General features: G+C 41.9%; 2 protein-coding genes and 4 long non-coding RNA genes across 22 annotated transcripts; 2 read left to right on the forward strand and 4 right to left on the reverse strand.

Moving 5' to 3' along the window:
• Window positions 1-969: 969 nt before the first annotated feature.
• Window positions 970-7,000, reverse strand: LOC310764019. Of its 2 annotated transcripts, XR_014548980.1 has the most exons (3): window positions 6,635-7,000; window positions 1,553-1,639; window positions 970-1,269 (listed from the first exon to the last, which is right to left on the reverse strand). It is a non-coding gene; the product is annotated as an uncharacterized lncRNA (long non-coding RNA). The 2 variants fall into 2 exon arrangements; XR_014548979.1 differs by lacking the exon at window positions 1,553-1,639 and having other exon boundaries at window positions 6,644-7,000.
• Window positions 7,001-32,909: 25,909 nt separating this feature from the next.
• HECTD2 (HECT domain E3 ubiquitin protein ligase 2) lies at window positions 32,910-68,142 on the reverse strand. Its single transcript, XM_083614097.1, has 21 exons — window positions 66,559-68,142; window positions 60,247-60,376; window positions 57,415-57,553; window positions 55,767-55,869; window positions 52,279-52,368; window positions 51,456-51,520; window positions 49,288-49,333; window positions 46,992-47,101; window positions 46,423-46,571; window positions 45,450-45,573; window positions 44,007-44,103; window positions 43,114-43,221; window positions 41,824-41,956; window positions 39,828-39,916; window positions 39,245-39,403; window positions 38,515-38,589; window positions 37,557-37,644; window positions 37,283-37,389; window positions 36,481-36,596; window positions 36,234-36,377; window positions 32,910-34,197 (listed from the first exon to the last, which is right to left on the reverse strand). The coding sequence occupies exons 1-21, from the start codon at window positions 66,802-66,804 to the stop codon at window positions 34,077-34,079; spliced, it is 2,439 nt and encodes an 812-aa protein (XP_083470223.1). The 5' UTR covers window positions 66,805-68,142; the 3' UTR covers window positions 32,910-34,076.
• On the forward strand, window positions 67,490-77,989 carry LOC310762785. 2 transcript variants are annotated; one of them, XR_014548172.1, is made up of 5 exons: window positions 67,490-67,606; window positions 68,208-68,289; window positions 74,019-74,116; window positions 74,288-75,565; window positions 76,661-77,259. It is a non-coding gene; the product is annotated as an uncharacterized lncRNA (long non-coding RNA). The 2 variants fall into 2 exon arrangements; XR_014548171.1 differs by having other exon boundaries at window positions 74,288-77,989.
• An 8,810-nt stretch (window positions 77,990-86,799) lies between these two features.
• On the reverse strand, window positions 86,800-92,114 carry LOC310762786. The gene is made up of 3 exons (XR_014548173.1): window positions 91,383-92,114; window positions 89,098-89,171; window positions 86,800-87,391 (listed from the first exon to the last, which is right to left on the reverse strand). It is a non-coding gene; the product is annotated as an uncharacterized lncRNA (long non-coding RNA).
• A 5,968-nt stretch (window positions 92,115-98,082) lies between these two features.
• On the reverse strand, window positions 98,083-140,179 carry PCGF5 (polycomb group ring finger 5). Of its 15 annotated transcripts, none has more exons than XR_014548150.1 (11): window positions 140,152-140,179; window positions 121,084-121,392; window positions 118,582-118,678; window positions 115,823-115,878; window positions 115,652-115,711; window positions 114,797-114,945; window positions 112,120-112,218; window positions 110,459-110,548; window positions 108,620-108,679; window positions 102,520-106,458; window positions 98,083-101,820 (listed from the first exon to the last, which is right to left on the reverse strand). XR_014548150.1 is itself a non-coding variant. In XM_083614247.1 (10 exons), the coding sequence occupies exons 2-10, from the start codon at window positions 121,193-121,195 to the stop codon at window positions 106,411-106,413; spliced, it is 771 nt and encodes a 256-aa protein (XP_083470373.1). In that variant the 5' UTR covers window positions 121,196-121,392; window positions 139,601-140,024; the 3' UTR covers window positions 98,083-106,410. The 15 variants fall into 15 exon arrangements, 6 of the variants coding, with proteins under 6 accessions (XP_083470373.1, XP_083470371.1, XP_083470374.1 ...); XR_014548151.1 differs by lacking the exon at window positions 140,152-140,179 and adding an exon at window positions 139,601-140,080; XR_014548153.1 differs by lacking the exon at window positions 140,152-140,179 and adding an exon at window positions 139,601-139,899 and having other exon boundaries at window positions 108,620-108,758.
• Window positions 128,024-129,368, forward strand: LOC310762793. Its single transcript, XR_014548180.1, has 2 exons — window positions 128,024-128,402; window positions 129,125-129,368. It is a non-coding gene; the product is annotated as an uncharacterized lncRNA (long non-coding RNA).
• Window positions 140,180-144,179: the final 4,000 nt, after the last annotated feature.

A 144,179-nucleotide genomic window follows, 5' to 3' on the forward strand; every position in this document is an offset into this window, starting at 1 on the left:
GACCTGGAAGGTGTAAAGAAACTGGAAGCAGAAGTGGGAAGATGGAAGGTGAAGGAAGCACTCTTTGTTGTGAGCTCTTTCAGCATGATTTTTGTGTTTGGAAAAGTGGCATACAAATAAAATGAATGAAGAGTTTGGATTTGGTATCCCACTTTATCACTACCTGAAGGAGTCTCAAAGTGGCTAACATTCTCCTTTCCCTTCCTCCCCCACAACAAACACTCTGTGAGGTGAGTGGGGCTGAGAGACTTCAGAGAAGTTTGACTAGCTGAAGGTCACCCAGTGGAGACGCAAACCTGGTTCCCCAGATTATGAGTCTACCGCTCTTAACCACTCCACCACACTGGCTCTCAATGAACGACTCTTTCTGAGCAGTCTCCAAGGGACAGCCCCATGTAGACTGCACTACAGCAGCCTTGCCTAGGGTGTGTGTGTCATGGTGTCTAGATCCCTGTCTCAGCTTGTGAGTCAGCTGAATTTGTCTAAAGTCACCCACAGCAGAAAACTTGTCCATTAAGCTTGTGTGACCTTTCCAAAGTTCATTACTGAGTAAGAAGGGATAGGACTCTGGTGGCCAGGATCTTTATGATGACAAGTTTTTCCTACTTGGATGGTAGGTGGATGGTATCTTTAAATACCCCTTGTGATATTCCTGGCAGCAGGTCCCAACGAAGCTGAGCATAAAATGACCTGAGTACTCTGCCTTTCTTCCTTGCCAGCAATTTCTGGATCTCAGATGCTTCCCACACCATCAGCAGCTGCAAGGAGAAGAACTCTTCAACCTTCTCACACCAAGCCCCCTTTTCAACATGTTCCACCTACAGAAAGCTCCATTCCTCATCCCCTGTGTTGCCCCATCACACATGTGGCTAAACTGTAACTCTGCTGCCCAGCGGTGGGAAATAGTTTGACATGTTTTTCCAGTGTCACATTGTTGCAGAAGCCAAATATCAGTGATCTGCTGTGATCTTTCTTTAAAGCTGTTTAATGATATCCTACATTCTAGCAGCTTGCTAGAATTCTCCAAGTGTGGCTACTTATATAGTTGAAACAGCAACAATGGTTCAGGAAGAGGAAGATAACAGCAGACTTATGGGAAACCCCAGGGTCCCTTATGCTGATGGTAAGAGGATGTTAAATTCCTTGGGTCCCAATATAGGTTAAGTCCTGTGGTGATGTTCTCTTTCTTCTTTTCAGAGGTCTCATCACACTCAGGGTTCGGACACAGGTCAGTTGGACTCTTGTCTCTCACACCAACGTGCTAAAAGGCTGGTGGGGGAAAAGGGACGATATCATGATATCATCCTTCGTTCATTCATCCCTCTGTGTGACAGGCTATATCAGTTCAATGGCAGAGGAAAAACATGAGAGAGCTTCCAAATTAGTCTATGTATCAGAGCCTGTCTAAGTGTTTGGAATGTGTATACCATGCACATCTCTGCATTTACTCTCATTTATCTCCACATTTACACTCTCACAGTGATAACATTCTGCAGTGGACAGTGAGAAAGTTTTCCATTACATAGGTATGCATCCTTTGACAAGTACATACAAAGGATTCTGACCTCAAAGATCTTTGTGATGTTCTTCCCTCCCCTCTAGGAAGTTAGCACTGTAGCTTCTCTGTGACATGGCAAATCTATTTTGTCAAAAAAAAAAAAAAAAAAAAGAATATCCAGCTTTCCTTTCTTTATTACAGTACGGTACACAGTTAGATTTGTTTAGCTCTCCAATGGAAAACGTGGACAACTATCCAGATCATCTGCCCCTTCTCTCACTACTATGACCATTTAGGGCTTTCTTCACTTAACGAAGAATTATTTATTATACTCATTCTTCACTTTTTATGAAATGTCTCAAAGTGACTTAAAACAAAGAACACCCCAAAACAACGCATATAAAAACATTCATCCATCAACAATAATAAAAAGGACAAACACACAAAAAAAGCCATAACTCATACCACATTATGATCTAAATTCAGAGCCAAAAACCTGAGCATACAGCTAGAGAGGAAAGCTTAGATTAAAATCTTATAAAGAACACACACACACTCATAGATTTCACCAACTAAGTGATTCATATTACCAATTGTTGTATTAATGCTTTCATTCAGGCTTATGAAATGCAACTGTATGAAAACACTGGGGAAATATCAGTTTTAATGGTGGTTCTCAGTCCGGAACTATCTCATGGGGGGCTACTGCAGGCAACTGGACTTTAAATCAATCCCAGGGAAAATACAGCAAGTGGCCAGACTCTCTTGCACTTTGGAGAAAGAAGTTGGCAGTGCCTTCACCCCAACCTAGCAAGGGGAGCACAGGCTTCCCTCACAGGTCACCCTGCTGACAGACGATTGTTTTAAAAAGAGGGAAAGCAGACACAGAGACTGCAAAGTGTTAATAGCTGCTGGATTTATTCTGAGCCCTGAGCTGAGTGTCTGTGAGGGGAGTCAGAAAGGAATGCAGAGTCTCTTCCAAGCCAAGTTCTTGGTGGAGCATAGAATTGCAGCAGCAGAGGGGATAAGGCACTTGGACACCATCCAGTTACTATAAGTAGAAAACAATGTCAAGAGCAGGAGCTCATTAGATCTCTAGAGTTTCATGAGCTCAGCAACTTTTCCTGTGGCATGAGCTAAGAGTTCCTATCTCTGAAATTTACCCAACAGGTCTAAAACTTGAGGCTTAAAGTGATGACAGCCTTCCTGATTCCTCATGGGTCAGACACACAGATATAAGTTCACTTCACTGATGCTGTCTTTCTCTCCTTCCTTGCAGTTATTTTACAAATGTGGAGTAAAACCAGGAGGCTTGGTGAGGCAACTGCCTCAAGCGGCTGTCTGGGGGACAGTTGGGAGGGGCTTATTATTACTATTATTAAGGGAAGCGGGTGGCGCTGTGGCCTAAACCACTGAGCCTCTTGGGCTTGCTGATCAGAAAGTTGGCGGCTTGAATCTGCATGACGGAGTGAGCTCCTGTTGCTCTGTCCAAGCTCCTGCTAATGTAGCAGTTCAAAAGCACACCAGTGCAAGTAGATAAATAGGTACCACTGTAGTGGGAAGGTAAACAGCATTTCTGTGCACTCTGGTTTCCGCCATGGTGTCCCTTTGTGCCAGAAGCGGTTCAGTCATGCTGGCCACATGACCCGGAAAGCTGTCTGTGGACAAACACGGCTCCCTTGGCCTGAAAAGCGAGATGAGCACTGCATCCCATAGTTGCCTTTGACTGGACTTAATCGTCCAGTCCTTTACCTTTACCTTAACTATTACTATTGCTATTACTATTTTCTACTGCCCTTCATCTGTAGAGCTCATGGCAGTTCACAACATAAAATACAATATAACAACAGAAATTATCCGTGATTTAGAGGAGACCTATACAGGGGCGTAGCAAGGGGTGTGTGGTAGGTGCGGCCCGCCCCGGGTGTCCCTACTGAGGGGGTGTGTGACAAAATGGTGGGCAGGACTCACCGCGGGGCCTGCAGTGCACCCGAGGCACGTGTCTCTCCTGGGAGTGATGCGGTGGCTTGAGTGCCCACAGGCTCTGCATTGCCCCAAACAGCCCGCCCATTGCCTCCCCCTCAGTTGTAGGGCAGCTGAGTGGGAGGAGGCAGGCAGACTCCTCAGAGGCCCCGCAGTGCCCCCCGTGGCTGGCTGGCCCCGCCCCAGTCGCAGGGCACGCACGTCACCCCAGGATCGGAATTAAGAGTTCCAACACTGCCCTCCTCCTGTGCACTAGACCCAATTATTCTTTGCTTAAGTCGTTGCTCAGAATTTTACATCATTGCTACAGCTCCCCCTGTTGGGTTGTAAATTGCAATTCCCGTCTGCTAGTGGTGTCTGTTTTCTGCCCTTAATCAGGGAGCTCCATTTTCATGGCAAATTGACCATCTTAAGGATCGCACCATGAGCAGAGGGTGCGATGTCGTTTACCATCATTCAATTCACATAAGAGGCTGCCACATGCAGGAGAAAAGGTATCCCTCAACACCGAGCCTATATTTGGAACAAGGACAGTGTGTGTGTGTGTGTGTGTGTGTGTGTGTGTGTGTAAAGAACCTTGCAAGGAAGCGATCGTACGCATGATTTTTAAATAAAAGTGCATTGCAGCAGATTGCCATGGAGTTATGTGGCTCCACAATTTGACAAACATTTCTTTGGTTCTTACCCTGTACGTTTGCAGTCTAATAATCAAACAACTGAACAGACACATGCCAGGGGCACAGCTCATTTGACTCCTCCAGTACATGCCACCAGAAAACACGATACTATGCTCACACCACAGAAACAGCCCACTGTTGAATGTTGCAAGACAGATATGTCAGCAGAAATGCTTAGGATATTGGAGATTAGCCTATTCCTTGATAATGGGAGAAAGAACATGTCCTATATTAATTCTGCAGTATTAAGTTGTGATCATTTGTGGCAGTTGCTCTATTGGGGAATTTGTTTGGTGCTTCAGTTTAGAGTGCAATATTTGCATGCTATTAAAATATTCATACAAGAATATAAATTACATTCAGATGGCAGAAAATAGCACACACGTCCCTCTGCCCTTACAGTTTGTGTTTCATAAATCTACATTTGGGCAGAGACCTTGCATGAATTGCTTCTTCTCCCACCACACGATTATCTCCAGAAATATCTCTGCAGTACATGGAATCTAATTACAGTTTTTGGCTGGTTTTACCCCCCCCCCCCCCGCAAGACATATAATTAAATGTTAAATCTACGCGCAGGCCTGCATGAGCAGAAATCTATACGAACAAAAAGCTCCGTTTCATCTGCATCTTTGTATATAACTGGTCTTGGAAAACTTATTCACATAGAATTTGCTTTTTTGCTTCTTTACACAGCTTGCGTCTATTTCCAAAGAGATTTACAAACCTGCCTTTATGAAATCAAAGACTGACTTGACTGCAAGAATGGCACTCACTTCCCAAAGTCAATGTATAATTTATGGAGCAGGAGTTGGAGGATTATGCCTGTTGCATTATTGTTGCCTTTCCCCCATTCTTCACCTACATACTCAACTAATTTGCCAAAATTCTAAACTGCTAACACTGGATCTAAAAACATTAGCGGAAGGAAGGAGGGGGGACGTCACCATTGTTACTATTTAGCCCCAGTGACAGAGGCTGAAACCACATATGATGTGAACTGCATTCTTTTGATTAAAAAATAAAAATAAAAGGTGGCATTGGGAGGCTGAAATTGGGAGAGGAATGGTGGGGAGGAAGATGCTCCATTCTTTCCCCACTATCTGTTTTCCCCACGTTGAAATTGTCTTCCAGTTTCCCTCATGTTGAGAATGTTTGCTCTGAGATCTTAGGTTGTAATGCCCTTTGTTGTGAATACTATGGATGGATTTTATTTGCTCTAGGTCTCTAAGGCTGTTATGGTAGTAAATGAGCTTTCCCTTGGCTTTTCCACTGTATGCCCCACTCCAAGAACTTTTATGGTACAGTAGTACCTTGGTTCTCAAATGCCTTGGTTCTCAAATGCCTTGATTCCCAAACGCCAACCCGAAAGTAGGTGTTCCAATTTTCGAACGTTTTTTGGAAGCCGAACATCCAATGCGGCTGTTGGCTATGGTTTCCGGGGTGCCTGCACCAATCAGAAGCTGCACCTTGGTTTTTGAACATTTCAGAAGTCAAATGGACTTCTGGAATAGATTAAGTCTGGTGCTTTTGTTTTTGCTATTTATTTTGCATTTTTGTTTTTGAGGCTTTTTCGGTTAATTTGTTTTTGTGACTGTGTGGAACCCTGTTCAGCTACTGATTGTGTGACTGTGGAAATGGATAAAAGCTTCCCATCCAAACAATGACTATCATCAGTGCAGGTAAGAAAATAATAATAATTTTAATTTTTATCATCTACAATACTGTCTTATTTACAGTACATTGATTATTGCTTTAATTTTATAGATCAATGGTCTCGTTAGACAGTAAAATACATGTTAAATTGCTGTTTTAGGGGTTGTTTTTAAAAGTCTGGAACGGATTAATCCATTTTGCATTACTTTCTATGGGAGAGCATGCCTTGGTTTTGGAATGCTTTGGAACGGACTTCCGGAACGGATTAAGTTTGAGAACCAAGGTACCACTGTATTTGCATAAAATGAATTTCCCCCTCAATGTCTAGGTATCTTAAAGTTATGCATTTGTATTGTTGCAGTGCATATCATTCTTGAATCGGTGCAGTTTAATAACAACAACAACAACAACAATATGCAGTCTGCAAGTTCTAGGTGTAAATGTGGCAAACTCTAGAAACTTGGGCTGTGCACACCCTATAAAGCACATTTGCAACAGAGTCTTTCCCTCAAGGAATTCTGGGACCTGTAGTCCACCTCTCACAGAGTAAAAATTACAAGTGAACCGTAACAAACTACAGTGCCTAGAATTCTTTGAGAGGGAAAACGTGTTTCAAATGTGCATTAGGGATTTGGAGAGCATATCTAGCCTAGTTTGCCCAGTAGGGGAATAGATTCAATTGGAGCAGGTGAGACATTATTATTATACAGAAGCCCCTAAAGCGTCAATGAGATTGTTCTGAGAAGCAAGTGTGCAGATAATCTCCTGACACATTTCTGTGGCCTAACCACAGAACTTCCCTTACTCCCTTTAACAGGACTGCAATTACCTCCAAGAATGTGTTGTCGGCTGAACTGTGGTCAGAAGCTGTATGAGAGCCAGAAAGGCAAAAAAAGCAAAACAAAGGTTGACTCATCTTCTGTAGCTAAATTAGTCTGCCTTGCAGCTGACAAGAAGCCTTGCGTCAAAGCGATCAGAGCTGCGCAGATCGAGAAACAGAATCCATAGCAATCTGTGCAAAAAAAGTTTGCCTTGCTTTGGCGTGAGTGAAGAACAAACTATCACAGAATTACCTACGCTGAAGTTAAGAGCCACCTGACCACTGCCACACTAAAAACACCATCGTCTGCTATGAAAGTTGCTAATACATGAAGGAATGCTGAGAAGAAATTGACAATACAATCCAAAATTCTTACCTCAAAGTTAGGCACAATGGGATTAATCATTTACTTCTGAGCAAACAAGCATTGGATTTTGATTAATGACCAATACACAGTTCTTAAAACAGTATATCATAATGAGATTGGGGTTGGACTAAATGGGTTTTTGTGGTCCCTCCCCCAACCCAAAAATATTGGGACTCTGGTTGTAAAAAGAGACCAGAGTTACAGGGAGGGAACACACACACACACACACACACACACACACACACACACACACACACAGGTTTTTAAAAGAGACAAAGCAGTTTATGTTGCCAGGTGTCCTTCTGCTGGGGAAATGGGCCCTTGCAGTAAGTAAAGAGATGGCGAAGCACAGGTGATGTGTTGCTGCACATAGCTAGTAGTTGGAAATCCTCTTGGAAGGGTGTATTTCGTTTCCCTCCCTTTCCTGGAGACAACATCATCAAGGTTCTCTATGTTGAAGAGAATAAAGACCGGCAATCCTGGATATGGAGTCTAAAAAACAGGCACAGAGGCTTGCTTTCTGTCAGAAATCTTTGATGACTACCCCAGAAAACTAATGCAGGAGCAGAACATGTTGGAGCAGAACATCCTGAACCTTCCATTTTATGCTCAGCCTGTATAGGTGTCGTGTAAAGCTTGTCTTACAGAAATGGTATCAGTCTCTTATGTACAGTCGTACCTTGGATCCCAAACGCCTTGGTACTCGGACGTTTTGGCTCCCGAACGCCGCAAACCAGGAAGTGAGTGTTCTGGTTTGAGACAGTTCTTCGGAAGCCAAATGTCCAACAGGGCTTCCGATTGGCTGCAGGAGCTTCCTGCAGCCAATCGGAAGCCGTGCTTGGATTTCCAAATGTTTTGGAAGTCAAACGGACCTCCAGAACGGATTCCATTTGACTTCCAAAGTACGACTGTACTTTGTTTCAAGTAGGTGGAGAAAGGCAGAGGCTGGGTCTCCTGAAACCTTAGAGACTGGGGTGTGAACAACAATATCAAGAAACACTAAGGGGTTGCAATAAAACAACAACCCACATTTTAGTCAAAAAGATACAAATTCACATGGGAATTATTTCCAAGTAAACATGTAGGAGATGGTGCTATAAGGCTATAATGCCAAACCCACTTACAAGGTAGTAAGGCCAGTTGAACACAGTGCTGTTTCCACACATGGGATTGTACTGTCCATGTGCATTACAGCCAACACAGGTTTTATGTTCACCACGTGCACTAACTTAAGCAAGCGCTAATTTAAACCTGGTGTATAAAATTGCCCTACTCCCCCCCCCCCAGTGTTGCAGAATCTAAATTAAGCAACTGCCTCCTCACTGGAGGAGCTGTCACCTGTTTTAATGCCTTTAACAGCAGCTTGATTTGATGTTAGCAGGCGATGGTGTGCATCTCTCTGTAGTAAAAGGCTTGATTGGCTGATTTCTCCAGACCACGCACCTGTTAGAGGCCTAGAAAGGCATTTAAAATGGTTGGGCCTTCTTCTTTTTCTGGTTAGTTAACAAAACTTTTCTCTGTCATCAGCAGTGTATATGGAACCTGCTAGTGTTAGCTTGGTGTCTAAATACTTAGGAGAGATACGGTGTGTTATAATCAGTGCTTAATTTACAGGAATGAATTATATCAACAATGCAGGTTGTTATGGTAGTAGGGAACAAACCTGTCTGCAGTTCCTTCTCGGTGCTTTCCCCCTGCAGTCTGCTTCTTTGCAGGTACAGTGGTACCTCAGGTTACCGGTACATACGCTTCAGGTTACATACGCTTCAGGTTACAGACTCCAGTAACCCAGAAATAGCAGTGGCAGCAGGAGGCCTCATTAGCTAAAGTGGTGCTTCAGGTTAAGAACAGTTTCAGCTTAAGAAGGGACCTCCAGAACGAATTACGTTATTAACCCGAAGTAGCACTGTATTGGAAATGGGAAAACGACTGTTTCCATGGGAGAAGAATGAGAAAATGAATTTAAGTGGGGAAAGCAATAGGGGGAGGTATGAAATGACAGAATGCGATTCAATGTAACTAGATAAAAAAAACCCAGTGTTGTTGGGAAACTATGTATGCTGAGCCCCTCAGCTAAACAGGTTAAAACCTTACCAACCCTGTTTGATCAGAGATGACAGTGGGACAAATAAAATATGAATGCAGAAGAAGATACACCTCTTTCAGACCACTTCCAGCTCTCAGAAATTATTGTGTGACTTCAGCCTAAGTACCACATTATGCTGTGACTACTATCTACTCAAATTCAGATGTTGCTGAGCTGGTGCTTCCTCTTCTGTGCCTTGGCTTTCCGTGTCTTCTGAATATTTAGACTGTGAGGTCCTGGGAATGGGGATCTTTCCATGCTTTATCTCATAAAACAGCCTTGCAGCCAACTGCTCAAAGCCCTTGGAATACAACTGAATATAAGTCAGAAAGAAGCAAAAAAATATATATGAAGTACCACTGAAGAAAAACAACAAAATTCTGTTGACACACTTCCACAGAGGATATAGCAGTCCAAAAGCATCTAGGTCACAGGTGTGGATGCGCAGATGAATTTATGTGCATGAGTTGTGTTAATGTGGTGTGGCTATGAAAGCATGTTGCATGCAGCTTTGCTCCCTGGCATCACCATTGGTTTGGATCCTGCCCCTTGCTAGCATGTAACACCCCACCTGACCTGCAAAGATTGCCCAAAAGCGATTGCGTCTCTCTTCCTAAAACAAGTTTTCTCACCCTGCTTTATTATAATATTTTAAAGGACACTTTCATCATCTTTATTAAATTACCTTCATTTTAATAAGTACATCCACAGTAAGTAGGAACCCCACCCCAAAAGAAACTCAGTACTTAGCATTCCTCAAGACAAAGTTTCTGTGGAATTTTGTTAATTCTTTTAATCCTTACAGTAACCGTGGAGGTTACCAAGATGCAAACAGCAGCTGGAATTTTGCTGGAACCGTGTAGGTCTGCATCTACAGCTCAGAGGTCTTTTGCTAAGTCTAGACACTGCCTTTCATTCCTCCCCCTCCCCAGAAACTTGAATGCAAAGAGAGTCAAATGGTGGGTGTCTCCAATACCTCCCCATTGCCTGAATTAAGCACACTAGCTGTCTGTTGGAGGCTTCTATATCTGCAAGTAAGATTTAACCTCTCTGAAGTTCTTGTTATTCTTTATAGCCCAGTAATTTCTGCTAAGACCCCTTCCTTTGCCTCTTTCTTATCTCCGGTGCTCTCTGGAATTATTTACTTTGGCAGGGTTTCCTCCCTGGATGGAACCGGGCTGCCAGGCATGAATAAATGTGTTTTTTTTAAATATTATGAACAGAGACTTTCAGCTCTTGTGCTTTGCCATTTTTCTGTGAGCTACTACATATACTATTTCGGGGGGCACAGAAACACAGCAGCCCTGAATTTCAAAACACCTCCTGCATTTAGCAATGGCAGATCTGCACTTTAAACATGCCTGCATCATAAAAAAAAAAATTAACCCTCACCCACTCCAGTTATCACTTTACAAGCGCCATGCGCAAAAATAAGTCGGGTTCAAACTGAGGTCAGCTGTCTACAGTTGCAGAGCTGGCAGCCCCTTATTTAAACCCCAGGGCTTACCACATGCCACAAAAAGAAGAGGATATTCATATAGGGACGGCCAGGTATGCAACCATATGCACGCAATGTGTAATTTTATGCTATTCAATTCTTTCTTTCTATTCATATAAACCGAGAATTTTATCATGATGCTTTTGACGTTCTTGGGGTGCTCTGTGGAAACTGAGGAGCTGTTGAGGTAGTGGTAGACCTTAACTGGTCATGGAGTCCCTGGAGAATAAGTGAACTTGCATATATCCAGACCCAAACCTGTCTTCAATACATATTCATGGGTGAACCTGAGGACTTGAATCCTGGGCAAAGTCTGGGAAAGCTTTTCCCTCCCCTCAGTATCTCATGGAGGTCAGTGAATTTCTGAACAAGAAGCCATATATTTGATACGATGGATGATCTGTATAAACTGTGCACACTCCCACCTCAAATTTATTTTGTACCCAGCTTTTAAACAAGAAGAAAAGCCACCCTATAACCTGTCAAATACTTTCTTTACAAGCAAGAGAGCAGTGTGGTTTCAACAGGGGAAGGGACTGCAGGCCTCTTGCCTGTGACAGCCAACAGACCTGGAGATGGCTTTGCCTGTGGGAGAAGCAGCTGTGTGTGGAAACAACCTGAGAAGGGACTGAGGCACATCACGATGGGGTGTGGGGTAAAGCCCGCAGAACAGAATAAATCTGGCCACACTTGTTCAAGCAAGCGAGCGGCAGCCTCGCTCGGTAGAGGAGAAGCCACCTCTCGCCAACTGAATGACGAAATGCTCTTGCAGGAAGAGTGTGGATAACTCGTTTTTGTCAGGCTGTTTCTTTAGGCATGGGAGGGAGTAATTACATCTAATTTTGAAGGAAGCAATTATCTCAGAGCCTATAAGAGAGTAAATGAAGGCTCAGCATCATTTCCAAGTAGGAGCCTGAACCTAGAATGCATTTGCCTAAAACATCTACATGGCTCTGCAGCTATGACATATCTATCTATCTATCTATCTATCTATCTATCTATCTATCTATCTATCTATCTATCTATCTATGCCAGGCTTTTTAGGTGCTTGACAATCCTTGTGGGATGACATAAACAGATAAAGGACTCTCGATGGGCCACTTTATATGGCTGTAGAACTTTTTGTATGGAATACTCACTGTTGCTGTAGCTCCTCTGAGGTAACAATGCTGTTTTCTCACTGGGCCTAACATTTTGTCAGGAAGCCTTGCTGGAGGCATACTTGTCATATGCTTGTACTTATAAATATTTTCAACACACTTAGTTTTTAATCCTCAAGGAGTGCATTTTTCAGTTTCCTCTTTCACGAAAAGCATAAATCGCAAGCTATTTCACCTACACAAATGAGTCCCTAAAATGGAGGTGGGGAAAATGATCTATTTGTACTGCACATCACAAATCTATGCTACAGAGAACACAGGATGCTTAAATATTTTATTGTTTATCACATGGAATATGTTTGGGGGGTAGACCAATATGCTCAGAATTAAGCTACCACCCCAAAAATACATATGTCTGTGGATGCTTCCGGTCTGTTTAGCTTAGCATTTTCTACCCTGACTGCAAGTCAGCTCTACAGAGTTTTGGACGAAAAGTCTTTGCTAGCCTCACACGTAGATGCTGAGAATTGATACTGGGATATTTTGAATGCAAAGCAGATTCTCTATCACAGAGCTATGGCCCTTCCTCTAGGTCATGTGGGAGATCTTGTCCAACGAACTCACTTCCCCAAAGGATCAGACTTTTTGCTATAAGGGAAGTGATAGACCTTAACTGGGAAGTGAAGGATAACACTTCGACAGATCGCCATTTAATCTCCCTGCAAACCAATCAGGATGAATATGCAATAAACAGGTCATCTGGAAGTGCCCTACGATTTATTTATTTTTAAAGTCTTAATTATGTTTATGCCTATGTCAGGTGTCTAAATTCTGATGGCAGGCCGAGATTCATTGCCTCTGTGGTACATGAGCAGTTTTTTTAAGTTCAAGGCTGTGTAATAGAAAATGATCAAGCGCAACCAGCTCTCTCCACGGCACATATTTCCGAGTTCATTGTCCTACTGGGACAGCAGCCAAACTACATGGAAAGTTATGCACATGCAATGTCTTCCGAGAGGCCCAGTTGGGGAGCGCAAATAATTGTTTTGCAGCACGTGAATCATTAGCTTATTTTCTTCAGGGTGTTGAAGTTTGCACGCAGCTAACTACGAAAAGAAGTGTATTCGTGCTTGTCCTAATCCACACATACAGAAGCATTTGTTACAGACTGCATCGGTAGTTGCCTTCGGGTATTGACTTTTAGGAAAGTTGAATTCTGACTCATGCAGTATCACAAAAATTCCTTTCCCTATTTTTTGGCTTTCAGTTAAAGAGCCACACCACAATTCATTTCATGTATCTTCTGCCTGATTCAGCAATCTCAGTGCACAAATGGGTTAACACGGAGTTCTGTTCAGAATGATGTGTGTATTAGGGTTACCATGGGGTTACTTCTTTCTTTTTGGCCCAAAGTTGTTAAGATATTTTTTTTTTGCAAAATCTCCAGGTTTTTTTTTTTTAGGAAATTCTCCAAAAAGTCAACACTCTCAACATGAGTTGCCATATGCCCGGGTTTCCCCTGACATTTTTACCAAGCTTAGCAACTTCTGCCCAGCCGCTCTTTCCGACAGATGAATCCCAGATATGTCCAGGAAATTCTGGATGTATGGCAGCCCTATGTGTATGAACCTGCCATAGTCTGACTCAGATTAGGATAATGATCCACATAGCCCAGGCAATGCTGTGTTTTCTGATCCAAAGCTTCTGATGGAAGTCCTTCCCATTCCAGTCCTGTCCCTTGCATCTGAGTTACAGTACTTTTAACCGGTGGTGCTAAGGACTCAACCTGGGATCTCTTGCCCCCGAGGCATGTACGTTATCACTGCGCTATGCATGCAGAACTGTAAGCACAATCCTTTTATGGATCCCTTGGCAATGGCCTGCTCTGGGCATGTAGCCATTTTAGTGTCTGAGTTCTGCATTATCTACTTCTTATTATGATCAAAGTCTTCATCGACCTGGACATGTCGAACAGATACCTCCATACATAAGCAGTCGGTGTGAAGAAGAGGCCTGTTGTATGCAGGTTGCTAATCACGTCATGATGCTCACCCACAGAACAATGGGACATAGAAAACTGATGCATGAGGCAGGCAACGGTGTCCTTTTAGCTGACTACTGCTTACTCTGACTGGAAGGGTTTCAGAGAGGGGTCCTTCTCAGCCCTACCTTGGGCTGCTGAAGATTGAACTTGGGCTTTCTGCATGCAAAGCAGGTGCTGAACTGAATGGCTGCGCCTCTTGATCTTGTGGCAAACCCCAGCATTTTGATGCAGCTCAACAGTGCAACACATGGAGGAAATAATTTTCACAAATACTCACCCATGGCCACACAGGCCAAAACTGCCCCTTCCACAGTCTTTCAGGAGCAAAACAGTACATGTTGATTGCAAACCCCTTCTTCCTCCCTATTATTATTATTATTATTATTATTATTATTATTATTATTATTATTATTTTGGAACTGATCATTATTCATGTTAACCTCTGCACTGGCAGTGGCAGTTCCAAACAAAGTTCAGTCTCAACATGGCTGCCAACTGTCCTTTGCAAAAACAAAAAATGCCATTGCAGATGTAATGTTGATTATGGTTAACCCCCAGAGTAAAGGAAGAAAGAAATTCAAGCATAATTGGAGAGTAGGGCTGAGGGGGGAAACCAAAGAGAAACCTGTCCGCCCCTCACACTTTCCTTTCGATAATTAAGAGATCAGGTACTATTAATTATTCCTGTCTTAGTTAATTTAAGATTACTAATGACCTTGTGGATAATAGAACTATGAAAAGAAGTTTAATACAGTAGAGCAGAAATCAGGCTAGTTGGACTATTTTACTAGAGGCAAATACTCCACCCCTCACAAAGTATTGCAAATCAAAGGGATGGGAGTGTTCAGTTGTTTGCTAACATTCACAGCACTAAAAATATAGATATTTCCTTGCTTTTCATAGGGAAACTCAAAAGTCCCTTGAAGGTGAGTTAAAGTTTAACCATTTGTTTTTTACCAGAAGGCTGCAATCTCAGAAGCAATGTCCAGAGTAAAGAAGGAGTTAGCTGGACAGCTCCCCTGATTTGTGAATGGTTAGTCAGTGACCTTCAAAAAATTGCCAATATAAATGGTCTTGCCTGATAAAAGCTGGCTTTGATCTTGATTAAATAGCTTCCTGGATCTGTTTCACAAAACCGTGGCCTTGTTCAGCATTCACTGGGATAACACGAGCAAACGAAACCTAAACAAAAATAGCTTTAAAATGGCATGTTGAGCCTGGACAAGAATAAAGGGCTCAGGAATTAAATAGTATGTCAGATGGGTGGCATATAAATAATAGATTATTATGCTTGTGTCTTCTTTATTATTGTGTGTGTGTGTGTGTGTGTGTGTGTGTGTGTAAGTAAATGTTGGTCATTAATACATTTGTTCAGACATTGCTTCCCTTTTTCTCTGCTGGGTGATCAGCTCTCAGCTTGATTTGGAATTGGGCTTCCCAGAAAACATTGTTAAGACGAGTTCCTAGTTGGGACAACTCGTGGTGCTTCTGATGGTGTCACTGGACAAAGGTATCCAACATCTTGCCCTTCAAATCTTGTTGAACTACAGTCCCTATTAGTCCCAGTGGTCAGGGATGATGAACATCCAGAGGGTACCCTTTTTGCAGGACTTGTGGCATTGGGAGGGGGGAGGAGGTGTTGTATGGAGACCCCCAGAGAGTCCCTGCCATTGCATTTGCCCTGCCCTGCCCTGCCTGGTAGGTTTTGGAGAAGGGGAGGGTTGGTGGGCAGGGCAGGAGAGCTGGCAGGCTAGTGGAGCTGAACCCCAATACAAACTGAGTCTGAATTCGAAAGGGTTGGCATTCATCTTGTGTTAGGGTAAAGCTTTGCAAACTGGGTGTTCATATTCTGAACTCCCTTAATTCTGATTTTGTTCCCATCGCTAGCTGTGTTTACATGCCCATATATATGAACAAATGGAACATCCTGGAGGAAAGATGAGCTAAGACATTCTGGTGCCTGAGGTTGTTGTTTTTTTTATTTCAAAAAACCCAATTCATATCACATCTTCCCCTTGCCTGTGGTACTAAAACTATAATGATAAGTTAAATACCTGTTAGTTTACTGCCTCTTTAATGTGACCCAGATCTAATCAGGTCTGATTTCTGTAATTTATACATCAGAGGTTCAGTGATAGCTACTTCCAGATCAGTCTCAGGTTCAAATTACATGTTACATGCATTTATTGCCCGTGATTTGTGTTATTTGTATTACCACCCTGGGCAGACTGTACCAGAGCAGAGGAAGAGTGGGTGAAGAGAGATCCCTTCTTATTTCTTGCCCTTTGAGACATTTCATAGCCCAGCTGCTTTTTCACCTACAGAAGTGACAAAGAAGTCTGCAGGTTTTGAGCTAACCCCACTAAGCACTTAGCTTATGTTAGAAACCAGCCTTTAAGTGTTGCAGTTCCCACCCCTTGGAATCAATTACCAGCCAATACCAGGCAGGCGCCTAGTGTCTTGATGTTTAGGCATCAACTGGAGAAATTTGTTTAAGAAGGCTTTTCCTGAGGTGTGACCCAGTCGTTTATGGAATACTTGCAGAAATTGTTTTGTTGTTTTTATTGGTTTTAGAGTTGTATTATTGGTTGTTTCTTAGAACCTGCATTTTATTCTGTTTTTAATTTGTACACCACTTCCAAGGCGTTATGTTATGAAGCGATCTATAGATTGGTTGGAATTAAATAACCTGGAAGGGAAAGCATTAAGGACTCTCTTCCAGGTCACCCTTTCTTTGCTCAAACTTGCAGCCTGTTTAGGCTGCTTTGGGTTTTGTTTTGTTTTTAAATGTGAAGTCTTGAGAGTAACCCACCAGTTTGCCTAGGTTCTGTAAATTATTAGAAGCATTTAATCAAATCAGGTAACATCAAATCTGTGTATCATATATAAATATAAAATACAACATTCCTTGGAGTTTTACCCATAGAGACAAACCAATGTTGTAGTGACAGTCTTCTGCAGAAATTTCCAGTACAATCATATTGTGCATGTCCTGTAGAAACCTTCCCAGTTTCTGTGGCATATCACAGGGTATTGCGGTGTGTATTTTCTTCTTGTTCATTGCCAGCAGACAGAAAACACTGAGCAAACTTGCGTCATTGGCTATGTACACATTCCAGTTTATTCTGCATCCTGAAGCAACTCCTGATATGTTTAAATCCGATACCGCTGTAGGCTGCATCACTGGATTTTTCTGAGTTAAGTCACACATAAACAAATTGACACATTTCTTTCTCACCTTAGCAGTGGAGTTAGAGGCAGTGGGTAGAATGATATTTGTGCTTCTACTACACAGGTTGATTTACAGCACCTGGGCAGAAATGAGAAGAAGTAGAATTCACAACAGCTCTTTTGCGCTTGGCATGGAGAGAATTACGTAACAGCATAAACTCCCTCCCTTCCAATGCCATGGACTGGTTGGACGCAGAGGAATGGTGGGGGGAACCACCAAAGGAAGAAGGCTCAGAGCCTAGGGAATGGCGATGGGACAGTGATGAGTTGGTCAGAGGGAGAAGGAGAAGACTGGGGGCAGGAGGTGTCAGAAGCTGAAGAGGTAACAGGGTTTAGTGAGCTTGGAGAGTCTGTGGCAGAGAACAGTCTAGAATCAGAGGCAGAAGCTGAACAGGTGAGGGGGAAGTCAGACTGGTGAAGAGTCATGGGTGTCTCCCCCTCCTGCTTTGACAAGCTCTTCTCTCTCCTGGTCTCCCAGAACCAGAAGAGGCATGAAAAGGGTAAAGGAAAGGTTGGCTTCATGCAGGCACAGTCTCCGATTGCTTGGAAAAAGCTCTGGAGAGGAGGGGACTTAGATGGTTGTGAGCAGTGCTTTTTCTGGGGGGGGGACACACGCAGGGGTACGCATACCCCTAAATATTTTGTGAATCTTTGAACTTTGGTCCATACATTGTATTTATTTTTTCCAATCTGAACGATAAAATGGTGGTTTTCTTGAGTCCAAATTAGAATACCCCTAAACATTACAGTGGTACCTCAGGTTATAAACTCTTTGGGTTACAAACGCTTCAGGTTACAGACTCCGCTAACCCAGAAGTAGTACCTCAGGTTAAGAACTTTACTTCAGGATGAGAACAGAAATCGTACGGTGGCAGCCCGGCAGCATCGGGAGGCCCCATTAGCTAAAGTGGTGCTTCAGGTTAAGAACAGTTTCAGGTTAAGAACGGACCTCCGGAACGAATTAAGTTCTTAACCAGAGGTACCACTGTATTTTAGGGGGAAAGCACTGATTGTGAGGAGAAAGTGACTTTCAGTTTTGGCAACTGATTCATGGGTTGTGGGGATGAGCTGCTGTGCTTATTAGGCCTGACATTCTGTCAAGTCTGTGAATATCCTGTTTTTACTTATAAAGAGTGAACTCCAGCTTGCAGTAGTGTGATTTACTGCTGGCTCTCTCTTTGACACCCACTCATTTTTGCCAAACTGGCAATGAAACCCTAGCTCCTTGATTTGTTATATGAATATTGATATCAGTCACACATACCTTGTACAAAATGAGCATTATTCTCATTTTCATATGGAGTCTGATTTTTAACCAAAAAAACCAAAAAACAATCTCTCTCTCTCTCTTGACTTCCAGTATGGTATTTTGAGCATCAGACCCCATTCTGGAAGCAGAATAATCAATATGCCCTCTGCTTCTCTTGCAGAGTCAGCAAAACACTAGTTTCTTGTGCCCAAGTAGTTAGGATGATCGGGTGCAAAGGAAGGTGGCAGTCATGTACCTTTAATACAGCAGCAGCAGCAGCAGCAGCAGCAGCAGCAGCAGCAGCAGCAGAAGAAGAAGAAGAAGAAGAAGAAGAAGAAGAAGAAGAAGAAGAAGAAGAAGAATTTTTGTAAGATCAGCTGTTCAAGCAGAGTTGAGAAAAACAGCATCTGACAAAGTTCCCTCTTCTATACACTACAGTTAAAAAACAGAAGAGCCTTGTCTTTGTATGTGGTCACCTGACTTGGAGACTCACAACTGGAAATACGCTGGGAAACAACACCAGCTTCCAATGTTTTCGTACCAAGGTCCACATCATCATCATGAAGGACCTTGAAGCCGGCAGGAATCACCCATGGAAATGACTGCTTCAGAATACTGGTGTTTGTTTTTGTTTCTTTACATATGCCTATACTACATCTACATTGGCTCCCAGTACATTTCCGAGCACAATTCAAAGTGTTGGTGCTGACCTTTAAAGCCCTAAATGGCCTCGGTCCAGTATACCTGAAGGAACATCTCCACCCCCATCGTTCAGCCCAGAAACTAAGATCCAGCGCCGAGGGCCTTCTGGTGGTTCCCTCACTGCGAGAAGCCAAGTTACAGGGAACCAGGCAGAGGGCCTTCTCGGTAGTGGCGCCCTCCCTGTGGAACGCCCTCCCACCAGATGTCAAAGAGAACAACAACTACCAGACTTTTAGAAGACATCTGAAGGCAGCCCTGTTTAGGGAAGCTTTTAATGTTTGATGTATTACAGTATTTTAATATTTTGTTTGGAAGCCGCCCAGAGTGGCTGGGGAAGCCCAGCCAGATGGGCGGGGTATAAATAATAAATTATTTTTATTATTATTTATTATTACTAAGAGCACAGATTTCCGAAGTGGCTTAAACAGTCAATCCCTCTTCCCAGGGCACTCTGGGAATTGTAGCTCGGTGAGGGAAATTGGGGGTCTCCTAGCAATTCTCAGCACCTGTAACAAACTACAGTTCCCAGGATTCTTTGGAATGTATTCAATGTATGGTGCAGATGTAGCCGTTGTTGTTGTTGTTGCAGTGACCATGTTTGCAATGGGAAGAAGGAGCTTTAATTCCTAATTTCCTGTATTACTATTATTTTATTGTCAGGGTCTATTGCGAAAACAATAGCAAGAAGGAATTGGAAATCAAAGTCTCTCCTCTCTCATGGGAACAGGAACTGACACAGAGAGGCAATGCACATAAACTGTTTATGGGGAATTAAGCTACTCACAGAAACATCACTGCCATTCTCAGCAAGAAACAAGCAAAACATCAGAAGTTGTGAGGAACCTTTTAATTAGCATTGCAGGGGACCTTTACCAAATGAGACGGAGTTCTAAATAAAATTACAGAAGGGTCTTTGGCACAGTGATGGATTTTGAAGAATAAAGCAGTATTCTGTGTGTCCTTTCTCTGCAACAGTTTTGGAACTGGGAGCTAAAAGCTAAAAGTGTGACAACAGTAAGACTGGATTTTATAGGATAAAAATAGTGGTGTTTGGAAACTGGAAAAACAATGGTTCACCAGTGCTAATGGGACCGAGTATGCAAGCAACCCTCTTCTGCTACTTCAGTCTTTCCCCCTATTACATTTGCTATACATCAAAAGTAGATGGACAGTTTTCAGGTTGACCCACTTTTTACTACAACATAAAAGGTGTTGCCAATGGAAAGGAATCCTTCTGAAGACGAGGCCTGGAGTTTCATTAACTAAGTGCATGCCAAGACAAGAGGGCGAAGCTGCCTCCTTTGGGATAGAGCCAAAGCAAATATACTGGAATCTTAAAGATAAAAATGAGTTTGGAGGGGTGGGAGAAGACAGATAAAATCTAGTAAATGAGCCAGGAATTACTGGCACCTGCATATGCTTTTCAAAGGAAGGAAACAGAAAAGTAGGAGTTTATTTCTGCTTCAAGCCATTTTTGCTCAAGCCCAATATGGAGCTTTCTTAGCTCCAAACCACAGATTGAGAATTATCTTAGTCATTGCTTTTGCATAATATTTTTTCAAACAGCTCCCCACCATCCTATTTCCCTTTCGGTTGACCCCACTGTCAGGGGAAGGGATAGAATTGTGCCACGCTATATTCTTTTGTGCACTTCAATTTAGTGAAACAGTCTTAGCAATGTTAGCATTGGGGGAAGCAATTTTAGCAAGCATTGTAAGCCACCGCCTCAATCAAAAGATGGGACAAAAAACTTGGAAAGATGCCTGTCTTCCTTCCATCCAGGCAATGCTAGCAGCTTCTTCCTGGCCTATCCACAAATGAGGGCACAAACATTCACATTTGTGTCCTTTTTTTCAGGGTGGGGCAGGCCCAATTGACATGCATAAACTGGAGCCAGAAAATCCTGTTTGCATCTCTGTTTCTTAGTCTCCCTCGACATTCTCTATGTTTCTAACATCTGCCTCTGTGCCAGATCAAACGGTGCTATGGCTGGTGTATGAGGGGCTGCATCTCAGTTTGCTAACCCCACCTAAGAGATAGCCAAGGAGGAACTGTGGCTCTCTGCATGCTGAGGACACTGTGCCCTAAACCTCCTGAGGATTGCTCTGAATGGCTTCCTATGGATGTTAATGGGCACTGGAGACAGATTCATGCCTCAGGGCTCCCTGCAGCTAAGCCACCAAGATGTAGGCATGCTTATATGGAGTTCTGAGTCTAATGTCAGTTTTGCAATTGTTTATGCGGTCTTGCTTTTTGCTAATATTTTGATTTATGATTCAGCTGAATTGCATGTTGTGATTTCTGACTGGTAGCCGCCTCGAATTTGTTTGAGGAATAAAGCGAGATCTAACCTTCCCACGCAAATGAATGAATGGTTGAATAAATAAACAACAAGGCCTGTGCTGAATTGTGAGGGTGAAAGCTCAAAGAAGACATTGTGCTTCCCATATTCCCAGGGTGAGAGAGATGCAAGTTTGAAATAAAGGAAGAGCAAGTGACTTAACCAGGTACTGTAGATGATTTCCACAGTGTCTGTGGGAGGCTTGTACTATACTAAGTGCATGTACATGACAAAAAAGAAGCAGGGGGAATAACAGCTTTAAAGTGATTTTCAATTCTGGCATGTTAATGGAATCAGACAGCTGATTATATAGACATACACACATTTCCCATGAGAGACCCTGCCAATGCTTCTAAAACTTTTCCATTACTCTGATTACATCTCATAATTGTGTGTCAAGACCAAATCAATTTGCACTAATAAAGAAGTTTGGTTATAAAACCTCTGTTTCCCCAGGTTTTAAACACTTCCCCACCCTTTCAGAGAGAAGCTCAAAATGGCTTTCCTATGGTGGCTGTCCCACACAACCAAAGAAGCCATTGGTGACTACTGCCTTGTCCTGTACACTAGCACCCGCCACATGCTCGGACTCCCCCCTGCTGCTACGGTTGCCGCGTTGCAGCTCAAGAGGTTTTTTCCCTTTAAAAGTAGGAAATTGCAAGAGAAAATGCAGCCACAGCTTCACCTGTTCCGTTCTACCAGAGTCATTTGCCTCGGCCTGCAGTAGGTGAAGAGTGGCTGGGAATAATGGAGAAGCAGACAAGAGCACTCTTGTGCCAGAAATTAAGTCATATTTTGGTGCAAATGTTGTGCCATTGCTTCTGACTTATGTCTGGACCAGGTGGCAAGTTCAGAGAGCTGTAGTTTGCTCCAAGCAATAGCATCTCTCCACCGTTCAACCGCCCCCTTCCATGAAATCTATCTCGTCTGGAAGAGGATCTTACCTAAAGTTTTGTTCCTTCTCATACTCTGCATGTTGGCAGTTGAACAAAGACTCTTTGTGATGTTAGAAGTGCTCTTCGACACCTGGCATGAAACAGTTATGGTTGGAATATGACTGCAATAGTTACTTAAAAAAAACTCTGCCAGTTAGTCTACAGTTCCCTGCTCTGAACACTGAGAAGGCTCCAATAAGAGCTGCACTGGCCCTGCCAGGCTCCCCTCACCCCCAGCTTTGGTGACTGTTATGAACTGGTAGGATGATGGAGCGGAGGAAGAGGATCCCAGCAAGGGGTGTAGCCGGGACTGGGACACACAGGGGCAAGCAGGGGACTGGGATGGTATTACTCATAGGGTGACAGAGGATGGTGAGAGGGTCATTGCACAGGAACCAGAGCAGCAGGACCCATCACCTGAGCCAGAGGGTCCCCATCTCCACAAACAGGATGGGCTCTGAGGTGTAGGGAGCAGCAGGAGGGCAGCTCTAGGAGGCAGAGGCAGGCAAGGGCCCACAGCCCAGCTCCCTAGCTGGCCAGGTGGGGCTCGCTTGCTCTGGGAGGAGGGGTGTGATTCCTCAGCAGGAGTAGGCTTGGAACAGGTGAGGGTCACATGTCTCATCAAGCCCAGATGCTGCAATCAGCAGGCAAAGTACAAAAGGGCAGCAGAGGTGAGGTGCCATGTCTGTTCTGTGGGATGTAACATATGCAGTCAAGTACAACATTTCCTGTTTGCCCAGAGTGGACATGCAGGGTTTGTGTGTGTGTTACTCCAGCCAGGAGGGCTTCCTGTCACACCTGGTCTGGAGCTTCCTCCCACTGCATGTGACCAGGTAGATGGGCGTGACCCTGGGAGACCCCATAAAAGAGGCTGGTCACGCAGCCACCTTCTCTTCTTCTTCCTCTTAATGCCATGCTCCCTTGATACTGATATATTTTGCTGCCTGCTGGCTCTCAGCCACCAAGACATGGGCTCATTCCCATATGGGATGAACTCAAACCCTTTTCTGTAACTCTTAAGTTGAACTATGGCCTTTCAAAGTTACAGGAACCTTATTCAGGCCCTTGGTTTGAATGGAAAGTATGAAATCTGGAGTCTGCTAATTTCTCAAATCTTTTTTAAAAGCACATTTTGCTATTTGAAAACCTTAGTGAATCTGTGCTGCAGTTTCGGAAACCAGGAGGACTTTCCATGCTTAAGAGTCTAGATCTGGGCTGGAATAATTGCTTGAATTCAAAGACATGATTGTCGGCAGACAGTAAAGGTCAGACCTTCCAAGTGTCCCTATTTTCCAGGGATGTCCCTGATTTAGAGAAGCCATCCCAGTTTCTGATTTGATCCTGGAATGTCCCACTTTTCTTTAGGATGTTCCTATTTTCACTGGAGAAATGTTGGAGGGTATGGAGTTATCCAACCCCCAAGCCATCTGAAGGCAATCCTGTGTAGGGAAGTTTTTAAATGTTTTATTATGTTTTTATATATGTTGGAAGCTGCCCAGAGTAGCTGGGGCAACCCAGTAAGATGTGTGGGGTCTAAATAGTAATGGGATGTCCCTATTTTCATCGGAGGGTATTAAAGATTGATGTTGTGCTCTTGATAGGGGAAGAAAAAATGCAAAACTTTTATTTTTAACAGCACTCATTGTCCTTTTTTGGTATCCAGCAAATGGGAAGGACAAATATTAATAGAACTATTTATCCAAAGCCAGTGAGGCAGCTACTGCTAAACTCAGTCCTGCTTCAGTAATCAACAGGATACATACAGGAATCCCAGCATAGGTCTCATGGGAGAATAACACTAATCAAGAACTGGGAATCTCATATATTGGCAGTTGCCATACAATTCTTGTAGAAAATGCTGGATGGGAGCGGTGGAGAGGAGATCATTATTAAATATCAGGCACCATGGAGTCCTCTCAAGAGTCACGGACAGCTGGGGAGAATGTCAGGTTTTTTGGATTCCAAATACGGTACTTTCAGAAATAGATGGCAGTGTGGGTCGATGTGACCCAGGTTACAGCCCGACACTGTCATTGCTGGAGAGAATGAGATTTCATCAGCTTGAAGATAGTAATTGCAGAGCAGGGTCAATGGAAAAATGAAGCAAGAGAAGTTACCGGAAGAGTAGAGAGCCATATTTTTCTATGTTGGTGGGAAGGGACTGATTTATTGCCTGCCTGATGGACAACATTTGGAGATAACTGCTTTCTGGTCAGAAGTATTTTGATTTTTTAAAAACACACACAAAACCCCAAACTTAAAGCAACAAGGTTCCCCCCCCCCTTTTTGTATAAAATAATCAACCTGAAGCATAATCAACCTGTTTTATAGGAAGAGGGGAGAAATAAGCAGAATGACATCTTTTTGAACTCAGTTAACAGACAAAAAGGTAAGTGCAGGGCCCTATATTACTGCCCGCACTCCTGGCCAAGAGGAACGCTTTTGGACCATCTCTCCGTTCTCAGATTACCTTTATTCAGGGAGGTGGTGAGTCTGTGTGATTTCAGCTCCCATCAACCTAGCAGTGGTCAAGGAAGGTGGCAGCTGTAGTCCAGCAACATCTAGGGGATCACAGGTTCCCCATCTCTGTTTTACCTGCATGTGAAATCTGCATGTCACGGTCCCGTTAAAGGTGAAAGAGAGGACAAGTGGCAACCCTGGGGCTAAAGCTGCCAACTTTTGCAATGGCTTTCGTGCCTTTCATGACTGCTTGTTCAGCCGAGCTAGGGGGTCATAATGTTCATTGCTGTGCCAATAAAAAGCTTCATGTGATGTTGCTTTTATGGGCTCAGAAGATGACAGGTTTTCCCTCCACTCTCATTTAGTTGGTAACCCAACCCATGGGCTTTACAATCTCCTCTGTAACTTTCATGTTATAAGGATGAAATTAGTTCTTTAAACTCAAAGGAATCTCTGGACTTCAGCCCCCTTAAATTTAATTCTCTGTTTATAGGGTGTGTTGTGCCTGTTTAAGGATACATCTTGCCGATGCTTCTCTTTGCGTGATGGATTAGCGGATATATGTTGTTGCTACCTCGACATTTGTGGCAGTTGATGACATCTTATGTTGACTTGATTTGTGATCACCTCCACATGGAGTGTCCAGGCAACACATTTACCTTTTATTGTCCAAAGGGGAAAGAGGCATACCTGTTCTCACTATGCACAAAGAATCAGCCTGGCAAGCGTGTGATGCATCCATTTCCTCTAGAAAGTTACTAGAATAATTCATGAATGGAACAGGAAAGTAAGAGCAAGGACACCACCTTTTTCTGACAGGTTTGTTTTGGCTTTAGCAATGGATAGTTTCATGGACACAGGGAGCAATGAGGCAGAATGGGTAGAGAAACAGATAGAGAAGATGCTCTATTTGCTAACCTGGTGCCCTTCAGATATTTTGGATTACTACGATTCCCATCTATCCCTGCAAACATGGCCATGTTGGCTAAAGCTGATGGGAGTCGTAGATCAAAACATCCAGAGGGCACCAGATTGGTAAAGACTGCTCTGGTTTGCTTTCTGCTCCTGGCTAGACTCTTCTCTGCTCACTGTTTATCCATGCCAGGAGAAATGGCATGGCAACCCTAACTGGCAGACAGAAAATTAATTTTAAAGGAATAGTGCAATATCATTCGCCTGAGATGGAAAGATCATTTCATCGTTCGTACCTTTTTGTTGAGCAGTTAGACATTTCTCTAAGCAAAAAAAGATATATTTCCAGCTCATACAAAGGAAGGACTCCATGCAGTGGTTGTAGCTGTTATTTAAGTCAGTGCTTTTTTTCTTTTAAAAAAAATGTTTAGGGGTACTCTCATTTTGACTCAAGAAAATCACCATTTTATAGTTCAAATCGGGAAAAATAAAGACAGTAAATGGACAAAAGTACAAAGATTCACAAATATTTTAGGGGTATGTGTACCCCTGCATCCCCACAGAAAAAACCACTGATTTACATAGCCTCATCTATGTACATGGCCCTGAGAAACTCTCCTGCTAAAATTGGACAGAGGGGGAGGCAGCAGAGGTGGTGAAGAAAGGTAGCGCAGGAAAGGCAGAGGCAAGAGTGAGGATGGATATGCAGAACTCTAAACATACAATAGGCATTGTTTCTGTAGGTGAGGAATAAAGGCTGAGCCAAACCCCGTGTAGAAGACATGGCTTTTGAGGAAGGATTTGATGGGAGAGTGGCACCATGTTGGATGCAATTTTGAGAGCACTCAAGATATAACTTCAAAGCAGAGAGTCAGTACAGTGATACCTTGGGTTAAGTACTTAATTCGTTCCGGAGGTCCGTACTTAACCTGAAATTGTTCTTAACCTGAAGCACCACTTTAGCTAATGGGGCCTCCTGCTGCTGCTGCGCTGCCGGAGCCTGATTTCTGTTCTTATCCTGAAGCAAAGTTCTTAACCTGAAGCACTATTTCTGGGTTAGTGGAGTCTGTAACCTGAAGCGTATGTAACCTGAAGCGTATGTAACCTGAGGTACCACTGTATATCATGGCTTGCTTTAATTACAACTGGGAAATGCAAATCTCACTCTCCAAGACTGGGATCCTCTGCACTCTCAAGGAGCAGTGCCTCTGGTGGGTCTATTTATTAGTGCAAAGGGAGCCAAATTGCATGATGGCATGACACACACTTTACAATGAAAAATGTTCTCCGGCTGCATTGTGCATTTCAAGCCAAGCATTTGACCTTTTTCTGAGCAAGGCAGATGCTTCCTTAAAAAGTAGCATTCCTGTGCACCAATCAACTGCATTTTAGATCACATAAACTATCATCAAAGGAGATGTAGGATTCTTCTGAGATTTAGATAAATATAGCATACAGTGAGAAATAAGCTCTGTTAGTCTCCCATGTGTTAGGATCCGACATTTGTGAAGTATTGCTAACAAGGTCTTCAGTGTCGTTGACATGACAAACTGCAATCGCTGCCCCAGTTTTGAGCTCACTTGCACTGTAGCTATAAGGAGACATGGTTTAGAGGTATAGAAAGATAACCATGCCCTGGGCTCACAGAAATTCTCTGGATGCCTTCAGCCTTAGCTTAGGCATCTGATAATGGTGAAGCTCTACAGACTCGCCAGAGTTGATCAGGAAGGCGTTCCAGCAGAAGGGTTTTAAATACTCGATATGCACAGCTGTGCGAAGCAGAACAAGGCAATGTCAAATTTATCCTAACAGATAATATATAAATATGAACGGCAGTCATGTATCAGTTGCCACATCCAAATCTTCAATGAGCTTCTGTACTTTCTAAAGTTGCATAGGGCTAAAAGGGGGTCGGGGAATGTCCATGTAAGGTTTCTTCTATCTACAAAGGTCTCTCTCTCTCTCTCTCTCTCTCTCTCTCTCTCTCTCTCTCACACACACACACACACACACACCCAGCATCCTGCTGTGAAAATCTAGAGTCAAGCTCTAGTTTGGATCTAGCTGGGTTAAGCTGACCCAAGTTTTGAATTACTCAGGACTGGAGCCAGGTGACATGATTTTGACTTGGATGTTGCTGAGACTTTCAAGCAACCGATGCTTTTCATGGGGTTAAAAAACACACCCAACCTTCTGATGTCTAAGACCAGCAGTGGTCAACATTCTCTAATCTAGACAGTTAGGAATAATAATAATAATAATTTATTATTTATACCCCACCCATCTGGCTGAGTTTCCCCAGCCACTCTGGGCGGCTCCCAATCGAGTGTTAAAAACAATACAGCATTAAATATTAAAAACTTCCCTAAATAGGGCTGCCTTCAGATGTCTTTTAAAGATAAGATAGCTGCTTATTTCCTTCACATCTGATGGGAGGGTGTTCCACAGGGCGGGCGCCACTACCAAGAAGGCCCTCTGTCTGGTTCCCTGTAACCTCACTTCTCGCAATGAGGGAACCGCCAGAAGGCCCTCAGTGCTGGATCTCAGTGCCCGGGCTGAACGATGGGGATGGAGATGCTCCTTCAGGTATACAGGACCGAGGCCGTTTAGGGCTTTAAAGGTCAGCACCAACACTTTGAATTGTGCTCGGAAACGTACTGGGAGCCAATGCAGATCTCTCAGGACCGGTGTTATGTGGTCCCGGCGGTATAACACTGTACATTGGCTCTTGTGCTTTTAAGTCATGTCCAAAGATGTAGGAACCCCTTTGAGACTGGCAATATTAACTCTCGATGTAGGCAACAACCCAATTCCATACATTAGCATGAGCCCCTTCCCAATCTGCTCTGGTAACATATGAAAAAGAAGCTATAGATACAATCTTCTTGATGCATATAATCCAAAAAAGGTTGCCACACATTATAGAAAAGATGAGGATGAATGTTCCCTTTGGTCGCACATATCTGACAGGGCAGTTTTTCAGCCAAGGCTATTGTCCATGTTCTAGTGCACCATGCTTCAATGTTCAAACCCAAAGCAGCACATCAATGCACGACTATTTCCATTCATGCTGCTGCAATGAGAAATATTAACAGTTTATGTGTAATTGGTGGAGCAGATGTGTCCATTAGTCCAAGTAAAGCAAGTTGAGGGGAATGTTGTAAACATTTTGTATGTCAAACTTAATTCTTTAAATACCAAAACCCCAAATGGGTAAACAGATTTGCAAAACCACCATGTATGTATGTATGTATGTATGTATGTATGTATGTAAGATCCAGTCTCCCCACATCCCCTCCAACAGGTAGATGTGGTTCCTGATATCATATGGGATATTTACAAGCGGAAAAAGGTATCCCCCTTTGTAGATGTTTCAGAGATGATTCCTTTAACTGAGCTGAGATCTCATGGTAATATGTGGAAAGAGTTATTGGATGGAATTGAGATAATTTGATTAGATATTTTCAAGCAAACTGGTCAATGTGTTATGAATTATGTTGTGCCTTGTGTGATGTGAAAAACGGAAATTAATAAAAACAATTTTAAAAAGAAAAAGTTATGTGGGAGGGTGAAATTTTGCAGGAAACTTTCAGGCTAGCATATTGATTTAAAATTGTAGACCCATGCACAATTAAAAATATGTGAATTAACCATGCATATTTCTTAACATAGTAGCTTTTCTATACTGTTGGAATATCTGCAAGTAGCTCTGGAAGTCTAGATTAATTCTCTCTCTTTTTTTTTTTAAGAGAAAAGAAGCTGAAGAGAAGGATGAAATGCTTAATGTGCCTGTGCCTGCTCACTAAGGTCTAGTGTAGTGGAGACGCCCTTCTCTGATTCCCACCTATGACTGGGACAAGAAATAGGGTCTCCTCTGCAGCCACCAGCGTTATTGAACACCTTGCCTTAAGAGGTTTGGATGGCAACGTCTTTGATTGCCTTTTGCCAGCCCTTTTAAAATTCAAGCAACCTTTTGTCAGACTGACTTGGTTTTAATGGGAAACAGTGCTCTGTCTGCTGTGCACGAACTTGTCAAGTTTGCTGATATTGCTATGCTTTTTATTTGAGATGGTTATACTGCTTTTATATTGTCATTTTAATTGATGTAAGAAACTTTGTGTTTTTACATAGATATTACGGGCTGTGATCCAGGTTGCTTTGCATACGTGCCCCACCCACTAGACATTTCCCTTTCCACCTCATGTCGCCACAGCCAAGCAGGATGGAGAGTTGGTCTGGCTGGAGGAACAGGACCAGAAGAAGGCCAGAAGTACTGACTAGCTGACCTGGGGACCTGCTCCTGCTGCCACCAACACCTTATCTAGGCCGGCTCTTCAGTCTAATTGGTGGAGGAAGCAGAGGATAAGCACTTCTGACCAACTTCTTCCTTTCCAAGCTACTTCTCCTGTGATGGTGGTGGCAGAAGCAACAGATTCCCATGTTGACCAGAGGAGCAGAAAGGCAGGAAGTAGTAGCACTAGCTAACCTGGGGAGCTGGATCCCAAGGGCATTGGCCCCAAGGATAGCACACACAGCAGTCGGGGGAGCAAGGCAGCTTCTGGGGCGCTGTTGCAACTAGTTCAAGCTGTCCCTTCTTGGTTTGATTGGACCACCCATCCCCACCTTTGGTCACAGCGTAGTTTGCAGCGCCACCTGTCTGTGGACAAGCGAAGTGATGACTATTTTACATTTTTAATGTATGTACAGTGGTACCTCAGGTTAAGTACTTAATTCGTTCTGGAGGTCCGTACTTAACCTGAAACTGTTCTTAACCTGAAGCACCACTTTAGCTAATGGGGCCTCCTGCTGATTCCACGCTGCTGGAGCACAATTTCTGTTCTCATCCTGAAGCAAAGTTCTTAACCTGAAGCACTATTTCTGGGTTAGTGGAGTCTGTAACCTGAAGCATATGTAACCTGAAGCGTATGTAACCTGAGGTACCAATGTATAGACAGAAATAATATGAAATTCCTCTTGTCAACAGCCCTAATGATGAGGAATGACAGCAGAAGGCATGTGTGGTTTCTTTATACGACTGCTAATTATAAATGACAAGACAAGCAACATAGTATAGTATCTGTGCAGCAGTGGAGTATTTTTATTCAATTGATTTGATAGAAAACAGATTATCACCCCCCCAATCTAAAATAGGTTAACAGGCCTGAAAAGTTCTTGAAATATGTACAGTTTTTGATACAGAATATTTGAAGCAGTGGAGTGGCAACAGAACTGTCAAAACATTAGCGGGTAGCTCTGGACTTGATTGCAGCTTTCTGAGAATGAATATGCCACTCAGGAACCCACTGGCTTCCTGGTGGAGTCTCAGGAGGAATGAACTAGAACCTGAGAGCAAATAGATGTCCAAGTGTATCAGCTTGCAAATCTGGGGAAATTAACCTGCTCAGGAAGGGTTTGAGAAGCCAGAAATTGATTTAGAGCCTTCAAATCAAGTTCTAAATCTGGGCAGCAAACTAATGACAAACCTGTATTAAAATTAGTCCAAAGGTCAGTTTCAAGAAAACCTTTTGGATATCACAGTGATTTTTCTTCGTGCCTTTGGGGAGTGCATTTCCCCTAACTCTAAGGTGCTTTAACCCATTCCTATCCAGCCTTTCCTAAAGAAAGAACCCTCAAGAAATATTTCTGAACTTCCAGCTAACTAGACATATCGGATAAACAAAGTTCTGTGTTCAGCAGCAATGCTAATTACAATTGCTCATCCTATTTCACTAGTTTGTTCTGAAGTTGAGAGGAACAATGTGCAGCTGCTTGGAGGAAGCATGGGATACAAATATAATAAGTTAGAATTAAATTAATATTTGACTGGATTCTATTTGAAGGAGTATCTAGAGCATAGGGGTTTATGAATAGGTCTTGCTTCCTGATTCAAGGGTTGGTGTTTAGTCAGTGAGTAGAGAATTGCCAGAAAGGCAGCAATTCCATTTATTCTTGAAATGAGCAAGGCTAGCCTAAGAGATCTTTCTGTCTGAATTGGAGCAGCTAATCCTCCCATCTCACTGGACAATGCATTGTATCCATGGCCAATCACATTATTTTGGCAGCAGAGGCAGAATCTCCACTCTCAAAAGTCCCTCTTCACCCTCGCTGATAGCAGCAACAGTTTATAATAGATTTAACTCTTTGCTGCCCTTTCATGACGCTCAAAACCCCCCTTTTCCTAATGGCGGAGTTGTCTCTAGAATCACAGAATGGAAAGGGACTACAAGCATCAACTAGTCCAACACCCTGCAATGCAGGAATATTTTGCCCACTGTGGGGCTCGGACCCATGATCCTGAGACTAAGAGACTCATGTGCTACTGATTGATTTATGTTCCCCATATTATTCCCTTTAATCTGTTTGTCCAAGGCACTGCTCCAGAATTTTCTGTGGTAAGACTCTTCAGTCTATTCTGTAAAATTGAGTTCATCAGTTACTGTCACGAGACCAGCACTTTTAATGGATAGAGATCTGCTATAACATTTAAGTATCTGACATTGCCATTCCCTTGTACTGTATCTTTTAGCTCTTCACTCTCATCAGGAGAGGTAATGACTCAAATTAAAACCAACATATACTGGCTTTTAAGTGGGTACTGGAAGGGAGCCAGGAAACTCAAGCAGAAGCTGTATGACTCTTTTGGTCTACTAGGCAGGGCAGCAGTCCATGTCCTCCGCTACATACTCACAGTAAAAAAAAACTGATATGTGGCCTGTGAGCTGGTTCCTTTCAAAACTTCCCCCAGTGTCATATTAACTGTGTCCCTAGAAGCCTATATGGTTGTTGATAAATGCTTCTGGAATGCAGAATATTAGTGCTTCATTTATTGGATATGGGCTTGGGGGGGGGGGACCCTTTAACTTTAAAGTAGCACTAATGAATCAGTTTTCCATGGACCAAACACTCTAGAGAGCTCCAGTTTTTTTATATAATTAATGTAGAAGGGCTCACATCCTACTACGGATGTAAATGAGGCACTCTGAATGCAGAGAAGCCCCATATGCTCACTGAGGGTTATCTGGTCTAAATCTCTCCTAGAAGGGATGGAAGAAACATGGCTGGATCAAACCACATATCCATCAAGTCCAGCATCCTGGTTTCAACAGTTGTTATCCAGATACCTGCAAAAAATGAAGGCAACAGTTCTTTTCCAGTAGTATCTGGCAGCAGCTGGTAATCAGCACTATGGTGTCTATGGAAACAGAGGATCCATTTATCTCTCACAGCATAGCCATTGATAGATGTGTCATTGATAAGTCTGTCTAATCTGTTTTTATCAACATCTAGACTAGTTGTCATCTCCATTTCTTGTGGCATTGAGATAAATAAAAGCTAGACTATCTGATACAATTTTATAACATTCACAACTGTATAAAAATTTGCTCAATTTATTTTAAACCTTGTGTAAAAGACAGTATGAAATTCCTAATGAAAAGATGTATAATTTTAAAATATCAAAATTACACCTTTCATTGCTTTGAGAGGTGACTTGTTTACCATCAAATAAATTCAAATGTACTATTATACATTAAATTTCCTTTTCTTAAAATTACAATTACAAAAGTACACTAACAGCCAAACTGTCTAGCTTAATATCACAATCATGCAACTGATTTAATACTTAAAGTTGGTCCAAGAATCTAGATAAATTTAAAACAGCAGTTTTTACATTCCTGTACAATCAGCTCTGTTAATCTGTAAAGGCTTAATATATAACATCTGAAACTCTAAAATTTGTAAAAATAAATCTTTAGCTTTATATTGCACTATCAAAATCATATTGGCCTACAGGCAATTATTTACATGCTTTTAAAATAGTTCATTTCTTGAGAATGAAAGCCCAAATATTAACAATATATATTAATATTATATTTGCTCTACCTTAAAACTGTTATTTGCCTCACCACATGCCTCAGGTCAATGGCAGCTATAAGCTCTGCTATATTGTGTGTACTGTTTGGAGATCACCTTTCATCAGGTTTAATTAATCAAGATTCCCCACCCCACCCCATTAAATTTCTTAGATGCCTACTACTAAAATTAGTCTTGAGGCGACTTACAATATAAAAGTATTTTAAAATATATATTATTTGCTGTACTTCCCTGGGGAATATCCATAAGCTAAACCAACAGTGAAGTAGTCTGTAGCTTTTGCCTGTAGCTTGTACAACCTGAGGAGTCAGAGGCTGACTTTCTTAAGTCACCTCCCTTTGTGAAGACAGTAAGAGACAGTTTCATTTAGACGAAGGCAAATATATACATCCTCAGATCTGACAGTCCTGACATCTTTCCTCTATTGAGTATTGTAAAAACAAATAAACATGAATACTGTACAAAATTGTTTTCCAGCAAGAGAGTATATTTCTATACAGAAAAGAGTGCACTTTTTCTTTAAAAAACAAACAATTCTACACCGTTCTAGGTAAGACTGTTACAGACTTAAAAGCAAAATGAAAAGCTTTAAAGGCACAGTCAGAGGAAAGCGAGTGCTACATTGGCTATACTTTTCAAGTGTTCTTATTCTAAACCAAAGCCTTCTGCATTTGAAATTCCAATTGTCAACTTCTGTTTCAGCTCTTTTTTGGTCTTGTAAGGAGGCAGGCAGAGCTGATTGAAGCAAGTGTGGGCAACAGGTAACCTAAAAATATTGTGAGAGAACATACACATTTTTAGTAAGAAACAACTCAACTGACTAAATTTAACTTTTGCTACAATCCACTGTTCCATGTGTGCAAATATGTATGTAGGTGCTGGGAGTGAGTCAGATCCCATTCTTTTTAGTAGAGGGACTAGTTTTTGCTGAAAGGAATTCACACAAAGTAGCTCTCTGCACTTAAATTAAGAAACAGCTATTCTAGTCAAAGGGACTGCCACACACGAGGAACTGAAAGCCAATATAATTGGGCCACACAATTATAGCTGCAGCCCAATGTTAAGGGTGTGTCACTTGAATCACATTCTGCTATTATAATGAGAATTAGGGTGAGAGGTATATTTTATATGGCTTATAGTTAGAAAATGGTTCAATGCACTTATTTGAAACTTGACAGTGTAGGAGAGGTAAGTGTATGGATGGTTTATGCCAAATTTGGGATAGAAACGATAAGAAATTGCTTATTTTTAATGAGTTAAAAAGTTGGACAGACTTAGGGAAGTTGTCAGGCCGTGTGCGCACTTTTTGGTTACCCCTGGTTTAAGAAATCTCCTAATTCAGCTCCAATCGATGAAGCAGCACAGGGTAAAGTACAGTGGTACCTCGAGTGAAAAACTTAATTCGTTCTGGAGGTCCGTTCTTAACCTGAAACTGTTCTTAACCTGAGGTACCACTTTAGCTAATGGGGCCTCCCGCTGCTGCCACCACGCGATTTCTGTTCTCATCCTGAAGTAAAGTTCTTAACCCGAGGTACTATTTCTGGGTTAGTGGAGTCTGTAACCTGAAGCGTCTGTAACCCAAGGGACCACTGTACCTTTATAGCCACTGAGTGTGGAATCTGGAATAGCCTAGACCACAGGTGGGAACACAGTACTAAGCCATCATTCTGATGCAATCCATCTACTCTCCCAATGGCTGTAATGCTAAGCCAAGGTTTAGTGCAGGGGTGGGGTACTGGATTTGGCCAGATCATTATCATTCCTGCCTGTTGTGGGCCAAGACTGATGGGCAGGGAGAGCCACCCACCTTTTAATCACCTGATGGCAATAAAAAGGTCACTTGAAATCATCATGGCCACAGGGGTCTTTAGAAGCCCCTTTCAAAGTGCTATCTCGTGAAGCCCTTTGGGCTTTGCAGGCACTCACAATCAGGCTGATTGATGGTACCTGCAAACCCCCTTTTGACCGAACCAAGTTTGTACCTGTTTTCACTTGTAGGGAAGGTGGGAATGGCTTGGCCAAAATGGCCTCACAGGCCAAAAGGGAGGCCTGGCAGCCCTAACTTGGCCTGTGGGTCAGAGGCTCCCCAACCCTGTTTTAGTGCTCTATGGACAAGCATGAATGAGCCTGAGCAAAGAATTGGACTTGTACATTTCCTTCTTCTTTCCCTTCCCACACAGCTGGGAGGACTTCGGCAGAGTTTAGTGTCACTTTTGTAGAATCTCAGCTTAGCATTATGGGATCCTGTTTCAAATAAACTGCTAAGTTTCAGAACAAGTCAGCTGAAAACTGTGGCCTATAAAGCTGGCCTATTAAAATAAACAGTGTTAGGATATAGACTTCAGCAAGCCAACCTTCAAAAGGTTATCTGGTTATTTGGCTTACATGAGTTAAACCAACTGTATTTGCTTACAGCTTTAAATCTAGGGGGAATAAGTTTATTATAAAGGAACTCTGGTTTTAAAAAAGCTATGCAACTAACATAACAAAACGATACATTAATGAAACAAAGTTATCTATTTAAGATACTTATATTCCACATTTCAGAATGATTTCCTCACAAAATGGTAAACCAATATATATAAACTAAAGCAAATAATAATGCATACACAATTTAAAACAATAAATAACATTAAAATTGCCAGGACATTAAAACAATGGCCCGCCCAGTACAGCCATTATAATCAGAATAAAAACAGGAACACAGTTCCACAAGTGCAGGGCCACCAATGAGAAGGTTTGCTCCCAAATGCCCCTCAATGTATTTAAAGTCAGAATAATGAAAACGGAAACAGAAGTTACCAATTTGTGGATGCTTCACTCTTTGAAATCTTGAAATTCAGGTCGGCCATTCCTCCTACAGGTACTCTGTCACTTCCTGTAGCAAAATGCAGGAGCTTCTTTTGAAGTTCAAGAGGAAATTCAAGTACTACTTCCCAGAAATACCTGCGGTAGGTGTAAAACCCAGTTTCAGTCCCCATTGACAATTGGTTTTTATTGGAATTTTGTAGAAATTAGCATTAAGAATCAAGGGGGAAAATATGTCTACCGGACAGTAAGATCAGTTTTCTGGTAACCGTCATATTGCGTGTGCTTCTGAAGAGAATGCATATCCAGTTCAGGACTTCCACAAACTAGAATTTCAACCTCCTCAGGACGAAGCAGCTGCCAAATTATTGAATTTGAAAACTAGATCAAACAAACTAGTTAAATAGTTAAGCAGTGGATTTAAATTAATTTAGTCCCATTTATTGTTATGAACTTAAATCATGTCCAGATTGACTGAACAAATTGATCAGCTTGTGAGTTAAGGTATATTACTAAGGTGTCACTAAACCCACTGTTACTTTCCTGTACAAAGCAAGAAAAAAGAAAAGCACCTGCACATTGCCGATCATTCAACAATGATCCTTCTATTTATTGCATATATATCCTGCCCTATTTCTGAGGTGCTTATTGCACCCATTTAGCATGGGTTTTCTATGTCTGAGCTTAATGTTTCTGTAGAATCTACGCTGACTTCTATAGTGAGTTGGAATTTAGATGTGTGGGGGAGAAAGTCTGCTGGTTTAGAAACAATGTGGAAACTCAATGAGCTCACAAAACCTCTTCATATATTAGATGCTTTGATGTCTTGAAACTATTAACTAGTAATTACTCAATAGCATAAGGCATTATATATCTTCACTACTTAGTATTTTGTGGCACAAGGCACTTCAAGTTTATCATTTCTACAGTATTATTCATGGGCAAACTCCATGCACATATTACACAATCTCTAGAGAATATAATAAATTCTTCAAACTTTTGTTTAGTACATTTTCCAAATACTTTTTGCTTTTTATTCTTACCATTAATGCATATGAAGCACAGACACTATGAAATCCATAATAAAATGCTGCAAACTGTTTGTAGATTGATTTGTTGAGAAGGAAGTCTACATAAAGTTGAACATACTCTGAAAAGAAAGGAGTTTTCATTTCTTTTGCCACACATTAATCATTAACATTTATTGCCCTGTATCTTAAACTGCACCACACTAAAAATATGCAGAGTTACTACAAACCAGCTAAATTTAAGAAAATCACCTTAATATTCGCAAGTTTAATTATGAAATAAAATTACCTTTTCTATTCTGATTTGTAACTGCGATTTTATCACCATCAGGCTTTAGGTTGTAACATTTTATGACTCCAAATTCTTCTTGAAATACCTGATCAGAAATAACAGCATCAGTGTGCTACAGTGGTTAGTGTGCCAGTCTAGGACTTAGGAGATCCTGGTTTGAATAATCACTCAGTCATGAAGCTCACCAGGTGTTTTGGGGCTACTAGTATCTCTCAGACTAACTTACTACGCAGGCTTGGAGGGGAGTATTGTGTACATTGTCTCCTTGAAGGAAAGGCAGGGTGAGTATGAAATAAAAAACCCCTATATATACATACAACAGTTGTATGTATACAACAGTCCTAGAGGGGGCTTTCATTCAATGCACACACATAACTGCACAATTAAAGCGCTACCTGGATCCCAGTTAAGGAAAGGTTGGGATGGCTCATCAGTAAGATTGGGGGAAAACGCCCATTGTTTTTGGGAATAGTCCTGAGCACTAGAGGGTAAATACTACACTTCACTTGGACACCCACTGTAAAAAAGGAAAATGGATGTATTTTCTTTCTTTCTTTTGACCTGCTATCACAATCCCAAACCTCAGTCCCCTGCCATAATGGGAAAAATGAGAAAGGAAGAGCTTCAGTAACCACATGAGTTACAGAGGCAGATAAACAGAATGCAGATGACAGGAGGACCATGTATTCCAAGCTGCTGAGGGCAACAATAAATTAATTGGGTTTCCTGGGCAGGAATATAACCCACTATACAGCTATCCATTAAGCAAGAATGATGAAGATCAAGCGCTGTAAAAGCACATGCTGGTATTTTACATGTCAGATGTCTATTTTACATGAAGTTACTAATTTTCAGAACTATTTTGTAAAGCTAATTTTCAGTATAATTTTTATATTGTTAGAAATAGGACATAGGCTACCTTTTCTATTTTATAATAATTGCTTTTCTATTATACCTGGAAGGTTGAATAAAAGTCTTCTTCAACATTCCCTTCATAGGAAAGAAGTTCATTTAGTCCATGAGCCAGTTCCTGCAAGCAGAAAAAAATGTAACATTTGTAATATAGTAGATGTCCTCCTTTTCACCTAAATCTCAACACAAAAAGTACAGATCAACTGGGAACGCATACTGGTCATACTGTATACTATATGTATGAATTGCTGCTTTCCACTTTAAAACACAATAGCTTAAAAACCTAAGAAAAGCATGCTGGATCAGGCCAATGGCCCATCTAGTGCAGCATCTTGTTCTCACAGTGAACAACAATAGTATATCACAAATAAGGTGTCATTTGGCTCTCAACTGCAAACCTTCCAAGCATGGCTGAAGTCTAAATTGCAACTTTAGCTTATGATTAAAAAGTCACATGGCCCATTTGTGACAAGCATAAAGCTACTATAAGACACAAGCAGTAGTTTTAAATATCATCCCTCACCACTGGTATATGTTTCCTAGCATCGTAACATGGGCCTCAATGTGTGAAATTTCTAATAGCAACCTGGAATTTGTCTATGCTTGCAGAATATAAACTGTATTGCCAGTATATAAATGCAGTCTGAAAATGCAGAGTCAAAATCAGTGTTAAAGAATATAGACTGTGGCTGGAAGCTTAGGAAACCCAAGAAAATAATAACACAAGAATTACTATTTGCAAGTGTTCTTTTAAAGCATTGTTTTATACCTACCGGCATTACCCGACATAGGTCATCAATAGTAACGCTACCAATTCCTACAGGTGCATTCTGATCACTTGGTACAATGGGAGGACTAAGTAGCTTTTTGTAGCAGCATAGTGGAAATCGAATATCCAGTGTGATACTATTATAGACAGCTAGTCCCATTAGCTAGGTGCTGGATGTTAAGCTGAAAATCATACTCTTGTCATAAGGTATCACAGTATAGTTTGAGTTGTGTGTGAACAGAAACATTTAAAGAGGACATGTAAAAACTGAATGCAAAATTATAAGATATAATGTATAGCCTGCAGAAAGTATGGCTATTTAATAAATTCAGTCTTGCAATCTGCCATTTGATTTGAAGCAAGCAACAACTGGTTTAGCTGAGCATTTTGGAAGCAAACTGCTGTTCTCTCTCTCTCTCGTTCTTTAATCACAAAAATATATGTTAACATCCACTGTACATAAACAATATAAGAAAACTTTAATGATTTGCTATGAAAGGAAAAACAACTAATTTAAAAGTTCAAATATTTGTGACACGGTTAATCTGCTGTGTACACAGCACCTTCTAGTGGACAGGAAAGGATACAGCACCAACCAATCGGAATTCAGAGTAGTTATCACAGTTCAAGCTGCTAAACCAATGACAGTGAGAGTCCTTGTGATATGTAAACATGCCTGTCGAATAGAACAAATATTTTTTGTATTAAAATTCTATCACTTGTGCCCCAAATACAGTGTGATCTTGCCATGATCAAGAATTCTTGAAGCCCTGTTGATTTCAAATAGACTTAGAAGTATGCACCTTTAACCGGATTCTGCTTCCAAATTTATTCAAATGTTTGCTTGCATTGACTGTGTTGTCAGGACGTTAGAAAGCAAATTCCTTAAAACAAATTTCTCTGCCCATTTCAGATATTGTCTTTCCCTTTCATATAATTACTTTTCATCATTATGAAAATTTAAGCTGGAAGTTGAAATGGAAAAAAGAGTGCTATAAATCTAACAAACCATGAAGCTATCAGCAACATACTAATTTAATTTCTATCAGAGCTCTTTTTTGACCCAGACAGGTCCATAAATGAGTTACAAAATGATTACAAAGAACAACAATATCAATAATATCCAATAAAACAAAAAAAAGCTATACAGGTTTATACATTATTAATATAAACTGAATGACAAAAAATAACATTTTTTTCAAAAAAACCCACCCCTCAATAATTCAATAGATTCCAACTCCCTCTGTAATAAACCATTCTTACTCATAATCGGAATACTAATAGAGAGAAAGCGAACCTACCGTATTTTTCGCTCGATAACACGCACCTGACCATAACACGCACATCGTTTTTAGAGGAGGAAAACAAGGGAAAAAACATTCTGAATGAAACAGTGGATGTATCATTTTTGTGCTTCATGCTGTGGCCACAGACATGTGATCTGATGGTGAATTTGGGGTGACCCAATGCAAAAATCCTGAGAATCCCTGTGGATCCATGCTTTGTAACCACGTTTTTGCACCATTGCAGCCCCAGGCAACAGTGGGTGTGTGATTTGGGGGGGGGGCAGGCTGTAGCCATGGACATGCTATGTGCTCTGATGGTGAATTTGGGGTGACCCAATGCAAAGATCCTGAGGATCCATGTTTTGTAACCACGTTTTTGCACCATTGCAGCCCCAGGCAACAGTGGGTGCGTGATTGGGGGGGGGCAGGCTGTAGCCATGGACATGCTATGTGATCTGATGGTGAATTTGGGGTGACCCAATGCAAAGATCCTGAGGATCCATGCTTTTTAACCACATTTTAAGTGGGGAAGGAAGGAAAAATACAGAATGGACAAGGAGCACGAGAGGGGTGTGCAGAGAAGCAGCTGGCTAAGAATGCAGGAGAGGGGTATAACGGGAGGGAGGAAAGGAAGGCAAAAGTTTTCCCTCACCTACCCACCCAAGCCAGCTAGCGCTCTCTCTCTCTCTCTCTCTCTCTCTCTCTCTCTCTCTCTCTCTCTCTCTCCTGCATGTTTTCAGCAGCACCGGAGCACAGAGACGACACTCTGCTTTCCCCTCTGCTTGCCTGGAGGGGAGGGGCTTTCCCTGCTCTTTGTTCCCTGAGGCAGAATGCAGGAAAGCAGCCACTTCCTCTTTTCAGGTTTCCCTTCTCCGAGACGCGCGATTTGATTTTTGCCTGATTTTTTTTGCCATTTGGCTCCAGGGACCACACATTCGCTCAATAACACGCACAGACATTTCCCCTTCCTTTTTAGGAGAAAAAATCTGCGTGTTATAGAGGGAAAAATACGGTACTTGCAGAATACCATAGCTTCATTACAACCACTGAAAACAGTTTTTCCTGCATTTTCATCCTCCACATTTTCCACAGTAGAGAAATATGAAACAGGGCTTAAGTATGCAGGCTGGTTCATACTGGAAGCATAGATCTATCAGGTCCCAGATGAGTAAGTTAGTACCAATGAATTCTTGGCACAAAGTTGAGGAGTTAATTTAAATAAAAATCCTCTCCGCTTTGCAATTCTTAATTCTTGTCTGACTGGAAGTGATAGAAGAGCTTCAGTTTAAACACTCACCATAGTCTGGATGAAAAATTTGTCGAATTAGAAGAAGAAACCATTCTTTTGTTAGGCCACCCATGTCAAGACCAGCTTCTCCTACAAATGTAACTTTCAATTTCTTTTTCAAATCTGCTCTTTTCCTTGTCAGCTGTTTAAAAGCACACATATATAAATTAGTAAAAAGAAACATAAAAAACATTTTAATGTTATACCTTTTATTTAACATGTGAAATCAGTTTATTATTTAACTCAGACATCATAAACACATCTTATTAGTCTTTGAGGAATCAATAGTCCATGAATGTGGAACTGCATTTTCTTTCTATGCTGAATCCTTTGATAATATCTGAATGCCATGGGAACAGCATTGTGATAGTTTGTCCTTAGAAGTGTAAGAGAGTGAAGGCAGGAATAGAATGTGTACATTTTCATATTGTTTCATATTGTTTCTCTTGTTGTTTCTCTTGTTCACTATATAATCTCCAAATGGAAATACAGTGGTATCTCTGGTTACGTACTTAATTTGTTCTGGAGGTCCGTTCTTAACCTGAAACTGTTTTTAACCTGAAGCACCACTTTAGCTAATGGGGCCTCCTGCTGCTGCTGCACGACCGGAGTACAATTTCTGTTCTCATCCTGAAGCAAAGTTCTTAACCCGAGGTACTATTTCTGGGTTAGCGGAGTCTGTAACCTGAAGTGTATGTAACCTGAAGCGTATGTAACCTGGGGTACCACTGTAAGTGGTTGGTATACAGAAGATTTTTTTGCCACTGCCTGGCTGCAGTGATAGTGTATTAAAACATTTGTCACAGTTGATTGCACAGTACGGTCATCATTTCTGAGTCAGGCCCTATGCACTGAATTAAAAAGAAGCTCTTGCCAATGTTTTGCAAAACTGCAAACATAGTTTATGATTTAGTTATTTATTTAAACTACTTCTACTCTGCCCGTAAACAGAAACAAAATATAAAAAACAATTTTTGTAATACAACTTAAAAGCAGTAACAATGTGTGATCTATAAAAGCAGCATAAGATCATTTGGCAGAGTAAACGTCAATATACTGGTTGAAAAGACCATGCACTTTCCCCTCCCCTTCCCGCCCCTCCCCTACAACCTTCACGTGAATGCCAGAACTGAAGATTTGCTGAAACCAGAGTTTCCCTTTACCACTGAAATGGGAAAATGATTTTATACTGGATTACACACCAGGTTATGAAACCAGACAAGTACCTTTAGGTAGATTATATGCATGTGCAGCTTAGAGGCATCTTTCAAGAATCAATATAGAAATAATTCTGTTTACCTCATCTAGTGAATCGCTAACTAGGTGCATTCTCCTCACTTTCACATTTAGAAACAACATGTTCATGTCAGGCCTCTGCCTCCGCGAGACTTTGTCCACAAGGCTTTGCTGTTTAGAATCCAAGACATAAAACAAAAGAATTAACTACAGCATATTATCATCTATATCTTATGTAGGACTCTGAACTAATGAAACTCCTTTCTGAAACACTGTGGTTTATACAAAATATTGCAGAATAAATTATGCAATACTTAGAATAATAGAACAGTGTTTTCCACTGCCAATTTTAGATCGGGCAATCCTGCAAATTCTAATTTTTCTCATAGTCACTGCCCAATAATATAGAATATTCCTTATACTGATTTTAATACAGCTTTGAATTAAAGCATTAGCCTCGTAGCCATAAACAAGTGCATGGAATTCTATGTAGGTGAGTGAGTGGGCTGGTGGAGAAGCATAGGAGCCAACTCCTAGGGCTGAGGTTCCTTTGTGCCCCCCTAAAATATTTGAGGGGCCTGGGCTCCCCCGAAGTTGATGGGAATTGCCATTCAAATGGTGTACGTATGCCATGTCATGTGATTGATTATGTGGGGCGGTGCTTACCTGGCCCTCCCCATATTTTATTCAAGTTGGCACCCCGTGGAGAAGGGAGGGAAAACTCTGACCCGCCTCTGCACCCAGCATAGAAACAAAGTTGCTTGTCAGAGGGTGGAAGCCTTCTCCATGTTTAGAATAAAAATGCAGCAGCTTGACTCCGGGAGATGGAGCTCTGACTCTCTCCTCTATCAGCACCCAGGGGACTACTGAATTTTTTGGTAGCCTAGTAATATTTGTGGGCATATTTATGAACCTGTTTTAATACATTATATATTTTAATAAAAAAATATACTTACCCGTGCAATATTTATCATCTGTTGTTCAGAATCTTTTTGAATAATAACCTTCTTTGCTGCTATAGAAATAATAAATGGATATTGACAGAAGGAAAACCTGAAAGAGACAGAGAAGCATTAATTATATTACTTTCAAAGTGATTATATTAAACACTATGAATTAGAGTAGCCAAATACAACAAACAAAAGTCTTAAAGCAAGGCAATAAGGGACTGCCTAACAAGCACCCATATCAAGACCACCATGTCAAAATATGGAGGCCACAGGTTCTCCAGCCCTGCTTTAAAGTGCTGAGCTGTATCTTAGATTAAGTCCTGCTGTCTTTTGGGGGGAGGGAACAAGACCAGCTTTTTGAGGAATCCTCTCTTGTGGCAGAAAGTTGTCAATCTGAATCTTACCTCCTGCCATCCCAGAAAAACTGAAAACCCATCCACCCAGGTCGTGGCCACAACATTGATTCAAACTGCAACCCTACCCCTATATTCCTGTTATTCGTGAAACATGGAATTGGAAAACCATAAGTCGGACAATGTACCATACAGCTGTTTCTCCAAAAACTAGTAAAGCTATGATTTCCCAAACTATTAGCTATGAGCACACTTTTGTTTGTGTGGACAGTTTGTTGAAGAAGGCAAAAGGAAGCATAAGCAGATTAACAGAGCATAACTGATATTTTGAATTAAAAAAGAAAAACATTTATTAACAACATGAAAGCAATATGTATGATATACAGGAGCAACAAATAATATTAGCCATGGAATAGAAATGCAACATGCTGGTTGCATTAGCCCAGCCACTGAAATGAAGTATTGTCAGCCTCAGCATGCAAAATATAGGACTTCATTGCCCTAATAAGAATTCAGTGTTTGCAATCTGTTGCACATTGATCTTAATGCTTCAAAGCAGTCCACATTAAGATGAACAATGATGAAGAACAGAACTGCCTGAGGTCTTCTGAAAAGCTGCTGTGAATGGGCATACACATTGCTGAAAAGTATCTCTGAAAAGTACAATACTAGCTACTCATAAAACATCTTAGTCATAAATGGGTGAAGAACTGCACATTAAAATCAGGGAAAAATGAAAAGTTTTTGTCTAATGTACACGAGTTTGATAACCTAACATTACCTATAAATTATTGGAAGACAATAGTTTTTGAAAAACCATTGTTTTTAAAATATCTTTAATTAAAAGTGATAGGATGACCACTATAGATGAGGATGAGGATGAGGATGATGATGATGATGATGATGATGATATATTTTTATACCCCATCTGGCTGGGTTTCTCCAGCCACTCTAAAATGGACAGAATGGTTCATTTTAGTAAAAATGGAAACCCTGAAAATATTGCAACAAAAATACAGTCAGTGGTTGATAACACGCAACCCATGACATTTAGTAGCCTTTTGACCATGGTACTAAACTCTTTAAAAATTCTTACCTTTGAGAATTTCCATAACATTGCCAATTATGATATTCTTCCATGAGATCAATATGATCCAGTGTAGAATTATAAAAATCCATATATGGAACAATAGAAGGATTAGCTAGACTATTTGAAGTATCTATAAAGATATATTTAAATATGAGTTTTCAGAAATGACAACCAGCTTTCTTTAGAGAAATGAAGTTAGACTTTTTATAAAAAACAACAAAAATAAGTAAAATATACAGTAAACGGCCAGTCAATCCCTGAAAAAATCTTCACCTATGGAAGTAAAATCATGACTGCTGGAAAAAAATAAGTAACTGGGTGCCATTCGTTTAGCTCTTTTTCCCCTGAAGTTTTAATATCTGTGCATTAGATTTAAAAACTTATTTGTAGAACAAGATGGCTACACAAAAATTAATGCAGTTTTCAGTTCTATATTCTTAAACAACAACCAGAAAATTAAATCACTGCAGTAATAGAAGTGATTTACTTATGCTGACATTCATTTTTTATTTCAGATGTATTCTATACAATTGGCTAAGCATTGGCAGTCTGTAAATTTTCCGACCCCTTGCTGACCTGCTACCATAATCATGTAAAGTTCCCAATTGATGTTCAGATGGAAGGTGTTAGCAATAGAACGTTAAGAACAAGTGCACTTTCTGTGCGGAACATGAAAAGACAGTTCCAATGGAAAAGTTTCTATCCAACTTAAAAGGGGTGTGTGATTAATGGGTTCAGGGATGCCAGAGCTGCTGCTGCTGCTGCTGGCACAAGGGAGTACTGCCACAGATGACTGGGCCACTCTTGCGAGAAAGGCCAAAGACACATTCATGTAAAACATAGATTTTTCCTAATGGACAGGCAATTGACTGTACATCACTAGTTTTACTGCCTGGTTGGAAAAAACACGACACATGATATAAGAAAAGCATCGTATTAGAAGAAGGAACACAAACTAATTGAATCTGTGGAAACCTACTAAATAAAGACAACACTTTGGCTGCTGATGGAATCCACCAAGAACACTTTTCCAGAGGAGGCAATTCTTCAGGCTTTGCAGGAAAGAGTCGTAGAGAAATAAACTGTAGCAGCCTGTCTAGCACTTGCTTGAATCTCTTCTGTGATATCCTATAAGAAATATGCTGAAGTCATTTTTATGATAGAAAGCAAACTATAGAATGTTAGTGGAACTCATAGCTTTTAATGAAAAGTATTTAATAGCTGACAAATTTCTATTGAACTGTACTAAAGTGGTATGGAGAATAGTTAGCAGAACTGTTAACTTTTTCTGCGGGCCAGTTCTAGTCTGTTAGTAGGTATCAGATGGAACTCTGGAGTAGATTAGGCATAGAAAAATATAGTATAATTTGTGTATTTTATAGTTGCTACAAATACTGAACCATGTTCCATTGACTGCCAGTAGGTTTTAAAGGTTTTTTTAAAAAAAAATTAAAGAGCTGACCTAATCAGAACTAACATATTACAATAAAATCCCATTAGCAATGGAAGCACACACTTTCCAATTGTAAACAATAGAGAATGATTTACTTTTTAAACCAGTGAATTAGGAAGTGATGATCGCCTTCTGTTAAGGCAGCAATCTGTCTTAGCAAGTGAGCATAAATAACAAATGTTGACGTGGTACTAAATAGAGGATTCTGTAAAAGATTAAAAACACTTTGTTAGTATTTTGGTTGTAATTTATTTTTATACTATTACAAAAATCACCATAGTAAGAAATGATTGCTTCTATTTCTTTATTTATTCATAAAAGTATTTTTATACCACCATAAAATAAAATATATCAAAGCATAGTTATGCAGCTAGCATGCTGGTTTGACTGAATGCGTCCAGAGTGTGGCTAATGTTTCATTGTGTGCGTGGGTGCTTGTTGCTGCCTTGAAAGAGGCAGTGGTGGGGCCTCTCCTAAAGAAACCAGTCCTGGAACCCTTGGCCAGGAAGGACTATTGACCAATCATAAAAACCTCTTTCATGGGGAAAGTGACAGAAACAATTATGATGGGGCAGCTGCAACCATTCTTGGATAATATGGATTTTTTTAGACCTGTTCCAGTCTTGGTTCTGAGCTGGTAATGGCACTGTGCTGGCCTTGATTACTCTGATGGATGACAATTACAGAGAGGGATAAGGGGAGTGCAATATGGGAATTGGGATCACTGTATTACAGCGTTTTGGGGCCTACAAATGAGACTGAGTCCATACAGTAGCACTGGGAGAGTGCTTTTCAGCTCCCTGGAAGTTATGCTATGATGTGCCACAGGGCACTATTCTATCCCTAATGCCGTTTAATCAACACAAATTTAATTGACATGAAGCTGTTGGGAGCGTTCATTAGAAGTTTGAGGTCAAGATGCCATCAGCACCCTCATGACACTCAGCTCTTCGCTTTCCCTTTTCCTCCACCCTCCTCCTCACTCTTCTCAACTCTACCTTGCACACATCTCACCCATTTTCATACCTTTTCCTCTTTCCTATTGTGCAGCCTGCTTTGCACACATACCCCATTATCACATTTACCCCCCTTTTTCCTATCTCCTTCTCTCCACCTGTACACATACCAACCCCATTTTTATGCCACGTCCTCTTTCCTTTTGAGGCAGCTGAGGAATGGAAGAAGGAGTCGTTTAAAACATGCCATTTCCCCCTCTTTCAGTGTTTCACCCTCCTTGCTGAACTCATTCAACAGCAGAAGTTTGAGTAAAGCTGGGGTGGAAGAAAATCGAGATGAAAATTGTGATTTTAAACAATGGCTGAAGCTTGAGTAAAGCAGGAATGGGGAGAAAAAACAAACCAGCTTTAACAAACAGCAGAGATGGGCACAACACAGAAACTAACATCAGAAAGATAACAGATCAAGACTTTCCCAACTTCCTTCTCACTGTACTCAAACACTGCTTTCAACAGCCATTTCCCCCCATGTTACCCCTGCTCACGCTTCTCAAACATCTGCTATTGTTAAAATTGTCACATTTCTTCTCTAAGTTTGTCTCCATCCATGTTTTACTCAACCTCTGCTGCTGTTTAAAACTTTTATTTTTCTCTTTGTTCCCACCACCCCTGCTTTACAGGAAGTTCTGCTGCTGTTTTCCCTTGTCAGTATCCCTCCCTTCCCACTCCCATGCCATGGTGACTGGTGTTATGCAACCTGCTTTCTCTTTTACTCCCCTACCCCATGCAAATCCAGGCTTGTGGTAAAGCACTTCAAATCCTCCAATTATTGTTGTTATATATTTATTTATACCCTGCCTTTTCCTCTGATGGGACTCAAGGCAACTTACAGATAAAACAATAACTGTTAAAAACATAGAAAAATCAACCATTAAAATACAATTAAACATTGATAGAGTTCAAACAATATACACATATAAAATCTGCTTAAAATGAGGGCTGCACTCTGACTTCCTGCAAATCCAGGATTGTGATGAGGCACTACAAATCCTCTAATGACTATGTAATAACTGCCTAACATTTTTATGTAGATAGGAAGAAATGGTTACTTGTAAATAAATTTCATTTACTAGGACACCAATGTGCTAATTCAAGCAATAAAATTCTATGCCTACCCACTTACAAATACCATTACAAGCAGATGTGCCAATATGCCTTTTCAAATAGCAAAATTAACTTGGTTTGTGTTTCCTTGGGTCTCTTGTTCCTTACTGTTGTTGTGCTACGCTTTGTGCGTGAGCACTGCAAACATACAAAGAGCCACACAGGAACAATTAGGGGTAAGTCAAAATAGCATAGAACAAAATGAACGTCAACAGAAGGGCTTCAGTGGTGCACTTATTCTCTGGTAATAAATAAAGGGTTCTTTTCCTACCTGTATTAGTACAAAATATGCTCTAAGATCATCTTTTGTACGTGGCCTGAAAGCAAATAAACGGTCCTAGAATGAAACATACCATTTCAGCATGTGTGCATACCATAAATTTATTTAACATGCAATTCCAACTCCTTTTTCACCTGTCAGGATGTATACATGCAAGCACATACACAAAAACTATGTAGTCTTTCCACATTTAAGTATATAGAGTAGCCTACAACTTCTAGAATATGACTTCTAAACTGTTAAAGTTTTACTATATCAGCAAAATTAAGGAAAAAATTGTTCCAATTAGTTACATATGAAGAACTCTTTAGAAGATGCAGCATTGCTTGCATTTAATTATATGCTAACATAAAGCATAACAGGTTGCTGTTTGAGAAACACAAGTCCCGAAGATAGTTGTGTGGTTCTCTCCATTATGACCTATATTTGGAACAAACCTATCTACAAGTGTGCAGATTCATAACTTAAAAGTTCTGTGCAAAAAATGCAAATGGAGATTTCTTGCTTAAGGAAAATATTTTGTACCCATTTCTGTGAGCTTTCAGTTACTATTCATGCTTGCTTGAAAATAGTACCGTTTATAATCAGTTTGGAAACTGTAGCTCAAAAGGCCATGAGAGAACAGGAATAAATCTAATGCCCAATGAATTCTTTGAATCTTTCTTCACAGCAAAAAATGTAGGCCAGATATGTGAAAGATTGTTTTCAAGGACAGTGTCTAAAGAACCAAATCAAACAGAGTGTCAGGGCTTACTGACAAACATTAACATCAAAAGAAGAAGCAGAGGGTAGTAATAAACAGCAGTTCTCAAAAAGAAATAGAGGATGCAATTCAACATAAGGTTAAGTGGGATATGTGCAAGCAGAACAAGTCTGCTTGTGCAATGGGATTTCCCCCATGTCTGCTCATCCTAAACATCTTCTGAGGTTTCCCCCAACACTTCAGAGCAGATTTAGGGGGTGCAAGGAGGGGATGTGGGGAGGAAGGAGAGGGAGGAATGTCCCTTTGCCTAAGTGGACCTCATTTTGCTTGTGCAACAACTTAATTGAATCTCACCCAGAATCGTCAAGGTGGGGTATGTATTGAGAGTGGTACCATTTAACATTTGTTAACTTTCTTGAGTTATGGTGTGCAGTCTGAAGATCACACCAAATTAAAGAAGAGCCCCCAAAGGATCTCTCCATACAGTGTGAATGGGTGGCAAAATGGCAAATGAGAATCTATGTTGTGGGAAACAAGGGGGCAAACCCGAGAAGATGTGCCTTAAGGGGCTGAAGGATTTAATAATGATGCCAAGTATAACACACTTTCTAATGGCTGTGAGTTGACACTGGTATCTGTTTCTGCTTTGTTGAGTCCTGGGGGCATTTGAGGCATCTGTCTGAGGCCAAGCACACCAACAGCCCCTGGACTAGTATAGAGCTAATTTCATTCCCATTGAGTCATTAGGCATGTAAAATATATGACTGGTTCCTTTAGGAAGCTGGATGCTGTACAAGATGGACCTTTGGTCTGATCTAGCAGAGCTCTTCCTCTGTTTTTAATATTTAAATTGTGATAATACACCATTCTCTAATGGAAGGATATCCTCAATCTCAATTAAGTCCACACAGAACAGAGCAAAATTTCCTGATATAGTTTAATTTCTCATTGGAATCTTCATTTGAGGGGCTTGTTTTGTTGTTCTTTATGTCCAAGTTTTTATTTTTAAGCTTCACCTAGTTTATTTAGGCATTTTAAAAAATAATTGTATGTATGATTGTTTGGATGGAGAATCCAAAGAATATTGAGGTCAGTAACAGTATCCTGGAATCTAGCATAGCACTATAAAAATGATATGAAAAACTATGGACTCTTGTTTTAAATGGGTCACTTCATTCTTCTATTATATACATATTGATAGTACAAAGAAATATGACAGTATATTCTTATGGCAGCATGTTATGCCTTTTCAGTCCTACAATTTACAAACCTATTTCTGCCCTCTTATATATTGTACGCATCTGGCAAAAGAGTTCTTGTTGACAAAACCTAAATGAAGATGCTCAACCTAGGACTTTGATGTTTGGGCTACAAGTTACTAATTTTCCAAAATTCCATCTCAGCAGAAACTCTAAATGACTTGCACAATTTAAACGTATATAGAAGTTATAATTACCCCTTCCATTCCTGTAATAAACCATTAATTATTCCCTTAAGGACACACTTCTGGATATCTTGAGGCTAGAACAAATGAAGAAAGAGAGAGAAAAACCACAACCAGCATTTTATCACAGAAGCAAATTCTACAGATATCATTATAGTCCTGTGGTTGGATGATGATAAGACAATGCTCTTGTCAAAATTAGTTTCCATTCTTACAATAAAACGCAAGTCATTATTTTAAAATTCAGGGGGGGAAAAATCTCAGTATTTTCAAGCCATTTATCAATTTATTGCTTAAATCTCCTGTTGGTAGTCTCTCTTCTAAGTTGATAATTCCTATTTTTCTTATATGAACCCCATCAAACTATCTCTTTTGTTTCCATGTCTTTATATCTCTTTCCAACAGGGATTATCAGAGGCATGTTTGTCTACCGTACCATTGGGTAATATAGCTCTGATTGTAGTTTCTGGTCTCCCATGTATTTGCTATCACATGACTGGCAACAACAGGCAGCTTTTACCCCTTCTGCTATCTGGTGGTGAATGGTTGGCACATTATTGATGAATGAAGATAGTACCCTATGCCCATCAACTATGTTTGATTTAAGGTAAAAGCACAGAGGCTGGGACACAAGGACAAGAAAGAGGTGTATACTGCTGCTCCATTGTTTATGCTACACATTTAGACTAACATAAGCATTTTTTATTCAGGGTATGGAAAACACGGATTATATTTGAAAAGTTTGTCGTATATTATAAAAACTACAATTTGTACATGAACACAACTGTATATTCAATGTACAAAATGTGGAAAAATACACTATCATTTTACTTACTGAACTTAGTAAGGCATCATAAACAGCATTCACAAACTTAGCATCAACTCCACAGTCTTCAATGGAATTAAAAGGGGCATCAATATTTTTCTGCAAATTGTGAAAATATATTAAAGAGCTGTTTCATGAGATTTGTTATGCCAGAGGTATTTTCAAACTTGCATTACAAATGCACATTCTGTAATAGCATCATTTATAAAACAATATAAAACAATTAACATTTAAAATGGATATTTTCATTAATTCTTTGCATTCTGATACAAACAGCACACCTTACTACACTGACACAACCCTTCTCCTGGAAACCACATCAAATTGCTGGTGCTATGCCAGCTCATAGGCATGTTACAAGCTACATGGCTAATGCCATGTTGGCTGTATGAGAGAGATCCTAACCTTTAATCCACACTGCTGGCAGGGGTTAGTATAAAGCAGGGGCAATCTGCTGCTGCAAGGTTCTAAGAAAGGGTGAATGGGTGATTGTGCTTCTGGATCCAAAGGTGGCCCACTTTCTGCCTGAGAGATGACAGCAAAAGAGAATTACCTGCCCTTCCTCCACTACCACTGACATTGACGAAGAAGGTAATTCCATCAAGCCCAGTCCTTTGATTATTCTTCCTGCCATCAAATCGGCTGAGGGAAGAACTGTGGGGCAGCAGCTGCCTGCCCTCCAGGGCTGGACATTGTCATCCAACTGTGCTCCTGGATCTGATTTGGTGCTTCAGGGATGGATCTGCTCTTCATCAAGAGCAAGACAGTCAGAGCTGCCACCAACACTGGCTATGACTGAGTCTGCTTTCCCCTCCACCTTCCCATTTCTTTTTCTTCATGTGTCATATTTTTTTAAACTGTGAGACTGAAGGAATAGACCACCTTAAAACTGGTTTTTGTAAGCCACTCTGAGAGCTTTTTGGCTAAAGGGCAAGGTATAAATGCTGTAAATAAATAATAATAACTCTCTGCCCTGGCCAGCAGAACTGGGAATGTGGCAAGGATCCACTACTCTATGCCCTGCTCCTCTGGTCTTATTTTCTCCCTAACATGGTGTCAAAAGTTAGATAAAGTTCTACAGCTTGTTCAGCAGTATAACAAACTATCCATATGCAATCCTTTTCTTTGATTTTCTTTAAATGTATGGTATTTATAGCTTCCATTAGTACTGAAATGCTTTAATTAATCAAAATAGCTTTAATGGGCATAAGACAGATGTTGAAACAGACTGCCTTGATTCCTCTGTCTCACGTTTAATAGATGACCATTATCCCATAATAAGCCAATGGGAGCCAAGAACTGAGGTTCATAAAGATTAAGGCATTATATCCATAGTTTGTCCTTTCTTTTTTAAATGCACTGGAATGCCACCAGTACTGCCCTTGTGTGGAGACAGCTGCTGATAACAGAATCTGCTAACATAACTTCAGGCCAGACTTAAACTGGGTGGTTGCTTGCAAGCATGTTTCATTTTAAAAATGCAATGGAAGTTTGCCTGTAAAAGGGTAAGTGTGATTAGATTAAATCCCACACCAGCTGAACATTAGCATTGTCAGACATGACAGCATCAATGATTCCCTTGACAACTTCCTTTGGCACCTGTGAAGACTCTGAGCCTTCATCTGCTCACTGCCCCCTTCTTCATGGAGGTGATGGGGTGGTTACTTTTCTCCCTTGAAAAGTATTGCTACAGAATTGGGGGGGGGTGTCATTCTATTCATAGGCCACTTCCAGGCCTGTAATTCTGCATCTGAGAGGTTTAGAATCTAGCAGAACCAGTCAGACCAGCTTCTTTATTAAGCTAATGGCTTTAGCCCACTCAGCTAAATACCATCATCAGCATTTTAAAGTGTGACCCCTGTTGCCATAGAGACAAATGGGTGATTTTTTTCCAACCTCACCTGGCTGGATGCCATGTCATCATAGGACAAAGAACAAAAGGCCAAGTGGGGCTGCACATGTGTGAGTTTTTTAGCTGCCTTGGATGCTGGAGACACAGAGGCTTGACTTTTTCTGTAGGCAGAATACCAAAGCTATGGCTTTGGAGGGACTTCCCTAGAAACCTAATAGGGAAGCAAGATCTGTGGAGAATGCTGAGAGCCCTTCCATCCTATGCTCAGGTTGTATACATGTGTAAATAAACCATATACCCTAAAGACACTACAGTCTCCATTGACCTTCATTCCAAGGTAACTAAACCTTGGGTAAGGGCAGGAACCGCTGGAGTCTCTTGCCACTTGGAGACTGGAGTGCATGAAACACTATATAAAGTAGGGAGAGTGATGCTCTCTCCTACTCCCACCTTCAGTTCTATGTGCCTTTCAAAACCAGCACATAAGCAGTTGAACAGAAAGTAGAGTGACTGAAAGCATACGAAGAAAAGAGACACAATCTGGGACACTGGGGGAAATCGGAGAGCTATGGGGGTGAGAGTGAAAGAAGGCATGGGTACATTCTCATATCACATCCAATACAATTGATAACTTTTAATTGCCTGATTTTTCATGGGTTTCCCCAAGCCCACATCCGTCAAATCACAGGTGTCACCATTGATTGAAGCATAACCATTACAAATCTGGTGCTTTCCAGTGTTGCTGTGTCACAAAAACGGGGACCCAATACATGGATTATCATAATTTTTCTATGAGATCCCCTGAAAATCACCATCAAATCATTGATCACATGTGTCTACAGATGGATTCTGTGATTTGTTGGCTGCTTTGGTTTTTTTCTGAGGTTTAATGAAATACTAAAAAAATCCGTCAGAATCTGTGCCTGCAACACCTTCACTAAAGTTTTCTGTAGTGCTTGACAGAGGCAGATTTTTTTTTTTTTTTACTGTATCAATATAAGCTTTAATTTTATAGTGGATTTTTTGGGAGACCCTGTGTAAAATCATGCAAATTCAAGAGGAACTGTTTTAATTCTACTGAATTAAACTTTTGCCCAGATCACATTCAAAGGCAAAAAGGGTTTGTGTGTGAACTTTGTTGTTTATCTGGAGTGGGGTGACCCAGGGAGGGGTGGGGGAAGAGAAGCAACCAGAGCAGGCTGTGTTTCCACAACACACATTCCAGATTCTAATTGTGTTTGTAGGCCCCAAAAGATTGGTAACAGCACTATCTAGTGGTGCGGGTACAGTTTTCCAACCTTGTGTGTAGCGTACATGCTATTTTCATATATATTACTCTTCCTGGATTGCTGTGTTTGTAGGGTTTCAGTAATCTTGTCATAGATGAAAAATGCAGTATAACACTGGTAATCACTGTGAAAATGGTCTAACAATCAGTTTCATGTACCAATATAAAAAGCCAGTTTTACTATTTTCTTATACAAAATTAGATTTTAAACATACCGTTTCCCTTAATTTATCTAGCTTCTACTTTTGGTTGCTTTGTTTTAATTATTATATATTAGATAAAACATATATTTGCATTATTGCTAGTTAATGTTTAAGCGAATTAAGATGTGTTTGTGGTGATAATGGTGGTTTTTACCTTAAACGCAGTATTGATTTCTGGAAAAGAATCAAACGTTTTTGAATAAAAATCATACACTGTTTTCCAGTCTCCTGATAATTTAGCTTTTTCTATGTCTTCCCTAAACAGAAAGCACAAAATGCAACCAATTATACAGCTAGCAGAATATTTTACACAAACAGCTTTCAATACATTTTAGACACCCAGAAATATAAATACTAGGTTGTATCCCATAGTTGTATTTATTTTTTTTTCATAAATTTTAAAAATCCAAATTACATTCAAATAGGTGTAATTACATTCATGTAAAAATAGCACCCATAAATGCAGTTAAAAGCAGAGAACCTTACATACTTTGGACCATTAGGGCTAGGCATGAAATAATGAGGAACTAAGGAGCTGAGATCCAAAGAAATGCACAGCTTCTTCCACATATTCCAAGGCAGCTCTGTTTTGCTAGAACAAAAGCTCCCCATGTCACATAGCAAGCTGCTTTTATTAGTAAAGGAAATTTCACAAGCAGCTTGTGATTCAACACACGGTCAGTTCTTTAAAAAGAAAAATGCTAAAAGTTAAGCTACTGGAAGACCTAAGCTAGTTCTTTAGGTACAAATTGATATGCTCAAAGCAGTGATCCATCTTCTCCAGTGCTCACTCCAGAGTGCTTGGGAGCAGGTTGCCATTTCTTCCTCTTTTACCCACCAGCCTGGCACAAGACGTTTCAGGAACACAGCAGTGTAGCTGGCCTTTCATTCCAACCTGAACATAATCCATGTGTAGCAGCAAGATGGCAACTGTGTGCCATGCCATGTCACCTTAGCAAGACAGCAGCAGAGGTTGCATGCCACAGCAGACAGCCACTGAGCAAGTGAGCCAGCCAGCTACCTCATGAACCATCTGCCTTAGGAAACAAGATCACAAAAGCAGAGAATGCATGCCAGGCCTCCTGTCCCTAAGTTGCATGCTATCCAGGCAAGGTCATAATGGGTCAGTAGCAGAGGCAGATAGCCAGACCTGCCATCCATTGTGATGGGACAAGCCACATGATCACAAAAGGGAGCACAGTCGAGGAAGTAGCATCAACAGCAGGGACCAAACATAGCTAATCCATGAGTAAATGAAGCATTCAATCACAATGTGCCCAAGGTAGCTGCCTAATGTTGTAACATTTGAGAAAGGCATGTAATGTCTTTGCTCCCCACCCCCCACCCCCAGTACCACCTCCATCTGCCACCAGGCTGTGAGAGACAGCAGCAGCCACCCTGGCAGTCATGTCTGAGATGGGATTATTTCCTACTTCACCTGCTGTGGCCCAAAGATTCTCTAGCAAAGTGGCTGCTGGAATCCATGAGAACTGGGAGGAAGGCATGTAACATATTTGCTCCCTCCTAGCATCTCCTACATCTGCCTCCAGTTAAAAATACATTCATTTAAAGGAATTATTTATTCCTTGGTATGCATTCACAGGTTATATAGTTGCAGGAAATTAGAGTATGAAAAAATATGTATTTTCCAATAGAAGATGAGCCATTTGGGAGTTTAGTATAAATATTAGAAGCTTTGTTTGGTTGCTGGATACAACATCTATTTTTTTATTTAGAATAATTAAAAAGAACATATAAATAAATCTATTAGCAGTACATATACACAAAATAATGCTACTTACCGGAAGTCTATTAGAGTTTTTGTTTGGACGGGAAGAGGATGTTCTGGTGGGACTGAAACTTTCATTTCTGCTGTAAGTATATCTACAGAGGTGCGCTGTTTTTGCCTAACATCGTGGCCAAGGGATGGAAGCTCTTTTGCTGATTCAGAAGCAAAAGTTTTAAAAAATCATAAACTGCAACTACAAAAATAATTAATTTGAAAGTAAACTAAAATATAGAAACTATGTCTACCTGAACCTACCTGCATATTTGAAAGGAACTACCATTGAAATTCCACATAAACATAGCTAGGATTAGGTTGCAGTGATATCTCATGCCCATACATTTGTGCAAGTCATAAAATATACATTAAAAATATATATAACTTGTTTGTATCTAGAGGAGCACTAGCAGGAAGGGACTGATGCAAGATGACTTTTCATAAGCCCTTTCCCCAAAACTTTGTCTGAATGGGATGGGATGGGGTGGGAAGGAATGAGCTGAAGAGGAAAGGAAGTCAGCAAAAACTGATCAGAAGCACTTTCCATGAGCCAGGAACTGTATAAACTGTGGTTCTTGATTCTGGTTTTTTCCCCTAAACCATAGTTAAGACTAATTACAGTTTGCCCCAGTTTTGAAATAATGACAAGCCACAGAAACAAAACTCCCAATATCCTTCCTGTGGCCATACAGGAGGAGAGAGGAGTGAATGAGTCTGAGGCTTGTTCTCATAATGTTAAACCATAGGGTAGTGTTATGTCTAAACCCAGTCATAGAGTTAACACTTATGAAGTTCCAGCACCTGAGTAACATTCAAATTCCTTTCAAACTGGAGCTATATTTCATATTCTAAGACCAAGAATGTAAAAGAAACCTTCTACTACACCAATTTAAATGGGAGTTTATGAAAAGTTTGAATAAATCACTAATCTTAGTGGAATAATATAATTTTAAAAAGGAAAGAAAGGTTTTGTTCATGTGACTTAAAATAATAAATAATATGTTTCATGATCCTTATGCTTCTGAACATCAGTGTCACTGATTTTAAATACAGCAGCACCCTTTCTAGCATTATCTTTGAACAAACTAGAAATAAGCACCAAACAATAACATACTAAATTAATTAGTAAAAAATTTAAGAAGCTTTAAATAGCTGTACCAGTGGTGCAGTTTACAACAACACCTTAAAGAATACTATATACACTGAAAACTATTGATTATAAAAATAATTAAAATCCTTCCTGAACTCTGTTCTAAAAATACGTGGAACTGTTTAAGCGATGGTAAGATTTGTAAAGCGTTGTACTGCTGAATAATGGTTTTGAGAATGTTGCTTGGTTACATTATGCAAAAATCACTTAACCAATGTATGAGAGGCAAGAATGTTAATGAAAAATCTGATGAACAAAGCATTTCTGATAAGAGAAGAGAGACTAGATTATTAGAGCAGTAACTGGAAATGAATGGGTATGAAACAGTGCCATTTCTTCAATGACTGATACAAATGTCACGACGTGACATGGTACAATTCTAGTTCAGAATTCTAAGGGTCAATTTCCAGTTTTGCTCTACACCCAAACGCTTCCAACCATATTCTAGCATATATTCAAATAGGCAAAGCTGTCATAAAACCTGTGTTATCATAGATACAGTTGCAATTCCTGTGGCAGTTTTTTCAGCTGTCCTATCCAGGAACAGCAAATACTTATGTATAGTGTTTAACATTAACCAGCAGTACAGATCCTTTTGGATTAAAAAAAAAAGACTTGCCCCCAATGTCAGTCATATTCACCCATACTGTTCTGATTGTAATTTAACAGTCCTCTCTGCCAGGGGCGGAGGAAGGGGGTGCGGTGGGTGTGGACCACCCTGGGTGTCACCACTGAGGGGGGTGACAAAATGCCGGGCAGCACTCACCATGGGGCCTGCAGCTCGCCCGAAGGACGTGTCTCTCCTGGGAGTGACATGGTGGCTTGGGCGCACGTCGGCTCTGCACTGCCCAAACGGTCCGCCCGCTGTCTCCCCCCTAGCTGTAGGGTGGCTGAGTGGGTGGAGGCAGGCAGACTCCAGAGGCCCCACGGTGTGCCCTGCCCCTATGGGCACCCAAGCGGCTTCCTCCGCCGCTGCTGTCTGCCTGTGATGGCAACTCAACCCTGACTACAGTGGTACCTCGGGTTAAGTACTTAATTCATTCCGGAGGTCCGTTCTTAATCTGAAACTGTTCTTAACCTGAAGCACCACTTTAGCTAATGGGGCCGCTGCGCCGCCTGAGGACGATTTCTGTTCTTATCCTGAAGCAAAGTTCTTAACCTGAAGCACTATTTCTGGCTTAGTGGAGTGTGTAACCTGAAGCGTATGTAACCTGAAGTATATGTAACCCGAGGTACCACTGTATTCTTACACACTTTTTCAAAAAAAGGCCTTCCAAAGCACCCAAACTATCTTTACTCAAGCTCTTTCAACAACCCCACTTCTTCTATACTGCCAATAGAAAAAAAATTTTGACATTTAAAAACAGCTAAGCAGCCAGCAGGCTATGATTACTGCCACTGAAAAGCTTACTACATGCACAAAGTGCACACTGTCAATGTTACACTCATTGTAGCTATTTCATCCTAAAACTCCCTACTGACTTATTTATCTGTTCTAACTTGCATTTGTTAGACTGTTAGCTCTTATTGTGCTGTGTCATTTATTATGACTTTAGAGTACTTTGCACGAACACAGTTCTACTAGCAAGCAGCAAGGCACTGTCACAACACAAACAAAAAACAAAACAGCTACTAACAACAGTGCACCAAGTAGCTCCTGCAGTCACAAATGGCTAAATAATGAAACTTTTGTTCTCTTACCGTTTTTTATATCTGCAATAACAAATTCTGCAGGTGAGCTTCCACTTCCAGTATCTTCTTGTTTCTGGCTGATGGTTGAAATGAAACTGCTGAATGGTGAAATATCATTTTTTGGTCCTGTCTCCAAGCTCTGCAATTAGAAAAAAACAATTCAATGCTGTGACATACAAGTTCCATTGATTTCAGTGGAATTTAGGGCTACTTCAAACATTATGAGAGTCAAACACGCATTTTTAACATTGACACAGTGTTGACACGTTTACATTTTTACATTCATACACCTCTCTTTCCAAATTAGTTTGTCTGTCATATTATATTAGTGCATATACACTAAAAATGTAACAAGTGGAGTTATTAGGTACACCAAATTTTATCCGGGTTCTACCCTAAAAAAGTATATACAGACACTTTTCTCTCTAAAGGTACCGTAGATTCTGGCATATTAGGCGACTGGGCATATTAGACGACCCCCCAAATTAGCAGCTGCAATTTGGGGATTTGTCTTATAAGCCCAGTTGCCTAATACGCTGGGCAGCTCCGCGCCGGGAGAAAGTCGCCCAGCGTGGAGCCCGCCGCCCGCTGCTGCAGCTTCGGAGCCGCTGCTGCAGCAGCAGGGGGCGGGGTCAGGCTTCGCTCTGCGCCACCCATACCCGGCGTATAAGGCGACCCCCGGCTTTTAAACCTCTTTTCTGGGATTAAAAAGTCACCTTTTACGGCGGAATCTATGGTAGATGTTAAAATCGATATGAAAATCTTAAGTCCTCAAACTCATTGAGGACTCTCTGGAGCCTGGATGTGCAAGAGACCACCTATGGAAGAACCCCCGGACCAGAACTCTCCTCCTAAAGGACAGCTAAAGGTGGAACCATGAGAACTAGATGAGCCCAGAGTAATGCCATTTGCAAAAATATTCCACACAACATGCCACTCTCTAAACTTGGATACTTGGCTGACTAGTTCTTTAACCCTTTGCTTTGTTTTAACTAGAAAGGGAGCATATACTTTGAATGGCATACTCTAACCATAACTGCTTTGTTCTGTATTGAAGTTGTATTTCCCAAGAACATTCTTTAAATAAAAGTAATTAAAAGTTAAGCAGATAAAAGTTTTAAAATTTCATGGTTTAATAAACACCAACCATTCTTATAATATCCTGCATTTAACATATAACATTTTGCATAAAGCTTGAATCACAGATATCTCATATTTCAACTTGGAATGTATTTGTAAGGAAAACATTTTTAGAGCTGAATTTTTTTGAAGTATTTCCACGTAGTAAATAACTGTATGTGAGTTTTTTTATGACAATATTGTCACTATCTAATCAAATAGCCAATGACTCATCCCACCATCTGCTGACAATCTACTTAGAAATAAAATGCTAGTGACTATCATTTATCCTATCATGTGCTGACAGTATTCTTGGTATCCTTTTCCCTTGCCACCAAGGAATCTGGTTAAAATAAAACCATACCATTTGCTGTATGCAACTACTTAAGAATTAGGGCAGATAATTATTACAGTGATAAAGCATGACAGAAAAAGAATGTAATATACTCAAGATAGCTGTTCTTAGACAGAAAAAAACACCTATACATTGGGCAGAGGGAATACTTACACAAGCTCTGCAATAACATCACCCACCATTAAAAATAAATTATTTTCTTTCTCAAAAACTACAGTGCAGCACCCATCAATTTGATTTCATATCAAATTAAGAGCTATTTAGCCAATATTAGTAGGCTGGATTCTCATATACTAACCACAAAAGGATTGCTTTGGTACAAAAATAGAATTGTACCCCACATACTAAAAATGGTTTAGAGCATGCCATATGGCACTTCCCTGTCCTCTCTTAATTCAGTGCCTCTGAGCCAAACAAAACAATATAGGATGCTGGAGTGTGTGGGTCTGGAGTACCTACAGAATGCACAATACATGTTTTTATACTCTTTTGAAAGCTATTCAGGTTCTAGAAGCAGCTTGGTCAAAGCTGTATCTAAAGCTGTTATATCAGAGAAAGGAGAGGGCAGGCAGGGTCAGAGGAAGATGATGAAAAGTAGTGCATCTGGGTCCAGTCACCAAAAGAAGGAACTCATGAGAGAGAAACTGTCCTACATATTGTGGCCAAAGTACTTGCAAAGTACAATTAGAACAGGCAAATCCCCATATCCAAACTATTGAAAATCTTATTTAGCCATCTTTACTGCTCCCAAGACTTCAGCAGGCATTGCTGACATATTTTAAGCATACAGTGATACCTTGGCTTAAGAATAGCTTAGTTTATGAACAACTTGGATTAAGAACGCTGCAAACCCAAAGTAGGTGTTTTGGTTTGTGAACTTTGCGTTGGAATAAGAACATGTTTTGCTTCCTGTTGAGTGTGTTCCATTTGTAAATTGAGTCCTCCACTGCTATGGGAAAGCACACCTTGGTTTAAGAATGCTTTGGTTTAAGAACGGACTTCTGGAACGGATTAAGTTTGTAAACCAATGCACCACTGTATTTAGTTACAGGGCTCTCAGGAAGCTCTACTCCAATTCCCCACATATATCTGCATCCATAAGGGCTAGAAACATGTCTTTTATTTTAAAAAGCAGAGATTCCCAAGAAATTGATTTTCTACTCATAACCACATTCTATGGTTCTTCTGTGCGTCCACAGAATTATGTCAAATACATTCCTGTCTATTAATTCAGAGATCTACAACTTGAGTGCTTGTTGCTATACATTAAACAATTAAGGCATAAATTCTTATTTAGAACACTAAATAAAAACTCCTTTGTGATAAATGGGCTCCAGTTCAATAGCTCTTTCTTCTTTTCTCATTTCAAAATGTTTTATAAGCCTTGACGTTTGTTACCAAAATATCATTGTGTTCTTCTCCATCTGTTACTTTCCCTAGATACAATGAAGCATCTCTGTAACATAGTTATATTTAACACATTTTGTACTTCCTTTTTTTGCTACCTCCACCCAAGCCATTCAGATAAATAAATATAGACGTACAATTGTTATTCTTCTAAAATAGATGTGCTCCCTTTCCTTACGTTACAGATATCTGTAACGCACAAAACAAGACAATCAACAAAGATTTCAGTGTTAAATGCATAGGTAAGCCTTTTAATTATTTGAGCTTCAGCACATAACTTTCATTGTACACAACTGGAAACAATCCCAAGCAGTGCTGTCTTTAGCCGCCGGGGTGCAAAGATGTGCCCAGCGCCCCCAAATTAACTTTTATTAGGCTTATGTCAGACACCACGCTTAAGCCTTATCTCCTGTTTACGAAAGAAGGGAGGAAAAGAAACAAACTTTTTTATTTGCTCATTTATTTACAATACACTTATACTTAGGTATACAACACCACCACACTTAAATTTATAAGTAAGGTTTAGGCACCTACTTAGGAGAAACATCAGTCGTGTCAACGGTGCCACTGACCCCGCTGCCGCATAGCAGCTCAATACAATACGTAACATAATATTTTGATGTAAGAGTTAATTTTGCGTGCACAGCGCCGTTGTGAATGACAAGTGCTGCCGCTGGCATGGCACATCTTTGGTAAATGAGCACACAAAGTTTAAAGTCCTTTAGTGAAACAGTAGGTATACATTTCGGTAATACCTAGGTATATATGTATTTTGTTTTTCTAGCTTGATCAAAATTATTTATTATTTCATAACAAGCAGATAGTTAAGAGCTTAGGCGGCTTCAGCGGTGGGCGCCTGGCGCCCCCCAGAATTCAGCACCTGGGTGCCCCGCACCCCTTGCACCCTCAGATAAAGACAGCCCTGATCCCAAGTACTATTTATGTATTGAATTTGTATCCCTCCTGCCCTCCTGAAGGAATCCCAGGGCAAACACATCCAGAATTTAAAAATGAAACAAAAACAGAGTGAAAACATTCTGAAAACCATTAGCATAAAACATCTTTTAAAAGTTACAGTTGGCCTCAAAAGTTAAGAATCTAGCCGCAATATTGGCCTCTTGGGATGGTGCAGTTAATTTGGCCTTCAATTGGCGACTGTGAGAACAAGATGCTAGATTAGAAATGCCACTGGACTGATCTGAGCAGGCAACTTATGTTCTTAATTTTTAGGCACTTAACTTCAATCTGAGTTTACAAAAGACTTTCACACAATTAGGACTTGAGTCATCATCCCCACAAATGTGCTTGATTATAATTTTCTACCCTGGTCTACATTTACTGTGAATGTTCTAGAATTATTTGCTAGGAAGAAAAAGGATGCTCAGTATTAGCTGAAGGGCTGGTGAGTGACTCTCACCCCCTGCTGCTTTTTTCTCCAGATGGCAAATTGCACTTTCCACTAGTAGGAGAGGAACAGAAAGCCGGAAGCAGAATGAGATTTGCTGCCTTGCAGCACAGGGGCCATGGATACATGGAATATAGCTTTTCAAATTCTCCTCAAATGAGCCTTTTGGCCTATTAAGATATTTAGAACAGGCTCTTCTGCAGTACCATAATGTGCTCAGTTAGATTTGGCAAATACACACTGTCAATTGCTGTGAAGATCCACATGCCTTTCCACCTTGTAGGGCATCTGTTGGAAGGAAGTAAAGTTCTCAGCAATAAACCACAATATTCTGACACTTTAAATACAGGATGTTGTTCCATAAGCTAGTGATTCTATTAGGATCATAAATTTTCCACAGAACGAGGCTGCCAAAATATCAGTGCCCATCATTGGTTAACAACTTTTCTTCATGCATGTGCCATTTTGCACTTCTAAAAAGTTTTGTTTTAGTCATTCTGAAAAAGTTCTAGGTGCTGAGCACTCCCTCCCACTCTACCATTCAAGTGAGGGAGATTTGTGTAGCTTTTTGAACACAAATGAGTGATATATCATAGAAAGATAACCTTCTCCTTCTCTAAAAAGTGTCTACTTACCTTTCCTTTTGCCCCCCCCCCTTTGTTGCTGTTAACATTTTTTGACAGGTGTGCATTTAAGATCCAGTGGATCATGTATTTCTTACCCCAATAAGTATGGGGTGCCTCATTCATTGTTTGTGATGCAGTATAATCAGTCTATGGAAATGTGGCTAGATGTCATTTAATGCATGGAAGATCTTGGGGAACATTCCAGGCCCTTCTTTTTAACCTGGATTTATCAATCCCCCAAGATTCGACCAATGATTTGTTTACAGTTAGGCAATTCTAAGCATTCATTTGTTGCTTAACTGTTTACTTTATAATTGCATTCTCCAAAAGCAGTCTCCAGTCTCTCAAAGCTATCAAACTATGAGAGAAACTATAGCTGAGAAATTAAGGTTAAATGGTGAGAATGCTATAAGCATTAATGCATTCTAAATACAAGTACATGCCATAATTGTGCCCCATTGGAATTGTACACACTAGTTCAAAACACAACCCCCTGGAGTTACTTTCAAAGGGTGTTGGGTGCTCCCCCTAATTTGTCCTGCTACCTGATTAATGACCTCAAGCTTTCATTCACAGTGTATTTATATTTAATGTGTATGTATAGCAAAATCCTTACTCCCCTTAAAGGGTCCCCCCCCCGAACTAGTTTCTCTCAATTATCCCCTGCAGTCCCCTTTCCTCCCAAACAGTCTTGAAAAAATCTTCCTTGATACTTATTCACTGGACTTGCAGATATTTAAACTATATTCATGCTAAAAATTTGTCGATACACCAATGTTATAACGGCCTTGATTTAAAACGAAAAACAACGTGTTGGGATCTTATTCCGTGCCAGAACAGAGAAATCCTGGAAACCACGCCTACGCAATCTGTCCCATTCAGCACGCTAATTGTTCTGACAATGTAGCCAAAAATGGCAGGACCGTTAAATACCAGCTACATCTCTATGGATAAGTTTATAAGAACCCCCTCCCTCCACCCCCCCAAACCCCATTGATGCCAATCACTGGGTGCTGTTACATTAGTGAAACCAGTCAACATGTATATTATGTGTACACCTGAGAGGGTGGGAGGAAAAGAAACAAAACCTCCCGTGAATTTCATGCCCTTTGCTTTCCATTATCACCAGGAAAGATTTGGCCTTAAGCTGCTTTTTTCACGGGAGTTGAAGCCGAGCCATTCATCCCAGCATCTCCTGGTGAGCTCAGCAGCGAAGCATCTGTGGACGGGGAAAGCTTTCCAGCATCCCTTAAAAGAGCATCTCAGGCGCTGGTGGTGGTCCATGAAAGCCTTTACTAGCCTTGCCGCAATCAGTCTGCCAGCCTTTATTAAGGAGCCGCTGTTTTGCTGCAGCAGACCGCTAGGAAGAACCAGGAGCTGGTATATACAAACATAGAATGCATACATACCCCAGAAGCTGCCCTGGGCTCCGTCAGCTGGGGAGGCAGTTTCTTCCTTCCTCCTCCTCCTCCCTCCTCCTCCTCCTCCTCCGCAGCCGCCAGCGCCGCCGCCCTCTCGTCCTGCTCTGATCCCGCCGCCTCCGCCGGGGAATCCGCTCTCTCTCCCTCCTCCGCGCCGCAGCCCAGCAACAGCCGCTTGTCGCCGGCGGCGGGCGAGAGGAGCTCCGAGTTGGCTTCTGAAGGCTGCAGCGACATCCTCTCTCCCTCGCAGGCAGCAGCAGCAGCAGCAGCGCTCCTCTCTGTCAAACCAGCCCCGGGGCTGCTGCTGCTGCCGCTGCCGCCATGTGTCCTGATCGCCTCCGTCTGTCCCCTCCTCCTCGCCGGCTTTTTTTAATTTTTACCTCAGGCAACCTCTTTTACCTCAGAGGCACATCCACGACGAAGACGATGACGCCCCGCTCCTCGCCCGCCTCAAAGCTATGGCTCTCTCCCCAGTCTGCCCCCTCAGCTTCCCTCCGTATCGCCGCCTCAGGAGGAATTTGCTGGCTGCTCGCAAGCGGCGCTTCTTCTTCACACGACGCCCCTCGTCCCTTTTTCGCGCCGCCGCCGCCACCCCGCTCCCGCCCACAAGCCGCCGGCTCCCTCTCTCGGCTCGGTCTCTCCTCACTCGGCTCCTGTGCCAGCCGCTCTCAGAGCAACGGCGACCTCTCTAGGCCGCCCCCGGAATCAGCAGAGGCGGCGGTTGGAGGAGCCGGCGCGGAAGAAACAAAAAGGAAAAAGGAGCGGGGGCCCGCGAGACGTGGCGGCAGCCTGAGGCGCGGTCACCCCCGCTCGCTGGTTTCTTTCTCCCCCCCCCCCACACTTCCCTTCAGTTGGGAGGGAGGAGCCGCAGACGGGAGTTGTGAGGCGGCACAGGCGGAGATTTCCCCCCGCCAGGGCTTCTTCTCCACAAAACCCCGCAGAGCCGCTGCGCCGCCTACAGCCCGGGGCCAGAGAGCAAGGCCGCCATGTTGTTTTAGTGGGCGGCATGTTATTATATAGGAAAACGCCGCGCTGGGTGAGTGGGAGGAAGGGGTTGGCCGCGCGGCTGCGAAAACTCCGTAGCGTCAAGGGAAGCTGCAGTGCCCACTCTCCCCCGTCATTCCTTCGCCCGCTTAAGGGAACTGCCTGCCGCGCGCTCTACGCAGACTTAGAGGGATTCTCTAAATGCTGGTTGGGTTACCGGCAGGACGTTTTGAACCGCCCCCCCCCAGCTTTGCGCGAAGGAGGGTTGCGGATGGTCCCCCAGGACATGAAACTTTTTTTTTAAATGTTACTATAATTATGATGGTGAATAAGAACCGTAAATAGACTGTTCTGTGGCGCCCCTAATTGATTTATTTATGGTTATACAGAAATGTCTAAAAATAAAGTGGTGTAAGCTATTTTTTTCCTTTTTGGAAAATATTACTAAATAAATAATACTTTGGTGAAAGAAATCCCCATCCCTTTCACATTTCAGAGAGTAGAAGTTATGGGACCAAAATTGTAGGAACTGAGAGAAATGATAGGTGACAGAAAAGGGCAAAAGTCCCTGTTACTTTTCTCTTCAGAGATTCTGTCCCCAACGCAGTGGGTTTTTTAAAAATTTACTGTTATTTTTTTACATTTTTATCCAGGAGCATGTTTGGTTCTTTCCCAGTTTTATCCTCACAACAACCCTTTGAGACTGAGGTATATGGACTAGCCCAATGTCATCTGGTGAGTTTCATGGCTTTAAAACAGTGCTGCGGTGCTATTACATGTATTTGTACCTATGTCCCTAAGTTCTAAATGAGCTTACTAGGGAGTAAGGCCAAATGAATGCTCCTGTGAACATGCATGGAATGGCACTGATTGTGTCGTTCTAGATCAGAGTATCAGTGGGATAGGAGTCGTTTTTTTTAATGATTTAAAACTTGGGTGGGGTGGGGACCAAAGGTGGACAAACTACCACAGAAGAAGCAGGAAGTGTCACTCACCAGAGGTACTCCTCCTCCCGTAACTAACACGGCAGTATGACTTAAGCCCTGGAGGTGCACTCCACTGTCTCTGCAGACAGATGGATGCCAACAACAGTAACTTAGGGGGGGGACCCTCTTCAGCCTGTATTTCATTCTAAGCAACCTTCTGGAGGCCAAACACCAGAGCTTAGCAAGGCCAGATTGGGCAGAGCAATAAACATGAATTTTAGCTTAGTTTCTATAAACATGCTAACAGCAGCTCTATCTCCCACCCCAGCAAACAAGAAGCATTATCAGAGTTCAAGGACATATTCTAGCTGGGCTGGTGAGGTGCAGCTGAGAAGAGAATATGGCCTGGAGAAAGTCCCAAGGCCTTGAGGGCTGCATCCAGCCCCTGGGCTTGAAATCTGCCGTTCCTACTCTAATTAATGCAAGGGCCATCATAATAGTGCCATTGTGAGCCCTGGTGTCCACAGTGTCTTAATCCCTTCCCTCCCTCACTGGCCGCCTTGGTCATGAGGGTGTATGGATGGTTACCTTCTCCCCCCCCCCCCGAAAAGTACATAGTGCTAAAGGAGAAAGTTGGAAGAGTGATATTTGTTTTGTGAGCTTTTAGAGACACTGCTCTTTTGGATTTGACATTTACGCTGATCCCTTGGATAAGTGAAATGGGTGCATGGGTGATTTATCTATGTCTCTTAGGGTGAAGAACTGATCTGGCTGGAGGGCAGAGAGAAATTACCAGAGGGGATGGTGTCCACAGTACTTGCTCAAATTCCAGATATGCTCTGAGGGGAAAATCTAAGCCTGATTTCTATGTAGACTAAGTTTTTCATCTCAGCTCCCTCTACAACTGCCACATTAAAGAGGGAGAGTTAGTCCCCCTTACTGTCACCACACTGTAAATGTAGTGTTCAAGGACAAGTCTCCAGGCACATAGCAAATACATTTCCTTTACTTAATATAACTTAATCAAGCATTACAGAAATTAAGATAAATTAGGTCAATATCATAAGAACCTCATAAAATACTAGCATTACAAATCTAAAATTATGCATGGCACAGATAAATTGGTTGGTTTAAAGCAGGGATGCAGAACCTTTTTGGCTCCACTTATCTGCCTCATGTGCCAAATTTGACAGAAGGGTGTGACCACGCACCTGTCAAAATCCCTTGTGCTTCAATCTTAAAAGGGGAGGGGGCAAACATGCGAAGGGTTTTGCAAGCCTTGGGTGGCAGCAATGTTGGTCTCACATTTTCCTGCCACCATCCTGCTCACTTAAAGGAGAATGCAAAGGACTGTAATCGCCACTCATCAGGTGGTTAGCAGAGATTAAATTCTGCTGCCTAGGCTGCCAGATCCTGTTCCCTCCTGGGAATGGGGTGGTACAACCAATGCAGAATTAAACCCTCTCTTTCCATCAGCTGACATCATCAGTGATGTTATTTGATGGGTGGATGGGCATGGTTTGGAGAAAATGGCCTGGTGTGTTAAATATTGGCACACAAGCCGCAGGTTCCCCACTCCTAGTTTAAAGTCTCAAGTACACAATGTGTACCTGATTACTCCTTTTGATGTGTTTGTTGACACTCTCAAATAACTCTAAAGGATTAGTGATACAAGACTTGGTGCTGCTGAAGTCATGTTGATGCTCATTCAGCAGGACTTATCCTATATTCCTGATAATTTGATCTTTAATAAACTTTCCACGAATTTGTCCAGAAGAGACATTGAGCTAACCAGACTACCGGTAATTTATTTCCAGGATTCTCCACCCCCCACCCCCCACTTCACCTCACCACCCAGTTTCCTAAAAAAAAAAATATCCCTACAATCACCACTTTTCATTGTAATCTCTGGTATGGAGGCAGATCCTAGAGACATTTTCTATACTTTTGTTAGATGAACAGCAGTTTCACATTTGAGTCCATTCAGAACTTTCTCATGGATATCAGCTAGACTTGGGTATCAGTTGGGGTTGGGGAAGCAGCAGTCAGAAATATAAAACTGCAGCAGCCCAGAGAAATAGTGGGGGAATCAACATTTGTACAATCTGTTTTCGTGGTGGGGGTGGGGTGGGCGGAATCTACATCAGCAAAATGGCTATTTTAAATTTTTAAAAAAGAATCTGGATTACATTTGCCACAGGTATTTGTGTTGGTTTCTGTTCTATAACAAGAACATCAGCATACAAGTTACTTACATGTATAAAATAGGTGGATCTTGTCAGCTAATTAACTTTAGCATTTTATTAAATAATTATGTATAGGGATAGATTATACTTGCATATTTTAAAAAAGTGTTATTACACAGAAATGCAAGTATATGAATGGCAGTTTAAGTAATGGGATGCTATTCCTCTTCCCATTCTTGCCATCAAGGGGCAGTCATAGACTAGCTGCTTGATTCTACATTATAGAAACTCCAAATTTTTCAATTGGTGATAGGAATTGCATTGTTTTTTCATGTGCATCTAGAAGTGTTGAGTAGTGTAATCAGAGGCTTTTTTTATTTCAAAGTAAATCAACAGGGCATGTTCCTTAGTCGTAAGTGTGTTTGGGATTACAGCCTAAGAAGAACTTTTGAGAATCATGCTTTAACAGCAACCCAACGTACGTTTACATGGAAGTACACGTCAATTGTGCTTACTCTCTCAATAAGCATGCCTAGGATGGTACGCTTTGTAATTTAAGATTATAATCCAAAATTAGTCAGTGATTCTTTCAATTTCTTTCAAAGTCACCTGTTAAGTGATCATGCCATTTCTATTCATACAGAGTTTAGAGGTTGTATGTGTAATAACATTTTAGGTGGCTGATGTTTAGTCTTGTGAAATGGAACACTTAGATCTTGCCAGCATCTGAGTATGAGTTTCAAATAAGTAGCGTAGTTGAACTGTTTTGTATTGTGTATGTCAAATGCAATTATGTTGCTCTCAGTCTGAACATTATTTTATCCTGGTTGTTAAAATTTTACAGATTAAGCTGAACGCTGGAATCCAATCTGTCATCCCAGTTTTGTTCTATAAATAGAGCATCAAATCTTTATTTTCTTTCTCCTGATAGTTTTTCTCAAGAATCAAGTGGTTTATTTATGCAATAACACTAAGTATACAAAGGCATTACAAATGAAGATCAAAATGCCATATTTCACTTTCTGACAGCTATTGTCCTCAATCAGTCAGTCAGTCAAGAATGGTGGGGTGGGAATAAACATAATATCACAATAGTGAAAACTATCTTCCTAGGGAACTAATACTTATCGCCGGTATGTAACTTATCTTTTAAATTTAGGAGATGAGCAGGGACAGCAAAAATTGAAGTTGCTCCTTGAATTATTTGTATGCATCTCTTATTAGCTGCTTGCATTTCTTTCACCAAAGCTTGTGTCTTTTGTTTGGACAAGACATCAGTTTTCCCAAGGAAGACTTATTACCTGTAATAGCTTCCTTGACTCTACAGTCATACCTTGGAAGTCGAATGGAATCCGTTCCGAAAGTCTTTTCGACTTCCAAAATGTTCGAAAACCAAAGTGTGGCTTCTGATTGGGTGCAGGAAGCTCCTGCAGCCAATTGGAAGCCACGAAAGCCCCGTCGGATGTTTGGCTTCCAAAAATAGTTCACAAACTGGAACACTCACTTCCGGGTTTGTGGCATTCGGGAGCCAAAACATTCGAGAAATAAGCTGTTTGAAAACCAAGGTATGGCTGTACTTGTATACAGTATACACATATGCACCCCCCCAAGCTAGCATAAGTCCCCCATTATGTCAGGGTTTAGCTATGCAAGGTATCTGAGCTCATGTCCTAATGTTTCAAGCACATGTTATACAGAGTATTTGGACATGCTTTGAATCAGTTCCAGGAAGAGTATTATTTGACAATAGTTTTCACAAATCAAGCTTCATCAGGGGGGCCAAACCTTTTTCCTCCTTGTCAATATACAGGAAGCCTGGCATGGATTTGCCTCTTACAACAGGTGCCTGGAATAACTAGAAAAAATGTTCTCTATCTCATGCATGCCCTTTAGAAGACCCTTTCCTTGTACATTACTTATTTTCATATGAAAATTAGTTATGTAAAACAACTAAACGCGTTGAGTACAAGTAAAAATTGGGGTCAGTACTATGAGCTGAAAAGCAGACACCTTCAAAACTAACACTTTTGATGTTTTCCTCCCTGCCCTCCTCTCCCATCCCAGATCAGCTTGTTGACATAGCTACCATTTGTATATCCTGACCTGCAGAATTATTATATGCTCCCCTCTTCCAAGGGCTTCTTCAGATGACCTGTTCATTGAGGATTCATCTTGATTTGTTTTCACAAAGTTTACATAAATTCTATCTAGTCTTTACTGAGCATTCATTTTGATTTGTTTGCTTGGCAACTTTATGACTATGAACATTCACCTTACATTAATCACTTGCAAGGTGTTTGTTTATACATCTTCCTTATAATAATTTATTTGTCCCACATTTTTCAATGTGTTTCCCTATCACTTTCCAACAGCAAAAAGTCTGATTCTTTTTTAAATGTTTAGCGCAAACCTGAAGTTCCAGTATGCTCTTGAAACTCTTCTACAAAATGGTAACCAGACACCTTCAAGTGCTCATGATAGTATCAGAGCAGTTATACATGATCCCACTTTCAATACTGTTTATGCCTGCAAAAGTTTTGGGGTGGGCATGCCACCAACTGCTTTATCAATGTTTCTCTGTAAAGCAATTTACAGAAAGTTTTAAACATTTTACAAACAACACCAGCAGTCTATACAAAATTCAATATAATAAAACAGGAAATCAGTGCAGCAGGAACAGCTAAATATCAGAGAAGACAAACCATTAAAATACACACACACACACAGGCCTGGGAAAATGAAAAGGTCTTCCACCGGAGCCAAAAAGCAGAGGCGGATTTAGGGCAACACAACCAGTTCCACCACACTGGCCGCTGAGCCTAGGGGGTGCCATGGGGTGTTGCAACAAATGACAGTGAATTGAGCAGAATAGAAGACAAGAGGAGTTGAATTTTGGCCTCACACAGGTGCTGCTGAAATTTGAAAGACCAAAGTCTGCCCCTGCAAAAAGATGTTCAACTTGGCACCAGGTAAACCTCCCTGGTAGTATAGGGGGCTAAGCGACTGAAGTATGAATCAGGGAGTCCCTGATTTGAATCTCCTGTCTGCTGCAAGGTATTCTTAGGCAAGCCTACCTCTTTCAGCTCAGCTTACCTCAGAGAAAATGTCCTGGCTTACTTTACAGAAGAGTTGTGAGGTTCATAGGGGCTTATCTATACTTCCTTTTCCACAGCATTTCTAGGAACAGTTCTGTGCTTTAAAGCACCCTGTTTGAGGCCTTTTTTTTTTTTTTGCCCTGGCACTTTCCCTGCGAAAGCCTGCTCTTTGCTACTGAATCAGAGCAAATGGCAATTTGCAGAAAACCCAAATTGCCGTTTCTTCTAATTCAGCATTAAAGAGTGTGTTTTCATAGGGATGGCACCATGGATGGGGAGAGAGAAAAGAAAAGCATTTGGACATGGCGCTTTAAAGCACATACCTGTGTCGAGAAAGTGTGGGGCAAAAGGTACCGTATTTTTCGCTCTATAACACGCACCCGACCATAACACGCATGTAGTTTTTAGAGGAGGAAAATCCGTAGGCATGCCACCCGTAGGCATTCCCTTCATAACATGCACAGACATTTCCCCTTACTTTCTAGGAGGAAAAAAGTGAGTGTTATGGTGCAAAAAATACGGTAAGTGTGGATGAGCCCTATATAATGTCTGGGAAGTGCTTTGAACATTTGAAAGTGCTATACAAATATGAAGCACTGCTGGTTACTTCCTAGCAAGTGTGTTGAGGATTGTGGTCTTAGTGCGTATCAGATATTATTGAACTCCTAAACATCAAGAACTCTAGAAGTTAATAATTGAAATTGGAGGCTGAGACCCTATGGACATATGGTCAGCAGCAGCATTAAATCTGTGGATCCCTTTGGAGTTTGAAACAATAGAGCAGGCAGTTCTTGGTACAAGACTGTGATTAAAGCAAAAGAAGAACCATCCATTTGTTATTTAGAGAAATAAATGTTCAGAGAAAGGAAAGATGACTTTATACCACTTAGACTGATATAAGAACCTGCAAGTTCTTTCGCACAACTCTTCAAGTGCTAGTTAAATAATTTATATCATCTTACCTATCTGGTGAAAACAACAAAGGAGCTGCTATATACTGAGGAAAAGAAACAAATGCACATTTAGACCTTGTTACTGTTGAACCTATCATGCTAACCTTCAAGGGCAAAGTCTCAAGGCCTAGCATTTGGCAAATATAACTAAGGATGCATGACTTAAGTGCCATCTGAATGGCAGTGGTTAGAAATGATACCTATGGAGTGAGATACGATGTTGTGGTTTTGATTCCCAGCTAGAGAGCTTTAATGCATGCCTAAAAATACCCTGTGTTGGGTGCATGGGAATTAGCAGTGTTACCCCATGCAGTGCCTAAAGTCAGGGTGTTGGTTGCCACAGAAGATGAACAAGCACTGAAATCTTAGATTAACATTTTTAAAGGCTAGGAAAACATGTCAATGCTTGCTTGGTTCAAATTGCCTGCCTCCCCTCCTGTATTGAAAATTGATCTATAGTTAGAAATGAGTCATAGGTACTGTATGTTACATTACCACCATATAAAGTTCTATTTTTATTGTAATACTTGATGTATGCTTCAGCTATTTTATTAATTATGTCTGGTTTATTTTCATGGGGACAACTTTTGCGTTATCACTCTTTCACAGATAATTTTAAGGAAAGAGCACTGATGAATAGATTAAATATTAGCATTAATAACCAAACTTTAAGTTTCTGTAGCTGGATTCTTGCCATCTCTGTGGAGATGCCGTTAGGTTTGATTTGGAAGCTTCAGCCGGTGCAGAATGCAGCAGCAAGGCTGTTCAGTGGGGCAGCTCGCAAAAAATACGTAATATTGGCACTGAAGGAGCTGCAATTGCCAGCTATAAGCTACCAGGCTAAGGTCAAGGTGCTTATATTAACATATAAAGCCTAGTATGCTAGCTGTTTGCCGTAATCATAAACATTCATTCATTTATTCATATAAAGCCCTACACAGCTTAAAAATTTGATAGTTTACATGTTCTGACAGGTAACCTGCCCAGAGTTTGTGACACACCCTCTTATTGGCGCTGGATTTGCCTAGGGTGCAATATATGTCAACACACAAGAGGGCATTCTCCCTAATAGGATTCCAGCTGTGCAGTAGTTGTTGGCATGGTGGGACAGCCTGGAGTGGTGCTACTTATCTGAGAAGGAAAGCAGTGAGGTGCCAGGTAGATCTGCATGGTGTGCACACAGTGTTTAGAGCGTCAGATTGTTATGCTGTTTCACCTGCACTGTGCAGCCTTCCCTTGGCTTCTGGTACTGGTTTTACTGTGCAATGGTGATTTCATATTGTCCCACCCACCCAATGATGTGAAAGACATTGTGTAGTCTTGTAGTCTGTGTAGCCTTGAAAGTTGGTATCTAAATAAATAACTTTTGTATGACGCAAGTAGGCCTGCACTTGAGTAAAAATTTAACTGATGAGCTTTGCTTTACCCTAGGGATTTAATGGATCACTGTAATAAAGTGTCATGTGGCATGTGAGTTAACTCCTGAGTCAGTCCAAACTCTCTCCCTCGTTATCTGAGCTGATCAGGGATCTAGGGAGAGCACAGGGTCAGATGCCACTAAGTCTGCTAACCCCCTGGTGTCCTTCATGTCCATGTTTCTTTGAACTAGAGGAAGAGAACTGGGACTAAGGATGTGAGGGAGGTGTATCCAATAACCTTTTGGATATTGTAGCCTTATAATTCCATTATACCATGATTGTGTTTGTGATTTAAAAAAAATCAAATCGGTTTCCTTCTAAACTTGCTTTAGGTCTCCCAGAGAAAACTAGTCAGTAACCAGAAGAAGGCATCTTAGATGCCCTCCCACAGTTCAGTCAGGAGCAAGTGAAGAGTAGCATCTCAGTCCTTGCTTCTTTGGCTCTTCCATGATTAGTTTAGAAATTTGGATGACTTCAAGTAGTGCTAAACCTCAGCTTATTTGACATAAGTGTCTCTGATTCCAACAGCCACAAGATCACCTTTCTCCTAGAACATTATGCCCTGCATCTTGTACTCCTCAAGTGCCCCCTCCACAGCATATAGATTATACTATAACAACAGCTACTACTGTATTGTCTTTGAATGGGAACATCTCTTTTGATAAATACTTCCTCCACTATCTGCTGCTTCCATTGTAATTTGACAAAGATAGATCATATTGCACATTGATGCATTGAAGGCAAAATATGTGATCTCTATAATGTGAAATGGATAAAGGTGCAGTTTTATAGAGTTCTATTTTAAAGTGTTGCTATGGATATTTAATATAATATACAGCAGTTGTGTTGATGGAAAGTTTCTCCCTACGTCAGAGAGAGCCAGTGAATAGCTGTAATACTCCAGCTCACTAGTGCTTTCAAGCTTCCTTTCCTTCATCCTTTCTGTGAATTATTTTAAAGCAACACTAGATGGAGTCTTAAGTGGGTAAGAGGTCCTGCATGCACTTTGAAAAGCCTGTGCTTTCTAAAGGTTATAATCTTTCTATTACTTGAAAAGAACGAGATTAATAGTACTGTATTATACAAACAGGCAATATCATCACCAAATAAGCAGCCCTGAATTTTCATAATTAAATTGGCAGGTTTTACTAAGCAACTGTGTCTTGCAGTACAGAGAATACTGCAAAAGGCTTCACTGGAATTCGTCTTCTTCTTTGTAAAAAAAACCCAGTTTTGAACGACAAAAAGCTCACAGACTGAAACACACTCATCTTTGTCTTAGATGCTGTGATAGATAGTGGCTGTCCTAAAGCTTTAACGTGAGTAGCATCATGATAATATTTATCCATTTATTTTTAAATGGTTTATTAACCACATTCCATGCATACCTACTCAGAAGTAATCCCTGTAGAGTTCAATTGAGTTCACACCCAGGTAGCGATGGATAAACCTGTCAACTTTGGGTTCTCTTGGCTTCTCATTTTTTGAATCTTCAGTTGTCTGTATTTTCACATCACTGCGTTTTTTTTAAAATAAACTCACGAAAATTCACTAGCAAATTTCTTCCAGTAGATACAGTTTTATGCAATTTTGCATAATGTACACTTTTAAAAAAGCCACCCCCCATATAATGCTTTTCTACGTGTTATTTTCTCTAGCATATGCATTTACACACACACTTTAGCCTAGTATATGCATTTATGTATACATTATTTGGCTGGAGAACTGCATTGCAAAAGTTGGAGAAGTGTGAATTTCAAAAGATGGCTGTGTTTGCATTTGTGCATGAATTGAACTGAATTTCTTCCCCAAACTCTACTCCTAGGTAAGCATATACGATTACAGCCTTAGTGGTATAGGTTTCTGCTCTATAAACTGTAAAAGAGCTGAGATCACTTGAAGGAGCAGTAAGAGCTAGAATGAGGAGGACCGTTTTTTCCTTTTGATTCAAGCTAACTTTGACCATCTTTGAATCCTTTGCCAAATAAAAACTGCTAACACCTTCTGGTTTGACTCTCTTACCACACAACTATAAGCATTTCCTACTGAAATCATACAGTCAGTTTCACGCTAAGATATTATTAAGTGCACGTAGACTTGCAACTTTAGATGCTCCAAGTGAGGAGGCAGAGCATAGCCATTACTGCCAGTAGCCATAGCCTTATCCTCCATGAATTCATCCAAAATACATAGCGAACTGAGGTTCTGCCTCTCCACAAGTGGCCTGCCCCCCCCCCAAATCCTGGCTATGCCCATGATTCAGCAGCAGAAGAGTCTACATCTATAGGCCATGCTTCCTTGATGACTCAAAAAAGGAAAAATATTTGTATAAAATCTCAAAACAATACATGAATAGCAAACTCTGTCTGCATTTATCATCTTAAAAAAACAAAAATAATTTGGCTGAAGTCTTAGATTCTGAATTAAGGTGGGCACAGAATACACCTGTTCTGTAACATTGGTTTCAATTTTTCACCTTGGCCAGCTCCTCCAGAAGATTTTGTTTTTCCATGGCTGCACATGGAATTTCAGGAGGGTTTTTTTGCCACTTTGACTTTAAAATACATCATTTTTCCTAGCATAGTTGTGCTGCTGGCAGATGGCCACTTTCAGATCTGTCAGGAGCCACAGATATGAGCTCATAAGGAAAGATGGGTTTGAAGAGACTAAAATAAGTCTGTGCCACTCAGATGGCCAATTGCAGATTGAAGTTGCTGCTACAACTGTTTGCATAAGCTTGGCATCTGGCCAACCTGTGGACGGACAAAGAATTCATGAACTGTGATGCATCAGCGAAAATGCACTGAAAGTGTTAGCAAATGAAAGCCTCATTTATTCTTCCATCAGCAAGGCTTAGGAAGCAAATTTCCTTTAACCAAAAGGTTCTTTTTAACAACAAAGAGCTTCAATCTGCTTGCAATGAAAATGCCATTAAATCGCTCCTTGCTTCCCATAGCAGTGGGAAGTCCAGTGGAAACATGACAAAGGATTCGTTTCTTTGACTGTGAGAGCTCTGCAGACGTACAGTGTCTTCGTAATATTTGCTCAGGACCGCAATACTTCAAGGACTGTCTCTCTCCATATGAACCTACCCAGACTCTGAGGCTCTTCTTCACGTGCCTCCTCCATGACAAGTCTGGAAGATGGCAACATGAGAACAGGCTTTTTCCTTCGCAGTGACTCCCTACTTGTGGAATTATCTCCCCAGGGAGGTTCAGCTGACACTTTCATTATACACCTTTAGGCACCAGGCAAAAACGTTCCTCTTTAACCCGGCCTTTGGCTGATTGACATCCAATGCCCTTTTGAATGTGTTGTGGAAGGGGGAATGGGTTATTGGTTTGTTCTTATTTTGTGTTTTTTATATTGTGATTTTATGTTGTGAACAGCCCTGAGATCCATGAATATAGGACAGCATACAAATTTAATTAACAATAATACAAATACAAATATACAAGCAGAGCACTCTGGGAAAAAGACTCCTAAAGGCCGATGGTGCAACCACTTAACCTGCATTTGACTCCCAAAAGCAACAGCTGCACCCCAGAGATGCCTCAGTTTTAGCCAGCTCCTGCTGAAACAAAGCAGGCAGAGCTCTTCACCCAGACATAGCTCTGCAGGTATATTGCGGTTCAGAAACACATCTCCATTCATTAACAGCTCTTGAGAAAACATCAACCGATTACCTTCAGCAAAGGGTTAGAGTTAGGCAGAGTATTTATTTCAGCCAACCAGCAGCCAAGTACCTCTTTAAATAAGATTTGAAGGCACTTTGGGCCAAACTTGGCAAAATATCAGCGCAAAATAGCTTCTCCCCAACACAAAAGCTGATCCAGACTGAGACCCCCTTCGCATGAGTCACAAGGGAACTTCAATCTTTTTTGCCCTATTTCCTGATTTGGATGACTCCACCATGCCAGCAATTTGCAGGGTGGTGGGCGAGAGAAAACTCCATTTTTCTTCCTCAGGAGGTGTTGGCCCGATGCATAGTGCTGGTAATGGTAACCAAATCTTGATCAGGATCATAATGTTGCTTAGGGGTGTCATCATGACTTACATTTGCAAAATACACCAGCAATCTGGAAATGCTCTTTGAAGTTCTTCTTTGCTAACATGCAGGATTCCCTGCCCCACCCCCCCAACAACAATGAGTGAGAAAGACTCAGCAGATAAATGGCGCAAAATCAAATGGCCGAAATTACATTCAGCATTGCTTGGGGTATGCCAAAAGCATTTTGGGGGGTTTTCAGGCTATTTATATTCAGTCTCACCTTTGGGACATGCAACCCTGGGCCACATGATGAGAACGCTCCTAAGCTTTGAAGGCCTCCTGCAATAGACTGACTTTCCCCTCCACTATGGCTGCAGCCTTAATAGTTTTCCTTAGTTTGCATCAAGCTTTGAGTTTAGATCAGGGGTAGCTAAGCTGTGGCAACTCCCATCACCCCTAACTATTCTCCATAATGGCTGCAGCTGATAGGAATTGGAGGCCAACAACATCTGGAAGGTCACAAGTTAACCACCTCTGGTTTAGATAATCAGTGTAATGTTGTGTAAGTTTTAAACATAGCATTGAATACGATAACAGTGATTACCCAAACCTCACTGCTGGTTGTGAAGGGGGCCCCATAACAGTTCAAGCTTCAGGGCCCCCAAAATCTAGGTTTGCCACTGGTTGCTGTAAAGCAGACCAGCAGTTTCGTGATTGTGCCAAGAAGCACCCCCGACATTTTGGTAGCAGAAGTGTGGTATTAAATCACAATCCCCAGATCATCCCCACACCAACACAAAAAAGTTACACCACAGTGCTCTTGCACAACAAATCTTTTTTTTTTTAATTCAGGTTTTGCTGTTTGAAATTTGAGAGGCAATCTGAGAGGAAAGAGTGGGGTAACAACCAATTGATTACACTGTCTGATCCCCCCATGTAGATTGTATGTGTAGAATCCAGGCTGATTGCACAATAGTCATGTCATCTGGAGGCAACCATTGCCTTTACTTTTGGTGTACAGGCAACAGCTGTTTTGCACAGGGGTTATGTTGGCAGAGCATGTATAAACCTGCTCCTACCCTGCCCCATTTTTTGGCCACTTCCGGGTTGCGGCAATGCAAATGTGCACAGTTGCACACATATTGGACAAGAGTAAAACCAGTTGTGGCTTGTACTTGTACTGTCTTTCTCTTTCTTCACTCATCCAACCTAGAGGGCAAACTGATGAATTTGTAGAGGTCAGCTGTCTCAATAAGTGAACACCAGCTAGCCCTCGTGCCAGTGAAAGGGCGAGTGCTGAGTGTTTATTATTAGCTCCTACTGTGCAAGTTCAGGAGCCACGGTACTTTCCAGGGCTGAGCATCTCAGTCATCTCAAAACCACTTTCCCTCAAAAGGCTGCAGTGCACACTCATCTGATGCCCTTGCACACCGTTATTTTTAAAAATGCTCATGAAGTCATTTGCCTGAGTGCTGACAACTTTGCGATCGAGTTTCAGTTCTTTGCAATTTGAAGCATTCAGCAGATAAACACTGGAGAATGCCATCTCTTCTGCTTGGAACAGAAGGCACTGACAGAACTTCAGCCATCTCTTGTGACTGACAGGATGAACATACAGCCAATATACTGTATAGCTAACGTTGCCCTTGCTTTTGCTGCCTAATGTTTCTTTACTAAAATTACATGTAGCAATTATTTATCGTTCTTATTTATTTAGTAAACTTATTAGTGCCCCCTTTAAAAAGTAACTTGGAGCAACTTAAAACAATCAGTAAATAACACATACATTAAAACCAGCACAAAACATAACAGGGTGGGGGAAACGTAAAACTCATTTCTATTTTAAAGGCAGGACTAGAAGATCCCACCTACTGTAGGAGGCCACAGGTAATTAAAAGCCAAAGGCCTGGTGGAAAAGAAATGTTTTTCGCTGGAGCCTAAAGACATGTAATGATGGCACCAGGTGAGGCTTCCTGGGGAAAGCATTCCACAAGCAGGGAGCCACCACTGAAAAGGCACGTTCTTCTGCTGCCACCCTCCAGATCTCCCATAGAAGGGTTACACAGAGAAGGGCCTCATATGCAGGGGTGAAGGAAGGCATTGTGATACCCGGGGCGGGTGTCGTTACGTAGGGCGCATGTGTGGCGCCGCTACGTACAATGCATGCACCGTACGTAATGACTCCACACATGCGCTGTATAGCCACCGGTGCCGCTCTAGCACTGTACGGATGGTGTCAGGATCCTCTGCTCGTGGCTGCAGCCACGAACAGATGATCCTCTGCAGCTGTAGTGACGACGGAAGGATCCCAGCACCATCTATGTGGCGCTGGAGCGGTGCCAGCGGCAAACCACTACACAGCGCATGTGCAGCGTCGCTACGTACAGCGCATGCGTGCAACGCTGCACATGCACTGTACTTAGCGGTTTGCTGCTGGTGCTAGGATCCTCTGCTCGCGGCTCAGTGGCGTAGCGTGGGTTGTCAGCACCCGGGGCAAGGCAAGTAATTTGCGCCCCCTAACCCATGGATTTGCGCCCCCTAACCCGTGGATTTGCGCCCCCTAACCCGTGGATTTGCCCTAACCCCTGATGTTGCGCCCGGTGCGGCCGGCCCCCCCTGCACCCCCCACGCTACGCCACTGTCGCGGCTGCAGCTGCAAACGGAGGATCCTCCACATGCAGCTGTGGGGGCGCGATGGCTGCTTGCACTGCTGCGAGTCCCCGTGGGGTGACTTCTTGTCATCCCCGCAGACATGGAACCCGGGGTGCACCACCACCCTGCCCCCCCCCGTTGTGATGCCACTGCTCATATGATGATTGCAGCGTCCAGATTGGTTCATATGGGGAGAGATATTGGGGTCCTGAGCTTTATAGGTCAAAACCAGCACTTTGAATTTTCATTTCTGTTTAAACCATTAAAAACAATGATGAAAATGTTGTCTCCCTGCTCTTTCTTCTTTTAATGGCACCTAGGGCATTTCCAGACTGTCACTATTTGGGGATGAGATTCAATCACATCCCAGCAAATTCAGGCCACGCAATTAAATCTGCTTGTTAAAAAAAACCTCACTTCCCCTATAGATAGCACTCTTTGTAACAGTGAAAGTGATGGGAAAATGCACATTGACACAATGTCATCTAACCTCCCTGCAAACAAATCAGAATGAATGCTCATTAAACTGGTTGTCTGGAATCAACCACAGGCATGAAGATTTGAGGTCTCATTGTATTTCCACCTGTCAGGGACTGGCAGGGCTCTGAGGAGTGAGTGGAAGAGGTACTGGAGCCAGCAGTGGAGGAAGGGGGGTGCGGTAGGTGCGGGCCACCCTGGGTGTCACCACTGGGGGGGGGACTAAATGCCGGGTGGTACTCACTGCGGGGCCTGCAGTGCACCCAAGCCATGCGTCTCTCCACCCTGCCCAAACGGTCCGCCCGCTGCCTCCCCCCCCAGCTGTAGGGCGGCTGAGTGGGAGGAGGCAGGCAGACTCCAGAGGCCCAAATGGGTGGGGTGCCCCTGGCGCCCCTTGGCAGGCTGCCCCAGGCGCCCAAGTGGCTTCCTCCACTGCTGACTGGAGCCAGAGGTTGATCTAAGGGAAGGGAGTGGTGCTTTATGGGGTTTTGTGCCTCCCACGAGGCAGGAGCCAGAGCTGGAGAATGGATCTGAGCAGTCGGAGATGGGGAAGGAGGTACAGGATGTAGGACAGAAGCCGAAGCTGGAGGAAGGACAGGATGTGCCAGGAGCTGAGGGAGAGACAGTGCTTGAAGGGAGGGGGCCGGCAGAATCCCCTCCACCACTACCCCCCAGAACCGGGGGCGGGGGGGCGGGCCGAAGAGGCAAGCACAGCAACAACTTCTGTGTAAGAGCTACCTAGCCGCCAGAAACATGTTTGTGTGTGTTTAGTGCACCTTGGGAGCTCCTGCAAGTTCATGCTTTGTCAATAAAGAAAACTACCAGCCACTTGGGCTGGATGTGCTCAGGACACCACCTCTAGGAAGAATTCTCTGCTGTTCTGCCTGTTTTGTATGGGTTGTTGTTGTTGTTTGGTAGCCACAGAATTTGGCATTGTTCACAAAAGGCGTCTTCCTAAGAATTCTGTATTTATTTAGACGTTTCTAGTCCTTATAGATGCAAAAGTATCATTTAAACTTAAGAATGTGGGCACTATAATGTAAGGGGAACACTTGCTTCACTCCTGCCATGACTGTGAGTCTGGGTAGGCCAGTCAAGCAAGGGACTCTCTGGTAGACAGCCCCTACACTTCCCTTATGTTCCCTCTAACCCCATGCAGAAGTGAAACCTGGGGGTGCAAGGCAAATATTTATGAGGGGAAGTACAGAGAGCACTGAGCTTACTTGTCTCTCACCAGAACCCAAAGCAGCTTGCTTTTCTCTGACAAATCCCAATTATATGCACCTGCATCAGGAAGACTAAGCTTGCGAAGGGGGAAATAATCCTTTGAGTCTGGCAGAAATGCACACAAGGACCCTAACAACCAATTTTAATAGTTTTAATAAGACTTCAAAAGACAAGAGGCCAAAGGGGAGGCAAGCAAGCTCCACAAAGTGGGAGAGGGTGCTCAGGGGTGATTGTGTAAACAGCCCAAGCCATTTGGATGTCACAGGGGTCGTCTAGGGCTTCAACAGGATCACCAGTCATATCAGCTGGAGAATCCCCCAGGTGGGAGATGGTATATTTTCCCCTTCCCTGATCGATGGAACCCATTTTGTATTTAGTCTATTGAAAGGATACACAAGTTCTCTGCTTTTAAGTGATGGCGTGCTAGAGAGCCTTGGCAATCTTAAAGAGACAGGCTGGCTTGGGCAGGCCTGCATTATGAACAATGTCTAGTGAAGCCACTGAGAGGGCTGAACAAGATTTCTAGGGATCAAGGATGCCTCTTCACTGTGCTGCATAGCCTCTTGTACTTCCCAGTTCTTTATAAATACATTATACAGAACACATTATGCAAAATGGTAGAAGATGCAACACAAATGAGAAAAATTATGCTAATCTGAAGAGTCTTTACAGGTTCTTTGCTTTTTCTTGGCACAAAACTTCGGTTATCATGTTGATGAATTTTAATTTCTTTCTTTTTAGCTCAGAATACATAGCATAGCTCACCAGTTTATGATACTTCCAGCTTGATCCTCAGTGCTGAAGAATGAACACACTCCCTTCTTCACCTACCCTCAGTTGCTGATACCAGTGGGTGACTCTGTCGCTTCCGATTGCTCTCAGTTTCTCATTTTTCCCAATATTAAGTTCAGTTCTCCACACCAGGTTATAATTTATTCAGTATTTTGGTGCAAATTTATCCCAATATACATGTGTCTAAATGCAGTTTTGCCTAAAAAACACATTTTTGCAAATGCTTGCGTATTGGTTTGGGAAGTGTGAATTAGTTTGCGTATTGGTTTGCCTCACCTTTAAATGCAAATGGAACTGAATTTCTCTCCCCATCCCTATTTCTGTGCCACCAAGAAGAGGAAGTTGCTAGCTTTCTGTTCTTATTCACCATCAGCACAACAGATGCTGAGAGTGTGGTTCTGAATCGTACCAGCTGAGCAGGGTCTACAGCCTGGGTCTATAAAGTTCTTTTCAGGATTCTGTCCTTTTCTTGATTCTCTACAGAAACCTTCTTCTTAATGGCCCGAGAGCCAAACTAGATGTGATATTAATTACACAAATGCAATTTTTATCAGCTTCAGCTGTTGCAGCAACTGTGACCATTCCTGGGCCAGCCTAGCTAGACCACAGTAATCCAGGCACTGGTAACTTCAGGTTTGGATTACTGCAATGCAATCTATATGGGACATTTCTTGTGGCTGGTCTGGAAACTGCAGTTAGTGCAGAATGCTGCAGGATGATTGCCAAGGCCGGCCCACCCTTGAGACAAGGTGAGGCGACTGCTTCAGGTGGCAGGATTCTCCAGAACAGTAGATCCTGATGTCAGTCTCTCTCCTCGCCCCCCCTTGTTCCTGATGTAGATCTTCCCTCACCCCATATTCCCTGGCAGGGAGGGGAGCATCATTTTGGGGTCTGCCTCAGCTGCCAAAATGTATTGGGCTGGCCCTGATGATTACTAACTGGACTGAGATCCTATCAGCATATTACACCTCTGCTCAAAGGTCTGAGCTAGTTGCCAATTTGTTACCAAGCCAAATTTAAGGTTTCCTATTAATATATAACGCTCTCAACAGCTTGGAACCAGTTTACTTGAAGAAGTGCCTTACTCCACACATGCCTACTAGACCCTGGACTTACCCTACCCTGGGCTTGTGTTATACAGTGGTACCTCAGGTTACATACACTTCAGGTTACATACATTACATACTCCGCTAACCCGGAAATATTACCTCGGGTTAAGAACTTTGCTTCAGGATGAGAACAGAAATTGTACTCCGGTCGTGCAGCAGCAGCAGGAGGCCCCATTAGCTAAAGTGGTGCTTCAGGTTAAGAACAGTTTCAGGTTAAGAACGGACCTCCGGAACGAATTAAGTACTTAACCCGAGGTACCACTGTAATGTGGAAATGGTAGCAAGATTTTAGCAACGCTTTCAAATTAAAAGAAACTCCCTCCTAGTAGGGCAAAAGTCAGAACTTGAGAGCCAGATCTGTGCTTTCTGAAAGGAATAACGGTGCACATGGAAAGTCTTAAATGAGTTGGAAGAGCACAAAGAAACAGTTAAGTCAGAATTAGAGAGAGGAAAAAAGAGATTGTGTTTTCTCTTTGGCATCTACTGGAGGAAGTGATGATGGGTGTGACTTTTTGCAGTTTGGTAAAAAGTTTAGTGAAGGAGAAATTATGGAATGTTCTTTAAGGGAAGGGACTTTGTAAAGTAAAAGCTATAAATATATGGAAAATAAGCTTAAAAGTTGCAGCAGGTTTGGGAGGGTTTTGTGTGTGTATGCATTCTTGGAAATATCTGCTTATGGAGGATTCAAAAGAAGCAATAAGTGTTGTGGAGGAAATAGAACCCTAAAGAAATGTAAGCTATTATTAGTCAGAGCTGCCCAGAAATGCATGTGCTAAAAATGAAAACACAGGAAAATGAATAGAGGTCTATTTGCTGTTTTATGCTCTTCTTCGAAGAGCTGTATACCATGGAATTAGAACATTGATCTATGAGTCTTCTAGGAGGGATGGGCGAGGCCTTCTAGGTAGTCAAGTATACTGTACAGTTGGTGCAAATGCCCAATATTAATCCAGTGATAGGGGCTCCATATTATAACATTCAATACCATTCTGCCCTGTGCAGCTTGTTTTTCTAGGAACGAAATACAAAGCTATGAGGTTTGATTATTAGTCTCTGAAGAAAGTTGTACTGAGCTTACCCATGCACTCCAATGGTCTCTATTTATTACCATGAAAAGTATTTTTATGAGTTGCGGGGAGGTAGGCTGTGTGTATGAGCTCCCGTCTAATCCCTGGATCCAGTAGGGATTCAATTCCTATAATAGCCAGGCTAGCTTCCTGATGAGATAATGGCTTTCTAAGTATGGAACATTAAGGTAACAAAGGAAGTAGCTCTGTGCGGGGCAGTTAGAAAATGTCAGGCAGAGCTCTTTCTCAGCCTTATTTGGAAATGCCAGGAATTGAACGTGGGACCTCCTGCCTGTGAAGGATGTGCCCTGCTACTGAATTGTGGCCTTCCCCTTTCTCATCTCACTGTCATTACTCTGAACCAGGGGTAAGCAAACTTTTTCAGCAGGGGGCCAGTCCACTGTCCCTCAGACCTTGTGGGGGGTCAGACTATATTCTGGAGAGGGGGGAATGAACAAATTCCTATGCCCCACAAATAACCCAGAGATGCATTTTAAATAAAAGGACACATTCTACTCATGTAAAACACGCTGATTCCTGGACCGTCCGCTGGCTGGATTTAGAAGGCGATTGGGCCGGATCCGGCCCCCAGACCTTAGTTTGCCTACCCATGCAGTCTGAACCTTTCTTTAAAGCTTTCTGTTTCAGCTGCCTCAGGTTGCCATGTCTGATCGTGCTTGTGAGTTACAGTAAATATCCAGAATTCGGTGACTTTTACTGCCAAACATTTCACTGGCAATTCTTAAATTGATAGAAAAGCCAGCAGAAAATATCAGACATGTTTGTGTCATGAAGCTCAGTTTTGGTATTTACTTGCTGTATTATTTTTAACACTTGATTGGGAGCCACCCAGAATGACTGGGGAAACTGAGCCAGATGGGTGGGGTATAAATAATAAATTATTATTATTATTATTATTATTATTATTATTATTATTATTATTATTCATGGCACAGTAAATGCCAATTCTCAGCCAATGAGGGAAATGTGAATAATTTTTGGACATTTATTGTAGCCACTTAGCCTCGATCTTCACTCGAGCAAATATATATAGGAAACTTCACACCCTCTAGATGTTGTTGAACTACAGTTCCCACCACCCCTGATGGGAGTTGTAGTTCAGGAACATCTGGAGGGCCAAAGGATCCCCAAGCTTGCACTATAGTGTTCCATAGAGTTCTGACATTGACCTCTGAAATTATTCAGAATTACTGGTAAATGTCAACATTCACCACACTTCTGTTCACACACAGTACTATAAGGAAACATGGGCCAAGGCTGACACACCACTCAGCAGTTTAACTCAGTTAACACTGCACCAGGCCATGGGATAATTTTAGAAAGCTACAACCAGATGGTTTAAAGAAGCATGTTGTGTCACACATGCCAGAGCAAGGCAAAAATCTCACAGTCGCCACTCTGACATCTGTGCAATGTTGTGATACATTTCTCTTAATAGGTTATGTCATTTGGATTTTTTTTTAAAGAAAAAATATGTATTTTATAGCTTAGCTTTGCATAAAAGGTAATTTTTGGCTGCTTAAAGATTATCCACAATCTTTCTTGGAATGTGGAAAAATGTAGCCTCTCTGAGAAGCCTGTCTCAGCCTAATAAGGCAGAGTTCTCTACTGGTAACATAGTCCGAATACCTTCTCTGTGAAATAATTCAGATCATGGGGAGAACCTCCATCAACGTGGCGCAGTAGCTGGATCAGCTTTCCACCTATAAAGAACAAGATCGCCTTTGAATAAAGTCATTCCAAGCTACACACAACTGTTTTTTTATATGGCTTCTGCTGCAGCAAGAACCACCACATAAGAAATCATATTCCCAAAATCCTCTGATGTAACGCTTTGTATTTTCCCAGTTGAGAATTGAAGCAGTCATTCTACTAAGGCAGGGGTGGCCATCTCTCAAGAGACTGCGATCTACTTTCAGAATTATAAACTGGCAGTGATCTACCCCTGTTTTGGGGGGGTTCAGCTCAAAGTTTCTGAGCTTTTTTTAGGGAGGAGTAGAGCCCCGTTTTTTTAGGGCTTAAAAATAAGCTTTTGGGGGGATTTATTTTTTGGGGGGGTTAAAGGCATGGGAATAAGGGGTAAAGTCACTCACAAAAAGATTGCTATGGATCAAAACAGCAGCACAGAGAAAGCTCCGTCTTCCAGAAATCATACAACAATGGAGGGCGGGGCGAGGGGGCGGGACAGGAGTCAGTTTTAGCTATGCTAAGGAAAGGGAGACAGAGATCTACCAAAACCTCACGAGGATCTACCAGTAGATCGCGATTGACCTGTTGGACATCACTGTAGTAAGGAAACAATCAATTCATTGCCAGGGGAAGTAGAAACATGGATTAATCAGCTACAGGATCCTTTCTCTGAGCGTGATGTAACAGATGCTCCAGAGCAAGCTTATATCATGTCAAGCCAATAGACCCTGTCAATCTTTTCTATTTTTCATTTAATAATTACATTTCAGCATATTTATGGAATCTTAGGGTGATGTTCAACATCCATCAGGAAAATGAGGAAGGTGACAGTTTGTGGTGATTCCTTTTGCCCCATTGCAGACTCCCCCATGAAATCTGAAATCTGCTCCAGAGATTATTAGGATATGTACACATTAGCCTTTCAAACTGCATTCACAGTTTGTTCACATCAGAAAGAAGGTGAGGAAGTTTCCACCCAATGTGCATGATGTTCTGGTTCCCCCTCCCCACCACAAACTCTTCATGAAGCTGTTATCTGTGCATGTGTTCTCATTTGCCCATGTATGGTGGCTGTTAGTTATGTCCACATTACTGCTTATCCAGTGTGGTGTAGTGGTTAAGAGCGGTAGTCTCGTAATCTGGTGAACCGGGTTCGCGTCTCCGCTCCTCCACATGCAGCTACTGGGTGACCTTGGGCCAGTCACACTTCTTTGAAGTCTCTCAGCCCCACTCACCTCACAGAGTGTTTGTTGTGGGGGAGGAAGGGAAAGGAGAATGTTAGCAGCTTTGAGACTCCTTAAAGGGAGTGAAAGGCGGGATATCAAATCCAAACTCTTCTTCTCCTCTTCTATCCACATCCAGTTTTCTGGTCGGACTGCAGTTGGTTTGAGGGGGGAAAATGCATCAAACAGCAATACAGGATGAATATGGATTGTGGCTAACATGTGACTGTAGTTTCAAAAACTAGCACTGGATGTGGAGGTGGCATTAGTATGAACACCCCCTGAGTAAAAAGTCATTGGCTGAGATCTAGTGATAGAGTTCCCTGGGTACATACAGGAATCTCATACTATAACAGAGGAGGGGTGTTATAGCTTATGGACCCAGTCCAGCTGCATTTTGATCCATGTGATGTGTGACCTCATATGGAGATGTCGAATGCTTATTTTCTTTCACCAAGAGCCAAGTACAGCTAAAGTGCAATCGTTGATTTAGCTGGAGGGAGCTGAACCAGCCCCACAATAATTTATGAGATTTCTTATTTTAGACCTGCTGCTTTGTTTCTTGATACATTTGCAAGTTTCACAGTAGGCATTTCAGTGTATTTCAGAGGCAGGCAAAAAGCAGTGGAAAGGGGATGAATATCATTTTACGATACAACTATCAGTAGGATTTATTTGGGCAGGGACAGTCGTTTTTCTGGGGAAAGGTCATAAATCAACACTTAATCCTAACACCATTCGGCAGCTTTTGTAAGGATCGGGCATACTGAAGCAAATCTCTACTTGTGACAAGATTTTTTGTTAAATGGCCAAATTTATCCCAATATTTTATTTTATTACTTTTGGAAAGCAAACAAAACAGCTCTCTCCCATATCAGTCTCTACAGCCACAACAGGCACTGTAACTCTCCAATGGTTTGACTTCATCCCTGAAGGCACATTCTTCAATTGTCTCGCAAGATAGATAGATGAGACCCAAAAACTTTTGGAAATGTGACATACTTGCAGTTTTGTTTTGCTTCAGAAGCCATGAGCAGAATGCTCCTCTGTTCCCTTCTCTGTTCGCTGCTTGCAACTTGCTCTGCTCTGCTCTGTTTAGGCTACAGATGTTGGCAAGCTGCCTGCCTGAGCTGCATCACGCTCAAGCCAAACAATGCCGCTCCTCCTTCCAGCAGATCCTCCAAGTCTCCCTATTTTCCAGGGAGGTCCCTGATTTAGAGGAGCCATCCCAGTTTCTGATTTGATTCTGGAATGTCCCACTTTTCCTTAAGATGTCTCTATTTTCATTGGAGAAATGTTGGAGGGTATGGAGTTATCTAACCCCTCCCTGTATAGGGAAGTTTTAAAATGTTTTATTATGTTTTTATATATGTTAGAAGCTGCCCAGAGTGGCTGGGGCAACTCAGTAGGATGTGTGGGGTATAAATAGTAAAATTATCATTATGGAATGGGACGTCCCTATTTTCAACGGAGAAATGTTGGAGGGTATGTTCCAGTAACTGGTCTTGGCCTGGGATGTGTGGCCTGCCCAGGAAGTCATTAGACCATTGTTGACATCTTTGGAACAGGCAAGTGTCGCTAAGAATAGAACTCCTCACATGTTTTTTAAACAAGGAAGCTCAAATATCTAGAGACTGGAAACAATTCAAACTGAGGCTGTCACCCGATGAAAGTAGATTTCAGATTCATTGCTCACATGCTTTTGAATGGATTAAATCTGTACGGTTTTGCTGTCACAGAAGCCTATGAGAGAAAGGGAAAGGTGAAACTTGCATTTGTGACTAAAGATACATTGGGCTGGACTTTTCAACAGGTTGGCTCAGTTTAAAGTGAACCATAAAGTGATGTACTGATAAGCTTGAGTCACTTTTGAGTTACTTTTCTCGTTTTAATTTTGGTTCAAAACACATAAGGTTATGCTCTGCAGCTTAAGGGTCAAAACTAGATGTGATGCTGTATGTGTCGTTAGAAACTTCATAGTATTTTTTTAAAATGATAATAGGCACCTCAGGAGAGAAGCTGCCTTTAGCCCTTTACAAAGATGCAGGGCTGATCCAAAGATGCAACATTGTATATAGATTATTTCCAAGCATAGCAAAAGCCAGTTAATTTGCATTGCAAATTCTCTTTTCTTTACTTAGATGTCACAGCAGAGACTCTTCAAAGCATTTGCCTGCATCTTTTGGATGCCACACATTTTACTTCCATATCAAACAGAAGAAATCAAATCACAAGCAAAAATGCAAAAGAATATTTAAAAATAAGAGGCAGAATGACTTCGGCTGGCATTTGACTGTCACTTAAATTATGAAGCATGTTTATCATTGCAGGCTGGTTGAAAGAAGCAATTGACACCAGCAACAAAATCACCGCTTTATTATTTCCTCCTTTCCCACCCCCACCAGCTGCTTCCCAAAAATGAATGGCACTGAAGTGGATTAGCACTTATGCAGATAGAATTGTCAATGTCTCCTTGTTGAAAGTTTACAATATTGGCAGACAGGGATATGTTACATTAGTAAGATGAGGCCAGGAACATTACAAAGGGCACTTTTGTGTCATCCCTGGGATTAGTGAGAATGTACAGCTCAGGTGCAGGCTGAGAAGTTACTACTCCGCTCCACTCCAGGCAGGGCCCCCTATAGTCACTTGGCCCTTTGCCACCTGGCTAGGAGGAGGGGGTGAGCTGCGGTACGGCCAGGTTGTTTGTGTACCAGACACCAGCATCCGACCATACCAGGCACAAAATGTACCATCTTTCCCACTGCCCCTATCCAGTGGTGGGGAAGCTCGGGCTTCGAGGGCTGGATGTGGCCCTCCAAACCTCTCTTGTTGTGGCCCTCATAACTCTCCCCAAGTCACACCCCTCACTTGTCCTGCTTAATATCCTTGAGCTTTTTTGGCTGGCTGAAATGTGTCCTTGATATAGGAGTCAATTCCTAGGGGTCGAGGTCCCTTCAGCCTCCCCAATAAAATATTTGAGGCGGCTGCCTCCCCCACAAAGTTGACGGGCATTGCCGTTCAAATGGTATGTGTGACCATGTCATGTAATTGACTATGCGGGGTGGGGCTTAGATGGCCCTCCCCCAATTATTATTTTTCAGGAAGTTTTTGATGTTTGATATGTTATGCTTTTGTGTGTGTTGGAAGCTGCCCAGAGTGGCTGGGGCAACCCAGTCACATGGGCAGCATATAAATTTTAAAAATATTTTAAACATTATTAGTATTCAAGTTGGGACCCCTGGTCCTTGAACTCTGCTCATGCCTCTTGCTTTCCTGGGTGGAAGTTAGAGAGGGATGTTTGAGGGTATAGAGAAGCTAACTTACAGTATATAAAGGTATAATTTATCTTCATCGCTCCGCCCACTGCTGGCAATTGAGCCTTGGACGAAAACAGGAAAATTTCTTCATTGCTACCCTCTGCCCTGACCCATATCAGGCACAAAGGGTGGCTTACTGAGATGAGGGACAGGGCTTGTGCCCATAGCATGGAGAAGAGAGGCAAGCTGGGCAGCAGGAGAGAAAGAACAAAACTGTCTTGGTAAGTACCGGTAGATCTTCAACAGCATCATCAGGTCTTGGGGAAAGAATGATATGATTTGATGTGTTTTTTTTCACAGGGCACTGGCTTCAACTTATTATTGATCCACTTTGTATAGCCAACCACCCAGCTATATTTGCATTTTACTGTATTTGATTCCTTTGCTATGACTTGTGGCTTACGCAAATAAATATTTTTATCTTCTTATGATTGATATTTGTAAACGGCTCTTTCACGGCTAAATAGCAGGGTAAAATGCTTTAAATAAATGCATATGTAAACAACATCCTATGTATCAGCTCCTCCCTCAATAGTCATCTACCAGAAGCCATTCCACCAAGCTACAACAAAATGAGAGATGGTTCTGCTGGGCCTACCTTATTGGCTGGGCTGAGAGACTGGCAGGTTTTGGCTCCTCCTCTTCTTGAATTCCTATTAGCAAAAATTCTGTAATGGAGAACTAATGCCTGAGTTTGCTTTTTCCTCATCCTTCCCAATGTCCTTCCCTTTTCTGTCATGTATTTTATACTGTGAACCTGAGAGCAGGGATTGTCTTATTGTTCATATTTCTAAGCTCCTCTATAAGAGGCTTTTTGTCTGCTGAAGAACCGGGTAAAGATACCTCCACAAAAAACAAGTTATAGGCATCAGGGATACATTTGAGGTATCGCTCTCCAGGGAAAGCATTTGATCGTTACTGTATTATTTAAGACCATTTGTGTTGCATGTCTCTGCTGAATTGATCCGCCAATATGTCTCTTTTCCATGCTAAAAATAAATGTGCCATACTAAGATGTGCCATTCTCTGCATGGACCATGGCAGCATTTTGAATATTAATATAGTGAGGGGAAACTAGAGTTTATTACATGATTGCTCTGACTTTTCAAGTACAACCACATGTGCACACTGAGTAGTCTGCAGCCACTGTGCATTCCTCCTTACGCTCTCTGCTTGTTTCCCTGTGATTGTGCACCATCCTGCTACTTTTAAACACCTCCTTTTCTTAGACTGTACAGTACAATTGCATCTTACACACATTTAACATATGCGGTTGAAGGCCGGCTGGTTGAAAATCTGCAAGGTAAATGCAAGACAGGCAGAAAGCTTAAAAGCTCCTTTTGCGCTGAGTTTTCCTGGCATGGTAAGCACTTTCAAGATCTCCCCCTTGCTTGGGTGGGCGAGGCCTGTTCAGTGCACAGGTTCTGAAAGGCTAGAGATGCTTGCAGGGACTCAGATGGCCCCACAAGATGCAGTGAGAACATCCCAGCCTCCAAGGCTGGCTAAAGAGCTTAAAAGCTCTTTTTGTGCTCGGCCTGTTTGGGTCTGATCTGGTATATGACAGCTTCCTACATACCTATGTAAAGTTTAACTATATTTACTTTGAGGATATTGTTTTTTTGCATATTTCTGTGCCTATCTCTGGGTTAGCAATTGCTATTTTGATATTTTATTGTAATCTGCCTGGGTTTTTCAAAATCTCAGTTATGACAGAAGACAACAGATTGTTTTAGGCGCTGCTACAGGTCGTTTTCTTGAGCACCAGCTCCTGTGCTTGCTTCCCTCTTTTTCCTTCCTTGGAATTTTCCCTTTGATGGAAAAAGCGATTTAATCATTCAGTTTTGACTTAAAGAACAACAAAAAATGTGCTGGCATTCTGTCAGGCAAATGCCTCATTCGGATGGCAGGCATCCAGCAACTTCATTTGGAAAGGAGCCTTCTGCATTCATAATTCATAAAAAGGTTGGCATGCGTCCCGTTAAAATAACAGAGGAAGAGAAAATATCCTTGCATTCAGAAACACTCTTCCCCAGCTTTTCGGAATTATTTATACAAAGGGATGTCATTTCCTAAATTAAAATACATAACAACAATGTGTATATATAGCTACGTGGAGTAGAGATTAACAAACCTTTTTAAAAAATGTGCCGGAGAACTGTTTGTGACCGTCACACATTATTCAAATACTTAATTATCACTGAAAGTTAAGGAGGAAAAGGCAAACCCTCTTTTTTGCGTGTTTACAAAGAAATGCCCCACACAGGGCCATTAGGCAGAGTGAGGTGGATGAGGGGCAGCAGTGAGAAAAACCTTCCTTGGAGGTTTTTAAGCAGAAGTTGGATGGCAACCTGTTGTGAGTGCTTTAGCTGAGATTACTGCATTGCAGTGGGTTGGACTAGATGGCCCTGGGGTCCCTTCCAACTCTACAATTCTGTGATTCTGTGTTAGGGGAGAGCTGTTAAGGCCACACGACTTGCACCCTTTCGCCTGCTGCACTGAACTGTGATGTCTCATTGCCAGATGTTGGACTCAGCTGACATTGTGATCAGATGTTATGGACTGGTTGGTCATGGAGGAACGGTGGGAGGAACCAGCTGGGGAACCCCCAAGGGAAGAAGGCTCAGAGCCCAGGGATTGGTGGTGGACCAATGATGGGTGGCCAGAGGGAGAAGACTGGCAAGAGGAGGTTTCGGAAGCTGAGGAGGGAACAGGGCTTAGTGAGCTTAGAGAGTCTGTGGTGAAGAAATGTCCAAATCAAGCGGGAGGCCCAGAGGCAGACATGAGTCTGACTGGGGAAGAGGCAGGGATATCTCCCCCTCCTGCTGTGATAAGTTCTCCTCCCCTGTGGTCTCCCAAAACTAGGAGAGGCATGAAAAGGGCAGAGGAGAATTTAGAGGAGGGGACGTAGGCAGATGTGAGGAGGCAGGGACCTTCAGTCTCAGCAACTGCTTCATGGGGACAAGACATACCAGAGATGAGTTGCATTGCTCATTAGGCCTGACACTCCTGTGCAGACCCTGTTTTTACTAATAATTAACTCCAACTTGCTTTGTGTAACTTACTGCCGGCTTACTCCTGTCATCAGATTCTGTATGCGAAATATGAGGTGCCAACTTGTTTTACGCAACAGAATGGATTGGCCCTGGTGCATTTGTCCATTTGCCAGGTCTGATCATATAGCAGTAGGGCGTTTGTTAGCAGCAGTTGAGCACCTTGCAGGAAATAGCCTTTGCTTTAAACAAACTTCTAGGGTGGGTGGATGAATAGATAGATACTAAAGACATTATGCAGTCCCCGGCCAGTGTCACAGAGGCAAGATCAGGATCAAATGAGAAAAATGATTCTGATGAAACACAGGCAATAAAAGATTTAATTGGCACGAGCATTTATTTTGCTGCTAGTATATGGATTGAGAAACTGATTATCTCTACATCGGAAAATGCCATGTGTAAAGCAGACCAAAAGCCCTTGTGTGAGATGAAATGTTTGGATGTTCTTCAGATAAGCATAGACAAATTCATGGAGGATAAGGTTATCAATGACTATACTCTGCATCATGGTCAGAGGCAGTAATGCTTCTGAATGCCAGGAGCTATGGGAAGGGGAAGTGTTTTTGTCCTCTGGTCCTGCTTGGTTTCCCATAGGCATCTGGGTGGCCACTGTGAGAACAGGATGCTGGACTAGAGGGGCCAGTGGTCTGACCCAGGAGGCTTTCCCTCCCACCAGACCACCCCCCCATCAAGGACATTCAGTGCCCTGTGCAAAGGATTCCAGGAGAGGGTGGAATATACACAAAAAAAGCAGACATCAGAGTGTTTCCTAGCTAGATCTTATTCTGTCTCTCCCAAAAGAGCATTCTATCATCATCTGGCATGCGGGAAGGATATTTATGGCATTTTGTTGTGCTTTTCATTAAAAAATGTACCGGTAGTTTAATGTTTCTTGTAAGCTACAAGATTTGTATTTTGAAAGCTATGATATAAATAATAAAAATAAAAAAATAATGAAACCACTCAGGCATCCGAAGATGCTTTGGATCCTAGCCTAATTCTAGGAGGAGGCATGAATATATGGTAAATGGGCAAATATTATTTGAATTGAAATTACATGGCATAATGCTGGTGGTGTGGATTTAGTGCCACAATGATCCAAGATCCCACTCAATGGAACTTTATTTTGATTTTTTTTTTATGGTCAGTGTGAAGTCATTATGGTTGCTAGTGTGATGTGAGTTGAAGCCAGAGAACACTTTCATTCAAAGCCTTTTACAAATGAGACAGTTTTTCAGATGAACCAAAGAATTCTTTTTATAGCACAAAATAAATTAGATAGAAAACAAAAGTGCAACAAGATGCCTCTTACTGTAGGCTGCACAACAGATGTTACAACATGAATATATTTATTGCTTTCAGAAAGGAGCAATTCAGGGCTAACAAGCAAAGGAGTTATACAACTTGCCCAACTTGATATTTATTTATAGGATTTTAGCCAACTGGGCCAGAAGCATATTGCAGCATATGGACCGTACAAGATGTGGTTTCCTTCAGCAGCTTACAATGGTGCTGTGAACATCAATATTAGCATTAAACGCAGCCTTTGAAGCATTATCTCCATTATTAAAATGAGTACGTAACATGTAATATAATTAATGACAGGGTTATAAATGGCTACTAATCTGATTGCCCATGGCAAGTATGAATCACCTCCAGGCATGCTAGAAAAGGAACATTTGCTAAATTTGAGGAGTTTTGGTTCATTCATTCTTCCATAATCCATCTACTAACATAGGAAGTTGTGGATAAGTGGACTAGTGCAAATTTGTGTGGGCTAGTACTATTTGTACATTCCCTGCTCCCCCCCCCGCCCCCAGCTGACTAATAACACATTTCTTCAGCTAAGTTTATATAATGTGCACATGCTGCTGTGTCTTTTACTGGTATTGCCTTCTGATACAAATCAAAACTTCAAAACGACAAGCAGCCACCAAAAATATTGATCATAATAGAATGCAACATCTACACCTTGCCTTAGATAGAATTAATGTCAGCCACTGTTTCTCAGGCAGGCATGTGTTTTGCAGGCTGCAATCCAGCTTAGGAAAAGTAACTGGAGGTCATAATGTCATAACATTAAAAGACATTAACAAATTCTCTGGCATAGTGGTTGAGAACTAAGAATTCTCAGGGAAAGCAGACAAAACAATAAAGATTAACAACTGGAGTTAAAGCATTCAGGAGTGAAAGTGGAAACTTTGGGTCAGCCACATGTGTTCAGATATACTATACAGTATTTCCATCAAAGAGATTATATGCAACGTCATGGAGTTCTGCTATTCTAAAGGGATTCAGGTCAGGCAACATCTCAGAATTACAGTTATCAGAATCTGACCACAAGCCTGAGTTCCAGGGTTGCTGACGTCCACCTTCATTCTATAGCGCACGTAATTTATTTCCCAGTAATTGGCCCAAAAAGATAGATTAAAAAAGGACTAAATTCCAGCTACTGCACAATTTCCAATGGCTAACTCTAGTCTTATAGCTTAAGCACCTTCCGCTTCTCAATTCTTTTCAGACAGCAACCCCCCTTGTATTAGTCATTCAAGAATTGCAGCTGAAACCTTTTCTGTGTTCCAACAGCAGTTTCCTAGGGAACAGCTTTTCAAAATATGCAGGTATACAACCCACCTGCACTGGAAAGATATATATTTGGATAATTTCTTTGTCCCCGCCCCCACCCCAGTTCACTGAACTACTGACTGGATATGAGAATGGGTTTTATAACCTGGTTGCCAAGCAGCCAGCCTTTTATTGGGCCAAGAGGTAAAATGGTCTTCTGTTAAAATAATCAGGATTGGGGGCTAAATAGCCAGCTGACTTCAGAGTTTGCCAGCCTCCACTCATCATAACCAACCAGCTTCTCTCTCTACCATCTTGCCCTGAGTCCAAGATCCGTCCTAACTCACAAGGAGTTTTGTTTGTTTGTTTTGGTCTTGGCCTTACTTGCTCTTGCTCTGGGTGCCTCCAGACTGTCAGGGATATGTGGGGAAGATTGAAGTGCATACCAGGTGTGAGCAATGGAAGCAGACTGAGGTGCTCTGTTCCCCTAGTATAGCAAGCCCACTTTTAAAACAAAATGGACTTTTTGTGGTTAGGAAAGAGACCAGGAAGTACATTGAAAAGTCTGAGATGAGCAGATGACTAACAGGTAGATGACTAACAAGCAAAGTAGGACGAATGCAGACAAATCACTACGAATGTTCAGTGAAGACCAGATATAAACTAACTGCTGCGGGATGAATGCTCAATAAAGAGATCATCTGGAGAGGCCCTCTGTCTCCTGGCTCACCACTTTTGATACCCAAAGCTCACAATCCTATTATAAGCTGCAAACAAAGTAAGCAGCCAGTGATACATCAATCTGGAGTGTGACTGTCACAGTTAATCCAGAACTTTGTTATAACATGATGACAAAGGTAGGAATGCTGTAAGGCAGAAGGAAGCTAATATCGATGATGGAAACACAGCACCAATGCACATTCTGCTTTCAGGTAGATTTAAGGAAAGACTCTGTGGCATACTCAGGACATACTTAGCTAAGTCCAGATATAAAACGTGCTTAGCCCAGTTGTAACTATTCAGCTATGTACAGAATGAACATGCCACAAATGCAAAAGAAATCCATTTGAGCACAAACCTAAAAATATTTAGGCGATCCCCTAAGAGGCAGCATTTCCCCCCTTCCAAAACAAAACATAGATATCAGATAACAGATAACAGAGTAAATATTTACAAGTGCATTTCCTTTACAAAAATACATTTATTCCTAAGTAGGATAGACTGTCATTAATAATGACCTGGATTTTTTTTTCACTTCAATTTGAATGATTCATAAGCTAAACTTTACAACCACAAAAAGGTTTATTATGTTACCACTTTTGACACAGAAAAAGAAAAGGCTTAAAATAGTTCATACCTGAAAAGAAAATTAACAATGGGATATTATGCAATTAGTTCTCTACATACTTCAAGAGCCGTACCGATTCAACCACCAACTACATACAAATAAGTTTGGAAGAATAACAGCTAATCTCTCTCTTCTCTGGTCCCTACCACTTGTTGTGATTCTCAAGGCAGTTTATTTTAGACTTGGTGCTGCTCATTGATGCAAATCTGTTGCTGTGTCTACAGATCTTCAACAAAATGCCATCCCATATCCTTCCCTGCCCCCCCAATTTAATACAGACTTACTGTTTCTGCGGGGTTTTTCTTTACTTATCAGATTTTCTGCGAAAACAGTAAATCCAGATTAAAAGGGAAAATATCATGGGATGACATTTTGATAAGGATGTTGTGTGGACACTGCACAGAACTTGCATACATGAGCAGCACTATATCCACAATAAACTGCCAGGTGGAAGCAGCTCACATCTTATGCAAGGACACTTACAGTCCATTCTATGCAGGCTGACCCAGAAGTCAGTCCTACAAAGTTCTGGGGGCGCTCACACCCAAGTAAGTGTGTACAGGAATACAGCCCTCAAGAAGTTACCTGGGTTATTATTTTTTAATGCCACACAGTTTCTCTTTTCAATGGCTGACTGTAATGTGGTAGGCTAATCTATGCATTTTTATTTTCTAGTCTAGAAAGCAAATAAAATTTTCTGGACAAGTTTTTTTTTAAAGTTAAAACTACTTTGAAAGGATGTATCAAAATGGACTATGTTGTGTATAATGCATAACACAGTGTTGCCTTATTTGCTAACCCACAGGACAGACATGATTGAAAGCAATGTTCTTTGCTAAAACAAACAAACAAAAATACTACAAAGATCTGTAAAATGGATGTTGATACCTTGTCACATACTCCAGGCCTATTCTTTCTGGCTAAGGATTATGTAACTAAACCTCAAAGCTATTTTTAAAAGGCTGAATGAAATTAGTTTGATCAGTATTTTGTGCTTTGCAGATTTACAAGATCGACAGGGCACAGAGTTTTTGGTTCATAGGCCAGGTATAGCAGAGCCACCAGCACTGAAGCAAAAGGCTTTGTACCTTTTAATAAGTGAGCATTTCTCAGGACCAATTTTAAAGCAACAGAGACCTTCAGGCACTCTCCAGCATCTAATATCATCATTAAATGTGAACCCCTTGCCAATAAAACAAAACAAAACAAATGCAGTTCTAGGAGATAAATTCCATTCATAGGGGAAATAAGCTCCCTGTGGTTTTGTGTCATCTTTTACAAAGATAACTAAGCATTCTGGGAATATTTCCTGGTCTCTCTCTCTCTCTTAAATTACTAATCCTGCTTGCTTATCAATCATTGACCTTGGGAAATACGTATAAAGCAGAAATGCCCTTCTCTTCTTATCACACACTGCTCTGCATAAAAGATGCTACAAGAAAAGCAGAGTGTCACTTAGCACATTCAGCCTAACACTTAACCTCGGCAAGAGTCAAGAACAGCCATGAAAATGTATACTTTTTATTTCAATTGTCCAGAACCAGCACACGCGTCTATCCTAAACTGTAGAAGAGGACCCTTCCCATGCAATCTTTAAAGCAGTTTTGTGTAAACAACTTAAATAAGCATTTTAATCTGGGAAAACTGGGGATTTTAATTTAGGAAAACTGTGTGTTAACACTACATAGTTTATTCTAATTTAACAGTATTGCATTATATAGGCATTTGAGATTGGATGCCAGCGAAGAAGAAGAAAGTAAATCATTTGGCATGAAACCTTCAAAGAATACACATTACTAACTAGTTGAAATTCCGTTCAAGGGAAGAGAAACCAGGCAGAACCTTTATTTCTGTGCAAGAGATAAATCTAAACCCGTAGCATTGCTTCAATCCTGCAAATCAATCTACATATGTAACCTCATGTCTTATCCTATAGGGATCCCTATATGCCCTAAGCTTGTATACTATTTACTGCTTACTTGCGGGCACAGCAGTGTTACTGGGCATGCAGAACAGTAGTTTCAAATGCCCAGGGCGAGATTAAAAGCTTTCCATTTCTTCTGTGAAAGGAAAATGCCAGCCTGCACATGGGAAACAGCTTCAATGTCCATGGAGCAATTCTCTTTCACAGAACAGAGGAAGCTGGCCAGACTATTTGCCCATCAAGCCCAGTATTGTCCACGCTTTTCTCTCAGCTGCTCTCCAGGAAGCAATCTTTTCTATCCTAATTTTAACTGAAGATGTCATTTGAGACCTTCTGCATGTAAATCATGTGCTTTATTGCTGAGGTATGAACTCTCCCAATAGAAAACAAGAATTGGAATGAGAATCCTCAGCACATACTAGGCTTATAGGACGTGAGCAAACAGTGAAGCCATTGTCAGGTTTGATTTTATTTTTTTTACCCCCAGTCAGTATGGCTATGGACGTCGCTGTGTGCGCTATCTTCATTTATGCAATGTTCCTCTGACACAGGAAGCCTGTGATCATGCTCTATTAATATTTCATATTTAATTTGTTCTTGGTACACCGTTTATATATTTTTAGGAGTGATCAGATGAACAAATAGGTAGAATCATCAGTGAACTAAGAAGTTAGAAAGATCTGTAGAAGACGACTGCACTTGGTGGTCCTTCCTACAATTACCCAACCAACTCTGTAGAGGCACTATACAGCTGAACCAGAAATGCAATGGTATAAGCCACAAAGAGGTTACATGTGCAAGAAACATTTTAAGGCTCTTAGCGTTTCACAGCTCACAAGTCTGTCTTGGATTTCCATGCTTTTTTTTTCAAGTGGAAAATATTTGCTCCCATTAATCAAGGTTACGCTATTAAAAAACAAAATATAAAAAATAAGATGAACTAGATGTTGGTTCCCAGCCCTAAACATCCGAGATGCTGCTGAAATTGATGTAGAAAATCTTTGTAGCCAGACCCCAAATTCTAGTTTTTATATGGCCCTTTCTCTACGGAGAATAGCAAATTTTCTGCCAGTGTACAACATAATTACACAAGGTTTATAATTGTTAGATTTCTGAGGATTTGGACAAAACACGTTTAAAGGAAGCATACTATTGAAATAAATAGATTACTTTGAGAATGTATTTTAAGTCAGTTGGAATGTTTTGAAACATTACATTTCCCTCCATGAATCAAAGGAAGGATTTAACAGCTCATTTTCCACAGGAAACCAAAAAATAGTTCAGAAATAAGTTGCACATACTCCTTTTGTGAAAATAAGAAAGTTTTTGTTTGTGGGAATGTGGGAATTTTTAACAATGCTCAAGTTGGCAGAGCACTGATGAAGAAAATAAATCAATATTTGTTGCTACTGGAGGTCCTTCAAATCTTAAATGGCAACAATTTCAGTAACTTAAGTAAAGCCACTATGCATACAACGGATCTGCACTGACAGATTTTTCAGGGCATCTTTGGATGCTACGTAAAAAAGCTGAAGACTATGGTCTATGCATCTCTTCACAAGCTTTTAGGTTACATATGGGGAACACTTTGGGGAAAAGTGGTGACTCCCATATCCTCTCCATGGCAAAGTATACACATTCTGGATCTGCACCCAAAGGAAGATGCAGGAGCTACTGCTTCGGGTGTCATCCAGGACTATGCAAACAGATACACAAATCAACTCATTAACTTTCTCCTCCCCTTGCCCTTCCAGGTAATGTCCAAAATCATTCTAGTGAAACACAGTGCAAAGGGGGAATTTGCCACATCCTAAGATACTAACCTATACACAGAAGTAGGCTTATATAATGTAATTAGAGCCACTGCTAGATGTTACCTGTGTGTGTAAAAAAAATCTGGCTAAGATCCAGATAACTAGTTCCAAGAGCTTAAAGAAGCTGTGGACTCGTCCTTCTCAAGCAGCAGCCTCACATACAGTGAAACAACTGCTTTGGAAACTGAAGTGAATTAGAAGATCAGTTTTTGATATGGCATGAGTGGCAGGCCAAACTGTTGAAAGGGGGAGAACGTTAGGCAGGTGCAAGCTCTCTGCACCCAAAATAGGAGTGTATGCAAGTGGTACTCCTGCACCATGCCCAGAGCATTTAACAGGTGATAGTTATTGACACTGTCATCAAGTATAAGTTAGAGGAAGCCAGCATGGGCTTTAGTCCAGCCACTCCTTTTTCCTTCCATCTGCTGTGTTGTGCCTGACATTCCTGATCATGTTGTGGGGCACAGAAATGACAGCCTACAGTTATTTCACCATCTACTTCCTACTTTTACATGCTAGGGCTGTGGTATTTGTACTGCCATATTTTCCTGAAGTGAATTAATTACATCATAGCATCCGAAAGTGAATGTAGTTACTTGTAGTGTGCCGTTCACTCTACAAATAACTCTGTTTATTAAAACTTGTACAGATCATTCAGCTGTATTGTTTTGGCTTTTAACTGTGCAAAAGTAATGGAAGACAGGAAACAAAATAACAATATGTTACTAGCTTTGTAATGATATCCATAAACAAAACACAACATTTTTAAAAGAGGAAGAATGCACATGCGATACCTAAGGCAGCCATTAGTATTTTTGTAACACTACCGCTTGTCAGGGGAAACTTCCCCCCTCCCTCGAACAGTCAGTGGGTTTTGGTCAGGTAGCTTTGTCAATCATGTTAAATCTGCTTCTGTTTCAGGTGTTACAACCAGTTCTACTATAGCTTTTAGATTCCAGATAACCCAAAAATGTGGTTGAAATGCCATTAACATTTTACAACATGTCAATGTGCTACTGAATATACTAAAATAATACAGACGTATATTTAGGTGCAGTGGACCTAATCTAGCACACTTAAGACCACAAATTTCAAAACTACCTCTTTCCCACATTGTTGCCTTCAAGGAAATCTGAAAAAGGAAGCCTGCAATGGCAACAGTTTCAAAAAAATACCTAACACTTTTTATATTACAGTTTATGACACTTCCTGTTTCTTCTTTTATTTAAAAAAATATTATGTAATAGACTTTTAAAAAGACAAAATAACCTTACCTGCTGCATGTTTACAGATTTGCTATTTCTGCAATTTAAAACTCTAGGTTAAGTTATATACACTGCTGAAAGGATATGAGACATTATACCATTTCAATTCAATACAAACTGTCGCATTTAACTTCTCTGACACAAAATCTAAAATTTCAAATTCTGCAAAGGGACTGCTGTATACTAACGAGTTAGCTACCTGGACCTATGGGGAACTGAATGAGAAAACGTTAGTGGCACAACAACCACATTTCTAAAACATGTATTATATACAAAAAAAAAAAATGTAAAGGCATATTTAACCTTTTTATACAGTACTTTCAAACAACATTTTTCAGTAAGATAGTTAATGTGGAAAAAAACAAACGAACAGCAACACCACATGTGAAAGAGCCGATGGCCATCTCTGCCAATGTAATCAATGTTATGGACCAAGGAAGGTTTCTAACAGGCAAAGCAAGTATTCCAGAGATTCAGACTATACATTTAACTATTTGGCTATGACTCGCAAACTCTGATGTCACAAACATCTTATGAATGTTTCAGTAGGAGAATGGCACTTGGATTATGCTAACGGGGGGGGGGAAGATAGTTGATCAGCTGAAGAAAAAGTCCGTATCTGCATGCTGGAATTCTGATCTTGTTTTCCCACCCCCCCAAATCCAGGCACGTCCATTCATTGTGCAATCTGTCGATGGGTAAATATAGTGCAGGTTTAATCTCAGTGGGATCTGGCCCTTTGGTCTAACCGAAGTCAATTCTGGGTCGATACTGGAGTACCATGGGGTAAGACTAGAACCAGAATGAAAACAGAACAAACAATGACAGCATGTAGACGTAAGCACATATGCAGTAGAACTATTTAAAACGTATCAAAATAGTTTACTCATCAACTTACACACATTAAAGAAGCGAAACAAAAAGGAGGGGCTCTGTATATTAAAACAACAAGAGTTGGGCTAGCTCTTCCCATGTCATGTCAGACTGCCTTGGAGATGAGCTGAAGTATTTCTCCCCAAATCAGACAATACATTGCCTAATTTCTGGACCAATCTGAACCCATTATTTCCCTCTGTATAGCCTTTCAAAGCAGCCCCTATGCAAATGTCATCTCCAGTCTGTTTATTCAGGCCTGCTTTGAAGCAGTGAACCTGGCAAATCTGCTGCTGGGAGCCTTACTGGGCTTCATCACATGTTCCAGAAAGCAGGAGGAAGCTAAATACTCTGAGGGCCCTTGTGCCACTCACTATAGTTCAGCTTAACACAAGTGAAGGCAAAATGGGTGGGAGGACCGTCATGTATGCCACCCTGGATAAAACTCTCCTTCCTTTACGGCACAAGTAATTTTACTGCACAAAAATAAAATTTGTCAATTATTCTAATGCTATTCCTAAATTGCTTTGAAATCTTAGGCTGAAATCCCATGAAGTCCTAAGCAGCTAAATAAACTATTAACATAAATTAAACTATCAAACACCACCTTGGGTGGTGAAAGGCGGCCCGGCTCACCTGTAGGGCAGGGTGAAGCAGCCACCTTGGGTGGTAAAAATCCCTGAGGCAGCGCCCTCAAGATTTCTGGTGAGATCTTGCAAGACTTCAGGGAAATCTCAACAGAAATCAGTGCTGGTGCCAACACTACTTCTCTTCTAGCAGCAGAGGGGGTGGGGCGGGCAGTGCAGTAGCAGCACTTTCCCTTTTGCCTCTGGCGGCAAACGGGACGTGCCGACCCTGTTTTCAGGCATTTCAGGGATCATCCCATTGCTGCATGAGAATGCAGCTTTAGTTACATGTAACATAACTTGAGCAAGCAGGGCTATAGGAGGGCAAATCACCTTGTGACATTTTGGCCTATCGTTTTGGCTTATTATTTTGCAAAAAGCTAAGGAATTGGATTATTTTATCAGAAGTTTGATTATCATCTCACTACTCTCTCTCTCTCTCTATATATATATCTCTCTCACACACACTCTCTCTCTATATATATATACAGGTGTTTGTTCTTTTCCCAGTTATCTTAATGAAACACGGCTATGAACCATTCACTCCTAGTTTCCACGTATCCTAACAATTAAAAGTGTTTAAATCATACACAAACAATTAAACAGCATCAGAGGGAGTCACCAAGGCTGCTGGTACTGGAAGCATCAACAACCACAGCAGATAGAGGGGCTAAATACTACCTTCTAACTCCCATCTATGTGGTAGCCAGTCAACATCAAGTGCCAGCAGTACAGGGAGAAGCCAGCCCTCAATTGTTATAACATATCTCTGAAGTTTTCTTAGGATACTTACATTTATATATCTATGAGCAAAGGAATCCTAACTCTGGCCAGGGGTCAGTGGGGTAAACAGAATGGCAGAGCCACCTCAATGTTCTTTAACTTACAATGGCCAGGGCAGGAGTTAGGGGCAGTGACATTCACTTCTTTCCCTTTTGTTGGGCTGCACCAGCTGCAGGTTGGCACAACAGACTGGGTCTCTCTTCAGGAGCTGGACTGGCTTAGGATCCAGCAGATCCATAGCTGCAGCAGGGGCTTCTGTGGTGGGGGAGCTCCCTGCACCCCCATAGGAAGAGGCCAATGGGTGGGAATGCCCACTGGATTCTAAGGTCCTATAGCAGTGCTAATCAGGATTTAGGACTATAGCCTTAGTGTCACTGTTTTTATACTATTTCTATCTTTGATATGTGCCTTGGGTATGCGAACAGAAAAGTAGGATATAAATTTCACAAACAAATTAATGAATAAATATTATTACATGCATTAAAAAAATTTAATCTGCATGACCTTCTGAAAGCACCTGAGGCTTATGACCTGCAAGGCTAATTTTGGTCTTGGGAGACTTTCTTATATGGAATTAAAAGGACACCCGCCACCCATTGGGCTCCATTAACAATGGTTGTGTTAATGTCATCTTAATGACTATAATGTGTACAGTCGGGAGTGCCTCTTACCTGATAAAAAGAGCCATCCTGTGAGCAGACTTGCGAAGATGAGCAGTTCTGACACCGAAACTGCGAAGGAGACGAGTTTCTGATCAGATAAGAGGCATCCACAACTGGACATGGATTATCAGTCATCTCATTTATAATTCTGTTTCACATTTGAGAATTTAATTATTTTACAATTAAGACAGGTATTGCATTGCTATCAGAGATTAACAGCAAAACGTATAACTTGTACTGGACCAATTTTATTAGCAGGCATATTCATTTTATAATCAAAACAACTAGAAAGGGAGCAAGGTGAAAATTACTAGGGACTGATCTGAAAACCCCATTGTACAAGGGGAATAAAAAGTGCTTCTGCATACACAAAAGTGTCCTCCATTGTTCCCTCTCCCTGCCTCCTGGTCTACAGCTTCCCCACTCTTTCAGAATTGCCTACAGAGAGTTGGGAGTGTTCTTGAAGGATCCTCAACTCTTTTCAGGATTTGTGCAGCAAAGGGTGCAGATGCAACGAGAGGGAATTAGGAACTTTCTCCTTGAATGAGTGAAAGTGCTTTCCACCTAACTTGGAGGGCTTAAGGCACAAACTGGAATTTAAAAAAAAGGCTACCTAAGGCTATAAGATATGCAAATTGTTTCTTAGTTGTGACTAGCATTCACTTAGAATGGAAAATATATAATCCCCCCCCATTATTTTATATTCAGTAGATGAATAGGGTTGTATACAACACTGTGTGAGTGCATGACAAGCTCATGCAATGGACCTTTCCCTTCCTCTGCTCCCCCCAAAAAACCATCTCCATGGTGCAAGTTTTTCTAATCTGATACTGTGCATCCCTCCCTTCCACTTATGCAGCTATTTACAGCTCCAGTGTTCTGTAGGGGCACTGCAAGGAAAAGGAAAAGGAAAAGGAAAAGGAAAAGGGAAAGGGAAAGGGAAAGGGAAAGGGAAAGGGAAAGGGAAGAGGGAAGAGAGAGAGAGAGAGAGAGAGAGAGAGAGAGAGAGAGAGAGAGAGAAGAGAAAGAGAAAGATGTATTGTGCAAGCCCCTATCTGCTCATACTAAGCATTAAACTAGTATAAGCCATGTTTTAAAAGTGCTACTAGTCTAAAGGACGATTTCTATCTACGTAAATGATTGCAAAACATAACCAGGGATTAAGAAAATTAAATTATCTTTCTGAAGTCATCACTTTTAGCAATGCAAGTCAATTCCTTTCCAAATCTGAAAGTCCTTAAATATTCTTGCATTTAATCATTTCTCAGCCTGTCTGAGTCATTGCTCAGAATAATATAATAGATGATACTAATGGTACCCATGTCAAAGTGCTCATCTTTTTGAAATGGTACTTTGTGAGGAAGCTGCTACTCCTGAGGCAGCTACTAGATCTCTTTATGATAAATGTTCAAGCACCTTCCCAATTTCCTCAGATCTATTTCTCTTTTGTTTTTTGTAACCACTTGGCACCAAGAAGCTTTGTTTTCTGTACTTTTCACTGACAAATACATTCCTAGGCTGCAAGGCCCCCTTCTCCCTGGACTCTATGACTTAATTTTTATCTTAGTTCCCAGCAAGAAGTGGCTTCTGCCAGCTGGTTTCTTTGTTTACACTCTGTGCCAAAGCAGCCAAGGTGGTGCTGGTTTGGAATAACCATCAGTTATCATGCCACTGTATCATAAAATCTGGGAAATCATGGACTATTGGAAACCAGCAATGCATTTAAAAATAGTTATTAATAAGTCCTGCTGAGGCTTTTAAATATAAATTTAGAAACTTAAGATAGCAAATAAGCTATATATACACAAAAGAAATTATTAGAGTTAAGTTATTTCTAATTTTATTTACATTTTCGCCTCGTAGTCTCCATCTTGTCATATAGATGAATTCCATAGTGTGATCCTTCCCCATGATCTCCCCATTGCATAGTACATCCAGCTTAGAAAGAAAAGGAAAAGGGAAGTACTGTAAATCACAAAATAACCTTAAGAGTAAAAAACACAAACATAAAAACACCAATTTCCTTTAAATTCTTGCAATGTTTCCTAAAACTGATTAGTATATAAGAGGAAATGATAGGGAGTATAAACGAGAACACATTATCCTAGTGCAACATAATGATATTGATCATTGTTTAACTGAACAAAATACAAACGAAATGGCCCTGATCCAGAAAGATCTTTTTTTACAAGTTCACGTGTATTTTCACTTTCACTCCAGACAGAAGACCCAGCATCTATACATGCCACCTACAATGAGACAAACTAGAAAAGCAGCTTGGATTGCGGCACATCAAACTGTAGTGTTTTTAAACCATGATTTACTTGGGAGTCCATTTGATTCCATTATCAGATTAAAAGGTAAAGGGACCCCTAACCATTAGGTCCAGTCGTGACCGACTCTGGGGTTGTGGCGCTCATCTTGCTTTATTGGCCGAGGGAGCTGGCGTACAGCTTCTGGGTCATGTGGCCAGCATGACTAAGCAGCTTCTAGCGAACCAGAGCAGCACACGGAAACACTGTTTACCTTCCCGCCTGAGCGGTACCTATTTATCTACTTGCACTTTGACTTGCACACCCTATTATCAGATTAGTAAAGAGCTTTTAGCGATCATAGGAAAGCTACATGATTGTGATTTTTTAAAAAGTAAGGTGGAGAATGTACAAATAAATTTGCATATGCTGCTTGGGGGGGGGAGGGAGGGGCAGCCAGTCTGATCATAAAGGAAGGTAAAGAATTATTTAGCATACAAGTACAGGAAACTGCCTTATACCAAGCTACAGTATTTGTCCATCTGGTCCACCATGGGCAGCTTAAATATGCAACAGTTCTCCACAGTTTTAGGCCAAGGCCTTCCACGTGATCTTAGAAAAACAAACTGGAGATGGCAGAATCTGAACTTGGAACTTAATGAATGCAGTCATGTGCTGTATCCATAGTGCTATGTTCCCTCTTCAAATCACTATTTATGGCCAAAAATGCCAATGTTCAATTTGTTGGCATTTATGGTTATAGAACCTGCCTTACTCTTACAGCTGCTTTCACCAGTTAGAGCTGAAGGCTGGATTATTAATGTCTCATTGTCTGAGTGAGACAAAACTTCCTGTTTCATGGTAATAACACCCATCTATATCTCAGAGTTAGGAACAAATACCATTTCAGATGAAGTAACACTTTCACTGAGGAAATGTTTATGCAGTTAGTAGCATTTTTCACTGGGGTCACATTAACGCTGATTTCTCAGTGAATAATAATCCTCAGTAAAAGATAGGCTTTACCCTCGATTATGACACTAAAACTGCAATCCCATGCACACTTACACTGGAGTACACTGAACTCAGTGTGACCGACATCTCAGTAAATTTGGAAAGGGTTGGCTTATTGATATTACAGTGCATGTTTGACATTAAAGCCAAACAATATTTGTACATCTGAAGCCTGACATGATATGTCCATTTAACTTAATCACAGGAAGGAGTGTAAAATATTTGGCTTGTTGTCTATCATACCTCATAAGAACTTGGAAGCTTTAATTTTAAACTTAGAAACTTCTTGATGGTCCCTACAGTAACTCGCGTGGAACACCGTATGAATTTCTTCATCAGTCCCTAAAGGAAAGAAGACAAAAAACTGTGAATTTGAATACACATTTCAGTCTTTGCTGGGTTCCAAAATGAAACCCAATGAAAAACAGACAAACCTGCTTGATCATTCATAGGATGAGAAAGTACTACAGCTAAGTGGTAGAAGACATTTAGAATTTGGAAGCCTTAGGTTAGCTTCATTTGACAAACTTTCAGTGACAACACAAACGCTACTCTACTTAGCATTTTTGTTATAGCAGTGTTGTTGTAGGGCAGCATGCCAGCTGTTATAAAGGTATGCTCACAGGTGTAACAGAACTTTTATACATAGAACACTTTCCTTGTGAGATGCAATTGGCACCCACTCTTTTAACCTTTCAACAGCAGCTGAAAACCTGGTTATATGCCCAGGCTCTTAGTGGACTTCATTGTTAGTACTGATGTTTATTTTAGTTGGCTGGTTTTAACTACTCTATTTTTAGTACTTGTATAATGTGTCTCAATTTGCTTTACTTTGCAGTTAAATGGAATGGCATTTGCAATGAAGGGCAGGTAAGAAATGTTTTAAATAAAACACTGACATTTGAAGACCAAACAATACATCTGCCTATATTTTCAGCTGCCGCTATATGGGAAAGTACAGGGAAGCGGGTGGCGCTGTGGGTAAAACCTCAGTGCCTAGGACTTGCCAATCGTATGGTCGGCGGTTCGAATCCCCGCGGCGGGGTGAGCTCCCGTCTTTCGGTCCCAGCTCCTGCCCACCTAGCAGTTCGAAAGCACCCCTAAGTGCAAGTAGATAAATAGGTACCGCTTTATAGCGGGAAGGTAAACGGCGTTTCCGTGTGCTGTGCCGGTTCGCCAGAAGCGGCTTTGTCACGCTGGCCACGTGACCCAGAAGTGTCTCTGGACAGCGCTGGCTCCTGGCCTCTCAAGTGAGATGAGCGCACAAGCCTAGAGTCGGACACGACTGGCCCGTACGGGCAGGGGTACCTTTACCCCATATAAGGGGTACCTTATATGGGAAAGTAGCAGGCTGATTTCAAGTGGAGAAGTGGCAATAGGCAACAGGGTGCTGAAACTTCCCCTTCCTGTTTTATGTATTCTAACAAGACTCGGTGACTTAAAATGAACCTGGGTACAGGTGTTCCAAAGCAGGAAAAGGGTTCAGCCTTCCTATAGTTTTGAAAAAGAATATTATAGGTTTGTGGGTGAGTCTGGATGATACCCTGGGTCCCTCCAAGCCTGTGCTCCTGTATCATGAGGCTTTAAATCTACTAGAAAAGGTAGCTAAACTGGCCAGACCAGTTCTTTTGTCAAGGTCACTGTCCCTGGCAACTTAAAGAATGATCTCTGTTGCCATAGAGACAAATGGATGGGCTCCCCCCCCCTCACCTGGCTGGATGCCTTGCCATCCTAGGATGGAGAAGAATAGGCAAAGGAGGGCTGTGTATGTGATGCTGATGCTGGAAGCTGGAGACACAGAAGCATATTTGCTCTGTGCTGGACTCAGAGTGGTGACTTGGAGCTTCCCTGGCTTTGGGCGTCCCTTGGGGAAGCAAGATCTGTTTGGGTGTTAATTACAGGAAATAAATAAAACTAGGTATGCTAATGGGCCGTCAGATGTTTGGAGCTGGGGGGGCTTTTAATTTTGGAGGGAATTTGAAACAGGTGTTTAAATATCACATGGAGTTTAGTCTGGACTATGGAAATGGGGCTGATCTGCTGGTAAGGGTCAAAAATATTACTAAGCTGGAGTTCCCACGAGTGAAAGGAAAATATGAAGAAGAGCCGCGGAAGGGACATGGAAGAGACTTGAGGGCCTCGGACATAAGGATACCAGGTTAATGCGCTAGATTAATGGGACAAAAAGGACTGATAAAATCCGGGACCAGGAGGAAGGGACGCTGGATGAAGATTGGATTGTTTTACTTTTCTTTCTTTTATCATTAGGACTGTTTTAAAATAATTGATGAATGTTAGAAAAATGTTGAAATGGAACTACTTGGTTCTAGTAAAAATGTTTAAAGAATTAGGTTAATGATATGGTTATGAGAAGTTGGTAAAAATAAGATTTAAGTTTTAAGTTTTAAGGTTTGCTATAAGACAAGATGAAAATAGATTAAGATAATGTAAGGACAAAATATTATGAACTATGGAAAGGATTTGCTGTGATAATTATTAACCAGGATACAAGAAAGGGGAGGAGGAGGAGGTCAAATAAAGAAGGTAATGAAAGTTAGAAATTTGAGAATGATGGATGTATTTTTTCTTTCTATTTTTCTGTTTTGTCTTTTTTCTGTTTTTTCTTTTTTATAATTTTAAAAAATCTTTAATAAATATTATTTTAAAAAAAACCACTAGGTATGCTAAAGACAGCACAGTCTCTACTGACCTTCATCCCAAGGAAAGTGAACCCTGGGTAAATGCAGGCACCCTTGGCACCTCTCACTGCTCATGAAATAGAGGTTGCACACAACGATATAGTTGCAGGAAATTAGAATCTTCAACTGTCAACAAACCTACGCTGTTTACAGCGTGAAGATAAAAAGGGTTCATATACTGCTCAAGTTATTTAAGAAACAAAAATATTATCAAAACTCACTTTTACTACATTATCTCCGGACTGCCCATTGTTACGTAAACAATCCAGACAAATAGCAATCTGTGGGTCACTCCTGTGATAGTCTTTATCATCTTGATTTTCATCTCCATCTTCATCATCTTTGGGATCTTCAGATTTTGGATTTTCTTCTGCATAAATAAAATGAAATAAAACATACCATTTACACGTATTCCACAACCTTCAAACAAACGGACTAAGAATGAAATCCACAGCATGCTTACTAAGCAGTAAGTTGTACTGAAACCAGTGAGGCATAAGTCAGTGCAGTGGTGCTGAGTGTTCCTTCTTTGTGTTGTGGCAGCTGCACATGCAGTCACGAATAGGTCTATTTTATCTATTCTGCTGTTCAATATCTTCACAAGACTGCTTTGGGAGGTTTTTTGGGTTTGGGAGGGAGGTGCCATCAGTATGCTGATGACAATAACACCCAATTCTATTTCTCTTTTTTCAAATAGCAGATTACAGATTTTGACAAAAAAAAAAAAGCCAAAATCCTTTCCTTATGTATGCCCATGTGAAACATTTCAGATGCACAAGAATGCTCCTAGGAGGTATAACTGGATAAAAAACATTAGAAACAGCATAACATATATTCTCTATATGCACAGCTATGTAGACAACCAACTGTAGAAGCTAAGCATTTTACCGTATGATGTGTATAAATAAGCCATGCAACTAATAGCTGCAAGAGTTAACTCCAAGGGAAAAAGCAACAGCTGAACATACAGGTATAGTTTTGCGAGCACTGACTCTCATGCAGCTTTTGACGTCTGAAATTAAAATACACTGGATCTTATCAAAATGTTACTTTTAAAAAATCAAGGATGTAATTACCATCTCCATTTTCTTGAGGTTTGTTTTTCTTCCAGAATTCAGTCTCACGGTATAGTTCCTCTAGTTCACAACAAAAAAAGGAGCATGATATTTCAGTTCAGTTATGCTGGACTATCAACAGGATTGCAAAGAAAAGAAAGCAAGCAACCAAATGAAGAGGGGGAAACTTACGTTCTCGAAGCCCTGGGACCAACTTAAATATAATTTCCTCTAATGTGTTATCCAGCCTGAAGAGAGATAAACAGAAAGAAAACAAGTCTTTTGACGTCTTTAAAAAAGTTATCTTTTTTTTTTTAGCTAGCTGATAACAAATTTTATGAGCATGCATTGTAGAACTTGAAAGGAAACGAGGAAGAAAACCTTCAGAACACTGTGTTTGGCAGCAATTATTTAAGCCACAAATTTCCCAAACAACTATACCAAGATATTTAAACACTGTCTGTGATCCCAAAGTACCTTCCTACAGAGACTAGCCACAGAATGCCTGGCCTTGCCTCCTTCTAATCAACCTCTGCTGGAAGTTCTACCACTAGTTGCAATTGTATTGAGAATGTATGGAGCCAAAAAATATTGACAGACAAATAGAAAAGAATGTAGGGGGAATAGAGTACCATTTTTTTCTTTGTCCACTAAATGTATCAAAATCTTTTCTCTGGTATGTGTGTGTATATCGGGGGGAGGCATCTAGATATTACAGTTTTCAGAAGAAAGATCTCCAGAGAAGAAAAGTATAAAAATCCTCTATGTCCTCAAGAGAGAGAAGCCGCTATGACAGTAATTTGTGCAAAGCAAAAACTACACACAACAGTAAAATGTGTAGTTTGGCCCATTGTCCCATAATGCTAAAGGGACTTTATTTGCCCCTTTAAAATTTGTCTGCAAACTTCCCCTAAAAATAACATGGTCACAGTCCTGTAATTTAGGTTTAGGCTGTTCAGCCTCCCCGCCTAACAGCTGATGTATGTGGTAGCACAGCAGCCGTCGCCAGTTTCCCCACATCCTCCAGCCCCCAGCCAGAAGCAGTACTTTTGATCTGAGTTGGAGAGAGAGTGGCAGAAAGGGAATTTAAAGGGTGTTTAGAAGGTGCTCCCCACTTATGTGATTTTCACTTGTGTGCATGGGGTGCCGGAATGTAACCCCTGCGTAAGTTGGGAATTAAAGGGATGCAGGGTCATATGAGAAACTTCAGGATTGGTCCCTGTGAGCAGCTAATTGATCTAATGGACAGACTTTCCCCTCAAACAGATCAGATTGCAAAACTCTTCTAGAAAAAGATAATCCATAAAAATCTACTGACTCTCCTGTCCAATTACCAGTACAGAGCCAATAGACCAGTTTTGTCCTAAGCCAAACCACAGAGAGACAAGTTGCATTAACTGCCATTGATTGTTATGAACTGGATAGTATTCATGCTCAGTTACTAATATTATATATATTTTATTACAGTTTTGATGTACTTGTGCTGAAATGGGATTTCTAATAAACATTAAAAGTGAAGGTAGTCATGAAATATAACAAAATGAGGACACACAGCAGATATTTCACCTATACTGTCTGTGAGCACAGTTTTGCAACTGTACTAACAGATGAGCACAGAACAATTTCAATGCTGGTTCAAGCCATTAGTTCTGCCTCACCTGCTTCCTTCTCTGCTGTCGCCACCACCTCATGCAACTGGAAAGAAATAAAAATAATTCCCTGCAACTGAGTGCCTGAGGTGAAAGCATCTCAGATACAGTGGCTTCAGAAGAAACTTGTGCAACAGATTATAAGGGAATTGAAATCATTCAGAAGAGGCTCCCTGTAGGTAGCTATTCATGACCCAAGTCAATCACTTTCTCCTGCCAGAGAAGAAGTGGAGGTAGCAGCAGTACTGACCAAGGGAGAAGGCTGTTGGTGTGATCCAGCATATATGTCTTTTTCCACAGTTTCTTACTACTCTACATACAGTAATGCTACCTTGCAACTTAGCATAAGAATAGTTCTGGAAATCTGGGCTTCCTGTTCTTTAGCAACAGAAGATAGTTCTGTGCATCTCTTTAACAATCTGTAAAATCTAGGACATGGATCCTGTTGCAGCTAAACTGTGTTGCAACTCAACCATTGAAACCAACAAAACACATTATATATCCACCTTCCAGTATGACCACTTGGTTTGGGGAGGTTTTTTCTTTTTCTTTTTACATCTTAACCTCTTCTCCCAGTATAGAAGTATCCCCTAATAGTCATATTTGAAAAGTAAGATAAATTGCTCATCACATTTTTGCCTCCTTAACAATGCAAAGATTCTGGTTTGCAGAGCTCAGTTGGGGAAGAAAGAAGGTGAAAAACCCTGCAGATTCAGCAAAAGAAAAAGGGAGCAAAGAAGCAGAAACAGCCATGATCTCCTGGCATTATTTTCCCAAGGATATTTCCCTACTTGCTTCCCCATTACAAACAGGCACCTCATTTTCTTCCAAGCCCATGATTACGTAGTCTGATCCCCCTACATGTTAGTTTTCTGTATGCTCTCCTACCCTATCCCTAATCTCAAGGACATTTAAGGTTCTTGCGATTTTTTTTGTTTAAAAGGCCATTTGTGTGCACCAGTTAGTTGTTGTTTTTTTAAGAAAGAAACTGAACTGATATGTCATTGCACTGCACTGCAAAAAAGACAATTATTCTGCACTGCAAGGAGCAGAGGAGCGGGCAGGCAGGTAAGGTAAAAAGACATGATTACAAACACTATTATCATGGGATTGCATCCTGGTCCATCTGAAAGCTTGGAGCATTACTGCCACTCAGCATAGATGCAATAATGAGTTGTATGGACCAATGGTCAGACTCAGTATGGCAGCTTTCTATATTTCTGTAGGTAGCAAATCATGGCAAAAAGGCAATTTAAGACAAACTCTCTCCACTGAAATAATTTGTATTTAATATCCTCTTACCGTAACATTTCTAATGGATTGGTCTCATGAACTTGATTGCCACATCTGGGACAGTCATTGCTTTCTTCAAAGTGCTGCACAATACAACTCTTACAAACTACAAAATCAAGTAAGAAATAGGTATTAGACAAAAATGTAAATTGGATGATTTCTGAATGCTATCATTTAAAAGAACATGCCCACACCTATCCCAAGTTCCTTCCTGCCTTCTTCATATAGTGTTGGGATTTTCTTTCCAGCACACCTGGTAAGATCTGCTGACTTCTCTAAACTGATTTGCATGTGCCAAGCTGCTCTCAAAATTCAAATCAGAGCAGAAGCTAGGAGCTCCATGTGCACAGAGCATGCAAGGAGATTCAGATAGGCTGCAGAGCTCTCTTTTAATGTAAACTGAAGTGATTCTTTTCAAAATAACTTAAAAATTTAAAGCCAGGACAGGGAACTGAGACTCCCCAGATGTTGTTGAACTACAGCTCTCACCATCGCAGGCCATTGGCCACAGTCCCAACATCTGGAGGGCCACAGGTTACCCACCACTGATTTAAAGTAACAATCAAGATTTATCATACCAATTTAGGGAAAAGACAAAGCAAAGCTTCTGGATTTGGGGAAGAGACAGATTTATGTTGCACGTGTGCCTGCATTATTTATTTAAATATTTTAATTCAGCATTTTTTCTTCCATCAAGGCAGCCAACAGCAACATTAAGGAAAACCCCCCACAGTATCTGAACTTCTGTGTCCCTTCAGTGGATACCACCAGGTGTAAAGGGGAGAAATAAGTCTCCAAATACTTGCAGTAGACATGTACAGGGAAGTTGCCATTGGCTTTAACTTCCAGGTACATGTCCACCATGGTCCAATTTGGACATCATGCTAAACCATGGTTTAGTGTGATGTTCACAAGCTGAAATAAGCCCTGGACTTCTCCCATGTACCTGGGAGTAGAACTCTGCTAATGTTTACTTTCAGTTTCTTCTAATCTTAGTTTATAGTCACCTGTGAACTAGATATTGTGAGTTATAACAAACAAATTTCCAACAAGCCCACTTCAAAGCATGGCTTCCAAAGCCTTTTTTCCCTTTTAACTGATCAGTCAGCTATAATCACAAGTCTTGGTTTGCATACAACAATAGACAGAGATCAGGGGGAAACTGAAAATAAATGTGTTTGGTCATTCTCCCACCCATACTGGATGGGAGAACATGAGGCTTGCTCATGTTAGTTCTGCATGTGATGCTAAACTAGGTATGTGGAACCTGTGTCAGTCTACATGTTAATTCTCCCTTCATTCCTGACCATTAGCCGTTCTGGGCAGGGCTGATAGGACTCTGAATCCAACATGTGGACTACAGATTATCCACCACTGATTCAGCATGACATATGAATGTGGTGCATGTACATTTATATATATACACAAACCCCTTTAATATTTATTACACTTATCCATCACTCTTTCTCCAAGGAGCTCAGAGAGGCTAACATATGATTCCCAAACAGTTTTCCATCCAGGCATTCTATAGGATTAGAACTGTTTAGCTTTAACAGTAGAAGTGAATGATGCACCTGCAGAACACTTTATTTACACTTTTTTTTTTACTGTGACAAACACTGGTATACATGTGGCAAAATATGCTTACACATGAAGATGACCTAGAATGTAAATAAAGACACTACTTAATTCTTTCTGAGTGGAGGCCTCATTCATAAATGCAAGAATGAAAAGTTTATGGGTGCTACCTATCAATTTGTAGGACCATTAGGACCATTTTATTAAAACTACCCATCAAGGGAATTTAAACCTTGTACAGGATTGGCCTGTCAGTCCCACTTCATGACATTTTTGTCTTTAGCAAAAATTTCAGCAGTTTCATGGCTTGTCAAAATATAACTACTGAACAAAGTTCTTTAAAACACCATTTATTTATTTTTGCTTCTTTTAAGTTGAAGGCACAGGTAGATCTAAGAAAAAATATAGAATCCAAACTATGTCAACCTCCAAAAAGAACACAGTACCCTGGTATACTGTGACACTTTTGTTACAGGCATAGCTCAACTATTTAAACTTCCTTCAACTCTTTGAAATTTCTGGTATTAAGGAATAACTGTGATATATTCTGTAAGTAATACTGTTTGAATATTTGAAGTGTATGCTCTAGATACTATAATGGTGTATATTATGCAATAGTATAATGATGCATAAACTTTTATGTCTTGGTTTTAAAATTATGTTGTGTAGTGGCTGGAGTGTGGGACTAGGATCAGTGATATCCAGGTTCAAAACCCCACTCAGCCATGAAACACTGAGTGACCTTAGCCCAGTCACTATCTCACAGTCTACCTCGCAGAGTTGTTGTGTGAGGATAAAATGGAGAACCATGCTGGTTGCCTTGAGCTCCTTGGGGGAAAGGCAGGGCATAAATGTAGTAAATAAGATAAAATAAATAATTGGAGCAAATACCATTTTGTTCCAAAGATAGATGCCTCACATAATCCTACTTACAAGTATGGAGGCACTCGGTTACTGTCGTTGGTTTGATAAGATATCCTTTACAGATACAACAGGTGATATGGGGATTGAAATCTTTCACAAAGTGCTTCCTCTGGGTAGCCATTCGTGGCACAGGCTGCGGCAATAAAATGGTTTGGACCCGATCCGTGAATCTGGAAGGCGAAGGTGGCAGGATCACAGGAGCCGGTGAGCTGCCCTGCGCAGCTTGACTTCTCCAGGCATTTGATCAAAATCCAAGGGTCCTCAGGGGGTCACGATTCCTAACCTCTGCTTCTTTTTGGAGTTAGACATCTTTGAGCCCTGTAGCACACACAAAAAACGAAAATAAAACCCAGGAAATGGAAGCCTGACAACAGAGATGATCCCGCAGCCACAACGCAAACACAAAAGATGTTTGAACTGGCCAGAGGAAGGAAGAAATGCCTGCAACATTTGCATGCTCCTTGAAGTTAGTAAGGAAAAGCAGGAGGTAGGGAGCGCCTAAGAGCTTGAGATAAGAACTCAGGGGTACAAGAGGAACCTCGAAGCTGGCAGCAGGCTTCTCTCTCCTCTGAGAAGCTGAGGGAAGGGGTTAGCAGGAGAGTTTGTTTCTTCCTTAGTTTTTTTTTAAGCTATTTACTCTCTCTCCCCCCCCCCCCACCCCCGCAATTTATGGTCTTACAGCTTGGTCCCGGTCTCAGGGCTGCCCCTCGGACTCCCCCTCTCTTTTAAGGCACCCGACGCCCCGCAGGCGCTCCCCGCTCCGCCCTGCGCGCCTCTCCTCTTCAGTTTCCCATACCTGGCGCTACCCCCGGCCCGCTCGCCTGCCCGCCTGCCGGCGAAAGAGAAAGGGAAAGAGCAGGCGCCCGGCCTGCGTCTGACTGAGGCCGACGGGACAGCCCCAAAGCGAGCCTTCCTCCGTCGCCTGGGCCACGCCGTCGCTGCGCGCGCACGACGTCCTTTCAACCAGGGCTCACCTGGCCTCCTCCTCAGCGCCTCCTTTCAGCCCTGAGGCAGAAACGGAGCGCGCCTGAGCATGTGCAGAGTGCTTTTCCTTCCGCGCTGACCAAGAACCGCTTGAAGCGCAGCGCGTGCGCGGTTGCAGGGATCTGGCTAGGGCGCAGACAGCCGGGCTCAGAAGCCCGGAGGCAAAAACACAACACTTGCATTGTCAGCAAGACTGCTCAACACCGGTCTTCATAGAAGCCAACTCCTAGGGGCCGGGTTCCTTCGACCCCCTTAAATTATTTGTGGGCGCTGTACCCCCAAAGTTGATGGGCATTGCCATTCAAACGCGGGGTGTGTGCAGAATAGGGCTTAACTGCCCCCCCCCCATATTTTACTCAAGTTGGCATCCCTGCCAGTCTTCATTTGATTGGTATGAGGCAGGCGTGTGTTTAGGTCAGAGATCAGGTTTGCAGAGAGCATCTCTCCTTTGCTCTGCCTTTAGAAAAAGGCACAAGGTATTACTTTCCCCTTAACCGCATCCAGCAACTGTTGACAGAAAAACACTCCCGTGAGCACCTGTAGAATGGAGCGAGGATGCTAGTGGCTTGGTAGGCGCTGCTGCTATCAGATATGTGGGGCAGAGCCTAGCTAGTTTTGTCGCCCGCCGCCCCGCCCCCCCATTAGAGAAAGAGTCCCCTTTCATTCCAGATCACATTGGTATACTCTTCAACTGCACCTGTCTGAACAAGAGTCCAAGTAGCACAAACTGGAAGTTGCCGTCTCCACACTGTAACAAATCACACTTCACTGGCTTTTCCCTCCAGGAAAAGCACCTTCTGAAGGGCATCCCTTGCAGTGGAGAAGCATCCCTTTCCCTGCCAAATTATTCAAGAAGGTGAATACTGGGAGGACAGCAACTTCCCTCCTCACTCCCAAGAGAGAATGAATGGGCTTTTTGTGGCAATAAAATATGAATGTTTTTAAAATTCTGTAGAAATGGCTGCTCCGCTTGCTGTTAAAAAGTGAAGCATTTCGTCACAAGCTTGAAACAAACACACCTATTTTCCTTCGTTAAATCTTGGATGAAATGCAAGCCATAAAACATTTCAAAATATTACAGCGGAGTTGTGTCTTTGTATAATTAAATAATCCATACCAGATCGCTACTGTTGTTGCCCTGTTCAGTTTTTAACTTGCCAACCTAAAATAAAAGCTTCCCAAACAAGGAACTCTTTTGGGATATCCATACATTTTTAAAATCAAAATAGCCTGAAGTACTGAATTCAATCTTTTCTTGATCATTCAAGTTTATTTTAAATAGCTGCATATATATAATGCTGAAGTATAATCCCTAAATTCCTTTACCTCCCCCAATTACTTCTACCTGCATTCACCTTCCTTTCCTCTACTGCCTTCATTACATCTGTTTGTAGACTGCAAGCCCAACTAAGGCAGAGATTGATTGGTCCACTTATTTTTTAAGGAGAATATGCATGGAGACACTTTGGCCCATGTAATAACTGCACAACATACTCTAATACATTCTCTGTTTAAATAATGGGAATTTACACAAGGAACTACTACATGTTTGATTCAGCAGTGATATTTAAGCAGGCTAATTACTGGAGATCTGCTTGTCCCTTGGCTGTGAATTACTATTTAGGTACTAAGTACACATTTGTTACACACAGTGACAGGATACTGTGCTCATTATGGTATAATTTGGGGACAGAACATAAATGTAGCTGATATGTAAACATACCTGATGCTATGTTCTAAACCTCAATATATTTAAAGAAAAAATACAATTGTTTTCAGTGTGGTTTTTGATTGTGTAAAATTGTTTGTCAGAGTAAAGCCACAACAAACAAACAGACAGACAGACAGACAGCAGTAACAATGTGTCTGGCTGAAATCATGCAGATGTGTTGTCTCTACCAAAATTAGCCAGCTGTATGACTGCATCAAAAACTTCCCTTTTCAGGAAATTTGTCATCTAAGGGTAATGGAAGAATTGCATCTCCAGCTGCGTTGCTGCCAATAAGCCTCCATTACTTTTTTAAAAAAATAAAAAAAACACAACTCCATTTTAGTCAGGCAACTTGACAATTAATTAGCCACCTTTCTACAGTTCACACAAAACATAAAAACAATAATATAAAACCAGCACCATGAAACAATAAACAAAAAAACAAAAAAACCAAAAACAAAACAGAAGCAGCAACAGGAAAGTTGCAAAAACTGTCAACACTGTGACTCTCAATTGATGGTGGAGGAAAACCCCAAGATCAGCTATGGTGTATTATGTTAGTTATAAAACCAGAAAAGTAGCTTCACCTGCAGACCATTTCCAGCTTTTTTCGTAAGGCACATGTCCCTTAACTGCAAGCATAGAACAAGGAACATGAAAAGACTAAACCTATTGTACACTTCAGTTGTTTTATCACCCCGATACTTTTCGACCATAATACAGGTCTTTTTAAAATCTCATACAGGCTTGAAAGAGCTATACTTTAAAGAGAAAGTATATAATATAGAACTATCAGACAAAGATTTATAGAAGTAATAGAATAACACTTAAAAATTACGTCTCAAATAATGAAATATTTGTCCCATACAACTCAGATGCAATTTATTTAGCCTGGCTTTCCCTAAGGTACAAGAGGATTATGGTGCCGGCTGAAGCAGAAATTTGCTTTCCCTTGAAATCAGTGGACCAGTGGATGCATTTAGGATTAGGGTGTGTACGTATAACTTTGATCATGACCTAAACATGTAGCATAAACAAATACATACACACTACCCTGGTTATTGCTAAATGTCTGGTACACTGGTCCTACAGTATAAATTACATTAGAGATTAGCTCTAATAGTTGTTCTGTATTTGCTTTGCAGAGCAGACCACAAAACTGGTTTGATTACTAACTTTCACATAAGTTATTGGGATTTATTGCTCTATCTATGCTATACTTATCTTGATCCCAAACTTTCATTGTCAGTTCTAATTTCTAACTCCATATATGCCTACCATTAAATGTTCTTGATCCGTTTGATCCCATTAAAGGGACAAAAGTAAATCTAAACCATTGCCTTAAAAAAAATATCTTTCAAACATGCTATCTACTGCAAATGTTTATACTAGTTAAAGGGCAGGACACTGGATTTTGACTGAATTTCATGGCAACTTGTCATGGCATGAAGGGAATTTGTATAGACAAGCAAGTTTATGTCTAGGATTGCAAATTAACCGAAGAAACCCTTTCTGACTTCTTTTTTATGTACATGGAAAAAGTTTTTATGTACATGGAGAAGCTTTCAGTTAATCATGCGATTTTTTTATTATTCATTTGGCAAATAATGCAATGTTAATTGATTGGAAAAACCCCCTCTGTGGGTTGTAGTTGACTATTCAGATGTCAGTCCTAGAAGATATTTGATAAATTATTTCAGAACAATGGTTGTGAAGCAAAACTTCGTTTTTATTTTGATGCACTCCTATGTTGCAAGAAATGCCATCTTCAAAAATACATTTCCTTCCATGTAAGTACTTTTTATAAGTAGCTATTAAACATTTTTTTAAAAAAACAACAACCCTAATTTAAAAATAAATTAGAATTGGTATGCAATTCTAATTGTAGCAAAAGCTAGAATAAATTGGCACCTTAGTGTCATATGCTAACTCGCAGGACAATCCTGTGCATGTTTACTCAGAAGTAAGGCACTGTGTGAAATGAGAATTACTCCTTGAAATGTGACTCTAGAGTTGCAGACTTAATTAAACACTCAAGGAATAGCAGTAAAATTAGCACATTTTCACCCATCTACTGTATGCTTAAAATTAGTTCATTTGAGTTAATTGTCACATATAAATGCCTCCGGATTGTGAAAAGCCAACAATATAGTGCTTTCAGACAAAGAGTACTCAGACTGTGTGATAGCAAGCCTCCTTAAGTCTAGGAAAAATGGTAAAAAGCCCCTTTCAAAGCCACTCTGGCTAAATCTATTTTTAAATTAAAGTTTTATTGTGTTTGCTTTTAGATGCTTGTTGATTGTTTTAAAACATTTTAAGTAGGTTTGTTCACTTTTTAAACGTATTGCTCTATCACACGTGTGTTTGCTGCCCTGGGCTGCTTTGTGAGGAAAGGGCAGGATATAAATTTAATAAATAAAGGGAACATAGGGCCTGCCCTATTCCCCTAAGACAGCATATAAAGGAATCTCTTGATTATTTTGTGTATTTTTTTAATACCTGCATCTAAAGAGCTATTTTGTTGTTGTTTAGTCATTTAGTCGTGTCCGACTCTTCGTGACCCCATGGACCAGAGCACGCCAGGCACTTCTGTCTTCCACTGCCTCCCGCAGTTTGGTCAAACTCATACTAGTAGCTTCGAGAACACTATCCAACCATCTCGTCCTCTGTCGTCTCCTTCTCCTTGTGCCCTCCATCTTTCCCAGCATCAGGGTCTTTTCCAGGGAGTCTTCTCTTCTCATGAGGTGGCCAGAGTATTGGAGCCTCAGCTTCATGATCTGTCCTTCCAGGGAGCACTCAAGGCTGATTTCCTTAAGAATGGAAATGTTTGATCTTCTTGCAGTCCATGGGACTCTCAAGAGTCTCCTCCAGCATCATAATTCAAAAGCATCAATTCTTCGGCGCTCAGCCTTCTTTATGGTCCAGCTCTCACTTCCATACATCACTACTGGGAAAACCATAGCTTTAACTACATGGACCTTTGTCGGCAAGGTGATGTCTCTGCTTTTTAAGATGCTATCTAGGTTTGTCATTGCTTTTCTCCCAAGGAGCAGGCGTCTTTTAATTTTGTGGCTGCTGTCACCATATGCAGTGATCATGGAGCCCAAGAAAGTAAAACCTCTCACTGCCTCCATTTCTTCCCCTTCTATTTGCCAGGAGGTGATGGGACCAGGGGCCACGATCTTCGTTTTTTTGATGTTGAGCTTCAAACCATATTTTGCGCTCTCCTCTTTCACCCTCATTAAAAGGTTCTTTAATTCCTCCTCACTTTCTGCCATCAAGGTTGTGTCATCTGCATCTCCGAGGTTAAGCATATCCAATTATTTATTTTACTGTTCTAAGTGCTGCCACCCCAATTTTACGCCACAAGAACAAAACAGTAACCAACGTATCACTGCTTGTTTTCCTTTTCCAGGTTCACAGGAGCGAAGCCTTTTGTACAGATTTGCGGAGGTTGTCATTACCTAGCTAGTTATACAAATTTGTCCATAATTTGTAGTGATCACAAATTGAGCACTATTGCCTCCAGAATCTCTTCTCCAGCTTATAACGTTAAATGAGATTCTGCACTGTCAGCATTCAACAGGCGCATCATGCAAAAGCCAGCTGATTTGTTAGGTACACGCACTCAAGCTCTTTATCATTAATCCCTTACTCTCAATAAAACTCGATTGGTTGTCGAGAAAAAGCACAGGCAGCCACATTAGTTCGTATGTTCCAAAATCTACAGTAATGCCAACCAGTGTCGTAAAATAAGCAAGCAGGCTTTTGAGTTCTTCAGAGCTGCTTAGCATGCTGGAGGTTAAGCAGACTTTGAAAGATGGATGGCCGTTTGTCCTGGGTGATTTAGTTGTGATTCCTATATTGTAGGGGGTTGGAGAAAATGACTCTTGGGGGTCCCTTCCAATTCTGAGATTCTTTAAAAACAGGAGAAGGGGTAGGGGAGAAGCTGGCGTGATTGGTAAAGAAAGCCATAGAGTCTACAGCGGTTTGAATGGCTTTCTTGGATAGCATAATCCTATACATGTTGATGCAGAGGTATGTCTCACAGTATTCAGTGGGCCTTATTATCCAATACTGTAAGTGTGTTTCGGACTGCGGCCAAAATAAACTATGTGTTGTTGTTGTTTAGTCGTTTAGTCGTGTCCGACTCTTCGTGACCCCATGGACCAGAACATGCCAGGCACTCCTATCTTCCACTGCCTGGGTGCTTTTATTTAAAATGCATCTCTGGGTTATCAGAACAGTAAAATAAACTATAACGCACCACAAAACAATATAACTAGGGTACTAACAAAAAGCAGCAGCTGACCGCTGCCTCTTCCTTCCCCAATGCCTACCTGTATGGTCCAAGAAGAAGAAGAGTTTGGATTTGATATCCCGCTTTATCACTACCCGAAGGAGTCTCAAAGCGGCTAACATTCTCCTTTCCCTTCCTCCCCCACAACAAACACTCTGTGAAGTGAGTGGGGCTGAGAGACTTCAAAGAAGTGTGACTGGCCCAAGGTCACCCAGCAGCTGCATGTGGAGGAGCGGAGACGCGAACCCGGTTCCCCAGATTACGAATCTACCGCTCTTAACCACTACACCACACTGGCTCCAAGTCTTACAGTTTCAAAGGAAGTTCATTGAGGTAAGTGGTGACTGGTGCCTACTGGGTAGGGTAAAGGTAAGGAGGCCAGAGACAATTATGGGCAGAGCCAGCTAATGTTAGCTTCGTCTTCCTCCTCCCTGCTGCATTTTAGAAAGGCAACACTTGAGACTGAGGAAGAAGCCGATAGCCAGTGCCATCCTCTAGTCCATGGGTAGGCAACCTAAGGCCCAGGGGGCGGATCCGGCCCAATCGCCTTCTCAATCTGTCCCACAGATGGTCCGGGAATCAATATGTTTTTACATGTAGAATGTGTCCTTTTATTTAAAATGCATCTCTGGGTTATTTGTGGGGCAAGGGAAGTCTCTCATCCCCCCCCCCGCCAAATATAGTCCGGCCCACCACATGGTCTGAGGGACGGTGGACTGGCCCACAGCTGAAAAAGGTTGCTGACCCCTGCTCTAGTCTGGCTGTAGGGAAGGAGGTAGACAGGTGGGGCTGGCTGAGAGAAGACTGCGTTTGGTGGGGCAGGGTCCGCTTCCTTGAATGGACCAGCCTCCCTTGCTAATGGTTGTGCATTCATTCTTCTTTGGTTTGTGCTCTGATGTTCGCACCTTTAGTGTTTTCTAAAACCAGTCCTCAGGATTCCGGTCAACAGGGGGTGGGGGAGAGGAAGAGAAAGCACAGAAACAATGAAAGGTGTTGGAAGGTTGAAAAAGTGATTACTAATAAAGAGGGGTGTTTTTGTGTGTATGTGTTTTCAGATCCTTCCCAGTGCCCCTCCTGCCTGAATCAGGGATAAGCCATGAAAACAAGCTTCTGAAGGGAGCAAGTACTCAAAAAGAGGTGAAATGTCCTTCCTTTTTGCTCCCAAAACAAGGCCAAAGGACTGAGTGAGGTTTCTTCCAGATGGTAGGGGCTTGGGTGTGCATGTGGGCAGTATATGCTTTTCAGACAACCAGAGTGATAGTGATGCAAGAATAAATAAAATTAATACTTCAGAACAAACATTGTTATGTAGGTAATTTTTGATTGGCTTTTGACATGCTTCATTTTTGTGTGTCTTGTGAAGTTGCATAGGAGAAACTGCGCTCTGCACATATACTTTCTCAATTTGGAACATTCCCATTTCATGTTAAAGCTCATTAATGCCGGTGTGCTAACAGTCCCTGGAGTCTAGGCAAAACTGGTCTCCAAGTGGCAAGAGTGTTGTCTAGCAATGCTAACTTTCATTTTCCCACCAGGGATAGAGCATAGTGCTGTTTCAGCATTGGAGCTGCTTTCCACAGAGAAAAAAGAGTAACCCATTTCCCCCCTAGCTAACTCACCATACAACTCGTTGCACAGCCTTTCAAAGTTGTTGCGCCAGATTGTAAGGGCCAGGTGGTTGAGAGGGCCATGATTCAGATTGGTGGAAAGGGTTTCTTGGCCATGGAGGAGACAAGTGAGAACCAGGCGGTTATAGAAAAGCAGGGAAATGCCTGTTTTTAAAACTCAGATGAAAGGATGTGGTTTCTTTCGGTGGTAGATGGAGATGCACTTGGGCAAAAAAATTCCCTCACAGGAACATGAACAAAAAACATGTCACAATAGACAGCATGCTTACAAATGGGCCTTAGACTGGGCCTTAGAAGAGATGAAATGGATCTTAAAGTTGACCAAGCTTTGTAAGTCCAGTCCTTATTGCAAAAAGCCCAAAGGTTTTTTGGAAGCAAATTTGTTGTTGCCAATATGCCACTGAATCCCACCTGCAAATAACAATTGTCTGGAAGTGCCCCTAGACATGCCCAGGGGTTCCAAAACACCTGGAGATGGCTTAAACCAGGGCTTTTTTTCAGTCAGAACTCAATTCTGGCACGTTTTTCTCGAAAAACACCACTGGCTTAAACCATTATTATCACTCCTATTATTTTCTTCTTCCACACCGCACTACGTGAATGGTCAGGAGGTTTCACAGCATTGACCCAGGGTTCTTTCTAGTGAAACTGTGCCCAAAATAGTGCATGAAAATTCATTAACTGTTTGTGTACATTACATTTAACTTCACTTCTGTCCCAAATGCCCATCATCTCCACCATCAAGAAAGAAATTGTATACAACACCTGTACAGGATATGAATTTGCAACAATGGACCAAGTATAAGGGTGCTTCATATATTACAGTAGAATTAGGAACACATGAAAAAATTAGCACATGGTATCTTATACAACAATGATTGAAACATAGAACTAAAAAGAATTTGCAGTTAAGGTATTCCACTCAGAACCAGATTAAAATATGTTGTGACAAAATCCACATTGTACCACCCTAGACATATTGCCAGACTGCATCTCAGCTTAAATTCTGCTAAAGAACTACAGAATCTTATCGAAACCTGTTGTTTCATATTATTTACTCTTACTGCAAACTCCCCTTTCCTCTTCTACCTGTATTCACAACTGAGAAGTTAGTTCAAAACATTCCAGTTAAAATTCTGTCTTGTGTCTGACAAGAGCAGGATTATAACTCCTGTTCTAGTTCATTAGACAATTCAAAGGTATTTTCACTTAAATATATGGGTGAATGAAGCGACTCAGCAGCTTTGTCTTTCCAGGCTGCAGTGTGATCTGTCTGTCTGTCTGTCTGTCTGTCTGTCTGTCTGTCTGTCTGTCTGTCTGTTAAAGCTACAGGGAGAAGGAAAAAGGGAAAGAGAAGTCCTCAAACAGCAAATACAGCTTTGTCACCAATAAAAAACAACAACTAAACACATCCACCTGCACTAATTTATTCAAGCTACTTTTCCACAGATGGGCAAGCGAATTTGGATGGTTAAAATGCAGTCTGTTATGGCGGACTGAAACAAATACATATGCAGCTTATTCGTTCAGTCACTGCTGCAAACTATTGCCAATTTTAGATGAGCTGATCCTAGTTTCAAACCAGTGGCAGTTAACAGTTTCAAAACTAATATACCACACTAACATTTATTTATTTTTTAATAGGAAGTTGATATAAAAGTTGAATCTGGCTGGGAGCAGTTCACAAGATCTTGTATTTTTGTTCATATGCAAATGTCTCAAAGTTCATGTACCATTGATCTTGGATTACAATTGGCCCTAGAAAGCCCTTTTCCATACCTGGAGTAAAAATTGAGGATGCTTCTTCTTCTCTGTCCTTACTGAAATGCCCTTCCTACCCATTTACCTTTCCTAAAGCATAATTAGGTGAAAGGCCTGCTTCAAAATATAATGTATGTCATCTGCATGCCATCTTTTCTTCTACAGAGATGATGAGAGAAAACAACAGTATTCATTGCTGCTTATGAGTAATGATTACAAATCTACACCTCCCTGCCAAGATGGACTACTTGTAGTTAGTATACGATGCCTAAATGTGAAGATTCCATCTCTGCACATGTATTCCATTTAGCCCTTTCCCTCTACTCATGAAGCACAGGATTCTTTGGAAAAACTACTACTAATTCGGTAAAATCATAAAGAGGACAGACAACTCTGCAGTTTCCCCAAGTTCAGATAACTACTGCTCATGTTGAGTCTTGTTAAACACCCACAACAGCTTCTTGCCTCTACCCCTGTGTTTTACACACACACACCACAAAAAACCCGCCAGTCTGTGCCAATACTATGCTGCCTTATTATTACTTCCATTAAACCCAGTCTGTGGAATTCACCTGTTTCTAAATAATTCCTTCTGACCTTCACCAGTCACAAGATTTTATTATTAGGTATAAAAATCAACATGGAATTCAGATATGACCTTTGGGAGGAATTAGAGAGTTCGTGTATAGATTACCTCATCTTTCTGGGAACATTAAGGAGAACCAAATTATCTGCAATAAGTATGACCTTGCCTCTTCTCATCCCTTTTTCATTGCAAAATAAGAATGGAACAGAGTAACGTAGGGTTCTTCTGGCCCAGGAAGGTTTGTGTTAGATGTAATCTTATCTCAACATATACAAAACTGTGAGAGCATTAAAGACAGCTATGTTCAGGTCAGAATCCAAAATACTGTGCTGTCTGGAAAGGCAGAAAAGTCTCATGTCATTCAGCACTTGTTTGATCTTCTTGTGCTGAGCAAAGTTTCCTTGTTTAATACTTTGATTTTTCCAACACAACATCCTGTGATTAGAGATTACTTTCAAGACTGTCTTGATTTTCTGCCCACAGTGCAGCCTATATTAGCCAGTTGGATGTCCATGACCTTATATATCACATCTCCACTATTCCTGTGTCATGTAACCAGTGGTGGCTGACAAGGTCCTTCGTTGGGTGAAATCACCCAGCATCGTTCCATGGCAACCAGGCGAGATTCTTGCTCATATCTTTTAGCCCTGGGAGGCGTAGGATAGGAAGGTTAGGCTGCAGCCAGAATCATGCGGGTTACAGCTACATGGTTTTTGACTGGATGATCATAGTTGTGCAAACAAGGGCTGTTGGCATCAGCTTCAGCACACCTTGCCTCCATTGCTGCTTCCTGGTGCTTAACAGTGTGGATGAGAATTTTCTTCACCATAAAGCGACTGCTAGCAAACCATCTCACCTCCTGTTGCTGCCTGCCATGGATGTAGTAGCCAAGGGGGGCAGGGAAGGGCAGCCCCCTCCAATCAATAGAAATCAATAAAAATGCACAGCTAACTGAGGTTCTGCCCCCCCCCAACAAAAATCCTGGCTACACCTATGCTACATACACAACAACCTTCCATCGTGATATACAGAGGCCACTAGTACCCAGCACAGTTGGCACTGACCACACCAATGTGTGAGGTTTCCTTGTAATGTCCCTGAACAGCAGGGCTATATTGACATGCTCATTCACCCTCATCCTGCTATACACCTGTGCAGGATCAAAGCTGCAGGATCAGACGATGGAAGAATAACCTATGGATTTCTACTACTCCAGACAGAGCCTCACTAAAATGATTGTTTGGAAGTGTTGATACTAGCAAGTATCACTAGCAGCCTGACCCTGCCCATCTGCCCTTCACCTCTGTTGCAACCCTCTAACGTAACATTAGAGCCTGCGGAATAGCTCAGCCGGTAGAGTAAGAGACTATTAATCTCAGGGTCATAGGTTTGAGCCCCATGCTGGGCAAAAAGATCCCTGCATTTCAGGGGGTTGGACTAGATGACCCTTGTGGTCCCTTCCAACTCCACAATTCTACGATTCTAAAGGCATAGCGCCTGCTCTGCTAGTGCAACACCAGAGCATGTTGCACAGCACTGGAAACTGACATACTGTATTTACTCAAATCTAATGCTCATCTTTTTTTTTGGCAAAATTACGTTGTGAAAATTAAGGTGTGCATTAGATTCAATGGCACATTTACATCCACCAGCAAATACCTTTTTTGGTTTTAAGGTTTTGAAAACTTAGGTGCGCATTAGATTCGATGGTGCATTAGACTTGAGTAAATACGGTAGTATAAGATGTCAGGTCGGTATAGCTGCCCACAGTTGTACAATAGCCATATTAATGATATACGAAAAGGAAGCAAAGTTTATCGTTACTGCAGTCAGGGAGGCCTCTCTGCTTTCGTGGAACTGCAGACAACTTTGCCACTTCAAACATGGCAGTTCTGACCTGCTTTGCAACCTCTTCTTGCTAGCCACTGGGTTCTGCTTTAACTACATGAACTTGCAGGGTTGCCACTAATGAGAACAAAATCACAGCTAGGGTCAGATATAATAAGCCAAATAAAGACAATGGTTAAAGGAATAAATAGGCAACTGGGTCACTTTGAACTGACAAAGGACGGTGTGCATCTTTCAGATCCACCAGACTCCCACACAACCAGTGTCGCTATGGGCAGTTTTCATATTGAGAGAACAATACAAGATGAACAATATGAGATGAGAATTGGCAACCGCATAAAGTTTGAAAATTTCGCCACAACTGTACACTCTTTAATAAAGCGGCGTTCCTCTTTCCCTAGGAAAAATGGAACAGCAAAATGCCTATCCTGTGACACATTACCAGGATGTTGCTACCACTAGAATGGGTGCCTAATTCAATTCTGCCAGTGGATCTGAGAACCTTCAGATTGAAGTGGACTGGATTTTCAAGCCAAACCTACAGTAAGGGTCTCGATAGCCAAGCACAATTTCAGACAGAGTCCAATGCACAGCAGATCTATGGAATTTGCCTTGTTCACTGCCCCATTCCTTCTCAACCTTGCTGTCCTATCAGGACTAGTCATGGGGGCTTTTTCCAGAAACAGGGCTGTTATGGTTGGGTTTTCATCCATTTCCGTTGAAACAGAAAAGCTGCAGTCCTTCCATTCTCAGTCAAAACAAATGTATGACAACTTTACAGTTACAGAAAATCTTGCTACTTTTAGTCCCACTCTACAGACACTTTGAATATTTTAACACTTATTTTTACTTTGCAGGATTTATATTCTGCTCAATCGTCGCAAACATCTAAGCGGTTAATATGAAATAATATATTCATTAGCATGCTGAGAAAAGGGTAAAAAAAAGTTGTTCTAATATTTGTCAGAAAACAAGTAAAATCACTAGTCTGGGTAAGCTTGTCTAAACAAAAAAGTGTTTAGGAGGTGCTGGAAGCAATACATCCAAGCTGCTTTCCTAATATCAAAGGGCAGGACGCTCCAGAAATTAGATGCTGCCAAAAAGAAGTACTGATTCCTTTGAAGTGCATCAGAAATAAGGTCAAAGATAGTGATGTCAGGGGATAATCAACAAAACTCCTGCGTTACATCGAACCGTAGAACTGTAGACTTGGAGGGGACCCCAAAGGTCATCCAGTCCAACCCTCTACAATGCAGCAATCTCAGCTAAATCATATGACAGATGGCCATCCATTCTGCTGGAAGGAGAGTCCACCACCTTCTGAGGGAGTCTGTTCCACTGTCAGACAGTTCTTACTGTCAGAATGTTCTTCCTGATGTTTAGTCAGAATCTCCTTTCTTGTAATTTGAAGCCATTGATTTGGCTCCTGCCCTCCTACCCTGGAGAAAACAAGCTTCCTCCATCCATAAGACAAACCTTTAGATATCTGAAGAGCGCTATCATATCTCCTCTCAGCCTCCTCTTTACCAGGCTGATCATACCAAACTCCCTTATGTTCCCCATAAGACTTGTTTCCCAGACCCTCAATCATCTTGGTTGGCCTCCTCTGCCAGCTTGTCAATATCCTTCTTCAATCATGGTGCCCAGAACTGGACACAGTACTTCAGGTGTGGTCTGACCAAGGCAGAATAAAATGTTACTGTTACTTCCCTTGATCAGGACACCAGACTTCTGTTGCTGCAGCCTAGAACAGCATTACTGTTTTTTGTTGCTGACTAATGTTACTAAGACCCCCTAGATCCTTTTCACATGTACTGCCGGCAAGCCAAGTATCTCCCATCTCATATTTGTGCAGCTGGATATTCGTAGAACATCTCAACTGGTACATCCTGACTGGTTGTACCTAACTCCAACTGACTCCTCCAGCCTCCTGTGTGTACTTTCGAACCCAGCTTCATTGGTTGTTTGTGACACAAGGCAGTATTTGGACCAGTTCTTTGGTCTTCTGTGTCTTTGCGTTAAATGACAAAAAGCTATCACGATGTAGCTATACAATCAGCAGTCATGCTTTATGAAAGGGGAAATATCTACAAAATTATTTGCCTCTCATTTTCTGGAATCGACTCATCAATAATAGTCCAGTCTAAATGAAACCGATAGGCATTATTGCATGACTATTTCTTTTTTCCAAGTAATATATGGCATTAGGCAATGCTGTTTTAACTTTAATGGGGCAACTGATTTGACAGAATTTAGATGGCTGTTCTGATCCAGCATTTGTGGCTGCCATGGTACACTTGTTTGCTTTCACAGACATAGCTTCTGCAACATCCTATATCATACAACTGTGCAAGTCCACCATGCAGACCTGTTGCAGCAAATAGCCACTCTATGTTAGGCACACAGAACTGTGCAGACTTGTCTGTATTTGCAGTAGCCTGAAAGCCTTCAAGTTGGTTAATTAGCCACCAGAGTCCTACTATTGCCATGCTTGCTCTCTGCCTGATTCTGAGCCATGCAGCACTGACACTGATGATGCTTGCACTTGGCTTTTGTGGACAGCCACAGGGCAACGTCACAGGATGCTCTCCATCCTAAACAGCTCTTGGCTCAAAAGACCCTTTTAACTCAATGGCTTGTCTTTCCTTAAAGGTGGTAACCCCCTTGAGCAATTAGATCTGGAGAATATTGTTTGGTACACCAAACTTTGGTAGTGGCTAGACTCAACCCATTTCTGTATAGCGCCCATCTAGGCCTCTAAATTGCATCTGCAGAACATGCTCTTGGCCTAGTCCTCCCTTCTCTTTTGCCACTTCCAGAAGGGACACTGCATTCTTTCTCCCAGCTTCCACTTCCCTACTCTTGGCTATAGCAGAGCTAGCAACAGACTCTGCCCATCTCCAGTCTGTCTATTCTGCAGCTCTGGGCTCTCTCTCTCTCTCCCTCTTCCCAACTCTTCTCACAGCCAGGGCTAGCATCAGCACTCAACATCCTTGGACACATCTGCCAGGGCCCTAGCAGGACGCATTGCTGGTGCCTGTTCTGGAGAGGCCTTCATCCCCTACTCCTGGCCCTCTGCTGCTACAGCTCATCCAGACTTTCTTTTGTGCTATGCTTTCCAGGTGCAGGTCTACACTTTGTAAGTCCACCTGCTTCCACCAGGAAAACCCGCTGTTAAGACTGAATGGAAACAAACAACAATCTGCAGAAAACCCGTTTGCTGTGTGTTCTGATTCAGCAGTAAACAGCGGGGTTTCCTGGGGAAAGGTGCGAGGGCATAAAAACAAAACAAAATCCGCTCAGACACTGATCTGAAAGGCACAGGCCTGTGCCTGGAAAGCACAGCAGAAAGGGAAATCTGGATGAGCCCTTAGTCAGCTCATCAGAAACCACCAGAGAACCACCAGAAGCAAAGGAACTGGGCAAAGTACATGCCTACAAAAACAGTAGTAGTAGTACAGTAGTATTATTTTGCAGAGTTACAGTCCTACTGGGGCCATGTGGCCCATCCTATGCACATTGATACTGGACAGGCACTTTGTCGGATTGTTATCAGCACCTGCTAAAAAGCTTTTTGTTTAGGCAAGCCTAATCAGATGTGACATGTATTTTAATAGGTATTTAAACTACTGGTTCTATTCACATTTGGAGTTGTTTTAAACTTTTGACCTTTATAAATAGTATCTCTTACATGTTATGTAAGCTGCTTAGGAGTTTCAACAGTTCAGTGGCATACAATTTTTTTAATCAATTACCAATAAATAAATCCCAAACCACAGTAGTAGGGCACTAACTGCAGACTGTACATTTATGGAGTGGAGTCAATTTACTTTGATTCTACAGGGGTGCTTGCTTATGTATTTAATTTACATCTCACTTTCCTTCCATCACGAAACACAGCGCTCTCAGGTAGTCTTCCACCCAGGTACTGGCAAGACTTAGACCTGCCAAGCTTCAGCAAGGTGGCTGCATCAGGTGTCTTATTGCTACTTTACTACACCATGTCTTGCAACATGGTCATGCATTTCTTTTGAAGCTTTCAACCTTACTGATTCAATAAGGAAATCAAAGCATTAAATAGTCCACAGGAGTTTCCCCTTATCTATGGCAGGAAAAGCAACAGAAGATTGCTGGGAAAGGTTCAAAGCTATTAATTTCAAATGACCTGGAACATCCTGACCCTAAAGAGGCTCTCCATCAAAGCACATTTAGGACAACAATTTAACACACCCATTCTAAACAGGTGTGCATGAAAGCAGGCTCCAATCCCAGGCAAAATGTGTTAAGAATGGCATAGGTGGTTATGCGATAATGGTTAGAGTGTTGGACTAGGACCTGGGAGAGCAGGGTTCAAATCCTCACTGAGCCATAAAATTCACTAGGTGACCTTGGGCCAGTCACCATCTCTTGGCCTGACCTACCTCACAGGGTTGTTGTGACAATTAAATGGCGAAAACCATAAAATAAAAACAGCTTTTGGACAATTAGTATCTTTTTACAATGTGTGTGTGTAAGTGAGTCCATCTTACTCTCTCTCTCAACACACACACAGAGCGAGGTGAGTCACTATTCTGTGGAACTGATGATTCATCCATTCAGTCACCATATCCGGGCCATACTAACAAGCAAAAACACACGTGGGTTGTAATCCACAAACCACTTTACACCGAAGGTCCTTCTCAATCGGCCGGATTCGAAACGGCGCCGGATTCTCTTCCCCTTCACCCACGCCCCCAATTCCTCAAATATTTATTCCCTATTTCCTTCATGACGTAAGTGCGGGGGCGGGGAGAACAACTATGCGCCCAGGGAGATGGGTACCAGGAGCCTGAAGGGGGGATGCCTCAGTCCTGAGTGCCTTTAACGCTCCCCTTTACTGCACCCGCGAGATCAGGTGTAATATCAGCATGTCAGTTTCACTTTTGAGATCAGACAGGTGTGTGTGTGTGTGTGTGTGTGTTTGTGTGTGCGCGTCCGCGGCGTCGTGGCCCATCGGCGCCGTCAACACCGAGCGAGCGCCCAGCTCTCCCTTCGCCACATCCAGGACGCGCGTCGCTCCTCCATCTCCTCCTCCTGTGACATCTTATATAAGAATGATCCGAGCAAGCTCCAGAAGCGGAAGCCGGCCGAGCCACCTCGGGAGTAAGGAGCCGGCGGAACGGGCGCTCCTCCGGACAAGGCGCCTTCCGTCAAAAACTAGCGACATGCTAGAAAAAAGCCCGGCAGGGAAGAAGCGACGCAGCAGCCAAATGCAAGAGACACCCAAGAGGATGCGGTGCTGGTGGTGCTGCGCTCGGTGCCCCATTGCGAAGCTCCCAGGCACCATCGCCCGGACACCTTCCTGCCCCTTTCCAGTGATGGGAAGTCCCAGCTTCCCTTGACTCGACGCAGGTTCCTTAATTATAGGAGGCGGCGGGGACGCGGGAGAGAAAGTTAACTCTCCGCTCCGGCCCCTTCCCGAACCTCGCAGGAGCAGCCTCGCTTCCCAGCCCGCCTTTGGCTTCGGGTGCTGCTGCTGCTGCTGCAAGGCGCGATTCCGGCAGAAGCACGTTCAGCAACTTGTTATGACAGACGAGCCCTCCTCCTCCCTCCCCCCCCCCGACGCCATCCCGCTGCCCTCCCCCGCCTTAACTTTCCTCTGGGGTGGCGAGGGAGCAGCAGGGCGGCCGGGGGCGAGCGGGCTGGCTGGGCAAGACGCTTTCCCTTACCTTCCCCCGAGCAGCGCAGCGGGAGCGCCCCGAGGACGCGGCGCGGGAGTTACGGGCGGGAGGCAGGCGAGGCGGCGCGGGGAAGCGAGGCGCGCTCGGCGCTGCTGTTCAGCTGACAGGACTTCCACGGGGGAGGGAGGAGGAGGAAGGACGGGGGGGGGGAGGAGGAGGAGGAAGCCTCGCGCGGAGCGGCGCGGAGGGAGCGGCGCAGGGGGGCGGAGGACTTTCCCAGGGCTGGTTGTTTACGCATTGCTGCCCTGCTCGGTGCACGCAATGCACTCTCTGATTGGACGCAAACTGGGGCACAGCCTTTCGCCGCCCGCCCTCGCCGCCGCCTCGCCGCCATGCCGCCAACACACGGAGCCCCGCAGGGGAAGAGCAGGGCTGGCAAGTTCTGCCCCGCTTTGAGGGGACTTCGGCTCCCGTCGCGCGCGCGCGCGCTCCCGAAGCTTCCACACTCGCCTTCTCTCCCGCCCCCCCAACACACACGTGCGCGCGCGCAAGCGGAGCCAATGGTGTCGGGCGGCCCTTTTGGCGAGCGCGGAGTTTACCCTTCGTGGCCTGGCTGCGCACATGCTGCCAGGGCTCCGGCGGAAGGAGCGTGCGCGTCGCACATGCGCGCCGAGGTCCCGCGAAGCCGCCGCCCTTCCAGCCTGCCCTTACGCGCGCCTTCGGATTGACGGGAATTCTTAGCCGTGAATGGCGCGCGCGCGAGAGACAGAGCAGTCCGGTGCCCGCGGCGCAAACTCCCCTAGCAAAAAGAGAAAAAGCGGGGGGGGGGGTTAGAATATTATTACTCTCGCTGATCTCTTGTCCGCTCAGTCTCAACATCTTCCAGCAATTAAAAAGAGGGACGAGGGGGACGCAACTAAAGGGAATAAGCGCAGCCCGATTCCAGTTATGTTTTGCGCACAAGTGAAGTCGCACTAAGTTCAGTCAGACTCCCCCCTGCCCACCCTGAAAGTGTGATCAGGCACTTGTTAGAGCGTAGCAACAGCGTGGTGGGAGAGTTTATTCCGACGTGAGATAACCAGATACAATCGTGGGGCAGCTTTCCTGCGCCTCTGCAGCCCTGACGACGCGCTGCTTTGTGCTTGTTGGCATGCCCTGAGTTATACTACTATTGTGGGCGTATAAGCGGAATCCCATATTGCATTTGCTCTACAGCGAATCCGTGATCTAATTGTGGAGAAAGGAAGGCGGGGTGTGGGAGCTTCTTAATGAAATCCATGCCCCGCTTCTAGACCCCAGTTTTAATCAAATCACACACACGGACACACCCCACAAGTAAAGAGGACTGGCACTAAGCGCCCCCAGGGAGACTGCTGGGCTACACGTTAAAGGCTATCACTGGTGAATAGAACTGAGACAAAGGATTTTTTTTAGCACATATGTGTTAATTGGCTTACCAATACCAAGATGTGTTATCAGCTACTTTTTTTGTGAATCACCATGATGAAATAAGAATGGTCACTGTCTGTGCTTCCTTGCAATTCGTTTATCCTGACCTCACTGTTTGCACACACACACACACACACACACACACACACACACCCCTTGCCCCTTCCATGTTCCTGCAGTTCAGGACAACACTTCATGCATCTGGTGAAGAGTGGACTGTAGTCTGCAAAAGTTCATCCCATAGAAAGTTTTTAAGTCTTTAAGGTGCTGCAAAATTCTCTGTCGTTTTCTTTATACTAGCCTCTCCCACCTTGGTACCCTCCAGACATTCGGATCACAACTTCAATCAGCCCAAACCAGTATGGCCAGTGAATAGGGATGGTGGGAATTGTAGTCTGTTATAAGAATTCTATAAAATAAATGTTCATAAATGTACAATGCAAACACATACATAAGTATATAAACCACGTGTCTGAAATAGTACAGGAGAGGAATCCTGAAGTCATTTTGACTCTCCCAAACCATTTTGACTCTCCCAAATTGACCTAAAATATTTCTCTGCAAGCTTCTCCATTGTCTTTTGCCTATCTGTCTTAAGGGTGTATCTGTGTATGAATAGGGTGAGCCTGTGACCTGGATTCAGGAACTAAAAGTATTTACCATCACAAAAGAGTGGCCAAGCTGCCCAGGTAAAGCAATCAGAGACCATTAACAGATATCTTGGCAAACAGGATTTCTGCTGTGAACACGCCTCCTTCAGTGATGTATGTATGATGTTTTGGGGGGTGGTCTTGAGCTACTGTTATTTTCGCCTACTGATAGGGAACCCACTTAAGGACTCTATACAGGCTCTTGGATACGCCATAAGGGATAAGGAGCAGGTTTTTTCTTATAACATAGTCCAATAACATGTGGTGTTGGAGCAAAGCTGCCTGAAACCCTGGAGGACTGTTGAAAGTGTAGACAATACTGGGCCAGAAAGACTGACTTCGTATCTTTTTGGTATCCTATATTGTGAGATTGCAAGGTCTTAACTCTGAAAAACTCCAGCAACAAAAGAGGATGGTTATTATTACATTGAGATCCCACCTTTCCTCCAAGGAGCTCAAGGTGTCATGCATGGTTATTCCTTTCATTTTATCCTCACAACAACCCTGTGAGGTAGGCTAGGCCATCCTAAGTTACACAAAGCAGCTGATGGATGGGGCAAGAAGCAAAATGGAGGGGGGAGAGTTAAAATAAGCTTCTGGTTTTGAGGGTACCACCTATGCTGTAGTACCCTGCTTGCCTAAATAGTCCACCAGCTGCCCCCAAGGGCCAGTCCATATCCACCAATCTCTAAATAGCCCTAGCCTTTAAATACCTGGTACCCTCCAGTAGTTCTACATCAGCTCCACCCAGCATGGGGCACCCAGTTAAGAGCATAAGAGTGGGGGGCTGAAGTAATACAGCCCTCCCTTGCACTACCTTTCAAGACGGAGAGTGTAGAATTCTTGTCCCTTTCTCCTTCACCAGCCAATATGTGCAAAAGGAAGGAAGCACAACACAGCATGGCTGTCACTGTCACTGTCACAGTGATCTCATTGTCAGTCATAGCACAGCCCTGTCACTCATGGCCCAGAAGAGTGGAAGACAGAAACAGTGTTGATGGTTGGGTGGGAAACTGCCAATGCATTCCCCCCCGCCAAAGGGCTAGAAACTTATTTTTAAACGAAAGCTGACAAATTAGGTTGGGAAATGCACAGGAGAGCAGGATAGTATCACCAAGAAAGGGGGTCGGTGCAGGGAAACACTGAGCAGGAACAGTTTAGTGCTACTCATGTATCCTGATCCTCTGTATATTTCATCAGAAGTACGGTAAATATTGGAGAGTATTGAGAGCTGGACCATAAAGAAGGCTGATCGCCGAAGAATTGATGCTTTTGAATTATGGTGCTGGAGGAGACTCTTGAGAGTCCCATGGACTGCAAGAAGATCAAACCTATCCATTCTGAAGGAAATCAGCCCTGGGTGCTCACTGGAAGGACAGATCGTGAAGCTGAGGCTCCAATACTTTGGCCACCTCATGAGAAGAGAAGACTCCCTGAAAAAGACCCTGATGCTGGGAAAGATGGAGGGCACAAGGAGAAGGGGATGACAGAGGATGAGATGGTTGGACAGTGTTCTTGAAGCTACCAGCATCCTGAACAGAACGTAAGACATGGTGGCGCTTCCGCGCATGCACGTGATGTCATTTTGAGTGTCTGCGCATGCGCGAGCAGCAAAACCCGGAAGTAATGCGCTCTGTTACTTCCGGGTTGCCGTGGAGCGCAACCCGAAAGCGCTCAACCTAAAGCACATTCAACCCGAGGTATGACTGTATTTCCCCACAGTCAGGCATCCCTTCCCTTGCTTCAGTTCTAGGCAACACAATACCCTCCAGATGTTGTTGTACCCCCAGTTATCATCAGCCCCAGCCAGCATGGTCAATGGTCAAGGCTGATGGACGTTGTTGCCCAGCAACATCCAGGCAACCAATGCAGACGACCAATGACACTGAATGCTGGGATTTTCAGGACAGATAAAAGAAACGACTTCTTCATGCGGTGGAACTTGGTCCCACAGAATGCAGTGATGACCACCAACTTGGATGGCTTTAAATGAGAACTGGACAAATTGGTGTAGGATAGGGCAGTCATGGCTACTAGCCACAATGGTTGGAGGCAGCGCTGCTTGCCGGAAACCACAGGAGGAGAGAGAGTGCTTTTGTGCTTGGGTCCTGCTTACAGGCTTCCCACAGGCACCTGGTTGTGAGAACAGGATGCTGGAACAGATGGGCCATTGGCCTGATCCTGCAGGCTCTTCTTACATTCTTGTGGAGGGCAGCATGTTCACTAAACATGCCTTACTTCATCTGGCCTATAAACATACAGTGGTACCTCGGGTTACAGACATTTCAGGTAACAGATGCTTCAGGCTACGGACTCCGCTAACCCGGAAGTAGTACCTCGGGTTAAGAACTTTGCTTCAGGGTGAGAACAGAAATTGCACGGCGGCCGTGGGAGGCTCCATTAGCTAAAGTGGTACCTCAGGTTAAGAACAGTTTCAGGTTAAGAACGGACCTCCAGAACGAATTAAGTTCTTAACCACTGTAGTCACATATCTACCTAGAGGAAATGCTGTGCTTATGATTGCCAAC

Source organism: Podarcis filfolensis (genome assembly GCF_964270895.1).
Source record: "Podarcis filfolensis genome assembly, chromosome: 5".
Classification (NCBI taxonomy): domain Eukaryota; kingdom Metazoa; phylum Chordata; class Lepidosauria; order Squamata; family Lacertidae; genus Podarcis; species Podarcis filfolensis.

Excerpts from the sequence above, each read along its gene's own strand:
- HECTD2 (XM_083614097.1), bottom strand. The coding sequence starts at position 66,804 with ATGTCGCTGCAGCCTTCAGAAGCCAACTCGGAGCTCCTCTCGCCCGCC. Across the intron at positions 43,222-44,006 it reads AGATGATAAATATTGCACGG|CAAAGCCTTGTGGACAAAGT; the intron begins GTAAGTATATTT and ends GATTCTAAACAG. Across the intron at positions 37,645-38,514 it reads ACTTTTATTCAACCTTCCAG|GTATTTCAAGAAGAATTTGG; the intron begins GTATAATAGAAA and ends ATTTCTGATCAG.
- PCGF5 (XM_083614247.1), bottom strand. The coding sequence starts at position 121,195 with ATGGCTACCCAGAGGAAGCACTTTGTGAAAGATTTCAATCCCCATATC. Across the intron at positions 118,679-121,083 it reads AACCGAGTGCCTCCATACTT|TTTGTAAGAGTTGTATTGTG; the intron begins GTAAGTAGGATT and ends TTGATTTTGTAG. Across the intron at positions 108,680-110,458 it reads GGAGACTACGAGGCGAAAAT|TTTCGGTGTCAGAACTGCTC; the intron begins GTAAATAAAATT and ends TCTCCTTCGCAG.